The sequence below is a fragment of the Trachypithecus francoisi genome, unplaced genomic scaffold (genome assembly GCF_009764315.1).
Source record: "Trachypithecus francoisi isolate TF-2019V2 unplaced genomic scaffold, Tfra_2.0 Lachesis_group7, whole genome shotgun sequence".
Taxonomy (NCBI): domain Eukaryota; kingdom Metazoa; phylum Chordata; class Mammalia; order Primates; family Cercopithecidae; genus Trachypithecus; species Trachypithecus francoisi.
The window spans coordinates 56971398-57115576 of NW_022681472.1; the positions used below are offsets into that span (position 1 = coordinate 56971398).

A 144179-nucleotide genomic window follows, 5' to 3' on the forward strand; every position below is an offset into this window, starting at 1 on the left:
TGTTTTCCTTTACCTTCTCCCAGTACCAGCCTTGTTTTCCAGCTGAAGACTCTGGACCCCCAACTCGCTGGCTCCTAATACCCAGGCTATAGTCCCGGGAACGTGTGATGGTTAATTTTACGTGTTAATTTGGCTGGGCCAAAGTGCCCAGATCAAACATGGTTCTGGACGTTTGGGGGAAGGTTTTTGGGGGGATGAGTTTCACATTAAAATCTACGGACTTTGAGAAAAGCAGATCACCCTCCGTAATGTGTGTGAGCCTTATTCAATGGGTTGAAGGCCTGAATGGAACAGAAGGCTGACCTTGCCTCCTGCCACCAGAAAGAAGAGAATTCTGACTTGAACCGCAACATCGCAACATCTCCCTCCTGGATCTCCAGCCTGCTGGCCAGTCCCACCATTTTGGGTTTGCCAGCCCGCATAATCTCTTAAGTCAATTCCTTAAAATAAATATCTTTCTCTCTCTCTCTCTCTCTCTGTACGCATCCTATTGGCCCTGTTTCTCTGGGGAACTCTGACTAATACAGATCGTTTCCACCTTCCCAGTCTAGGCAGCAGCCTTCGCAAGAGCGAGAACAGCCTCTCTTCTGGGCTCTGTACTCACCTTACGCACCTTGCCTCTGCCTCTGATCTCTATCCAGACCCCAGCTTCAAGTTCAGAAAATTGACTTCTAACATAGATAAGAAATTCATTTGGGGTCTCTAGTATACTTCTCTTTGTTTCAAACAGCTGATTACAATTTTACCCCAGCCAGGAGCCATCCCACCCACTGGCTCAATAGGATTCATGGAGGGGAAACATTTGCATGATGGGGAATGTCAGGGGAAGAGAATAATGGTACCAGCCCAGCTGGGGGGGCAGAGGGGTCAGCCAGGCTGAGTCAGCCAGGATGGCGGCACCAATGCAAGTGAATACAGAGATGCAGCTGTGGGCGACAGCTCATCAGGTCTTCCAGCAAGCAAGGCACTGAGGCCTGGGCGGAGCAGAGCCCAGGAACATCAGGGTCATGTGGATAAAGACCCGCCTGGCAGGAACCAGAAAGAGGTCATGAACCAGGGAGTGTGAAGAGACAGGACTGACAAATTTTACTGACAAGAGGAATTGTTTCAGCTGCCTTTTAGCCCTGTTTTTGCCACTCACTTAAAGGAAAATCACCATGTGGTGGTAGGAAACCTTGTCGTCAGTGCTGGGAGAAAAGCCCTTTGACAGTCCGGCACAGGGAAATGCAGAAATCGTCTTTCTCACCTGCAGGATGAAGTTATCTTTTCTATAACCCTGGAGGGACACAGCGGCACCCTGCAGGCTAGATAGAGGCGCTCTAGGCAGCACAGCAGAGCCTCATGCTGTACATTTAAAGCATACCCAGACTTTCGAAATCTAGGAAAAAATTGTGGCTGGTTTTGAAATTTACTGGGTGTCCTGGCTAGCTCCACCCTCTGCCTTTATCTTTAACAAGGCTGTTTTACAACTCTTTAGAGATAGATATATGCCTGTAAGAAACTAATGGTCATAATCCCTGTCCATAGGAATGTAAATTGTGTCCAGTGGAATGCAGCTGATGATCACCCTGTGGACAGTGAACAGTTTTGCCAGTTTTTCAGCCATTTGTCAGTGCATTTCAGCATTCCTCATCTGACTATAAATGTGAGGAATTTTGAGTTCTCTTTTGAACTCTCTTTTATAATAACTACAGCATTACCGGCTTTAAATGCTGGATTCCCTTGCTAATTAATGAGTTAAATAAAAAATCTTTGACATGTGATCATTTTATATCTGTATGAAAGTAATGATTTTACCTTTTTGTTACATATGCTTTTTAAAACTAAGATTCTTTCAGCTAATAATTTTTATTTATTTATTTATTTTTGAGATGGGCTCTTGCTGTGTCACCCAGGCTGCAGTGCAGTGATGCAATCGTAGCTCAGTGTAACCATTCGCTCCAGGGATGCTCCTGCTTCAGCCTCCCAAGTACGTGGGATTACAAGTGTGTGCCACCACACCTGGCTTAACTTATTATTTATTTATTTATGTATTTATTTTTGAGACGGAGTCGCACTCTGTCATCCAGGCTGGAGTGCAGTGGCACGATCTCGGCTCACTACAACCTCTGCCTCCGGGATTCAAGTGATTCTCCTGCCCCAGCCTCCCAGCTAGCTGGGATTACAGGCGTGCCACCATGCCCAATTTTTCTTTTTTTTTTTTTTAGAGACGGGGTTTCACCGTGTTGGCCAGGCTGATCTTGAACTCCTGACCTCAAGTGATCCACCCACCTCGGCCTCCCAAAGTGGTGGGATTGCAGGTGTGAGTCACCACACCTAGCCTTTTTCTTTTTTTAAAGTTATCCCTTAACAGATTCTGATCATTCTCAAACACACTCCCAAAAGGAGACTGCTTTGTCTCGTTTAATTTCCTCCACAACACTGTACATTAACATGTATTAAGATCACAGAATTGAGGTTTATAGGTGCAAAGAATGAGACTAAACCTTGAAAACGAATAGAAATACGTTCAAAATGTCCTCCCCTCCCTTATCTTAAAGGGAGAATATTGAAAAGGCCAAACATGTGTATATAAACTTGCCTTTCCCCTTCTTTAGGCCTAGCTGAACTCTGAGATACATCAGAAGTACTATATAGAATTTTATACTTAGGGCTGGGAATATTATTTATGAAAAAGATTTGAAAGATTTACTGTATTTTAAAAAAAAAAAAAAAAAAAAAGAAAGGGCGATGGTAATGTTGACAGTATAAAGATTTTTGGCTGGGCGCAGTGGCTCACACCTGTAATTCCAGCACTTTGGGAGGCTGAGGCGAGTGGATCACGAGGTCAGGAGATCGAGACCATCCTGGCTAACACGGTGAAACCCTGTCTCTACTAAAAACACAAAAAAATTAGCCAGGCGTTGTGGCAGGTGCCTGTAGTCCCAGCTACTAGAGAGGCTGAGGCAGGAGAATGGCGTGAACCCAGGAGGCGGATTTTGCAGTAAGCCACTGTACTCCAGGCTGGGTGATAGAGTGAGACTCCATCTCAAAAAAAAAAAAAAAAAAAAAAGATTTTTGACTCCCATAATTCTGAAACTACCGACTGCCTCCTTGTCTCCCTAAAGATGACTGCACTGTACTTGCATTCAGCATCAAGGTGCCTGGGCTCAAACTGTCAGTTGCTTTGACTTCACATTGCATCTCCCTTGAAAGGCAGGTCTCAGGTGACCGAGGCCTTAAAAATCTGTACCATTCAGTGACAGTGCCTACACAATACTGAGCAGCTACCCCTTCAATCAAGTTCCAAAGCATTTTCATCATCTAAAAAGAAAACCTCGTACCCATTAAGCAGTCGCTCCCCAGTATGCCCTTTCCTGGGAACTACCAATCTGCTTTCTGTCTTTATGCATTTATTCTGGATATTTTATGTAAATAGAATTGTATCCTATGACTCAGCAATTCCACTCCTAGGTTATACTCCAAATAATAGAAAACAGGTATTCAAGCAGATACTTGTACACGGATGTTCACAGTGGCTGTAACTGTTAAGTTTGTCCTGGTTTTCCCTAGGCACTTTGCCTGCTTCTTTGTGCTTCTACAGGTAAATCTTTCTTCCTCTGAGTTGGAAACGCAAAAGCCAAAATGAGGGTGTGGCCAGGAGTGGCACCCAGTTACCCTTGCCAGGGTTCTACTTCCTGAGCACGACAGTCCCAGGGATGGGTGAATGCTGTCCACTTAGGGGTACTGACATGAGGCAAACATACCCAAGAAAGGAGGGGCCTGGGAGACACCGTCAGGTGATTTACTGAATTCAGAAGGCTGGGAGTGCCTGCCATGGCGGCCATGGAAGTGGGACTTGTCCAGGGTCCCTCCAGCTCAGAGATGAATGCTACAGGAAAGCTTGTTATATCAGCCAGCTGGATTTCCAGCCTGAGGCAAAAAATGTGTATGAGAACCTTCCTAGGGGTGGGAGGCATGGTTCTTGGGGTCATCCTGGTCACTGCCTGGAATAAGCCCGAGGCTGGCCGACCCACTGGTAAAGCAGATTTGTTTTTAAATCTGAACCCAGAGCATGAATTGTAAAGCATTTTATTCTAACCCTCTGTGGGCTCAGGGGCTTTTGGCATTATAGTCCTTGGTTTGCAAATGAAGAAACTGGAGCTGAGGCCTTTTCCAGTATTTTCTTCCCTGCTCTCATTTCCGGCAATTATTATAAAGTGCACTCATTATCCTTACAATGGTTTGGAGATTAAAGCTTAATTTGGTTTGTTATTTCTGTGGCTTTGCCTAATAACATTTGTACCTGTACCAGCCCCACTAGGCTGTAAAGCCAACAGCTCCTTAAATCACCAGGGGCTGCAGTTTGCATCCTCAACTTTGTTCCTATTGGTCTGGCCAGAGGCAGTTTTCATGAGAACATTTTAATGGGTCACCAGGGTTTTCTGTGGGGACAGCTGTCTTTGTAACAGGCAAAATGGGACTTTCCTAAGAGAAGAGCTGGCCTGCAGGAAAAATGATCAGGCTCAGAGTCTAAAATGCAGTAGTTGAATCATTTGCACCCTTCCTTGAAAGCAAATGAGAATGAAACCACTCTCCTATTCAGGTGAGGTACCCTAGTGTACTGTTGGGAACTAGGCAGATCTGCGTTCAAATCCTGACTCTGCCAGTTTTCTATGTGTTATTAGTACAGGTCTCTAAATTCCCTGAACATCAGTGTACCCAAAGATGGAGTATGGTGATAAAACTAGTTACTGTACAATTCAATGAGATAATTTTTGTAAGTAGCTAATACAAGAAAGGTGTTCAAGGATGACAGAATTATTATTCATTTCGTACTAATAGCTGCCTCCAGTCTAAAACTGGCCAAAAAAGATTAGGCAATTTGGGGATTTTTGCAATCTTAGAAGATGTGGCTTATGGGACATCAGGCCTCAGAGAGCTTTCCAGATCTCAACTTGGCAGTGATCTGGGGTTCTCTTCTGTAATAGTGAGCCCTCTACTCAGCTAGCCATGTGGTTTATTTAATCATTTGGAGGCTTAGCCAAGTTAAAGCAGTATTTTTAGATCCACAATTTTTGGGGGGACAGTGTCTAGAGAAGCCACAGGGTGAGTAGAATGGGATAGGAGAGTGGGGAAAGAACAATCTTTTTTTTTTTTTTGTATATTGCATTTAAAGCTGTTTTGGGTCTATGTGAGTTATCCAGAGACTTTTCTATGTCAGTCATTCAACAGATGTCAACTGGGCACCTGTTATGTGATTGGCTGCTATTCCAGTACCTCCTTTTTTTTTTTTTTTTTTTTTGAGACGGAGTCTCGCTCTATCGCCCAGGCTGGAGTGCAGTGGCTGGATCTCAGCTCACTGCAAGATCTGCCTCCCGGGTTTACGCCATTCTCCTGCCTCAGCCTCCCGAGTAGCTGGGACTACAGGCGCCCGCCACCTCGCCCGGCTAGTTTTTTGTATTTTTTAGTAGAGACGGGGTTTCACGGTGTTAGCCAGGATGGTCTCGATCTCCTGACCTCGTGATCCACCCGTCTCGGCCTCCCAAAGTGCTGGGATTACAGGCTTGACCCACCGCGCCCGGCCTCTAGTACCTCCTTATACACACATTCCTACCTCCTTTCTGCCTGCTATCTTAGCAAGATCACTATAAAACACTATTTCCTTCCTAAGAAGAGGAAGGGGTATAGGGAACAGCTGGAGGACAGTGTGAACAAAGAGGGTATCTGAGAGGGGGAAGACTTACAGGTTCAGAAAGGAGATGGGAGAATAAAGAGAGATGGCACCTGTTTAGAAAAATTGCCGGCTGCCATGGGCACCCTTCTCTCCCTACGCCTGGGCTGCAGAAATCACCCCCATGGTAGCTCTGCCATGTGCAAAGGTGATGGAAGTCTAGCTGAATAACTCTGGCCAGAATTTCTTAAGGGGTTAGAAAATTGCACATTGCAAGTGTGCATGTGCGTGCGTGTTGCAACCTTTCTCCGTCCTCTGGTATAAGAGATGCTTCCCTTAGGCCTACTACCCTTAGGTTTCCTTTGCACAAATTGTCCCTTGGTCAGGCTCAGGGGACTCTGGAGAGATGTGGCAGTGCCACAAAAAGCACAGCCAGAGGCCCAAGCAGTCCTGGGACGCACCAGGCAAAGGAAAAGACAAATCTGAGGGAGAAGGGAGCCGGTGCCTTCCTGCCTGGCTTGTTTGTTATTACAGCTTAGGAAGGAGGAATGTGCAAGCTGTTCTGTTATGGCAGAAACCATGCCTTCTCAATTCTTCCCCGCCTTTTCCTTTCTCTCCAGCATTCTCCTGCCTCAATTCCCCAACAGCCGAAGACAAATTCCAGCTCCCAACAACGCCCTTATATTTTCAGCATGTGAGAAGAGAATTGTTAATACCCTCTGGGTAATTCGTTTAATTAAAGCTCAGGACATACGTTGGTTCCTGGTATAAGTGAAGACACGGGGAAAAAAAAAAAAAGGAGAGAGGTCGAGTGAGTTAATTACCCATGGCCAGATCTGTAAGCTCTCCTGATTTCTCATATCCTTTATTCACCAAAGAAAGGAGTGAAATGGAGAATGGTAGCAAGATTGTCAGTTTTGCTCAGTAGCAGACATGCAAAAGTTCTGGATTCATTGTGGTGCACAATGTTAAGCAAAACGTTTGACATATCTTTTTACATGCTAGATTCCTACTTGATTAAAATGGCAATTTAATTTATGCCGCCTTTGTTGTTTTGCAACATTTTTTTTTTTTTTTTGAGACGAGTCTCGCTGTGTTGCCCAGGCTGGAGTGCAGTGGTGTGATCTCTGCTCACCGCAAGCTCCGCCTCCCGGGTTCACGCCATTCTCCTGCCTCAGCCTCCCGAGTAGCTGGGACTACAGGCACCTGCCACCACACCCGGCTAATTTTTTTGTATTTTTAGTAGAAATGGGGTTTCATCGTGTTAGCCAGGATGGTCTCCATCTCCTGACCTCGTGATCTGCCCGCCTCAGCCTCCCAAAGTGCTGGGATTACAGGCCTGAGCCACCGCACTCGGCCTTGTTTTTGCAATTTAATCAGACCCGCTGTCTCACTGCATCAGCCCCTAGAAAATAAGCTTCTAAGACTTTGGAAGCGAGTCCTGCTGTTATACTGCGGTTATTTCTATGGCATCAACCATTAAAGGAAAGGAAGTTGGTCATCCAGTTGGGTACAGTGTTTAGTACTGAGATGTGTTTAATATTATTCATGGATGTCTTCAGACATTGAAGGGAAATGGCTGTGCGAAACGGTACAGTTATGCCCAGTGTCATCCTCCCAACACCCCCGCCTCAAGAACACCTGGAATCTGCCAGTTTTGAAATTTCTGTATACCCATAGATTCAATGTGATGTTTTCTAAATCCCAGAGTATGACTTTTTAAGTGATGAGATATATAGTTGTAGTACTATATCATATTTGTAAATACTCCCCCTTTTTTTTTGGTACCGAGTATCGCTCTTGTTGCCCAGGCTGGAGTGCTGGAGTGCAGTGGCGGGATCTTGGCTCACTGCAACCTCCGCCTCCTGGTTCAAGTCATTCTCCTGCCTCAGCCTCCCAAGTAGCTGGGATTACAGGTGCCTACCACCATCCCCAGATAATTTTTGTATTTTTAGTAGAGAGGGGATTTCACCATGTTGGTCAGGCTGGTCTCAAACTTCTGACTTCAGATGATCTGCCCGCCTTGGCATCCCAAAGTGCTGGGATTACAGGTGTGAGCCACTGTGCCTGGCCTAAATACACATTTTAAAGCCTTCATTCACTGATTTGCTAAGCAACTGTTGAATGCCTGTTCTATGCAGGTAGTGCTGTTGGTGCAGAAGACACAAACTTATATCCTTCCAGGTCACTCTCTTCTGCTCTTCCTTAGCCAGTCAGCCGCCCGGTAACACCCTGCAACTTGATAGTCTATCAGAGATACTTGATGAAAAAGTGGCCCCTGAAAACTCGAGGCTTTCATCTATTGGCTTGTCAACCCCATGGAAATAGACTGCCTGCTCTCTAATGGGTCCAGCAAAAGCTTGGGTGTGATTTTTATGGGTTGACCCAGTTTGGGTCACATGATCACACCTGACCCTGTCTCTGTGGCTAGCGGTTGGTGGGCTCTGCTTGGATATGTTTGGGTTAAATGTCTACTCTGAGAGGTTAAGGGGGTTATTTTCTCACAACTACATGGTTTTCTGAAAGGGTAGCTCTTTCAGAAACAAGATAACAAGATAGGTAGGATGGTCAGCTAAAAAAAACCCAACCAAACACAAAAACCCAGCAGCTGGCTGCTGCCCAGCCCGAACCTCCCTTATGAGGACCAGACCTCGATCTTGCAGTTGCTTACTCGGTGTCTCCACCTGGATGCTCCACACGCACCTCCAGGTTACCATACTGAAATCTGACTTATCTTTCCCTGCAAATGTATATCTTTCCTTGTGTAGCTCATCTTGGTGAAGCATACAGCTATCCTCCTAACTGCCCAAGCCAGGACCTGCTCGTTGACTGATAGGCCTCAAACCTCCTCTCTCCCATGGTCAATCTGTCATCAGGCCTGAAACATTTCTTGTCTCTGTTCTTCTCTAGCCTTACTGCCACCTCCTTGGTGCAGATCGTCACCATTTCTTCCCAGATGGCTGCAGTGGCCTCCTAACCAGCTTTCTTCTCTTTAACCTTACCCCTTTCCAGTCCATGTGGATCTTTCTATAACTTAAATAGGACCATGTCCACTCACCTGTTTTAAACCACTCAATGACTACACCCAGTGCCTTCAGGATAAAATGCAAGCTTTTAAAACTTGGCGTACAAAGCCCTTCCTTTCTTTCTTTCCTTCCTTCCTTCCTTCCATCCTCCCTCCCGCTCCCTCCCTTCCTTCTTTCCTTCTCTGTCTTTTCTTTCTCTTTCTTTCTTTCTTTCTTTCTTCTTTCTTTCTTTCTCTCTCTCTCTCTTTCTTTCTTTCTCTTTCTTTCTGTCTCTCTCTCTCCCTTCCTTCCTTCCTTCCTTCCTTTCCTCTCTTTCTCTCCTTTCTTTTTCTTTTTCTTTTTTCTTTTGGGGTCTTGCTCTGTTGCCCAGGCTAGAGTGCAATGGCACCATCTCAGCTCACTACAACCTCCACCTCCTGGGTTGAAGCAATTCTCCTGCCTCAGCCTCCTGAGTAGCTAGGATTACAGGCATGTGCCATCACGCCTGGCTAATTTTTGTATTTTCAGTAGAGATAGGGTTTTGCCATGTTGGCCAGGCTGGTCTTGAACTCCTGATCTCAGGTGATCCGCCCACCTTGGCCCTCGAAGTATTGGGATTACAGTCGTGAGCCACCACGCCCGGTCTCTCTTTTTTGAGACAGGGCCTGGCTCTGTCGCCCAGGCTTGAGTGCAGTGGCGCAATTTCAGCTCACAGCAATCTCTGCCTCCCGGGCTCAAGCCATCCTCCCCTCAGCCTGCCGAGTTGCTGAGATTACAGGCACATGCACTGCATCCAGATTTTTTTTTCCTTTTTTTTTGTAGAGACAGGGTCTAGCCATGTTACCCATGTATTAATATTAGATACAATAGTTTATTCTATATGTTATGATAATCTAATTTCTTATAAAGCACTTTTATTTTATACCATATTTAAAAACTGGAAAAATCATTTCACTTTCAAAATATTCAACCATGGAAATTGCAAAGCAATTATATGAGTTCACTGTGTCTAACATCTTAATAAATAATCTTTATTTTTTAAAAAAGAAAATAGTCATTTTAAATTTAGAACAATAACATTAAAATGTAACAACCCCTTTTTTAAAAAAGCAAAATATTTCTTTCTTTTCTTTTTTTTTTTTTGAGACGGAGTCTTGCTCTGTCACCTAGGCTGGAGTGCAGTGGCATAATCTTGGCTCACTGCCACCTCCACCTTCCGGGTTCAAGCGATTCTTCTGCCTCAGCCTCCGGAGTAGCTGGGGCTACAGGCACATGCCACCATGCCTGGCTAATTTTTGTATTTTTAGTAGAGACATGGTTTCACCATGTTGGCCATGCTGGTCTCAAACTCCCGACATTGTGATCCACCCTCCTTGGCCTCCCAAAGTGCTAGGATTACAGGCATGAGCCACCACGCTTGGCCACAAAATATTTTTTTATCTTTTGTACAAAGCCACCTCATCTGGCTCAGGGGTGCTTCTCTGGCTTTCACAGCCCACCAGTACTATGCTGATAATACAGTGATGATTGTTAACTTGCTTGATTCTCTCCCTAGATTGGTGTTCTCTTTAAGAACAAGGATATTGAAGTTTGGCTCATTCGACACCCTTTCCATAGCCTGATGTCCTATCTGAGTTAACAGATAAAAATTGCATTTATGAAACTCCCTTGCAGCTGGGATGTAGAAACGTGATGTAGGATCCATCGCGCAGATGTACCTGCAGGAGACTTCAATTAGAAGTGAGCAATGAAGATGGAATCTTCTGGTAAGCTTGGTGCCAGAATATCTGGTTCTTCTGGACCAGGTACAGTTGGGTTTCTAGGGTCCAGCCCCTAGCATGGGTGGCTATGGTGACGATGCTTCCACTGGAACATCTCCTTGGTGTATTTGGTCATCTTCCTTAGTCCCACCTGCATTGTTTCTGCCTGCATAGACACCATGCCTGGCCCTGGCCATTCTTAAGATTCTGTCAGCTACCCAATTTTTTAAAATATTGAAATTCTTTCTGCCTAAACTAGTTAGAATGAATGCCATTGTCTGCAACTAAGCACCCATAGATGATGTCTAATGGATCTTTGCATTTGCAGTGCCCAGCACAATACCTGACCCATAATACATGCCACATGCCTGTTTGTTGAATGAATGCTTGAATGGATACATTTTTTCTGTTCTTGGGCTTCTCACTGTATGATAAGGGAAGCCCACATGAGAATAAATAATAAATATTTCTTCTTTTTTTTTTTTTTGAGATGGAGTCTCGCTGTGTCACCCAGGCTGGAGTGCAGTGGCACAATCTCGGCTCACTGCAAGCTCTGCCTCCCAGGTGCACGCCAGTCTCCTGCCTCAGTCTCCCAAGCAACTGGGACTACAGGTGCCCACCACCATGCTCGGCTAATTTTTTGTATTTTTTAGTAGAGACGGGGTTTCACTGTGTTAGCCAGGATGGTCTTGATCTCCTGACCTCGTGATCTGCCCGCCTCAGCCTCCCAAGGTGCTGGGATTACAGGCGTGAGCCACCACGCCCGGCCCCGAGAATAAATATTTCAAGACAAAAGTTACAATAGAGTTACGTGCAAAAGCTATGAAAATGGGAAGATGGGAGCACTAGAGACATTCTAGGGAAGGCAACATTTGAGAGGGCCCTTTAGGAATGAGTAATAATTTACTAGCTAGACAAGGAGATAAAGGCAATTTCAGGTAGGGGAATAGCTATGCAAAGACACAAACATATGTGGTGGTAGGACGTGATTTGGGAATGAGTGTGGTTGCCTAGGATATTCCAGATAGTGAAGAGATGACAATGGAAGGGAGAGAAGCCAGGGTTCGAAAAGCAGCAACAGTTAACAGAGGTGAGCATTTCTGGTACTTTCTGGACACCTGATACTGAAACTATGTTACTTATATATGTTATCTCATTTAATCCCATAATTGTTATTTTATAGGTAAATAATATAAGTTTTTCATTTTGCATGTCAAATGTGAAAATCTGTAAGAGTAAGTAATTTTGATTGTACAACAAATAAAGATTCTTGAAATTAGTTGTAATGAAAAATATTTTGCTCTTTTTTTTTTTTTTTTTTGAGACAGAGTCTTGCTCTGCCACCCAGGCTGGAGTGCAGTGGCCGGATCTCAGCTCACTGCAAGCTCCGCCTCCCGGGTTTACGCCATTCTCCTGTCTCAGCCTCCGGAGTAGCTGGGACTACAGGCGCCCGCCACCTCGCCCGGCTAGTTTTTTGTATTTTTAGTAGAGACGGGGTTTCACCGTGTTAGCCAGGATGGTCTCGATCTCCTGACCTCGTGATCCGCCCGTCTCGGCCTCCCAAAGTGCTGGGATTACAGGCTTGAGCCACCGCGCCCGGCCTATTTTGCTCTTTTAAAAATGGGAATTAAACTTTAATTTTTGTTCTAATTAAAAATGACAATTTTCTTTTTTAAGAATAAAGATATTAGACACTAATGAACTCATATAATTGCTTTGCAGTTTCCATGGTTGAATATTTTGAAAGTGAAATAATTTTTCCAGTTTTAAAATACGGTAAGAAATAGAAGCATTTTATAAGAAATTAGATTATTTAGAATATATAGAATAAATTATATTGTGTCTAATAGTAATCCTTATTCCTGTTAATAATCTCAGTTTATAGGTTAAGTGACTTGGCCAAGGTCATGGAATTGCACGTGATAAAACTTATATTCAAAATATGGGACAATGATTGTTTGCTTGCCTGATTCTCTCCCTCATCCTTGCTTTAAGAGCAAGGATATTGTAGTTTTGCTCATTTGGTACCTGTCTGTGGCTAACATGCTGAAGAGTTTAGACTTGATCCTCAAGTTAATAAAACCAGTGAAAACTGGACCATAATATGAATATGATTAGATCATTGTGACCAAAGGATTGGAGAAGGGGAGCTTGATTGGAAGGGCTTGTTAAGAGTCTAGAGGAGATGATATCAGCTTCAACAAGTCGGGGATAGTGAGGATAGGGAGGACTTGGAGACTGTGCACATACTTCAGGGTTAAGGGTGAGGCCAAGGCAGGGGCTTGGGCAGCTGAATAGATTGTGACACCAGTGGTGAAAATCGAGAAAACAGGTGAAGAAGCCGGCTGGGTATTATTGAATGATTTTAGTTTTAGATACCTTAAGATGTGATTCCTTCAGAACAATAGCTTGGAGATCATCAAGATATCCCCTTGCCCAAATCTGTCGTCCCCAGGCCCCTGGAGCAAGGCCTGCTGTCCTGGGTGCCTTGGCAGTTGTTCAAGCACGACCGGAATCTGGCTCAGCATTAGGCCAAGTGAGCACAGAGCCTTGCACTGCTGCATATTTAAAATTACTTGTCAGGAAAAGGAGCTACAGAGAAGAAGGACTGTGGTGGGGGAAGGCAAACATCCTCGCCGTTCAATAATTCAGCGCAGAGCTGGTCTTGGCTGCTGAGTTACCGTCACAAGGAGCATTTTTAAAGTCAAACCCAATTTCCGTGCGAAGTCATGCCTGAGCAAGCTGGATCGTTGCCAAAAGACAAGAGAAGACTCCAGACCTTTCTATAAACAGGCCCTGAGAGATATGGGGTACTGCATGATAAAGCTGTCAGTCTGGTCGCAGCAGCCTGGCACGTGACTCGTTTGCATATGTCACTTCCTTTAGCGTAATCCAGTCCATGGGCCTCTAACTTCCAATCCTGTGGGCAAATAAAGCTGTCCAGCACAACCTGCGACTATCAGATTCAGGCCGTATTTATGGGGGTGGGGTCTGGCCTCATATCCTTCATCTTTATGCTGCTCTGCTCCAGCTCACAGCCCCTCCAGTTGGATGGAACTCTTTGAAGGGAGGGGCATTTCAGAGTAGGGTCCCAGGGATAGCCCGTTTGTGGGGCTGGGCCACCAGGTTGGGGAGAGTGGAGCTGCTGGAACTCTGGAGGCACTGGCTGCGCCAGCTTTCCTAGTGCACCCCTCTGGGAGGGCAGACTCTGGGTGTAGGCTGCCCATCTCCTTGCTCCCCTCTAGCCCTGCTTCTATGCCCCCTTGGTTAGCCTGGGAGCCCATCCTACCCAGTCTTGGGGTCAATAAGCAGAGGACCTGGACCTGTAAGGAGTCCTTGATGAGACGTACAGCCCTGCCCAACCCTGCACAAGGTAGGGTATTGATGTTTGTTGCGTGGTGAGCTGCCTGCTTATGGCTGGGTTCGGGCCTCCATCTATTTTTATTTTCTTTGAATTGGACTCTGGGCAAAGCTTCTCCCAGCAAGAGGAATCTGGCTTGGGTGCTCCAGCTTCTCTCACCTGCCTGGCCTCCCAAGAGCTAGAGAGCTCCACATTTCAGCTCATCTATAACCCATTTTACAGAGCTAGCAGCTAGCAGAAACTAGGAATAATAAAAATGTGCTGTATTTTTACAAGCTGGGTGCCAGGCTTAGTGGTCATGACACAGACTGCTTTCAGCTCCCACATGCCCCTCCTGCTAGCTGCTTTGCGCAGAGCACTGGCTACATGGCTGCAGGTGAGAGCCCTGCCTGTGAACAGGCTACCAGGTTGCTGGGACATACCAGTTGGTAAGTTTGGCTTTACAGACCCTTCTGCCATCCTCCCTCTGCCCTGCCATTATGTAATTCAAAATAAAAATGATCCTGACTCTTAAAACACAAAACTGATACAGATGCTGAGATTAAAATGATTTCACTTGAGATATTTAGATTGTAAAATTTTAGTTCAGTTCTCACTGAAGCCAAACATTTTTCAGTTTTGTGGGAGATGCCTGCTGAGCTGGGTCTCTAAATTCATATTTCAGCTACCTATTGAGTCATCTAGCTCTACACCCAAGGGCCCCAGACCCCAAGACTGCTTTCCTGCTCCTGCCATCCCCTGTGGCTGGGCCTCCCTGATGCTGCCTGCCTCTTGGGGCCTGCCCATGCCTCCTCGATTCTATCATCCAGCTTAAGGAAACTCCTCAGACCCTAGCTAACAGGGCGTATGTCTGGCTTCTTTCCCTTTCATGCTGGTTCCCTGAGTTTGGAGGAAACGTCTGGACCCCCTCAAGGGCTCCATCCCAGAAGTGACACTGTTTTGCCTGCGCTCTTTTGTGTTTAGATTCCAAATCTTTCCTGATAATGTCTGAATCCTAATTTTAGTCTTGCCAATAACTGGATCCATAGTCATCCATCACACTTGGGGGTGGTCAGGACAATGGAGAAAGTTTAGGAACTCTGGCTTCCTTTGTGCCCTGTGGTGGCTTTAAAATAAGTCCATGCATTGTTTGATACTCTTCCCTTCAAGAGATGGAGCTGAATTCTCCTCTACAGTATGGGCTAGACTTAAGAAGTTGCTTCTTTTAAACAGAATGTGGCTTCTTTCTTGCTCTTTCTCTTGGATCAAGCATTCTGGGGGAAGCCAGCTACCATACTCTGAGGACATTCGAATAGCCCTAGGGAGAGGTCCTTATGGTGAGGAACTAAGGCCTCCTGCCAGCAACCAGCAATGGACAGTCATACGAGAAAGCCCCCTGGGAGTGGGAACTCCTGTCCCAGTCCAGCCTTCAGATGACTACAGCTCAGTCAACTTTTCTTTTTTTTTTTTGAGGCGGAGCCTGGCTCTGTTGCCCAGATTGGAGGAGTGCAGTGGGGTGATCTTGTTTCACTGCAACCTCTGCCTCCCAGGTTCAAGCAATTCTCCTGTTTCAGCCTCCCGAGTAGCTGGGATTACAGGCACATGTCAATATGCCTGGCTAATTTTTGCATTTTTAGTAGAGACGGGGTTTCACCACGTTGGCCAGGTCAAACTCCTGACCTCAAGTGATCCACTCTCCTTGGCCTCCCAAAGTGCTGAGATTACAGGCATGAGCCACTGTACCTGGCCCCCAGTCAACATTTTGAGCACAGCCAAGTGAGGGATCCTTCTCCAGAGCCTGCCAGCTAAGACACTTCCCAAATCCCAACTTTGTGAGATAATAAATGTTAACTGTTTTAAGCTCCCAAATTATGAGGTAATGTTGTTACACAGCAATGGATAACTAATACATGCTCAAAAGGTAGGACTAGAGAGAGGGATGGGAGAAGTCTTACCAAATGCTTCTCTGTACAAGGAGCTTTCATTTGATTTAACCCCCCTTTCCCACGAGAACATCACATCCTAATGGCTTGTTTACTTCTCTGTCTCCCAGATAACCCATGGGCTCCTGAGAGCAGGGATTGTGACTTACTCATCTTTGATGTAGCCAAGTTCCAACAAACCTAATGTGCAGGTAATGTAAAATTATTTATTTTTCTATTACTTTCAAATATCTATTTTGAGTATCTGCTCTGGGTGGCAGAAACAGCCAATTCTGGGGCCCTTTACCTCTCCGATCTGATTTTGCTCATTCCTTCCATACCCTTTTGAGCCATGGGAAGCACCTGGCTGCCTCTGTACCCTGCAGGGTGGGGAAATTCTGCTAGGGGTTCTCAGATCTGCTGGGACTCTATAAGGTCTGCCACTTCCAGGCCTCTTCTCTGGACAATAGGCTAAAATCCCACTCCCACTGCAACCTTAGGACTTACCACAATGGCTAATTCTCTTGCTTTCACCTTTACTCTTAGTTACTTGCCCCTGACTTCCAAATCTATTGTTTAGAACCAGGGACATTCAGGGCCGTGTGTGTGTGTGTATGTATGATTTTTAAACTTTTTAACAAATTATAAAAAAATTTTTGATACACAGGCCAGGCATGGTGGCTCACACCTGTAATCCCAGCACTTTGGGAGGCCAAGATGGGCAGATCACTTGAGCTCAGGAGTTCGAGACCAGCCTGGCCAACATGGTGAAACCCCATCTCCACTAAAAATACAAAAATGAGCCGGGTGTGGTGGTGGGTGCCTGTAGTCGCAGCTACATAGGAGGCTGAGGTGGGAGGATTGCTTGAGCCTGGGAGGCAGAGGTTGCAATGAACCGAGATCATGCCACTGCACTCTAGCCTGGGTAACAGAGCCAGACCCTGTCTCAAAAAAAAATTTTTTTAATGTACAGAAAGATCAGCAAATAATATGACACTTTTGTATCTACTACCAAAAGTAAACAGATGTTAAAATGTTGTCATGTTTGTTTTAGATCACTCTTTTCTTAAAAATAAAATAAATCACTACAGATAGAGCCAAGTACCTCCACTCTCCTCTGCTCCCTGAAAGTATCGACTATGCTGAAACTGGCGTTTTTCTGTCTCTTGTAGATTTTTGTTCTGTTATTATTTGTTTATGCATTTAAAAATAATATGTTCGATTATATACATCTAAAATATTTTCTTATTATATGTATTTGTCGCTTTTTTCCTACTCCATATTATGTTTATTTTCCTCATTTTAAGGTAATAATTTACTTACAGCTACTTTTACTCTTTTCAGTGTAGTATACACTTCTATATGTTTTGATACATATGTCCAAACATGTAATTACCACCACAAGTAAGATATAGAACAGATTTGTTACCCCAAAAAGTCGCTACTAGGACCTTGATATTTAACATACATATACTAGGCTCTAGAAAATGGAAAGCCCAGCCTTGAATCTCAAGAGTGCTTTGTTATCTTTATTCTTAAAAAAGAAAATTGTCATTTTTAATTAGAACAAAAATTAAAGTTTAATTCCCATTTTTAAAAGAGCAAAATAGGCCGGGCGCGGTGGCTCAAGCCTGTAATCCCAGCACTTTGGGAGGCCGAGACGGGCGGATCACGAGGTCAGGAGATCGAGACCATCCTGGCTAACACGGTGAAACCCCGTCTCTACTAAAAATACAAAAAACTACCTGGGCGAGGTGGCCGCGCCTGCAGTCCCAGCTACTTGGGAGGCTGAGGCAGGAGAATGGCGGGAACCCGGGAGGCGGAGCTTGCAGTGAGCTGAGATCTGGCCACTGCACTCCAGCCTGGGCGACAGAGCAAGACTCCACCTCAAAAAAAAAAAAAAAAAAAGACTCTTTTAAACTGCTAACTGTAAGGCTTAACCTCCCCGGTAATGGAGATCAGTGCTCCTTTCTACTTTCTTTACAGCCCAAGGATCTTCAGCAACTATGGCTCCCAGGATGGTACGTATTTTCCAAAGGAAAAATGGGTTATGATTGATTAGTTATGTCTGCACAAGAGATAGACAGAGCAAGAGAGTAAATATAGCTATGCTGTATTTACCAACCCTGACTCATACCTTTGATGCTGCCATATTACTTCTCTAAAATGTTGGTAAAACAGGCCCTTCTATGGCAAAAAGCCTCCTTGCGCTTCTGGGATGCCCAGTTTCTTTTTCTTTCTTTTTTTTTTTTTTGTTTTGTTTTGTTTTGTTTTTGTTTTTGAGACAGGGTCTCACTTTGTCACTTGTGCTGGAAACCAGTGGTGTGACATAGTTCACTGTAGCCTTGACTTCCTGGGCTCAAGCAATCCTCCCAGCTCAGCCTCCCAAGTAGCTAGCACTACTGGTGCACACCACTGTACATGACTTTTTTTTTTTTTTTTTGAGACGGAGTCTTGCTCTGTTGCCCAGGCTAGAGTGCAGTAGCACCATCTCAGCTCACTGCAATCTCCGCCTCCCGGGTTCAAGTGATTCTCATGCCTCAGCCTCCTGAGTGGCTGGGATTACAGGCATGAGCCACCACACCCAGCTAATTTTTGCATTTTTAGTAGAGACAGGATTTCACCATTTGGCCAGGCTGGTCTTGAACTCCTGACCTCAAGTGATACACCTGTCTCAACCTCCCAAAGTGTTGGGATTACAGGCATGAGCCACTGCACCTGGCCAATAACTTCTAAACTTTTTTGTAGAGAGGGTGTCTTGCTCTGTTGCTCAGGCTGGTCTCAAACTCCTGGGCTCAAGTGATCATCCTGCCTTGTCCTCCCAAAGTGTTGGGATTATAGGCGTGAGTCACCATGCCCGCCTGCCCAGTTATCTTATGGTGTCCAAACAGCTAACTGACCCAGACAGACTCTGTCTGGAGGCAGCAATGATGGAGGTGTTCTTCTTGTGGCTAGGCTGAGAAGATAACAGCAATGGAGTTGGCTTAGCACTCCTGCAGACCCTCTGTGCCAGAGACAAACCAATACAGATGCCTGAACTGGGCTTCATTTCTTATTGAAGGTCTTGGCAGGAAGTCCCAGGGTATTTTCATTATTTAGCATCCTGATTGAGGTGTGCGTCTATGTGAGAGAATGAAGCACACAGGTCCTGCATCTCATTACTTCCTCTGACGAAAGGAAACAGGCAGCCTAGCCTTGGGAATTCTAAGTTGCAATGGAAAAAAGAGCAGTCCCAACTCTTATCCACTTTCCTGTTGCATGTGCTGGCCCTATTGGGGTGGGCTGTTCACTGGGGGTTTGTTGACTTTTTGCTTCTGCTAACTGTTCACAGGAAAAAATCAAAGCAGAATCTCTGTGTTTTAAAAAGTACTTAGCTAAAGTATGCAGCAGATCTCTTTCTTCTGCCCCATGGGGGACTGGCAAGTCCAGTGCCCAGTGGAAGCAAAGTCTCTGCACAAAGAGGTGATGCCTTCACCCTGCAGGGCTCCTGGGGACCCCCTGGGGGAGGGACAAATTTGGGGAACAGCAGCTGCTGAAGGCCAAGCTCCAGTGATCTTCAGTTCTTGCTCACTGCAGATCAAAGAAGTCTTGCTGTGTCCAGATCACATAAATATTGAATAAGGCTGCTTGGAATCCTTAAAAGAGTTTGGAGAGGAGGAGGAGTCCAGTGCAGAAGATGGTATCAGAAAATGCTGACCCTCAGCTAAGAGCTAATACAAAAGTCAGCAACAAAGGAATGAGAATGGATCCTATCAGGCATGGCTTCTATTTTCAGCTTGGAATTTGCACACGCATTGCTTTTAAGGTATAAGTCGTGCAAGAATTTGACTGTCTGGGTCAGAACAATGAGGAGAAAAGCATTTATCTCTTGGTTTGGTTTTCTAAACTTTCTTCCTTTATTTGGAAGTCCAGCATATTAACTTGAGGCTCCTGACCTCACGCTGGCTTTCTACCCTTGTTGCCGGAGAGTTCTCTACCCACTCGTGGGGCAGATGCTCTCAGGGGTCTTTCACGAGCAGGCTACTCTCCAAAGGACCCAATGTTTGCTGGGAAGCCTTTCATGGCACCCCAAATCTGAACCAGGCCCCTCTATCTGCAGCCCCACAGGCCCCGATGCTCTTTCACCAGAACACACGTAACACTGGCTTGTGTGCATGTCCACCTCTCCCACTGCACTAGAGCAGCTGGGGCAGGCCCAGTGCTTTACTCACCAGTACATCCCCAGCCCCTAGCACAGTGCCTGATACACAGCAGTGCTCAACAAACATGTACTGAATGAATACACTAGAAGTGTATGAGGGAAGCTCCCAGGGCGGCCCTCCAGCCAGAAGCTTCCTGAGTTCTTCTAGGTACTTCTCTAGGTAATCATTGGTACCACCCAGGAGATCAGAATACCAGTCCCCCAACTTGTCTGCCCTCAAGTGTAGCGCATCCAGTAGGCTACCTTATGAGACATGAAACTCTTTTCCTATGGTGTGGTGAGTCTGGGTGCAAACCTTTTTGGAGCAAATGGTGGGCACATAGGCATGAATTCTACCCTGTGCTTTAGGGTTAAAGCCTCATTTCATGAGTCTCTTCACGGGCTTTTCAAATTCTCTCGCCATCTCTGGTTGCTCTAAGCCCAGATTCTTGAGGTTTAATGTCTTTCTTCACATTTTACCTTTTTGTTTATTTATTTTGAGACATGGTCTCATTCTGTCATCCAGGCTGGAGTGCCGTGGTGTGATCATGTCTCACTGCAACCTCAACCTCCCGGGCTCAGGCAATTCTCTTGCCTCAGACTCCCATGTAGCTGGGACCACAAGCACACACCACCATGCCCAGCTAATTTTTTATTTTTGTAGAGATGGGGTCTCACTATGGTGTCCAAGCTGGTCCCAAACTCTTGGTCTCAAGTGATTCGCCCTCCTTGGCCTTCCAAACTGTTGGGATTACAAGTGTGAGCCTCCACACCCAGCCATATTTTACCTTATTTTCCTTGCCAAAGGCTGGGACATCTCTCATTCTTTCTCTTCTTTGTGGGTTTTTGGAAGATGAGGGCATTTTGGAGTCAAGGTCCCTTGGTTTCCAGTTGAAATTCCTCTTCTTGTAGCCCCTTGGAAGATTCTGTAGGTCTGGTCTTGAGTCCCCTGTATTCATACTTTGTGTCCTTCCCCGTGCTCTGTTCTCCATCCTCTTGTCCTCTCTGGAAGCTCTGTCCACTGAATGCATGTGCCCAGGCCTCGTGTCCCATTGAGGCTCACCCCCCAAACCCATCCTCCACAGCGCCTGCCCTGCAGAAGATTCCTCATTCAGCAGCATCCTCACCGGGACTGTCATCAGCTCCGCCTCCCACTGGGGGTCTCCCGCTGACCTCCTCCCTCAACTTCCCAAATTCCACCGCTTCAAAGTTGTTTGCCAAGCCTGGGTCTCCCCTCCGTGCACTGTGATTTGGGGAAAGGACTTGAGGTTTCCAATAGTCACTCACCTCTGTCCTCACTTGCTCTTTCTAATGAGAAGGTGCCATAGGCCTTGAGAAAGTGAGCAGGGATTTACCAGGAGGACAAAGGGAAAACCTCATTCCAGGAAGAGGAAATAGCCAACGCAAAGGCCCAAGGAAGAAAAAGAAGTGAAAAACAAAACCAAAAACAAAACAAAAAAACGAACAAAAATGGCTAGCAACCTGGTATGACATGGGGTGGTGGAAGCCTGAAGGGGCTGAAATCCTTGCCTTGAAAATAATTTTACAGAGAATCATCAAAATATCTTTGGGTAAGACTGTTATTGATTAGCTCTGTGTTTATATTGTATTCCTCCATTCACAGACAAGGGCTAGTCTTGAAATCGATAAAAACATTGATGAGAAAAAATAATAAGAAACTGATTGTTAAAAGTAGCCAAAGACCCATAGAATGAGTAAAAGATATGATTAGAAGTTCACAGAGGCTGAGTGTGGTCGCTCACCCCTGTAATCCCAGCACTTTAGGAAGATCACTTGAGCCCAGGAGTTCGAGACCAGCCTGGGCAACAGAGCAAGACACTGTCTCTACAAAAATATATTTTTTGAGACAGAGTCTCCCTCTATCACTCAGGCTGGAGTGCAGTGCCGTGATCTTGGCTCACTGCAACCTCTGCTTCCCAGGTTCAAGTGATTCTCCTGCCTCAGCCTCCTGAGTACTGGGATTAAAGTCGTGCGCCACAATGCTTGACTAATTTTTATATTTTTAGTAGAGACAGGGTTTCACCATGTGGGCCAGGCTGTTCTCGAACTCCTGACCTGAAGTGATTCACAGACTTTGGTCTCCCAAAGTGCTGGGATTACAGGTGTGAGCCACTGTGTTTGGCTTCTCCAAAAAAAAAAGGCATGTGCCCAGGCCTCGTGTTCCATTGAGGCTCAGCCCCCAAACCCATCCTCCACAGCACCTGCCCTGCAGAAGATTCCTCATTCAGCGGCATCCTTACCCGGGCTGCCACCAGCTCCGCCTCCCACCGAGGGTCTCCCGTTGACCTCCTCCCTCAGCTTCCCAGCTTCCACCGCTTAGATAGCGTAGACCTGAGTGAACTGTATATATATATATTATATATCTCACCTGGGCATGGTCACACACACCTGTAGTCTCAGGTACTCAGGAGGCCAAGGTGGGAGGATTGCTTGAGCTGGGGAGATCGAGGCTGCAGTGAACTGAGATCATGCCACCGCACTACAGCCTGGATGACAGAGCAAGACCCTGTCTCAAATAAATAAATAAATAAATAAATAAAAGTTTTAAAAAGAACTCAGGATGGGTGCAAAAAAACCTAACAGTGGTTGCCCAAGTGCAGGTGGGAGAAGTGTGGGAACTAGGCACATAGGAGCAGGGATGAGGCACTATTCACTGTGAACCTTTTAATACACATTTCCTCAGATTTGAATCATGCAACTACATATCCTATTCAAAACCTCACATAAAAAATAAATTGCTTGTTCCCACAGTCTTTTTTTCAGAATAACTCTTCTGTAGCTCAACTGCCCGGGGAGCCCAGCATCCAGCTTTATGACTCACAAACCATCTCCAGTGATCTCAAGTGTTAAAAAATATTTCCCCCAAACAAATTCCTGGACACCTTTAGGGAGCAGCTGCCAGGGGTCACCCATCTGTGAGCTACTACAACTCCTCCCAGGTTGAAGATGACCCCCGGTCTCCCTGGTGGCTTTGAGTTAAGTGCCTGCATTTCTCTACCTGCTTCTCTCCCACACAGTCCATCAGTTTCACGTGGTGTCTCCATGCTCTTTATTTTGGTATCTTTCTTCCCTGAGCATCTCTGCTCTAAGATGGCCTGGCTGAGAAGTTCTGTGAGAAGTTCTCACCCTCTTTGGGCTTTGGGCTCCCTTTTCGAGACCTTGTACTTGGTGCATAGCCAATGTGCTTGCCCAATTTGAACACCTTATAAAAACCTTTGAAATCACGATGTGAAAATCTTGCAAACAAGGAGCAACTGAACTGGGGAAAGAGCCAGCCAGTTGCTCACTACTTTCTCAGAAGTCCGGTGGAAAGCACCGTGTCCCAGAGTTCCAGGAGGTGAATGGCAATGTTAACCTTCGCAGCCCTGGGATATGACTGCCTGAGACAACGGCCCTCTCCTCTACCAGTGGTGTTCGTGCAATTGCCATCCTTAGGACGCACAGTCAGAAATTTCCCAGGAGAGCTTTGGGTCTGAACTTTCCTCCTTTTGGCCTAATTACCCTGTGTCTGTCACATCAGTCACTCAGGTCTAAGCTATCTAAGCTAACTTACTACCCACAATTCCTTAAGCAGATGCTGAATTAAAGATTAATAAGCTTAAGTCCAACCAGGCCGACTCATTTCCCTGCTCTTCTTTTTGAACGCTGACCTTTTTTCAGAAGCATTCTGTTCATTTGTGTATCGCTTTTTTCAGTCCCAGAATGAACGGATTCTGTATCTTTGGTTACACATTTGAATTCCCAACCAGTTATAAACTCTTAGCGTGTGCAGGGACCACCTGTTTGCCATCTTTGTTCACCCACAGTCACTAAAACACAGCCGACCCTCTGTAAATACTTGAGTAAATGAATGAATGAGAAGTTGAGTGAATCTCTAACACTATGTATTTAGATCACCTCCGTCCGGTGGAAATGTCTGTGATGACAGAGACATTCTATAGCTGTGCTGCAGGCAGCTACTGAGCTCTTGAAATGTAGCTGATATGGCTGGAGAACCAAATTTTAAATTTTAATTAATTTTATTGAAATGGTCATGCGTGGCTAGTGGTTATCATATAGAATGGTATAGATATAGGTCATTAGCTTTATAATTTGATCATCCATATTGATATACTATGAAACCTTCATAATTAACTCTTCTTATTTCACAAGGCCCAAAAACTTTCAGCAACAGTTTTAGAAGCAGCAAAAAAGCATATAAGCACTTCCCATGATCACCATAGGTGAACAGAGGCCAAAAGGAGAAAGAGTGAATAGAAGTTCATTCCACCTGCTTTTTTTCTGAGAAAGTCTTGGGTCCCCGGGAGTATAAAGAGTCAGCCTCTTGGTTTCTGACTCACCCAAGAGCCACCTCCTAGATTGCTCCAAACCCCCACCAGCAGGCCAGGCACAGAGTCAGGGCTGCGTCTGAGGAAGAGTGCCATTTGCTGAGTCATCGGCACTATTTCTCAGAATAGGTGTTCTTTGGCCATCCTCCTGGGAGGGCGCCCCACCCGTGGTGCCCTCACCTGCAGGGTGACTGCAGCCCATGGACAGGCATGAGGCTCATTCCTGCTCAGGAATGTTGGAGGTGATGTGGAGCTACCAGAAATGTATGCCCAGAGACCCTAGTGGAATGAGATCCAGAAGTTGATTTTGTGCTATGGCGCAAGGGATCTGCCAGAGGCTGAGTTCCCTGCAGCAACTTTAATGCCACACGAGGACATTTTCTTCAGTATTTGGTCCATCTGGCTACACCCAGTGTCTCCACTGGCAGAAGGCAGAGTACTTTGTCATGCAGGGTGTGTGGGGCTCAACAGTCACAGCAGGAGGTGGCTGGAGAGGAGGCACTTATGGGTGTGTGGTGTGTGTGTGTGTGTGTGTGTATGTGTGTGTGGTAGTGGGGGGATCCCCTAGGTGCTACTGTCCTTGAAGTGCTAAAACAGGACAATCTCTCCACACCCAAGGTGAGCAGTGCTTGTTCCTGTCTGCCAAAGGAAGGCAGTTCCCCTTTGCATTCTGGGTTAGAGAATGTTCATAGAGCAAGTTATCAACACTCCCATGATGCCAGGTCACTAAGCCAGAGTTCCCAGGGCTGCCCGCATCCTCTGCTCTCACCCCTGAGGGATACAAGCAAAAGGTACCTACCACCTAGCATGTCCCAGTCCTGAGCTATGCCGTCCCCTGTGGGCAGCCCAACCTGCTTACCAGGTCTCATTTGGAAGACAAAAAGATTGCAGCGACGGGTCCCTGACACAGCAGAACTCCCAGGGTGCCTGAGGCCTAGGGTAGTGTCTGGGTGCAGTCTTGTTTTGACATAACCTACACACCCTACAGGCCCAGCAGGCAGGGCGGGTGCAGCCCAAACTGCACATGACACACAGGAGAAGCTCTGGTTCCCAGTTGCACAAACAATGCCTCATTCAGGGGCTCAGGGAAGCGCAGAGGTAGCTGTGACTCCATACTGATGTGCCTCGCCCTTCTCTCACTCTGACTCTTCTGCCAACCACATTTTCAAAATCTTCAGGGCAGGGGCAAGTGTAGGTTTGGAGAATAACTTGTGTACAGGTATCCAATTGCTGCAGGAGTAAGATGCTGACATAACGTCAGGCTAGTGTCAGCTTGTCATCCGGGCCTTTGCTTCTTGAAATCCCATCCAGCTGTGTCTAATAGTCCTGTGGTTTCAACCGCCCTACTTTTTCAGAGCAACTTATCCCTGCAGACAGTGTGGCTATTTCTGGGTCAGGTGTGACTGAAAAGGCTGGTGTGAGCAGACCAGCCCGGCCATTCCAGAAGGCTCCTTTCGGGTTTCCTGGAGAAGGATTATCTCAGCCTATAGCTGTGGCTTTGTGCATTTCTTGGGATGCTGAAGGTTAATGCCTCCAGAAATTGTTCCCTAAATAAAGAATACTTAATTGAGGGCAAAGCTATCTGTGCAGCATAGTCAGAGAATTTTAGATTTGGATGGCTAAAGAGAATGTAAAGATCACAGCTTCATCTGAAGGGCGAGGAAAACAATACCAAAGAGGTTAGGGAATTTGGCCAACGCCACTCAGCTTATAGGCAGAGCTACCAGAACCTTGAGGAGGCAGTTGGTCAAGACAATGCTTAAGTTCATGAGTAGAGACTGGCTTTGAATGAACACAGGATACTTACTCTGGACTCCTCACTCAGCAGAAGGGGTATGGAGTCAAAATCATTTTGGTGAATGTTTTCCTTTTTCCCCCAGTATCAGACCCTAGATTTTATCATCTCTTAAATAGGGTAATAACTTGTCCTCATCATCAAATGTTTTGCTTTTTCTTTTTCCTAGATTGCACATACTGGATTTATGTAATTTGTGATTCACTCGATTGACTGAATCTGATTGCAGGGGAAGACTCAGATCCACCTTCCCATCTCCAGGGAAGATTGTGCTGGGGTCAAAAGATGCCAAGACCTCTTGGGAGGGTGACCTCCAAGATTGAACAAGGGGCAAAGCTTAATCTGCCCTTTCTCCCTGATAACCTGCATGTCAACTCTCAGGGAATTTGGACTGTTTCCTACTGAGATGAGAATGAGAGGGTGATACCCTCTTATGCTTTATGTAAACTTTGGTCAGATGAACTCCTTTGGCCGGGGGAGAGATGTGCAGGGCCTCCTTGCCATGGACTGGGATACGCCACAAGATGAGTGAAGCCTCTGCATTTTCTGTGAGCCAGATATTTGCTCTCTTCCCTATCTTGCCCTGGAAATGCAGGGGCCTCTCAAAATAGGGTTTGGTAAAAGGATCAGCTAATGTTTTCCATAAAGTTTTTTTTTTTTGAGACCGAGTCTTGCCAAGCTGGAGTACAGTGGCACAATCTTGGCTCACTGCAACCTCCACCTCCCGGGTTTAAGTGATTCTCCTGCCTCAGCCTCCTGAGTAGCTGGGACTAAAGGCACGCGCCACCATGCCCAGCTAATTTTTGTATTTTTAGTAGAGACCAACAGGTTTCACTATGTTGGCCAGCATGGTCTCAATCTCTTGACCTCATGATCCACCTGCCTCAGCCTCTCAAAGTGCTGGGATTATAGACATGGGCCACCATGCCAGGCCCATAAGGTTCTTTTAAAAAAGTTTTTTAAAGAAAGTTCTTTAAAGAAAGTTTTTAATTGTTCTGCTGGAGGTCATTCCAGTTCCGTTTCTGAAATAGTTGCTGGTTAAGAATCTGGCGGCCACCCATCCTCCATGGCAGGCCAGTTCTGTGGTGGAAACCCTGCTATTCTGGACATGTCAGGGTTATAAATTGGTTCTGGGGTTGATGGTTGATGTACCCCACCGAACTAGGAGTGTGTTTGATACTATTTGGTAAAATTCTTTCAACAAGATTTTACATTTCAGGCCAAGTATGGTGTTCATGCCTATAATCCCAGCACTTTGGGAGGCTGAGGTAGGCGGATCACTTGAGGCCAGGAGTTCAAGACCAGCCTGACAACATGGTGAAACCTCATCTCTACTAAAAAATACAAAACTTGGCCAGGCATGCTGGAGCATGCCTGTAGTCCCAGCTACTTGGGAGGCTGAGGCACAGGAATTGCTTGAACCTGGGAGGCAGAGGTTACAGTGAGCTGAGATCATGCCACTGTACTCCAGCCTGAGTGACACAGCAAGAGTCTGTTTCAAAAAAATCAAACAAAAAAGATTTCACATTCCTTTAACCCAAATAATGCAGTTTATATTTTCTTTGATTTCCCTTCTAGTACATAGTCTGAACACATTGTAGACAGCAAAATTTAATTTGAGTTTTTAAAGGCTTAAATTAGGCAGAAACATACATGTGAGTAAAATAGCCCAAGTGTTGAAAATAGAGTACAGATTTATAGTAAAAATATTGTGTTACTTATTCAAGTTGACAATGAGAAACAATGTTTTTTTTTTTTTTTTTTAATGGAAAGTTATCTCGGTAAAGAACTGATTCAAAAGTCCGAAAGTTTTCAATAATATTCCTCAAAAAATGTGACAGTAAATGTTGCAGAGAGCAATTATTTAGCTTGGAAGGTGTAAACTTTGCATTTATATTTGTGAGGAAGACAAATAACACCTCTGGAAACTTAAAACTAATACGAATAAAAGTGTTGATAGGCCAGGCGCAGTGGCTCATGCCTGTAGTCTCAGTACTTTGGGAGGCTGAGGCAGGTGGATCACTTGAATTCAAGACCAGCCTGGGCAACATGGTGAAACCCCATCTCTACAAAAATTACAAAGCTCGGTGTGGTAGTGCATGCCTATAGTCCCAGCTACTCAGGAGGCTGAGGTGGGAGGATCACTTGAGTGAGCCCAGGAGTTGGAGGCTGCAGTGAGCTGTGACCACACTACTGCACCCCAGCCCTGTTGACAAGCAAGACTCAGTCTCAAAAAAAAAAAAAAATTGTTGAGAAATGCCACAGATATTGAAGTCATCCTTAAGATGAGATGATTTATTATTCTAGCATGTGTTGAAAGGGTAAACTGGGCAAACATGTCAGATATTTGAACAGATCAGGGGAAAGTGTGTCTTGAAAATGCCCTCCCAGAGCTGGAGAGCCGGGGCCACGATGTCACCGAGAGCCACCACGTGTCATCCTTTCCAGGGGCTTTCCCGTACCTGGGGCCTGATGCTAGCTTGAGGAAGCTGAGTCCCCGGAGGCATTTGCAGCCTGTGCACACCTAGAAATTAAAGATAGTATCTGGCTCCTGTTCTTTTAGCTGAGTCAAAGGCAGAGTTGGTGCCTGATCATTACTTTAATTTCTAACAACATGGGGGGCTGATGCAGTCCCTGCTACAATGACATGATCTCCAGCTGATAGGGGAGAGGGCAGGAGGCAGGGACTCAGGCTCTGGAAAGTAGCACTTTACTGGGAGACAATGAGCAAGAGTAGCTATCATTTTAAAGTCCAAATTGCTCAGCTCTGGAAGGTTCTGTCAGGGCAGGAGGCCGAGGAAGGTTGAAAGCAGGAATTGTTTTACTTTCTTGGGCACGGTAGCAGATTGAATACCAACAATAGCACGCGCACTTAAATCATTCCATTGGGCTGGAGATGTTTTAGCCCAAGGTCACTTATTTTCAGTTTGAAGTAAAATGATCTAAGTTGTTGCCTTAACATTTTCAGATGCATTTTTGAGTTGAACTTTGGCCATGCTGTCAGGCAGGTGCTTGGAGAAATGTTGTTAGCTTTGGAAACTGCTCCTTCTGCAAGGACCTGCGTGGCCTGGAGAGGTTAACCCATTTCCCAAGCCTCCTCTTTGGGCCGGGAGACCTCGGTGCCCCTCTGACCTGCTTTTGTCCTGGTTCCTAGTTCGAGCCCACAGAAATCTTTCACCTTTGCTTTTCTGAAGGACTTTCAGAAGTCTGGAAAAAAACAACAAACAAAACCCAAACACACACACATGGGGTCAGATTTCTGCATTTGGACGCTGCTTTGACTACAATAATGTCTATTCCTTAGAAATGTGTCACTGCCTTTTATTTTCAATAGTCATGGCCAACTTTAACATGAGGAGCTTTGGTATCTGAAATACTGAATGTTTTCAGGCTGTGATGGTCTCAGCCCAAGAGCGATGGGAGCAGGCCCAGAAGAAGGGGTACTCATGGGCGTGACTCCCTGGCTCACTCTGCACCCCCTGGGAATAAACTTCCATCCTCGTTTCTTTGTTGGGGGCTCCACAAGCAAATGGAAGGTGGTAAAGTTTGAGCCTCCTGTAAAACTATTCTTCCCTCTCCTGGGTAAGACAGGCCTGGAGGGAGGAACTGCTTCATTGCTGAATTATGCAGCACACACTTGCTGGGCGTCCTGAGCTGAGCTGAGCTATGTAAGATCAAGAGCAGAGTGGGCTTTGTTCTTGGCTATTGGGAGCTCCATGCAGAGATATGGAACCCCAGAGGCCTCAGATGCAGATTGAAGAGGGTTTAACCAAGGCCTGCGACTTTCTGGGGACATCTCTTGCCAGGCTCAGCTATCTGGTGGGCGCTAGGTATGTATTCACTCCAAGAGTGGTACCGAGAACGTCCCCTTTAGGCCCAAAGGTGAACTTTGAACTTTGAAATGAACTTCCAAAATATATATGTTTAATGTGTAACAACCAGCTCTCGGGGTGGGGGAGAAACCCTGATTTTGTATTGTTTGCCAATTTCTGGGGGATAAATACTCACCACGGCTGATTCGAAGCTAGCAACATCATGTCAACTGGCTTGCAACATTTCTGAAAATTAACAATGGGCTTTTGCAAGTAAAGTCTAGCTGCAGCTCACTACTGGCTCTAGCCCAGCATGGTACTACCGAAACTGACCTGAAGACGCAGAGCTTTGGAGCTGACAGACCTGGAGAGGACTCTAGGCGCTTTCTAATTCTCCTGTGTTTCATCAGACTTGTGAATAAAACCCACCTGCATGTGGGAGACATTTTAATGGAGGGACAGACTCCCTTCACTGAAGATAAATTATTATTTCTTGGTACAGTAGAAGGGAAAAAGGAAAGTGGGAATTCCACCACACACATCTTTGTGAAGCACTTTCTGTGTATCAGAGTCTGTGCGAGGAGCTGGGAGAGATTCAGGAGGAATATGACCTGCCCTTGTGGAGCTCCCAGTCTGAGTGGAGAGACAGGACAACCAGTAACTGCAGAACAGAGCAACGTGGAAAATGTCCTATAGTATTTGATCTAACAAAGAATTGAGGGAGGGCAAAGGAGAAACGATCAATTCAGATTTATGGAATTGGAAAAAGGCATCGTGTGATTGATGGATGGATGTAAGTCTTCCAGCAGAAGGTCAGATGTGTAGCAGAAGTTCCCTAAACACTGATTCCCATCTAGGGTGCTTTCCACTCTAAGAATTCTGTGTCCTAGTACCAGTGTGCAAAGAAAACTGAGTAGATGCTAGATGAGTTGTGCCTACAATTATCTGCAAAATGAAAGCTAAAAAGCCGAAGGCCTATTTGTAGCTGAATTACCAAATGCTGAGAGGATCTGCCTGGCAGGATCTGGGTTGGCTGTCCTTGCTGCCCAGAAACAGTGCACAGTTTTCTGCTATCCATTTCACTGGAGCTGGGGGCTGGGGCATCCCAATCACAGGTACTAGGGGGCTGGGGGAGGTATTGAGATGGGGAGAACATAGTGGGGGTGGTTATCTCTCCAGGAAAGATCCAGAACACAGTGGCATTTTCAGTACTGGCTTCTGCAGTCTTTGCAGATGTGCTTCTTGCATTCCAGTGCCCTCCTGAAGGGAGGATTGGAGAACGGGCTCCAGCAGGAGGATGCAGACATCACACAGATTGGCAAGGCCCGCTCTCCTATTTATGGGGGAGAGAGTGTGCTGTGGAGCCTGATGGCTGAGAACTTGTTCCTAGGGTGTGCAAGGGGGTGGGGGAAGGAGAGAGGAAAGGGAAACATCTGATTGTTTGAGCCCAAGCCCAGGACCACCAAGTGAAACCTGCCCCCGGAAAGGCAGCGTGAGCCTTCCTTAACTTGAGATTTAGGGGAGCTCTTGCAGCTTGCACCCTGGGAATTCTCCTCAACCCTCCCACATATCAAGGAAGATGCCTGGCAATGTGTGTTTGCCTGCCTGACTGTCTGCTGCCTGGGAGAGGCTCCCGCTCCAGCAACTCTGCCAGAATCTGGAGCCCTGGATGGGTGTGTGGGAGTGGGGCAGGGAGGGGATGCTGGGGAGGGTCTTTGCTGCTCTCACTGGCTGGAAGGGGGAGCATCTGGGGATGAGAAGCAGAGTGAGAAGGTACTTGGGCTATTAGCTGGTTCATCCAGCTCACTCACTCTGAGGGGGCCAGGAAGAGATGATTTGTAAGTTCTCGTGTGTGTGTGTATGTGAGTGAGAGAGAGAGAAGTCATGAGAAAGCAACTTGGAGTAAATAGGCAATACTTGCCCTTAGCAATGATTGCCCTAATCCAAAGTAATTTAAATTATTTTACAAATGTATTTATTTGTCAAATAAATGTATAAGTATAATTACGTATAAATTGGATTGTTGGTTTTGTTGATGGTTTGTTTAAGGGATTATTGAAGAATGAAAACACTTGCTGGAACATTCAGGCCCTCCCTCCCCATTTTACTCAAAAAACAACAGGAAAAAAATCTTTAGAGAAAAATATTCTGTCTCCCCATTTTTTCCTACTCGTCCATTACCTCTCACCACTGCAATTATTCTCTCTCCTTCCCTTTGATCCCCTTGTCAGTTCACTCTGTTTAACCATTCATTCACTCACTCATTCATTCAATCAATCAGTCAACCAATTAGTCAGTCAACAGACATATCTCAGGCACACGTGCCAGGCATTAGTATCTACGGGTGGAGGCTGTTACAGAAGCTGATTTTCATTTTCATTTAGTCTCAGAGTTTCCGAACAGTTCATTTCACTCCCAAAAGGAGTGCACTTACACTCTTCTCTCAGTGAAAATGTCTGATTATCTGAGCCAGCAAAGGCAGTTGGGATGCCCTGGAGGATTCCCGCACCCTGCCAGGCTTGGCCAAGATGACACCAGGAGCTGTCGCCGATGCTGAGATTCCATGGTTTTGTTGTTATAATTTTTAACGTAATTGAATAGACACGAAGGAAGGACTGTGGTCCCTAAATTAGATTTTCCCCCTTAACTCCCAAGTGATCGATTCCAGTGAAGTCAAGGCCAGACGGGTTCCCCAACTCTTGCTGAGCTCTGCCTTCTCTCCAGTGTTTGATTACCTGAGAGCTGTCTAGATTGAGCTGAAGGAATTCAGAAAGGGGCAGTATGAATTCTCCAGCGTGGAGGCCGACTTTGTGGGGAGGAGGCAGGGCCTATGTCGATGCTGCTCGCTCTATTTTCAGGGCTTGGCAGCATTCATCCTCAAAAAGGCTACGGAGGCCGGGCACAGTGGCTCACGCCTGTAATCCCAGCACTTTGGGAGGCTGAGGCAGGCGGATCACCAGATCAGGAGATTGAGACCATCCTGGCTAACACGGTGAAACCCTGTCTCTACTAAAGATACAAAAAATTAGCCGGGCGTGGTGGCGGGCGCCTGTAGTCCCAGCTACTCGGGAGGTTGAGGCAGGAGAATGGCGTGAACCTGGGAGGCGGAGCTTGCAGTGAGCTGAGATAGAGCCACTGCACTCCAGCCTGGGTGACAGAGCGAGACTCCACCTAAAAAAAAAAAAAAAAAAAGGCTATGGGTCTTCACTCGGAATTAAAGGTAATGATTAAAAATTATGGACAGCACAGGCCGGGTGCGGTGGCTCACGCCTCTAAGCACCTTGGGAGGCCAAGGCGGGCAGATCACGAGGTCAGGAGTTCGAGATCAGCCTGGCCAATATGGTGAAACCCCGTCTCTATTAAAAATACAAAAATTAGCCGGGCTTGTGGCGTGCGCCTGTAATCCCAGCTACTTGGGAGGCTAAGGCAGAAGAATCACTTGAACCCGGGAGGCAGAGGATGCAATGAACCGAGATCGCACCACTGCACTCCAGCCTGGAGGACAGAGCGAGACTCCATCTCAAAAAAAAACCAAAAAACAAAAAGAAAAAAAACAAAGAAAGAAAGCAAAGAAAAGAAAATTATGCACAGGACAAAAAGGCAGAAATCAAGCACAAGACTATTTTCTCATTGGATCTGGCAGCCTCTCTAAGTCACACTGGGCAGAAGGAAGTGGAGTTTCACTTCAGACCACATCAGTTCTCCCTAACGAGCCAGTTTTGGCATCCCCACGAGGCGTGTCTGCACTCTGGGAACCTGCCAGAGTGAGCTCCATGCTGGCTACCCTGAGGACATGAACCCTCTGCCTGCTGCTCTGGCTGCACTGGATGCTGGGGAAAGCCTGCATTTTGGGTATGCCTAGGGCCAGGGCTCAGACCGTTATCTCCCTGCAGCCTTGCATGCCTTCCCTTGCCTGGCTACCGTTCTCATCAGAAAAAGCAGGATTCTTGCTTTAAGTCCTGGTGATTTACATGGAGAATAATAAGTTCTGGCTTAATCATACCTCCAAGGAAGAAGAAATTCTCCGCCGAGCCCACCCTTCTCTTGACTTCTGTTCAGAAATCAAGTATTAATATAAATCAAGGCTCTCCCCTTCCTCCCATGCCAGAGGCTGTTCTGCAAACCTGCCATTCATAGGGAGAACTGGCAATGAAGTGTCTGTCAAAAGGACTGTTTTTACAATTGGGACCTGCCTGTAGTGGTGATGAGGTAATTTCTTCTTAAGCTTCTGGTATCCAAGGAGAGAAAAAGAACAGCAAAACAAGCTCTGTTAATAAAGGTGAGAGAGTCTTTGGGTGTTTGCTGTTATTAAAGAGACCTTAAGGAAGGCTGCTTCTGAGCTAAAAGCAAACTTTTGTCAAAGATTCATTTTAGAAGGTTCAAAAGACACCAGAGAGAGAGAGAACAAGAGGCAGGAAGAGGCAGGCACAGAGAGAGGGGATGAGAGGAAGAGAGGGAGCAGGCAGGAGAGCCACGCTGTGCTGGGAGTCACGCATGCGGGCTTGGGCAGTTTGATCACTGAAAAAATGTTTTCTGTTAAGGTTGGTGCAATGGAAGAGAGAAATCTCTCGATTTTTTTTTTAAGATGTGCTTTTGCTGCTGCTGCTCTGTTCGCCTAGAATGCTCTTTTCTGCCCATCTTTAGCCCATCTTTTCTAAATGGCTCAGTTCAAAAGGCCCCTCCTCTGTGACGCCTTCTTTGACATCTCCAGTGAGATACATAATTATTTCACCTTCTGTAGGTCAATAGTAGTTTTTTCTTTAAAATTTTTTAATTTTTATTTTATTTTATTTATTTATTTATTTTTGACACAGAATTTTGCCCTCGTCATCCGGGCTGGAGTGCAATGGTGCGATCTTGGCTCACTGCAACCTCTGCCTCGCAGGTTCAAGAATTGTCCCTGCTTCAGCCTCCCAAGTAGCTGGGATTACAGGCGCCCACCACCACGCCCAGCTAATCTTTGTATTTTTTTTTTTAGTAGGGACGGGGTTTCACCACGTTGGCCAGGCTGGTCTCGAACTCCTGACCTCATGTGATTCACCTGCCTTGGCCTTCCAAAATTCTGGGATTATGGGCGTGAGCCACCGTGCCTGGCCTAGTTTTATTTTTTGAGACAGTCTCTCTCTGTTACCTAGGCTGGAGTGCGTGGCGTGATCTTGGCTCACTGCAACCTCCGCCTCCCAGGCTCAAGTGATTCTCATGCCTCGGCCTCCCGAGTAGCTGGAACTATAGGCACGTGCCACCGTATTTTTGTATTTTTAGTAGAGACAGGATTTCACCATGTTGGCCAGGCTGGTCTTGAACTCCTGACCTCAAGTGATCCATCTGCCTTGGCCTCCCAAAGTGCTGAGATTACAGGCATAAGCCACTATGCCTGGCCAAAAATTTTTATTTTTAATCATGGTAAAATACACATAAGATAAAATTTACCATCTTCAATGTTTCTACGTGCACAGTTCAGCAGTGTTCAGTGTATCCACATTGTTGTGCAACCACTCTCCAGAACTTTTTCATCTTGCAAAACTGAAACTTTATCCATTAAAAACAACTCTCTATTTCCCAATCCCCGAGTCCCCGCAACTACCATGTTATTTTCTGTCTCTTGACTACTCTAGGTACCTGGTAAGTGAAGTCACACAATAGTAGTCTTTTTGTGACTGGTTTATTGCACTTAGTATGATGTCCTCAAGGTTTACCCATGTTGTAGCATGTGTCAAAATTTCTGTCCTTTTCAAGGAATAGTAATTTAATTTTTAAATGGCATTTATAACATGCTGTCTTATTTTTAAGCTATGTGTGCATATTATATCTCCCCTGTGGAATTTGAAATTCTGAGTTTCTCTCCCTTTGGAGTACCTATAGCCCAGTGCTTGGCAGGGAGTTTGTGCTAAAGAACATTAGTTGAGAAGATCAAAAGACCAATCCTACCCTATTGCCTTGAGTGGGCACTCCTAGACCTCTCCCTCCCTCCATACCATACCCCCAAAAGGCTCAACAGCAATTTTGTTTGTTTGTTTGTTTTCTTACAGACAGGGTCTCACTCTGTCACTCAAGCTGTAATGTAGTGGCATGATCATAGCTCACGGCAACCTTGAACTCTTGGGCTCAAGCAATCTTCCTCCTCAGCCTCCCGAAGTGCTAGGACTACAGGTGTGCACCACCACACCCAGCTAATTTTTAAAATTTTTTGAGAGATGGGGTCTTGCTATGTTGGCCAGACTGGTCTCAAACTCCTGGCCTCAAGCAATCTTCCTGCCTCAGCCTCCCTAAGTACTGGGATTATAGGCATGAGCCACCATGCCTGGCCTCTATGGAAGTTCAACCTAGTCCATGTTGTCAAGGAGCGATGAGCAGAAAGGGATTGGTATCAGCAATTTTAGCCTTGTCTTAGCCTTGAATCATGCCCTGATCTTCTCCTGACTTGAGCCTCTGCTTCCTTTTGGGAAATACCCTTGAAACACCTTTCCTGAAACAGGAAAGCTGACCCAATCTTAAAAGAACAGAAAGTCGGGACAGAAAGAGTGAGAAGTGCAGGAGACAAGTCATGCAAGAATGGAAGCTGGTATTTAAATTTGTTATCCTGTTACTTTCTGGGTGTGTGTGTCATCCTTGGTGGGGTTGGTAATGGGGTGGGGGGCAGGGGACTGTGGAAGTCTTGCTATTAATCATACTAAACATCTTTTCTCAGCTTCTCCCCCAAGTCGTCCCTATGGAAGATTTGCCTATTATGCAACTCAGAAACAATAAGGGAAGCCTTGCTAAAATGTGGGTTAGGATCTTGGAGAACTAACTGTAACTTTACGCTTGGTCTGTAATAGCTATTTTTGGAGTTACTTTAGTTAGCTTAGCTCCTAACCCTGCCCTTTCCCTTTGTTCTCCCACAACCATTTGTAAGAGAGGATCATGAAATTAATACAGGCGTTGAGTCAAGCAGTCTGTGTTCCACTGGCGGTGTGACCTGGGGCAGACCATTTCACCTCACTGAGCCTTAGTTTCCTCACCTGTAAAATATGAAAAATATCGCCTTCCTTACCAGGCTTTTCTGAGGATTTAATGACATCATGTTCAGTGCCCAGTATGGTGTCTGAAACACTGTGGGTGGATAATATCCAGGAGCTTCTTCCTCTTCTCCTCCTAAGTTGACTTGATGCCCCCCTGCTGAAGACTGTGGCTGAACTGACTCAGTTTGGATCCAGGATTCCTGGCTTTGTCTCTTCCCTAGTTGCCCGCCACACCCATGGGCACCCTTAGGCAGTTTATCCTTTTGGGACAATTGGACTCATTAGAGAAGGGTATTCTGGGGTGGAATAAAGCCCTCTTCAGTCCTCATGGAGCCTTTTTGAAAGATGAAGTTCTCAAACCCACAAGAGAATTCATAGAAGAGCACACCACCCACAGTTAGATTTCCCTCTCAAGTGCTTTATCGCCACATGGGGCAGATGGCTCTTTGTCTGCATATGTTATTGGAGCTTTTGGAGTCCAACATTCAGAAGAGCTCTAATTTTTGGATTCATATCAGTTTATTAGAGAAGCCTAGTTCTAAGGATTAGCAAATGGGTAGGTGCTCAGACATTCCAGAACAAGCAGAACCATGACAGAAGTTTCTGGAATGATCTCACAGAGTCGGTGCCTTCATGGACCCAGCGGGCCTAAATCCAATAGCCTGGATTTGTCACTTTCCCTTATTCACTTATCAAACTCTTCCCTTTTGGATGTCAGAGAAGGAAAGTGCTTCCTGCAAGGGGGCAATTTGCAAAGCTTCATGGAAGTGGCATTTGAGTGTGACCTTAAAGGATGTGTAGGATTGGAAACCATAGATATTTAGAGGAAGCCTTTCCTGGCAGAAGGAACAGCACCAGCAAAACACAGAAGTGGAAATTAGTAGCAGCATTAATGGAGAATAATTTGGGAAATAAGATACACAAATGGAACAATAAAAATAGCATTGATTAAACATTGTGGGAGTCATTCTGTAAGATGGCCCCTGGTGATCTCTGCCTCCTGTTCTTCATGCCTTATGTAACCCCTCTCCTTGAGTGTGGTCTGGAATTACTGATTCACTTTCAATGCATAGAATGTATCAGAAGTAATGGGATATTCCTTCTGAGAATAGATTATAAAAAAAGAGTGTGACTTCCTTCCTGGCATTTTCACTTGCTCTCTCTTGAACTGTGTGCTCCAAACAAAGCCAGCTGCCATGTTGTGAGGAAGCCCTGTGTGGAGGACAGCATGGTGAGGACGGAGGCCTGCCAACATCCATGTGGTGAGCTTAGATGCACCCCTTTCCAGTTCCAGCCAAGGCTTCAAATGGGACCACTTGACCAGTTGCTTGACTACAATCTCATGAGAGACTTTGAACCAAAAGCTGAGCTGTGTCCAGATTCCTGACCCATACGAATAATGTGAGACAACTGCTTGTTGTTTAAATCACTAAGTTTGGGGGTAACATGTTTGCAGCAATAGATAACTAACAAACTAACAGAAGCACTTAACTATAATGTGCCAGACACTGCAACAGGTCCTTCATAGATCTGATATTTAATTAACAATATTAGGTGGGTATTACTATCCTTTTTTTTTTTCAATTGAGAAAACTAAGGTTTAGGCATCTGCCTAATTCCTATTACTATCTAGAAAGTGAAGGATCTGAGATATGAACCTAGGTATTCTTGTTCCTGGGTATATGCCCTGAACATGGACTCTCTACATTCTATAAGCAGTGCCTGCGGTTACAGTTTGGTCCACTCCTGCTGCCCCCTGCATTGCCCCTCCCCACCTTCCCTGAAGTCGCCAGCCATCCAGCCCTCATGTCTCAGCAGAGCCTGAAAGGAGCCCTGGGGATTCCTCTTAAGTGTTTTGAGCAGTCTCACTCTCTATGCTCAATTGCCTCAGCCCGGCTGTGCCACCCAAATCCAGCTCCGTGCCTCCGTGGACAGCTGTGGCCTGGCCCCTAGGAACCCAGCCTCTTGTCCTTGCCTACTTGCCACCCCTTACCCTTGGCACTTTCTGGGGTCTTAGAAGCCTGGGATAGTGGTGTAACCCTCGGCTGGGGTAACAGTACCCTTTCTCTGACCCTGGGCTGAAGGTTACTTCCTTGGAGGCCATATCATCTCTTTTAGGACCCCCAAAAGACAAATTTTCCATGGATTTAATCATGGGGCTGGGGGAACCCAAAGGGTCCTGCTCCCACTCTAGGGGGCAGAGAACCCTAACCCTGTGGATCTCTCCCTGGTCTGCCCAGCCTTACTCTTCTTCCTCCACAATTTCACTGGATAGTGGTTTGTTTCAGGGTATTCCCAGGAGACTTAAGCTTGCCACTGCCCCTCAGTCATGTGAGAGATCCCCTTCTTGGGCCTTTGCAGGGAGGCAGGGGTGGACATGTGTGGGATGCTACGTGCTCAGTCCTGGGAGACTGTGGAATTCCTTCAGATCACAATATCTATTGGCAATGTCATCAAGACCTTTGGCACATTGGCTGAGTCTCAAGAGGTCTATAAATGAATGATTATCTCTGGCTAATATTAAAAACAAAGAAACATACTAATTAAACAGAACCTGAAGAGTTAAAACTGAGCCTTCCATCTCTGTTCTCTGTTAACCCTTGGCAGGAATGAGCAGTGCCCTATGGCACACAGAATGAGCTTACAATGGGCGGATCAAGGTCCCAAGGCAAGCTTTCCCTGGTGGCAGGAGAACTGGGCACTTGTCCCAGCTCCACCACCTGCTGTCTGGATAATCCTGGAAGGTTCACTTTACTCCCTGAACCTGCTTCCTTTTATATTAAACAGGAGCCTGGAGCAAGTCACCGCCAAGGTCCTTGTAATCTTGACTCTGCGGTTCTATGGGACTTTGTTTAATAATTGTTTCTAGGGCTGGCCGATGAGCAGGGTACTCCCCCTTCCGTTCTGATCCTCTCCTCTGCTCACAGGCTCCCCGGTCCCTCTGCCTCTTCTGGAACCAGTGTTGCTTTATCTGAGCCACGGTTTCATATAGAAGTGCTCTGTGAGTCAGAGGCGGAAGCACTCAAGACCCAGGAACAAAGTCTTGGGTAAAGGAGCAACATCTGGCTTCCCGAATCATTCTCAACAAGCCAGGAGTTTTCTTTCAGAGGCAAACACAATGTACCAGTCTCTAAACACCTGCAACAGCCCTCCTAACGCCCAATGGGAGGTGGGGAAAGGGGTGGCACAGTGACCGACCTTTAGCCAACTCCCTCCTTCAAGGAATCAGGTGCCACACTGGGGACAATCCTATATGTAGACTCCATTTTATAGAGATGGGAAGTCAGAAAATGCTAGAATCAATACTTAAAACTCAGCTTTTTGATTCCCAAGTTCATGAGAGAAGACATTATTTCATTAATTCACTCCCCACATATTTATTAAAGGAGTCTCAATGGATCATCTGAGTTGGCTTCAGGGTGGTTTATGAAGCAGAGAAGAAAAATGCTTTACTAAGTCACATGGCTAGAGAATGCATTTGACTTACATTATACATTTAGACACCTTTCTCTGGTAGGACTGACTCAGATCCCATTTAAAATAAATTCAAGGCCGGGTGTGGTAGCTCATGCCTGTAATCCTAGCATTTTGAGAGGCCAAGGCAGGAAGATAGCTCGAGTCCAGGAGTTTGAGACTAGCCTGGACAAATAGTCAGACCCCCATCTACAAAAAATAAAATAAAATAAAATTAGCTGGGTGTTGTGGCATGTACCTGTGGTCCCAGCTACTCAGGGGGCTGAGGCAGGAAGATCACATGAGTCTGAGAGGTTGAGGCTGCAGTGAGCCTTCATTGCACCACTGCACTCCAGCCTGGGCAACAGAGCAAGACCCATTTTGAAAAATCAAAACTAAAAATAATAACATAAATTCAAGAAAATGACAGTTGGGTTACTCCATCTTCCTCTGGTTTCTAACAGGACTTCTCCTATTCCAATGGATGTTCTTAGGCCTCCAAAACAGCAGCCCCACCTGGTATTGAAGGGCCGGTGTAGAAACAACCTTCCTTCTATCTTATCCTGGCTGGCTTTATCAGATTTCACTCACTCCCTGGAGCCTCTTGCAAGGACTGGGCTGGGATTGCAGGGCTGAGCAGGAACCGGCTTCTCTATCAACTTCAGGGAAGGGCCTTCTAAACTCCACTCTGCTCCATACCCTCCAGCTAGAAACCCAACCTCCTGCCTTTGGGGAATTTGGCCCCAGCAGGGGCTCAGTGTCTTTTCCACAGGCTCTTTTCCTATGGCCTTTAGGGGGGCACATGACTTTGAGGAAACCAGACAGCTGGGGGGACATGAGAATCAGGGCCGGTGCTTGCAGGAAAGAAAGCAAACGCTCTGAATGTGAACCAGATGGCAGGTCCCCCACGCAAGGCAGGGGACTCAAGAACACTTCCTTTCGTGCTAGCAGTACTAGCTGCTCCTACCTTCATGAAATGCATTTTTGAAAGCAGAACAAATGATTGTTCAATTTGAGAAGCCCACAGCCCTTAATACTCATAGTATTTTCACCATCACCCTAGCCCCTGGTCAGCTGGAAGAGCAGCAGGGGAGGGGAAGCGCCACTTTGGTTTCTACCTCCCAGCCGGGGCAGGTGCAAGGCAGCACATTCCATCAGCTCCTTGCCCAGAAGGGCCAAATGATGTCTCCTTTCTCCCTCTCTTCCTTTTTCCCTCTCTCCCTCCCTCCTTCCTCCTTCCCTCTTTTCTTTCCTCCCTTCCAACATTTTTTGAGTGAGGATCTTCTGCCAGACATTGTGTAAAATTCGGGGAATCCAAGGTGCAGAGAGGAGGCCTGGCTCTGCCCTCCTGGCCCTTCCAGTCCAGTGGGGAGGAGAGGCCTCCTGCCAAGACATAGCAGCTGAGAGGAACGCTACAAAGAGTTCCTGGGTCCTGCAGGGCGGAGTGACTGAGGTGACCCACCTGGGTGGGGTGGGAACAGGACAGGCTGTCTTGGAAAAGTGATGTTTGGGCTTATACCTGAAGGGGCAAACGCAGGATGGAAGTGAGGGCATCCCAGGTGGAGAAGAGGGCCCGGGCAATGGCTGTGAGGGAGAGCCCAGGAAATGGGAAGGCCACCAGGGTGGCCCAGGGCAGAGAGGTCAGGTGACCAGGCAGGAGACAGGACTGAAGTCAAGTTCGTGTTTATGCTGGGAGCCTGCGGAAGCCGGCGAGAGACTGGAGCGGGAGTGGCCTTCATGGCACACTGGACGGTCTTGGGGCGCCCAGTGCAGTGCAAGTGATCGGCTGGGGCCCCTCCGCCCTCCTTGTCAAGCAGTGTCCACGAATAAGGGCGTCCCAGGGGGCCACGTGGGCGAGGAGATGGTGGTGCTGGGGGCAGGGACAGGAACAGAAGGCAGGAGAGTCGCCCTCAGCGTCACCTTCTCTCCCCTCCCCACTCCCGAGGCCAAGCGCCCCAGCAGGAGGCTTCCCTGCCCGCCTCGGCCCCGCTTACACCGCAGGTGCTGTGAGTCACCCACCTGCGTGGTGAGTCAGGGAAGGAGGCGGGGAAGGCAGGTGGGCGGCGCGGCAGGGTGCCCGGCTTCGCGGGGAGGGGAGCGCTCCCTCCCCACGTGCCCCTCCCCCAGGAGCGGCTTCCAGAAACCCGTTTGCCCATCCCCGGCAGGAGGCCTCCGCCCGGCTTCTCGCTCCTTTCCCTCTCCCCGACCCCCTCCCGGGCTGTCAGCCGACTGCCACCGTCACCATGGCTACGCGGCTCCAGCTCAGTTCCACAGTCAGCAGGAGTCGAGCAGGGGAGGCGGCTGTCTCCTCGGTCTTCCTGCTGCACCGGGTTCTTTGAAAATCAGCTCCTAGCTGCATGCTGCGGATTCCAGGCCCAGCCCCTTACCTGGAAGGCTCACCCTGAAAGACGGGCAGGATGAGAACCAGGAAACGGGACCACGGGCATAACAAGGAGGCTTATCTTGCCTGGCTTCCCTTTCTAAGCACGGATGCATACCGGTGTGTTGGACAAGACCGATGAACCAAGATTTGGTGGAAGGCCACCACTGAGTGACTGGAGGTAGACGTGGAAGGCTTTGGTTGCCATAGGCAACTTGAGGCCAGAGAGACCTGGATTCAAATGCGGCTCTTATCAAAGGGATAAACTGGGACAGACAATTTTGCCTTGCTGGGCCTCAGTCTCCTCATCTGTAAAATAGGGATAATCCCCCCTTGGTAGATTGGGATGAGGATTAAAGATAATGTATGAAAAATATTTGGCACCTAGCAGGTGCTACCAAATGCTTATTGTTGTTATTACGGAGTTCAGAGCCCTTTGAGATGCTCCACCAGTGTTTGCTGATTTGAGGGTGGCACAAAAGGCAGTTTTCCCCAACACCAATTGAAAGACACCTTGGAGTGTGAATTTCAAGATGGTGGGGTACAGCAATTCCACCCTCTCGTCCAAAGTCTCATCTCTGCTGGGAGACTATGTGACCCATAACCACACTATAGGAAGATGGTGGAAGGTGAAGGCATAGAGAAGAGGGAGGTCCAAGCTGAGTCCCTACGAACAGGGGTGACCTACATTGGAGGGGCCAGTTGCTATGGCCCATAGAACCTTGCTAGGTCTCAAGGACTGGAGCATTAGCTGCTGTGGAAGGGAGTAAGGTGAACACAGAGACATTATTTAGAAGTCTTTACAAGTATTTACAACAGGCAGATAGACTTGCAGATCTCAAACCCTACCCTCTCCTGCAGGAGAGGAAGTTTATTTTCTAGAGAAATTGGACCAAAAAGACTTTATGCTAATAACACCAGGTTCAGAGGGAGGGGGTGAGTTTGCATAATGAGTGAGCGCTTCCCCTGACCTAGCCTCAGAACAACAGGGACAGGAAATTGAAGGATTTCTTTTCTGCAAAAACCGGACCCACTCACACACACACACAAAAAAAGCCCATCCCCGGCAGGAGCTGCCCATACATATATTGACGTTTTAAATATGTTTTATTGTGGGTACATAGTAGGTATATACAGAAAGAGACATTTGGAGGCTCCTAGCAAAAAAGCCCATTATCCATCTGATCACCCTGGAATAAAATCCTATCCATGCACACAGAACTTCCAATCAGCTCTCAGCTCTTCAGGGCCTCCTTAAATTTGAGGGGCAGTCAGGGATCATCACTGAATAAAGTGTCCAACATCACAGAGAATAAAATAATCAAACAGGGAAACAAAAGTATCTAATGAAGGCAGTAGAAATAATGAAAAAGCAGGGGAAGCTGAAGATAAATTATAATAAATATCTTTAGAGGTATAAGGGAAGATGTTACATCCACAGGATGTGATGAAAAAGGAACAAGTAGGGCAAGAAGGAGTTCCAGGAAGTTAAAAATACGAGAGCTAACATTTCAAAAATTCCATACAGTGTTAGAAGATAAAGTTTAGGAAATTTCCCTGAGAGTAAAGCAAAGAAGGGCAATAGGAGAAAAAAAAAAAGATAAGAAATCATAAGAGCAGTTCAGGAAGTTCAATATCCAATAGGTAGTTTTAGAAAGACAGAACAGAGAACATGGTGGTAAGAAAATTATTTAGAAAAAAATACAGGCCGGGCGCGGTGGCTCAAGCCTGTAATCCCAGCACTTTGGGAGGCCGAGACGGGCGGATCATGAGGTCAGGAGATCGAGACCATCCTGGCTAACACGGTGAAACCCCGTCTCTACTAAAAAATACAAAAAACTAGCCGGGCGAGGTGGCGGGCGCCTGTAGTCCCAGCTACTCCGGAGGCTGAGGCAGGAGAATGGCGTAAACCCGGGAGGCGGAGCTTGCAGTGAGCTGAGATCCGGCCACTGCACTCCAGCCTGGGCGAGACAGCGAGACTCTGTCTCAAAAAAAAAAAAAAAAAAGCCATAGAAGAACACAGATCTTCAACTGAAATGCTCCAAATGCCCAAGATAATATCTGATGACAGCCCCATACCAAGATACACAGTTGGGATATTGCAGGACTCCTAGAGATGGAAAGAAGATAGTAATAGTTTTCAAAAAGAGAACTAAAACGCTTACACAGAAAGGATCAAGAATTGGAATGACACTGGACTTCCCGATAGCAGCATGGGAAGCTACAGTACATCAGAAAAATGCCTGCAATATCCCCAGGGATATTTATTTTTGTCCTAAAATTCTATTTCCAGCCACACTATCAATCAAATATGATTGATAGCATTAGTCACTGCCAATCCATAAAGACATTTGCAAAATACAAAAAAAATTACATGCAAAATAAAAAAATATTACATCCAGTGTATCCTTTATTGGGAAGCTACTGGAAGATGCTCTACCAGGAAAAAAGTAGGTTTCTAATTTTTTGTTTTTTGAGACAGAGTCTAGCTCTGTCGCCAGGCTGGAGTATAGTGGCGTGATCTTGGCTCACTACAACCTCTGCCTTCCTGGTTCAAGGGATTCTCCTGCCTCAGCCTCCCGAGTAGGTGGGACTACAGGTGCCCGCCACCATGCTGGGCTGATTATTTGTATTTTTAGTAAAGACGTGGTTTCACCATATTGGCCAGTCTGGTCTCGAACTCCTGACCTCATGTGATCTGCCCATCTTGGCCTCCCAAAATGCTGGGATTACAGGTCTGAGCCATCTCACCCAACCAGAAGGCTTCTAATCCAACAAAGGGGAGAGGCACAGGGAGGTTCCAGGATGAAGCTACGGACAGGCTCTAGAACAAGCTAGTCCAGGTCAGAGTAGAGCATTGCAGGGTTCTGGGAAGAATTTCTCCAGGGAAACAATGGAATGATTGTAGCCAGGTTTGAGATGTCAAAAATTGTATAAAATGTTGATTTGCAGGCTTCTCAGAAATATGGAAAGACTCAGATGTTTAGAGAAAACAAAGCAAAAGCAAAACATGGAGGAATTATCAACTCCAGGAAGAAGAAAATGTTGAAATGTACTATCATTTCACTACTTGGCTCAGCAGTAAACAATGTTTACATTATCATAATAATGAAAATGCTACATGTGGATTTAACAAAAAAATTGATAAACAATTAGAAGGATAGAAAGCAAAGGAAGGGGAGGAGTAAGTGATCCAAAACATTCACTTACTATAGTGGGAAATAAGTGAATCAAGAGAGACAAGTATTTGCCTGCTATCTAAAAATATAAATGTAAATATATATATAAAAATCTATGAATGTTGCTTCTGAGGAACAAAAGGAAGAGGGGGTAGGAAGGTAGTCAAGGGACTTCTACATGTATTTTGTTCTTTTTTTTTTTATTTTTTGAGACAGAGTCTCCTCTGTCACCCAGGCTGGAGTGTAGTGGCTCAATCTTGGCTCACTGCAACCTCTGCCCCCTGGGTTCAAGCAAATCTCCTACCTCACTCAGCCTCCCTCGTAGCTGGGATTACAGGCATGCACTACCATGCCCAGCTAATCTTTGTATTTTTAGTAGAGACAGGGTTTTGCCATGTTGGCAAAGTTGGTCTCAAATTCCTGATCTCAAGTGATCCACCCACTATGGCCTCCCAAAGTGCTGAGATTACAGGTGTGAGGCACCGCGCCCTGCCAGATTTTTTTTTTTTTTTTTTTTTTTGAGATAAAGTCTCACTCTGTCGCCCAGGCTGGAGTGCTGTGGCACGATCTCGGCTCACTACAAGCTCCGCCTCCTGGGTTCACGCCATTCTTCTACCTCAGCCTCCCGAGTAGCTGGGACTACAGGCACCCGTCACCACGCCCAGCTAATTTTTTGTATTTTTTAGTAGAGACAGGGTTTCACCTTGTTAGCCAGGATGGTCTTGATCTCCTGACCTCGTGACCACCCGCCTCAGCCCCCCAAAGTGTTGGGATTACAGGCACCTCACCTAATTTTTTTGTATTTTTTGTAGAGATGGGTTTTCACCGTGTTGCCCAGGCTAATTGCAAATCCCTGGGCTGAAGTGATCCTCCCACCTTGGCCTCCCAGTGTGCTGGGATTACAGGCGTGAACCATGGAGCCTGGCCAACAGAGAGGTTCTGTTAGCAGGGAAGGATAGAAAGGAAAAGCATGTAGGGTACAATTACCAAAGTTCGACTGCAGGGCATCTCCTCTGCCCTCCCTTTGAGATCTAAATTGCTGGTTGAAACTTCTTTGGCTCTCCTCTCTCTAAGCCTGGTGGAAACTGTTGTAACTATGCCCAAGGGGGGAAAGGGTGTTGATATGGGAGGAAGCTGGGAGATCATCTAGTCTAACCCCCTCACTTCACTGAGCCAGAGAGAGGATGTGCCAGGACCCCCAATCCAAGTCCCACATTCTTTCCACCACTTCAACAAGGAAACAACTGTGATTGAGGTTATTTAGGTGGCAAATGGACACATTTACCTTTGGCATACAGAATACAGTTGTCCATGTTGGCCTAGCATGACTGTCGGTTGTGTGAGTTTGCTAGGGCTGCCATAACAATGTGCCACACACTGAGTGGCTTAAACAACAGAGATGTATTGTCTCTCAGTTTTGGAGGCTAGGAGTTCATGATCAAGGTGTCAGCAGGGTTGGTTCTTTCTGAGGACTGTGGGAAAGAACCTGTCCCATGCTCTCCCGTAGCTTCTGGTGCCTCGCTGGCAATCTTTGGCATTTCTTGGCTAGTGGATCTCTGCCTTCATCTTCACACGGTGTCCTCCCTGTGTTTTTCTGTGTCCAAATGTCCTCTTTTTATAGAGATAACACCCCTATTGGATTAGGGCCCACCCTGCCTCAGTATTACTTCATCTTTATCTTAACTAAACTAATTGCATCTGCAAAAACTGTTTTCCCTCCCTCCCTCCCTCCCTCCCTCCTTCCCTCCCCTTCCTTCCTTCCTTCCTTCCTTCCTTCCTTCCTTCCTTCCTTCCTTTTCTCTCTTTCTTTCTTCCTTCCTTCCTTTTCTTCAGGGTCTCACTCAGTCACCTAGGCTGAAGTGCAGTGGCATGATCATGACTCACTACAGCCTCAACCTCCTGGGCTCAAGGAATCCTCCTACATCATCTTCCTGAGTAGCTGGGACTACAGGCACACACCACCACACCCAGCTAATGTTTTCATTTTCTATTTTTGTAGAGTTGAGGTGTCTCTATGTTGCTTAGGCTGGGCTCGAACTTCTGGGCTCAAGCGATCCTCCCACCTCAGTCTCCCAGAGTATTGGAATTACAGACATGAGCCACCGCACCCAGCTGACTATTTTCTTTAAATAAAGTCTTATTCTGAAGCACTGGGGGTTAGAACTTCAACATATAAATTTGGAGATGGGGAGGGATACACAATTCAACTCAAAACACTGATGGGATAAACTCAGGTGCTGTATGTTTCCCATGGGAAGTGTAACCTTGAAGATCTTCCAGTTGCATCTTGCTTTTTGACTCTTGGCTTAAAACTCTGTATAAAGCATTAGATCCACCTAAAAGATTTTATTGGCCCAGGTGAGACCAGGAATCTGTCTCTTTTTTCCTGAGATGGCATGTTGCAGCCTGAGTTCTGCTATGGCAACTATAGAAAATCTTTGACGGGCCTCTAATCTGCTTCAGTGGACACACCTGTGTCAGCTGTGACCTCTCTGTGAGTCATATTTTGCCTTCAGAAGGATCTGAAAGTGTATTAGCTGGCTGAAAACTCCTAAAAAATGCAGCCACCTGGGGGAATAATGCGTCTTACAGCTTTAGAAGCACAAGGTATTTGTGGACAGATAATGGAATTCAAGAGAATATGGGAAAAGCTTGATGTCATTGCAAGTCTAGGGAGATGTATTCAGTCATTTATTTATTCATACATTTTTTGAGGAAGTTCTTATTGAGCACTCAAGATGAGCCAGACACTGTGAAAATCTAGCGAGAAAGAAAACCATACAAACGATTTCTAATTGTGATAAATGATGCAAAGGCAATTCACAGTCTGCAATAATAAGGCACAATATGGATATCGAGTTTTAAAGGTGTTCCAGGAGCCCTCTGTAATGAGGCACCATTGAAGCTAAGACCTGAAGGGCTTAGAGATGCATTCCAGGTGGCAGGGCAACTTGTGTGCCGGCCCTGAGTTGGGGATGAACTTGGTGTATTTAAGGAAAAAGTAAATATTCAATGGAGGAGGAAATAGGTGAGTTGGAGAGTGAGGTGTGGGCATGGACAGGGAAATAGGATGTTATGCAATAGATGAAAAGCCCCTGAGAAATTTCAAGTAAGAGAGTGACATGATTTGACTTCTGTTTTGAAAACAATGTCTCCCCACCCATCAGAATGGCAAAGATTAAAGTTTGAAACACACAAAGATGTGGGAAACAGACAGACTCATCTATTGCTGTGGAAGTATAAACTGATGCAGACCCTAAGGGGAGAAATGTGGCAGTATTTATCAGAACAAAAAATGCACATACCCTTCAACCCAGCAACTTTTCTTTCATGAATTTATCCTGCATGCAGTATGTTTTAAAATCAATATATGGAAAGTTACTCATTGCAACATTGTGTATAACTACAAAAGATTGGAAAAGACCTAAATATCAATGAAGGACTAAATCTAACAATATCAACCAGTGAGGTTTTGGATAAACATACATTGTTTATCCACACAAGGTGCTGCTGGGCAGCTGTAGGGATTGAGTGAGCTCTTTATGTACTGATACTAGTCAGTCTCTGACATATACATATAGTCAGTTCTTAAAACCACATGTATAGTGTATATATCATTTGTATAAGTAGAGGATGTGTGTGTGTGTATGTTTGCTTGTGTGTCCATTGGGTCCTCTAGGAAGCAGATACTAGGTTGGAATTAGAAATGCAAAAGATTTATTGGGGAAATGACCATGCAGGAAACAGGGGAGAGGGGGCAAGCAGTAGGGCAGGAAGAGCTCTTAGATCCCAAGGCTGGTCTGAAGCCTGGAAAAGGATTGGGAGAAAGAAGGAGGATGGGGTAGGAAGAGCCTCAGACTGCAGTGCAACTCTAGAGTATATCTCAGCCATAGAGCCAAGAGTACCATTAAAGGAGTCTTGATCAGGCAGAACTGGCCCTGCTCAAGGCCTTCTGCTGAGCTGTCACTGCCTGGGAGCAACCTGGGGAGAATGTGGCCTCAGTGTGACCACTGTGGTGGGTTTCTAAGTGCAGCAGCCAGAGGCTGTCAGCTGACACTCCTCACTGTAGGTTCTTTCTTGAAGACAGGTATGTGCCGCCACTCCATGGCTGCCACAGATTTATATGTATGGAGCACCTCAGGAAGGATGTAAGGTACAACGTTGCATACCGGCTACTCCGGAAGAGAGGAAATGGGTGGCCGGACCCCAGAAGTGGGAGGCAGACTTTTCACTATGTCCTTCTTCCCACTATTTGAATTTTTTTTCAACATTTAATTGAGTGGCATTTAGTGCGTTCAAAATGTCATGCACCACCACCTCTGTCAGTTCCAAAACATTTTCATCACCCCAAAATGAAACCCTATACCCATTAAGCAGTGACTCCCCATTCCCTCTTCTCCCTCCCTCCCTCAAATGCTGGCAACCACCAATCTGCTTTTCGTCTCTGTGGATTTGCCTATTCTGGGTATTTCATATAAATGGGATCGTACAATACCTGACCTGTTTCATCTGGCCTTTTTCACTTAGCATAATGCTTTCAAGGTTCATTCATGTTGTGGCACATATTGGTACTTCATTTCTTTTTATGGCTGAATAATATTCCACTGTATGAATACACCCTAATTTGTGCATCCATTAATTCATTGATGGACATCTAAGCTATTTCCACCTTATGGCTATGTGGATTAGCACTGCTAGGAATGTGCATGTCTGTGTATTTGTTTTTTGGCTATACACCTAGAAGTGGAGTTGCTGGATCATATGGTAATTTCATGCTTGACTTTTGGTGGAAATGCTGAACTATTTTCCAAAGCAGCTGCATTGTTTTACACTCCTATCAAGGTTCTGATTTCTCCACATCCTCACCAGCACTCGCTATTTGTTTGATTTTTGGATAGTGGATGTCCTAATGGGTAGGAGATGGTATCTCATGGTTCTGAGTTGCTTTTCCCTTATGATTAGTGGCTTCAGCATCTTTTCCTATGCTTATTGTACATTTGCATGTCTTCTTTGGAGAAATGTCTACTCAGGTCTTTTGCCCATTTTTTAGTTGGCTTTCCTATCTTTTTGTTGGTAAGCGGTCAGAGCTCTCTATATAATCTGGATACTAGGCCCTTATCATCATTTGAATTTTATTCCATGTAAATTTGTCACCACCTCCAAAAGGAAATAAAATGTAAGATGCTAAAGAATAAAGAAGTCTTGACTGTGGACAATAAGTGCGTGTGGAAGCCCGGGGACTAGTTGCTAAGCTAGCTCAGTGTCCAGGCTGGAGACGGTGGTGGCTTAGGCACGGTGGGGACAGTAGGGATGGAGAGAATTGGGAAATGTGAGATGGGAATATGGTTTGGATGTAGGGGTGTGAAGAGAGAAAAGGAGGAATCAGGGTTCTTGTTTGAACTTCTGGGTGGGGGTGCCATTTACCTAGAGGAGGGGCAGGCTTGGGACAGGGTGTAGGAGTAAGGAATGAGGGCTTGGCTTTGGGCATGTTAGGTCTGAAGCGCCTGTGAGTCACCTAAGTTGCGAGGCTGCACCGGGAGTGTGATCTGTGAATGTGCAGTTTAGATTTCCTGCTGATCCTTTCCCCTCAAAATACTGCCAGTATCTGGAGAGGACAACTGGCTGTTTCCAGGTGGGGAGAGGAGGCATACATGCTCCTGGGAGGGCAGAGAGGAGGAAAAAGGCCTGACATCAGATTGTGGTTGATTCAGGTGCCCACCCGAGGGGTCTTAAGCTTGAGAATGGCATGACATGGTTTGTATCATGGAAAGATCTCTCTGGTAGCAACAGAACAAATGGAAGGGAGGTCAGAAGGAGGCACAGGGGAGAGTATGAGAGTGGAAGCAGCGCAGGGCCCGTGGCTGTGGAGATGAGGGTATGGCCTGGATATGGCTGGGATATGGGATGGGGAGGGGTGGGCGGGCTAGAGCCACTCCCAGTTTTCTGGCCTGAGTTTCTGTGCGGGCAATGGCACCAAGTCCCAAAAGCAAATGGAGGAGGAAGGGCAGGCTGTGTTGGAGGAGAAAGAAGGAAGTCAATCCTTAAGTAGCATAAACCTGACTCTGTTCTCACGGACAGGCCTGTTGTGGTGAGAATGCATTTCTCATGCTGGCTCTTGCCACACCACATGGCAGTCTTGTGCCGGGAACGTCAGGAGATCCTCATTCCACCAGGGTCAGCGACTCTTCCCTTCCTGGCCCCCACATCAGCCCTGTCACCTTAAATATGCTGCCGTCACACATCTCGCTTCAGCCACCTTCCTGACCCTGCTGCACACACCCCTGCAATGTCTGTCGACCTGTCCCCACCTTCAGTGCCCCCATCAGTCCTTGAGACAGAGGCCAGTCTACATCCTTACATTCTGCCATCAGTTACTGCCTTCTCCCCCACTCTCACGTTACTGCCTTCTCCCCACCTTCTTGTCAAAATCCAGTGACTTTTGCTGCCTGAGAGTTAAGCTTCGTGGTCCTCACATTCTGAGCTCCCCCTTCTTTTCACCTGTTAATACATTTATCTTCTTTCCAGGCCCAGCCAAAGTCCTTTCCTCCTGCAACCCTTCTCCCTCAAAGCAGCCCTCCAAGTAGCCTTCTCAGGGCACACCGAGCTCCTTTCCCTGAGCTCCGCAGGTCCTGCAGTCTGCCGCAGAATCCACACTTCCTGACATGGGGCCCTGGGCTCTTCCTTGCCTTCCCTACTTGGCTCTTGGAGGTGGACACCAAGACTTGTGTCTAGAGAAGTCTTCACAGAGAAGCCAGGTCACTGAGGGAGACAGTGACCATCTGCCTCTGCTGTCCCCGTGCCACCGCTCTGTGCTCTTGGCTCCCAACCTATCCTCCCTGGATGCTTGTCTTGATAGACAAGAAAGACTGCCCACCATAGCCCTTGGCCTGGCTCTGCTGCTCCCCAGTCCCCATGGCCAGCTGTTCATTCTCAGCAGCCTTGGTGGTGTGCGAGCAGACCTGATGGAGGATCCTACACTGGGATCCCCCAGACCTCACCAGGGAAGTTGGTTGCCACGGGTGGTGCAGAGCTGCGTGGACAGGGATATGGCTGAGATCAACCTTCCCTTTCCCTCCTGCCCCTTCCCATCCTTCCTCACAGCTGTAGCCCCTGGCTGTGAATCACAGGAAGGCAAGCACTGGTTTGTGGAAATACCTAAGAAGGCCGTTCCTCTCCTCTCTCTCCTCTCCTCTCCTCTCCTCTCCTCTCCTCTCCTCTGCCCTCCTCTCCCCTCCCCTCCCTCCCTTCCTTCCTTCCTTCTTCTTTCTTTCTTTCTCTTTCTTTTCTTCCTTCCTTCCTTTTTCTCTCTTTCTTTTCCTTCCTTCCTTCTTTCTCTCTCTCTTTTCTTTCTCCTTCCTTCCTTCCTTCCTTCCTTCCTTCCTTCTTCCTTCCTTCTTCTTTCTTTCCTCTTTCTCTCTTTCTTTCTTTTCTCTAAATATTAACTGAAAGAGCTTAGGCTCAAGAGTCGGGAGAAAATCATTACTTTCCTCAGTAAAACTAAAGCTCAGACCTTCCAAGTTTAGCTACAATGGAAGATTTTCAACAAAGAGGGCGGGGGCATTTTCACTCGAATCTCTGACTCTTCTTCCCAGCATCAGTTTCCACTGGGCTCTCTCTTTCCAAACTGACCACACAAGAAGTGTGTTTAAACAAGAAGTGGCTGAAAGCTTGGGGATACCTAAGAGTTAGTCTGTTTACACAGTGAGATGGCTCAGCCTGGCTGTGTGGATGTCACCTGCTCATTGGCCCTTAGGCCAAGGCTTACTGGAGCTACCAAGGAGTCTAGAATCCTCCAGTTCCCCGCTTGGATCTCATATGGCCCCCCACTCCTGGAGCAGGAACCCACAGTGCACCAGCCATTTAGTCCTCACAAGCAGGCAGGGTGGAGTTGGGCAGGATTCAAAATGAGGTGGCCTGAGAGGCACCACCTGAGCTGACTTCCCGCAGAGGATGAGGGGCTGCTGTCCTGCTGGTGTGACATGAGGGTCACTGGACAGACCCCCTTGTCCTCAGATCATCTTCTCTCCTCCTTCTCAAGGTGCCTAAAATGGCTCCATTCAGGATTTGCACTGCTGAACTTAATTGTGTTTTGGCCTTCAAAAATTCCCTAATAAACGCAAATACTCCATAGTCTGGTAACACTTTCCCTTTGACTGATGAGTCTGGATGAGGCAGAAAAAAAGAGAGTTTTATTTTAACCATTTTAAAGTGCACAATTTAATGACTTCCAGGACATTGACAGTGTTGCACAACCATCACTTCTAACTCCAGAACATTTTCATCACTCCAAAAAGAAACCCTATACCCATTAAGCAGTAACTATCTATACCCACCCCTCCAAAGTTCCTGGCATCCACACATCTAGCTGCTTGCTTTCTCTTTCTTTCTTTTTTTTTTTCCTTCCTTCCTTCCTTCCTTCCTTCCTTCCTTCCTTCCTTCCTTCCTTCCCTCCCTCCCTCCCTCCCTCTCTCCTTCCTTCCTTCCTTCCTTCCTTCTTTTCCTTCCCTCCCTCCCTCCCTCCCTTCCTTCCTTCTCTCTTTCTTCTTCTTTCTTTCTTCTCTTTCTTTTTCTTGAGACAGAGTTTCGCTCTTGTTGCTCAGACTGGAGTGCAATGGCACGATCTCAGCTCACTGCAACCTTCACCTCCCAGGTTCAAGTGATTCTCCTGCCTTAGCCTTCCGAGTAGCTTGGATTACAGGCATGTGCCACCATGCCTGGCAGATTTTATATTTTTAGTAGAGACGGGGTTTATCCATGTTGGTCAGGCTGGTCTCGAATTCCCGACCTCAGGTGATCTACCTGCCTCGGTCTCCCAAAGTGCTGGGATTATAGGCGTGAGCCACTGGGCCCAGCCCACAAATCTGATTTCCGACTCTATGGATTTGCTTATTCTGGCCATTTTGCATAAATGGGACCCTATAATACATGTCCTTTTTCATCTCACTTCGACTTAGCATCTTGCTTTCCAAGTTCGTCCATGCTGTAGCGTGTATAGTACTTCCTTTTTATGGCTGAATAATATTCCATTGTTTGGATATATCACATTTTGTTTATCTGTTCATCAGTTGATGGACATTTGGGTAGTTTCCAAGTTTTGGCTATTAGGAATAGAACTGCTGTGAACGTCCATGTACCAGTTTTTGTTGGAACACCTGTTTTCGATTCTCTTGGATCTATACAGTACCTAGGAGTGGAATTGCTGGGTCATGTGGTAACTCTACCTTTGACCTTTTGAGGAACTGCAGACTGTTTTCCAGGAACAGAGATTTTTAAGAGTGATATGTTTTGAGAGGGGAGAGGAAGCCCAGACACTGGTGCTGCCAGGGGGTGAGAAGGTTAAACAAGGAGCTCAAAAGGGGAAGAGGGGAAGGTTCAAGGCAAATTACCCAACTTTCCAGTCTGTCCCAGAAGCTGGATGACTGTGGTAGTCAACAGCCACATTTCTCCCCAGATCCTTCCCATCTCTCTGCCGACCACCCAGTGCCTGGCACAGAGTGCTCGCTGGCAAACACTGGTTGGACACATGGCTACCTACCGAGCACCAGCTCTGACCCTCACTCTAGTGCCACCATCCTCCCTTCCATTTTCTCCCAATGTCTCCATCTTTGCCTCCTCTGGCTTGAAGCAGAGCTTTGTTCCAATGTCCTAGTTGTGTCTCGGGCATACGAGTGCAGTAGTCCTTACCCTTTCCAGAGCATGGTGCATTTGGAGGCTGGGCGCTTACAAGGTGAAGGCAAAGATGCAAGCCAGGGAGCACACATTGAGATGGAGGAAAGAGACTGTGACTGGGAGCATAATTACTCACAGGAGTTAAGGCAAGGGGGCATCCCGGGCAGCATGAAAGTTTGGATTGCTTTGCAGTGCTTACCTGTGAGGCTGGGCCATGAGGGGCTGCTTCCTCTTCTGCCTCTCCTCAACCTGGCTGTCTGAAGAAATTGCCAGCTCCCTCTAGGGAAGAGCAACCAGCAGCCTAGGATGGAAGTCAAGGAGAAGACACAGGCCTCAGAGCTGGGGAGTGGGGAAGGGCAAGGGCAAGAGGAGTAGCAGAGTCTGAGAGATTGAGAACCCAGAGGGAAGTACTAAGGAGAGAGGAAGATCTCAGGTGAGGGTTGGCAAGCTGAGGGTAGGGGCCACACACTGGGACATTTGGAAGGTCTTCCCCCTATTTACTGGGTCATTGTTTCCTACAGCCTACTTTTCTCAGGATATCCAAAGTGACTCTTCTAGAATAGGACCCAGATCATGCCACTCCTGCACCCCAACACTTCTGCGATTTCCCATCTCACTCATATTAAAAGCTAAAGATTATAAAATGGCCCACCTGGCCCTCCGTAATCTGGCCCCCCATCCAGACCCTCCACTCCTTCTCTGACCTCTTCTCTGCCCTCTCCCCCTCTTTCCCTCAGCTTTCCTACCTCCTGCTGCTCCTGAGACCTGCCTCGAGGCCTCTGCATGCCCTTTTCTCTGCCAGCTAAACCTTCCCCTGATGCCCATGTGGCCAAGAGACTCACTTTCTGCACTTCTCTGCTCAAATGCTACCATGTGGGCGAAGCCTTCCTTTACCACTGCTTATAAAATGGAAACTCTACCCCCACCCTTTGCACCTTCTAATCCCCATTCTCTGCAGTATTTTTTCTCTACAGAATGCACGATCTGGCACACTTTAGATTTCCTTTGCTGTCTGTCTTTTTTATTAGGATGTAACTGCAGAAAGGCAAAGAGTCTATTTTGTTCTCTGATATATCCCCAGTCACTAAACCAATATTGGGCCCACAGTAGGCCTTCAATATCGTGAAGTGGATGAATAAACAAATAAATTATTGAAAGCTTTTTTTTTCTGGAAATCAATATATTTATGTAAGAAAAGTCTTAAAAATCACTTGGATTCTTAGCGCCTTGTTTTGTTTCAAAACTCATCATGGAAAAATAATTTTATTTTCATGGTTGGGAACTACAACGACAGGCGGTGGCCAGAATCTCTGGGTACCTGTCTCTGACCACACTGTGCCTTTCTCCAGTGTCTTAGCAGAGGCGTCGTCCCACAGTAGAGGCTACTGTGCATGAGGTGCTGCTGCTGCAAGCTGCCTGTCGACTCTGTAACCATCACCAGGAGTTTTCCTCCTGCTACGTGCTGCCAAGTATTGTCTCTTCTCATAGATCATGCTGGCTAAATCTGAGGTTAGAATTCAGGGGAAATTCTTCTGAAATTTTGGAACCAGGAAAGACCACATGGCTGCCCACCGCAGAGAGGGCCTGACCACAGAACCCAGAACGTCTGACACAGTGAGCCTTCTTTGCTCTGAGAGACCTGCTACCCTCTATGGGCCACAGAGCCAAACTGTAGCTTAGCTCCCTGCTTTGCATTTGGGGAGAGTGTGAGATTTGCACCCAAACTGGCCAAGATACTTAATGTTGAGGTCAGCTAAGAGAAGTGAGAGGAGTGTGTGGAGGGGTGAGGGGGGAGGGGTCAGGGGAGAAGAGAGAGGGAGAGAGAGAAAGATTGCAAGAGCGTCTGTGTTCTTGTGGTCCAGTGGGGGTGGGTGGTGATGGCTCAGGGCTGGGGAGGAAGAGCACATGGGTTTGGGAGTTAGTAGTCAGTGCAATGTGGGTTCAGGTCCTAGCCAGCCCCCTATGATATGTACAACGATGGGGAAGTCATTTCACTTTGGCAAGTGTCCCGTTCATTAGCTGTCAAATGGTAGGGGTTTAGCCAAATAATGCTTCAGATACCTTCTAGTTAAAAAAGAAAAAAAAAAAAAGCACAAAAATTCTATAGTCTCAATATCCAAGGCTGTATTTAGGCCACTACACATTGTCCACTAAAGATTTTTTAGACATGTCTTTGGCCATGTTAAGCTGAATATTTCTACTGTCTCTGGAATGGAGGTTGCACTTTGGAGAACTGGGAGGTTGAGGGGGAGTCTTTTCACTTCCTGATCACCCTGTCTGGGTCCACTGACCCCCTGATTATAAAGTAGAGGGTGTGAGTGCGTGAGTGAGTGAGTGTGTGTGTGTGGCAGTGGAACGTGCCAGAATGACAGGCTCCCAGCCATGGTCTTTGGGTAGGCAGAAAATGTGCAGAAAAGACGATGTCCATCATCATGGCCCTGGCAAGGGGAGCTAGCCCGTGCTTCTCACACTCAGTGTGCTGCTGCTCCTCAGGACTGGCTGCATCCTGAGGCTGGGCTGGCGGCCTCTATTGTTTCTCAGGATCCCAGCAAAGCGGCCGGAAGGTGAGGGAAAGAAGTGAGTGAGTCTGCCTCCTCCTCTGTTTGATTCATGGTAACTTGTCAGCACATTGACAGGTTTTTTGTTTTTCAGTCAAATGGCACTTTTGTTGGATGTCTGAGTGAAAAGCATAGTACACTCACATAATCAAAGCCCTGCTGTGTGTGGGGAGCGGGGTGAGGGGCAGTCAGACTTTATTGTGTGAGCAATTGTATATTCCTGAAAGCCAGAATAATTTGAGGCACAAAATCTAAATAGATTTCTGCTGCTATTAGATTGCTTGAATGCATTTTATGAGAGAGATTGAGAGAGAGAGAGAGAGAGAGAGAGAGAAGCAGCTGCTTTTGCTGGTCCTCCCCCTGACCTTTGAGATGGTTGGCAGCTCACCTTGCAGGGGACAGTGGTTCGGGCGGGGAGGAGCTGTGTGGTGTGGGCGTGGGACGCTCAATGCTCCTCCAGGACAAAAGCTCTGTCTTCATCTCTGACCTGCAGTGTCCTGCGTCATCTGGGGCTCACCCTGGGCACTCTGGAGGTGCTGGTGAAGGAATAACTGAGAAAGGGCAGGACAAGGAATGAGTGTGTGCATATCTGGGGCCCCAGAAGGCTGTGGGGGCAGCTGCGTGGCTCTGGCCTGTTACCAGTAGGCTTTCTGACCCCTGGGCTGTATCCATCAGGGTCACCAATGATACTTACTGACCTCAGGCTCCCCGAGTTGAAGCTCATGTCCTTAGGCCACATCAAGGTGCAGCCATTCACTGACCCCAGCATCACCCCACTTTGTTTCTGCACTGAATCCCTGCTGCTCTGTCACCCTTTCAACTGTGCCAACTGCAACTCTTTAGCATCCATGGTGATTTCAACAGCCATGGGAGACGGTCCATTAACATCCTGTCCTCTCATTCCTTGGTACCCTCTCTCACCTAGACCGTAGACCTTCCTGTTACTAAGAACTGCAAAACCTTCATAACTTCTTCACTCATCTCCCAACTTCTCAGCTCTGCTCACTCCTTCCAGAACTCCAACTCCCACTATTCCTCAACTAGATCATGACCTAAAATCACCAATCACCTAAAATCACTCCTTCCAGAACTCCAACTCCCACTATTCCTCAACTGGATCATGACCTAAAATCACCAATCCTACCACATTTCAAGTGTCTCTCATCACTCTCATGTTCCCTATTTCCCGCTTACCCAACATCAATTCCATGGTCAACCACCCTTACAATGACTCACATTACACATTAGTCACTGGAATGGTGACTGCAATGTAACTGCATATCAGATCTGTAACCTCACAGGCACATTAACTCCTCAACCCTCCCTCGCCTTGTGGTGCTCACAGAATTGCAGCCCTGGTTGAATCCAACTCTCTGTTTATTCCATAGCTCTCTGACTCCCCCCATCTCAGCAATCCATCCCCACAGTGGAACATGGACAGAGAAAGTCATTACAAGTATGCTGATTGGTTTTATTTTAAATTAGAGTGAGTCCTCGGTTCTTACTGAAAATGCAACCATGTTCCCTCATCCATTCATTTTCTCATTTTCCTACATGACTACTTTTTCACTGTCTGTCCTGCACCTCCAGCATCTCCATTTCCATCCTCACTTTCCATTGGTGACATTGCTTCTAATTTCACTTAGGAAATAGGAATATTAAAGGGAATTTCAATTGATCCATGTATCATATCTATTCATCCAATGACAATTAAACCCACACATTCTTCCTTCCCTTCTGTGTCCATGAATGACCACCAAGCTCCCTGCTTGTGGTATAATGCCTATGTCCTAATGCCCAGAACCTGTGACTATGTTAGCTGACATGACGAAAGGTTTTTGCAGATGTGATTTAAGGTAAGGGTCTTGAGATGGCGGGATTATCCTAGACTTTCTGGGAGGGCCCATTGTAATCAGAAAAGTCATCATTAGAGGGAGGTAGGGTCAAATCAGAAAAGGTCAAGTGCAGGTGGAAGCAAAGAGAGAGATTCGAAAATGGCCAGGAGCCAAGGAATGCAGGTGTCTTCTAGAGGATGGAAAAAGCAAGGAAATAGATTCCCCGCTAGAGCTTCCAGAGGAAATGCAGCCATCTGGACACCTTAATTTCTGACCACCAGAAGTTTAAAATAATAAATTTATGTTTGTTTTAACTTACTAAATCTGTGCTAATCTGTTACAGCAGCAATAGGAAATAATATATCATTAAAGTCGCCAGCTTCTCTTGTACTCCAGCCAGCAATTCTGCCCTCTCTCCTACATCATCAAATTTTCCTTCTTTTGGATAATCTGACTAACACATAAATATACTGATTTCTTTAATTTAAAAAAATAAGCACAGAACCTCTCTTGACTCTCCATTCTGCTCTAGTGACGAGTCCATTTCTCTGCTACTTATTGTAGCAAACTTCTGAAGAGTCTGTCCTTCAGTCTCTGTTAAACCCTCACCAATCAGGCTTTATACCTTCCACTCCTGCTCCACTGAAATTGCTCTTGCCGGCCAGGCGCGGTGGCTCACGCCTGTAATCCCAGCACTTTGGGAGGAGGCGGGCAGATCTCGAGGTCAGGAGATCGAGACCATCCTGGCTAACACAGTGAAACTCCATCTCTATTAAAAATACAAAAAATTAGCCGGGTGCAGTGGCAGGCGTCTGTAGTCCCAGCTACTCCGGAGGCTAAGGCAGGAGAATGGCATGAACCTGGGAGGCAGAGCTTGGAGTGAACTGAGATCGCGCCACTGCACTCCAGCCTGGGCAACAGAGCAAGACTTAGTCTCAAAAAAAAAAAAGGAATTGCTCTTGCCAAGGTCATGGATGACCTGCAGTTACTACATCTATGGATCCATTCCAGCTTGTCTTTTTTTATTTTTATTTTTTTGAGACATGGTCTCACTCTGTTGCCCAGGCTGGAGTGCAGTGGTGCAATCACAGCTCACTGTAGCCTCAACCTCCCCAGTTCAAGCAATCCTCCCACCTCAACCTCCCACGTAGCTAGGACCATGGCTGTGTGCCATCATGCCCGGCTAATTTCTGTATTTTTTGTAGAGATGGTGTCTTGGTATGTTCCCCAGGCTGGTCTCAACTTCTGAGCTCAAATATCCTCCTACCTAGGCCTCCCAAAGTGCTAGGAGTACAGGCATAAGTCATGCACCTGGCCTGACTTGTCTTTTTTTTTTTTTTTGAGATGGAGTTTTGCTCTTGTTGCCCAGACTGGAGTGCAATGGCGTGGCCTCGGCTCACTGCAACCTCCGTCTCCCAGGTTCAAGGGATTCTCCTGCCTCAGCCTCCCAAGTAGCTGGGATTACAGGTGCCTGCCACCACGCCTGGCTCATTTTTGTATTTTACTACAGACAGGGTTTCACCACGTTGGCCAGACTGGTCTCAAACTCCTGACCTCAGGCGATTCGCCCTTCTTGGCCTCCCAAAGTGTTGGGATTACTGGCATGGGCCACCTCACCTGGCCTGACTTGTCTTCTTAATGGACCCATCACAGTATTTGACGTAACCTGTTCTTCGCTTCTTGCAGCCCTTGCTCCATTGTGCCTGGGACATCATACTCACTTCATTCTCCTCTTTCCTCCCTGGCTCCTTTTCTGTCTCATCTGTGTTTTCTCCCATTTCTTGGATCTCTAAATGTTGGGGTGCCCCAGGTTCTATCCTTTGATCCCTCTTCTCTACCTGTCCTCAGTGATTCCATCCAGTCTTACATCTGCAAATGCCATCCTTAGGCTCCTGATTCCCAGCTTTATGTCTCCGGCCAGAACATCTCACTCCAGGCTTGGGCATCCAGCCCCGCGCCTTGTATCTCAACCACAAGTCTGATCCGTGTTTTACACTTCCCTCTCTAAAACGGAACTTAGTCTATGGCTGCTCCTCCCTCAGGCTCTCCCATATCAGCCCATGCCCCACCGTACCTTTAATTTCTCAGGGGAAACCCCTTGGAGTCAGTAATCCTTCGCTGTCACCAGATTCACCCCATCAGCGAAATGCTTGACTCCTCATTGAAAATGCTTTCAATGTTTGACATTTGCATGTCTTCTTCCACTTCCACCACATTTCCAGTCACCTTTATCTTTTACCTGGACTAAAATGAAGGTCAGACCACATCACATGTCTGGTTCTTTCCATGGGTTTCCCATCTGAGTAAAGGCCAGAATCCTTTCTAGGCCTGACAGGGCCCCACCTGTCCTGGCCCCCTCCCCCTCTGAGTTCATCCCCTGCCACTCCACCCAGTCGGCTTCACTCCACCAGCCCAGCCCTCGCTGATCCCAGGGCCACCCCTGCTCAGCACACTTCCACTCCCGGCCTGCTCAACTTGCTGTACCTGTCTTAGCCTCCTGGGGCTACTATAACACATGACCACAAACTCGATGCCTTAAAACATCCAGGATGTGTTATCTTATGGTTCTGGAGAGCTGAGGTCCTAAAGCCAAGGTGTCAGAAGGGCTGTGTTTTCTCTGGAGGCTCTGGGGGACAGTCTGTTTCCTTGCCTTTTCCAGCTTATTAGAGGCTGCATTCCGTGGTTCCTGGCCGCTTCCTCCATCAGCAAGGCCAGCAGTGTAGCCTTTTCCAATCTCTCATTCTGTCATCACTTTTTCTGACTTTGACCCTCTTACCTCCCTCTTTTTTTTTGAGATGGAGTCTCTCTGTTGCCCAGGCTGGGAATGCAGTGGCGCTGTCTCAGCTCACTGCAACCTCCACCTCATGGGTTCAAGCAATTCTCATATCTCAGCCTCCCAAGTAGCTGGGCCTATAGGCGTGAGCCACCAGCCCCCGCCCCTCATACCTCCCTCTTATAGGGACCCTTGAGTTTACATTGAGAACAGCCAGATAATCCAGGATAATCTCAGCATCTCGAGAACCTTAATTTAATCACGTCTGCAAAGTAAACTGACATATTGACAGGTTCTGGGGATTAGGACATGAACATCTCTGGTAGCCGTTACTCAGTCTGCCACACTCCTCTATCTTGAATATTGTTTCTTTAATTATGATTATGATTATTATTTTTGAGACAAGGTCTCCCTCTGCTTGCCCAAGTTGGAGTGCAGTGGTGTGATCACAGCTCACTATAGCCTGGACCTCCTAGGCTCAAGTGATCCTCCTGCCTCAGCCTCCTGAGTAGCCTAGCCACCAGCATGCCTGGCTAATTTTTTTATTGTTTGTAGAGACAGGGTCTCACTGTCTTGCCCAGGCTGGTCTCAAACTCCTGGCCTTAAATGATCCTCCCACCTCAGCCTCCCAAAGTGCTAGTATTATAGGTGTGAGCCATCACAATTGGCTCTTCCTCTAATTATTAATACATCTCCCTTGCTTCCTTCAGGTCAACTTAATGTCACCTTCACGTCAAGACCACCCTTGACTATCCCATGTAAAACAGCCATTGGCCAAGTGTAGTCGCTCATGCCTGTAATCCCAGCACTTTGGGAGGCAGAGGCAGGTGGGTCACTTGAGGCCAGGAGTTTGAGACCAGCCTGGCCAACATAGTGAAACCCCATCTCTACTAAAAATACAAAAATTAACCAAGCCTGGTGGTGCGTGCCTGTAATCCCAGCTACTCAGGAGGCTGTGACACTAGAATCACTTGAACCGGGAGGCAGAGGTTACAGTAAGCAGAGATCGCTGTACTCTAGCCTGGGTGACACAGTGAGACCTTGTCTCAAAAAATAAAAAATAAAAAAACCCCCAGCCACCTCCCACCCCAAACCTATGCTCCCTTTCCTCCCTACCCTGTTATTTTTTCTGTAGCATGCATCACTCCCTGACGGACCATGTATTTCTTGTTTGTTTTCTGTAATGAACGTAAGCTCCACAAGGACAGGGATGTTTTAGTGCTAGATGCCCAGCAACCAGACTCTGTCTTACACATGTAAGTATTCAATAAATAATTGCTGAAAGAATGAGTGGCTGACAGCAGTGCCAGTCTCCCAGCATTTACGTATTGGGTACTCAGCGGGGCCCTTAGGAGACCAACGAACACCAGCAATGAACCTGTTTAAGGCAAACTCCAAAGCAAAGGGGCTGAACTGTGCAGCCCAGTTTAACCAGGTTCTTCATAACAGTTGCCACGTAATGAACACTTACTCTGTGTGCATCCCTGAGCCCGACACCGTGCTGCGTTGTCTCACTGATTGTCCTACCAGCAAACATGGGTGGCAGTGGATGCCTGTTTTTCAGAGCAGGTCCCTGGGAGTTCAAGCTCCAAAGGACCTGCCCCATCTCTGCTGAGTACAGAACTCATGTTCTAAAGCAGATGGGAGTATCCTTCCACTGAAATCAGAAACAGCCTCCCCTCCGCCCTGGACACAAGAGTGGTTGTGCCAACACTCTTAGTTCTTGCTGTAACTCCAAGAAGGCGGACCAGTCAGATGCTCCAGCTCAAATGACATAATAATTTTATTCCGCTCTTTCTGACCTTGTGTAAGAACCTGCCTTCTGTCCACCCTCCAGAGTGCCTGCCCCTCCCCCAGCACACAGGGTTAGTGGCCTTAGCTCCTCCCAGGTTGCCTAAGCTCGTCAGTAAAGGTTTGAGTGACAGATCAAACACCCCACAGGAGTGCTTTATTTCATTTTTAAATAGCTTTGATTTTTCAATCAATTCCCTAAATGCCACCAGAACACAAAGAAATCATGGGATTCCAGGAAGTTCCAATGGTTTATTAAACAACATGCTCCTGTGGCTGGTGGCTTCTTAGATTCTCTGTGAGACATGCCTGGGAGGTGGTGGGTGTATCCTCCTCCTCTCTCTCCCAGAGGTCTCAGACTTGCTGGCCTTCCGCTCTCCTGTCCAGAAAGGCCGCCCCACAGCCTTTAGGCCCAAAGAGGAGCAGAGCATCAAGGCACTCACATGGCTTTCTGTGTGTACGTTAGACTGAGCCCAGCAACAAAGAGCTCTTAAATTGCGAAGGTCATAAGTTTGAAGAACAAAATCATTTCCTGGTACTTTTTTTTTTTTTTTTTTTTTTGAGACGGAGTCTCGCTCTGCGGCCCAGGCTGGAGTGCAGTGGCCCGATCTCAGCTCACTGCAAGCTCCGCCTCCCGGGTTTACACCATTCTCCTGCCTCAGCCTCCGGAGTAGCTGGGACTACAGGCGCCTGCCACCTCGCCCGGCTAGTTTTTTGTATTTTTTAGTAGAGACGGGGTTTCACCGTGTTAGCCAGGATGGTCTCGATTTCCTGACCTCGTGATCCGCCTGTCTCGGCCTCCCAAAGTGCTGGGATTACAGGCTTGAGCCACTGCGCCCGGCCTCCTTGTACCCTTTTATATTTTTCTAAATTCATCTTGATTTTTCACTTCATTATGGTATTGGGGGGTTTTCTTTCTTTCTTCATAATGTTTTTATTTCCCATAATCTTAAGAATGAAAGGTATCTCAAGTGCTTGTGTATTTATTTCTCATTCCTATAAACTTTTTTTTTTTTTTTTTTTGAGACGGAGTCTTGCTCTGTCACCCAGGCTGGAGTGCAGTGGCGGGATCTCAGCTCACTGCAAGCTCCGCCTCCTGGGTTTTATGCCATTCTCCCGCCTCAGCCTCCCAAGTAGCTGGGACTACAGGCGCCCGCCACCTCGCCCGGCTAGTTGTTTTTTTTTTTTTGTATTTTTTAGTAGAGACAGGGTTTCACCCTGTTAGCCAGGATGGTCTCGATCTCCCGACCTTGTGATCCACCCATCTCGGCCTCCCAAAGTGCTGGGATTACAGGCTTGAGCCACCGCGCCCGGCCTCATTCCTATAAACTTGTCTTGCTCCTGACTTAACTCACCTTGAGCCGCAAGCCCAGAACACCAACGATCAACTACAACAGGGGAAGCAGCAGCAGTGGCTGGCGAGCACTGAAACCGGGAAACAGGCTATAAAGGAGCGTCTTCTTTCAGGCTTCAGGCTGTTTCTGTTCCTTCAGGAAGCCTCAAACAATCAGTCACTCCCTCTTTTCCTAAGAGAAAGGGACTCTAGCCTTTTCTTATTAACTCATTCCTCATTACAACGATGGCGTTTCTCTTCACCAGCAAAATTGCTCAAGCTGCAGCTCCAGCCTGTTTCCTTGACATTGTTTTCTGTCTCCCAGGTGAGCCTTTCTTCGGTAGATTTGGATTGTTTTCCCTTTGTTTTTTCTATTTTTTATCATTATAATCCTTTCTTCACACTATTTTTTGGGTACCCCCTCCATTTTCCCTCTCTTTTCTAATTCTCTTCACTTCATAGAGCACCAAATGTCAATAAATATGTTAATGTCATTAAATGATTTTGACGTACTAAATGCTTATTTAATACACTAAAAATATGTGTGTATTAAGTAAGTATTTTACATTAATAATCTTTATGTCACACATGCTGTAATTAACAGCTCATGTCTATTGGGGATTTATTATAGGCCAGTTTGGTGCCGAACACCTACAATGTATTTTTCTGCTGAATACTCCAAGCTGCCGTGTAAGCTTGTTGGGGAGGATGTGGGGGGGAAGTAAGGCACTCAGGGCACAAAATTTAAGGAGATACTCATTTTCAGGGTCACACAAGTGCAGCATCAGCACCTGACAGTATCAGACTCTGGTCCCAGCCATGGTCCTAACTATTATCACCATCTCCATTTTAACATATAAGGAAATGAGGCTTACAGAAGTTGGCTCTCTAGCGCAAGGTAACGGAGCTAGAGGATAAACACGATGAAGACAGGACTAGTTGACTCCAGAGCCCAAGCTATAAGAATTATAATAGCTACACACCCAGAACATCCAAATAGCTTTTTTTTAAGCGTGCCATTCTTAAAGATGAAGAGAATAAAGGACAGCTAAGCCTCTTCAGACGTATGTTAGGCTCAAGGAAAGCCTCTAACACAAATGCCAGTGATCCAACTAACCAAATAGAAAAAGAAACTTGGGAAACCCCAACACTGAAATAATGCAGAAAGCAGAATGAAACTCCAAATAAACTAAAATCAATATCCTTAAGGAATTGGAAGATATTTCATACATGAAACAAGAACAGGATAAAAACAGGAGCATTTATAGAATTAGAAAATGCTTGTAGGCCGGGCGTGGTGGCTCAAGCCTGTAATCTCAGCACTTTGGGAGGCCGAGACGGGTGGATCACGAGGTCAGGAGATCGAGCCCATCCTGGCCTACACGGTGAAACCCCGTCTCTACCAAAAAATACAAAAAACTAGCCGGGCGAGGTGGCGGGAGCCTGTAGTCCCAGCTACTTGAGAGGCTGAGGCAGGAGAATGGCGTAAACCCAGGGGGCGGAGCTTGCAGTGAGCTGAGATCCGGCCACTGCACTCCAGCCTGGACAACAGAGTGAGACTCCGTCTCAAAAAAAAAAAAAAATGCTTGTATAAATTAAGGCGTTCATAAGAGGAATGAATGCTTCAGTAGAAGAGTTGAATAGTAGGGCTGGAAAAATAGAATAAAGGGATAAATGAGCAATAGGAGAAAAGATTTAAAAAAAAAGAAAACCATAACAGAGAATCCATTCAAGAAGTCCAGCCTCAAACTAATAGGAGTTTCAGAAAGAAAGGAGAGCAAAAATGGAGAGTAGAAAATTATTAAAGAAATAATATCATAAAATTTGCACCAAGTGCCTGGAACATTGTAAAACATAGATATCAATGTAAATTTTTAGAACACCAGGGACAAAGAGGTGATCGTAAAACTTCCAGAAAAACATGTAGGATCAGGAATCAAAATGGCATTCAGATGTCTCACCAACACTGTTGGAAACTAGAAGACGACAGAGCAATGCTTTCAGGATTCAGAAGGAAAATGACTTTTGCATCATCAATTAAATGTGAGGATGAATTCAAGAGTTTTTCAGATAAGAAAAGTCTAAATAAATTCACTTTCTGTGGGCCCTTTCTCAAGAAGTTGCTAAGGGTTGTGCTTCAATAAAACAAGGGAGTAAACCAACAAAAAGTGACACATGAAACAGCTAGTTCAACACAGGAGAGAGGTGAAGGGAATTTCAGGGCAACATAGGGTAGTAGGTCTAGAGCAGCAGTCCCCAACCATTTTGGCACCAGGGACCAGTTTCATGGAAGGCAACTTTTCCATGTGCTGGGATGGGGTTGGACAGGGTTGGGGGATGGTTTTGGGATGAAACTGTTCTACTTCAGATCATCAGGCATTAGATTCTCATAAAGAGCATGAAACCTAGATCCCTTGCATGCACAGTTCATGGTAGGGTTTGAGGTCCATGAGAATCTAATGCCGCTGCTGACCTGACAGGAGGCAGAGCTCAGGCAGTAATGCCCGATTGCTGCTGCTCACTTCCTGCTGTGGGCCGGGTTCCTAACAGGCCATGAACCGATACCAGTTCATGACTTGGGGGTTGGGGACCCCTGGCCTAGACACCTATCAATTCAGAGTGAAGCAGCAGGATGAAGGACACTAGCTATCTGGATTCAATCATAACAAGGACAGAAGACCTGATCACATACTTCATGTGTTTGCCTATATTAAGAAGAGTTTTTAGAAGAGGTTGGAAGAATTCGCGAAAGGTGCCTACAAATTTGAGCACACATAAACACTGTGATTATTAACTCCAGGAGAAACAAAACATTGTACCAGAAAGGAAATGCCATTATAGTAAACTCTGAGGCTTATCTATAAACAATACTTCTATTTGCAGAGGCATATCAACATAAATTCTGAGTTTTAATTTATCCAGAAAAGGTGAAATACTATATTGAAGAATGATTGTGAATGTGCATGTATGTATATTATATAAAAGCAAAACTCTTCTCTTCCATAGTAGGAAGTTAATATGTGTGTAAAACGAAAAGAATCAAGAAATATATTACTTAAAACTATGGAGAAAGGCTGGGCACAGTGGCTTATGCTTATCATTCCAGCACTTTGGGAGGCGACGGAGGAGGATCACTTGAGGCCTGGAGTTCCAGACCAGCCTGGGCAACATAGTGAGACCCTGTCCCTACAAAAAATTTTAAAATTAGCCAGGTGTGATGGCATGCACCTGTGGTCCCAGCTACTCAGGAGGCTGAAGCAGGATGATCATTTGAGCCCAGGAGTTCAAGGCTGCAGTGAACTGTGATCGTGCCACTGCATTCTAGCCTAGGTGTCAGACAGAGCAAGCTACTGTCTTTACACACACAGACACACACACACACCCCTATGGAACAAAATATCAGAAAAGTGCCTAAAAAGAGTTGAAAGTGCTTGTAAGGAATCTCTGCTTTTCATGATAAACCTCGTAGCATCTATTGATGTTTAAATAATGTATACATAGTACTCTGATCAAAATTAATACTAGGCCAGGTGCGATGGCTCAAGTCTGTAATCCCAGCACTTTGAGAGGCCAAGGTGAGAGGATCGCTTGAGTCCAGGAGTTTGAGACCAGCCTAGGCAACCAAGTGAGACACTGTCTCTACAATAAAATAAAATAATTAGCTGGACACGGTGTTGCCTACCTGTAGTCCCAGCTGCTTGAGAGGCTGAGGCGGGAGGACTGCTTGAGCCCAGGAGGTCGAGGTTGCAGTGAGCTGAGATCACATTGCTGCCCTCCAGTCTGGGCAACAGAAAAAAGAAAAGAAAAGAAAAAAAGAAAAAGGAAACAAAATTAATAATAAAAGATAATTTTAATATAAGCTTATTTACTTTAATATAAGCTTATTTATTTTCCCCCGATAAAACTAGAACCTAGAAAGGAAGTGTATTACCTCTTTGAGCCTTTTTGCTCTCTGAACAGAATAGACTCTCTGACTCTTTCCTCTCCTCCTTTACTGTAGAACAGAGCAGTAGTTTTAATAACTCCAAATAGCACATAATCCTCAACCCGATATATGACTTTGAAATTAATTTTGCAGTTATATTTGACTACATGTGAGTCATAAATTATATTGTGAAAAGCCAGATGGTGACAAACAGAAACACTGTCCACCTTTTCCACTGAGCCTCCTCCAGGTTAAAGGTTTGCATTACCCGTTCTCAGATAAAAAGCATCACTTGCAGCAACACAGTTCCCTCTCTCCACTTTTGTCCTCACTGAGTTTCCACACCCTGCTTGCTACCAGCTGTCAAATTGATAGGTCCCAACCCTTCAATCACCTTTCAGCCGCCAACTCAAGAAGTGTTTACTATACATTCCATGATGCTCAACACTGACTCAGCTCCTAGAGACAGCAAAATACCAGAAATAATCCCTGCCTTCAAGGAACTTAAAATCCAGTTAAGAGAGGAGGCCATGGACGAAACAAAGCAACAGCAACAACCAAACAAACATTGCTGCGCAAAGCAAGGCAGAACTGTCTGCAGAATTAAGAGTGCAGCTGTGACATGGAGGACGATGTGCTGTTTGCATCCGAACAGGGGAGTCCTGGGATGGTGGGAATGGCCTAATCAAGCTCCAGGGAGGAGGCTAAGCTTGGCCAGTGTGCTAGGAGGCCACGTCCTATTTAAAATGATCTTTCTGGAGTCCCCTTACTCAGCACCCCACAGTACTGCAAAATTAGCCACGCCTTCTCTGGGCTACCGCGGGAGTTCGAATATGTTTCCGATATTGCCATGGCCATATTGCATGACAACTTGTAACTGTTCATTTACTCCACTAACCGCAAGACGCACCAGCTTGCTGGCTGTGTGTTTTGGCAGCCCCAGCCCCCAACTCAGCCCAAGGGCTCATGAATGTGAGCCGAATGAAAGAGTGAATATTGTTTAATGTAGGGAGGAAAATGACGTCTACGGCATAGCATGTGACACCGGAAGTGGGTCCTTCCTGCCCTGCTCTGGCCTGCCTTTCCCATCCCGCTGGGTTTGCATCTGTGGGTGGGAGTGATGTGGGAAGGCTTGTGGAGGAGCAGCTCAGAAAACAGACAGGACAGGGAGTCCTTCCTAAAGGTCATCGGGAGGAGAAGCCGAGGTCCCGCTGGGTCTGGTACATGGGAGACCCCCAGGGTATTTACAGACCTCCCCCCAGCCCAGGTCCTGGAGGGTCTGTCACATCGGCCACGTGAAGGCACAACAGGTTGAATGTTCTCTCTTGATTTCTCCAAACCGCAGAGCAGCCCGGTGGCGGAGGGAGAACTTCGGCGGCGCGGAGCTCTGTGTGCCGCCAGCATTGGTTGGCTCCCAGCTCTGGGTGTCTCGGGTCACCTGAGTGCAACCAGTGAGAAGAGACAAGACCACCCAGAAGATATGGCCAAGCACACCCCCGCTGAGGCTGTGCGCGGCTGTGCCCCAGGCAAAGCTGGCTCGCTTCCTAGTGGTCCGCCCTGCCAGTTATTTCATGGCAGCCTCTTCATTTGTAAAAGGGCCTTAATAATAGCTAATCACGGGTCGTCCACGAGGCCAGGCTGAGATGATGCAGGAGTGCAGCCAACACGGTGCCTGGCACGCGATGCCGCTCTCGGTGGCTAAGTGGCCATTGCTGATGCTGCTGTCACTGTTGTCCCATCCCCCTCACAGTACTACTGGCTCTCACATGTAGAGGACGCAGAGCAGAGCAGCGTCCTGAGCACCACAGGAGTTCTAACCATGACTTGCATTTTTTATAATTCTGTTTTTCTCTTGACCCAATTAAAAAAAAAAAAAAAAAAGGAGACTTTTAGTCTGTTTTCTCTTGGGCCTGGAGGCTGTGCTAGTTTGCCCGGCTGCAGGTGGAATGTGTTAACCAGAGAGCATGCAGGGGGCCCTCTGGGCAGCTACGGAAGGCCATGCTCTGCCAAGGTCAGGGTGCAAGCCAGCGTCCTGAGGGGGTAGGGTGGAGGGAGGGAGGGGCTTAGCACGGGCAGTCCCTCTCCCCCATGCAGCCTCTGGGGCCCTTCCTGACCACCCCTGGCTGTTCTGAAGCCACCTGAGACATTTTTAGAACATATCCAGACAGGTGGCTCGCAGACCCACCTCCCCCTAGGATTCTGAGTCCCTTGGCCTGGGATGCGGCACAGCCATTGGTATTTTTGATCCTGATGTGCCATCAGGGTTGAGGTGCTCTGGACTAAGGGGACTCAGCTGTCGAGTTAACCCCTTCTTGTAAAGTGCTCCTTGGCCAAGTCACTCTGCACATGGGAGGTGTCTGCACTCAGGTGGCTCGAGTGTGCTCCTGGCTTTGCCACTCCAGGCCGTGTGTGACCATGGCAGGTCATCTGGCATGTTTGAACCTTAGTTTCTTTATCTATGAAATGGAGAAGATAACAGTCCCTCTCTGACAGCACTATAATGAGAACTAAATGAGACCGGGCGCAGTGGCTCGTGCCTGTAATCCCAGCACTCTGGGAGGCCAAGGCGGACGAATCACCTGTGGTCAGGAGTTTAAGACCAGCCTGGCCAGCATGGTGAAACCCTGTCTCTACTAAAAATACAAAAATTAGCTGGGAGTGGTGGCGGGCACCTGTAATCCCAGCTACTTGGAAGGCTGAGGCAGGAGAATTGCTTGAACCTGGGAGGTGGAGGTTGCAGTGAGCCGAGGTCATGCCACTGCACTCCAGCCTGGGTGACAGAGTGAAACTGTGTCTCAAAAAAAAGAACTAAATGAGATGAGGCATTGTATTAAGGTTCTCCAGAGAAACAGAACCAAGAGCATGTATCTATGATATAGAGAAGGGGTGGGGGAGAAATGTATTATAAAGAATTGGTTCATGCTATTATGAAAACTGACGAGTCCCAAGATCTCCAGTTGGCAAACTGGAGACCCAGGAAAACCGATGTTTTAATTCCGGCTCCAGTCTGAAGGCCTAAGACCCAGGAGGGTCTTGAAGGTGTGAGCTCCCAGCTAAAGGCCGGAAAAGATGATGCCACAGCTCAAAGCAGTCAAGGAGGAAAAGTTCCTTCCTACTCAAGGGAGGGCAAACCCTTTTGTTTTATTCAGGCCTTCGCCTGATTGGATGAGGCCCACCTGTATTAGGGAACATGATCTGCTGTGCCCCGTCTACCAATTCAAATGGGAATCTCATCCAGAAACAGCCTCACAGACACACCCAGAATAGTGTTTGGTCAAACGCCTGCGTATCCTGTGGCTCAGTGAAGTTGACACATAAAATTAACCATCACAGACATGGGAAGTGCTTAGCACAATGCTTGACAGATAATTACTGTTAATTGCTATTATTAATAATTATTATCACTTGAAGACAGCACTCTAATTTCCTCCCTGATCTTGCAAGTGGAGAAAGCCCTAGGATCATTCAAGGCACTTCTCTAATGGATTCTGCAAATTATCCTACGAATAGTACCACCCTGGATATTTCTTTTCGCTCCTCTTTATCCAGTCCTCCCAGGCAGGCCTCTTTGTCCCCAGTGGACAAAAGTGGTGACAGCAATTTTGCCCCATCACTTACTGTTTCCAAAGCATGTTCTAGGAGTTATCTCATTTAACACTGGCCTCTGCCTTCACGAACTTTCCTCAGCTACTTTTCAGACTGAGTGACAAACTGAGCCACGTCAGTGGGCACAACCAGGTTGGACAAGCCAGAAAGGCAGGCGAGTTGGGCACCAGCTCTTGCCTTATGAGATATAAATCTCAGCCACATGCGAACACGCTGTACAATTACTCTTGCACCTGTGCTGTAATTGGGCTTTAAAAAGCAACTCTCATTTCTTCTCGGAGAAGAGTGCAGTGCCTTGGCTACCACCTGCCTCCTGCCCCAGCCTGGAGGCTGAAACTGTCATGTGGCTGCAGACCTGTGCTCACCAGTGCTCTTCCAGACACCTGCCCCTGCAAAGGAAGGGATGGGGCTGAGGTGCCTGGGTTCCAAGAGATACCTGGAAACAGGGCACATGGAGGCTCCAGGTGTAGGCATGCAGGGGTGATGACAGCAGCCGGGGAAACTCAGAGCTAATCCCTACCTAAGGCTGCATCTCTTCACTAGGGCCACTTTTCCCTTGGTGTCTCTACTTGGTGAGCAGCCAGATCCTAACAGCAGGGTGCTGACTGGACAGCTCTCCCTGGGTTCTGGAGAGATGGACACAAAGGGACACACATGATGGGGAGGGAACCAGGAATGGTCAGAGGTCATTTCCTAAGGAAGCAAACCATGACCTGTCAGAAGAAGGCTGGTTAGGCCTTGAGTAGGTGGAGGGAAGTGCAGCAGAGACAAGTTCCTGAGTGCAAGTGTCTTGAGACAGGAAGAGGCTCCCTGAAGAACTGAAGGAAGTCCTTTCCTTGTGGCTGGCACAGGTGAGCAGCAGCAGGAGCGGAGGCCAGGAGGTAGATGGAGTGACTGTGTGGGTTTTCAAGCTCTGGTAGGGGGCCCTTTGCTCCTGAGACCATGGTAAGCCACCAAGGGCCCTGACAGTGGGAGAGGCTGTGACCAGATGTTTTATGTGTACGATTCTTTATTCTTTCCAATAAAAGCTGCCTCTCCTAACACCCAGCACCACAGGCCAGCACGCACTGAGCACTCACTCTGTGCCAGGCAGTGTGCTAAGTACTCTACTTGCATCAGCCCCCAATTCCATGGGGCTCTGCCACACATCCAGAAAGATGCCAGGGCCCCATTTTGTCCTGGTCCTTTCCGGTCTCCTCCTGCTCCTTTGCAAGGAAGCAAGGGGTGATTTTTAGTTCCCCAGATGTTAGGGTGGGTGAGACAGATGCACCCCCTTATGATCTCGTATCTAACAGACTTAGAATCAAAGATTTTCAGAGCCAGAGGACCCCTGACATTCACCCTAAACAAGCTCTCACCTGCTGCCTGGGCCCACCCTTCTAAAAGCTACTATGGGGTCTGGAGACCAATAGAAAACATCCCCCTGGATTCAGTGCTTAGATGCAGTGGCCACAAGAGATGCCCTAATCCTCCTGCCCTCAATGGCAGACCAGATTCCTCCCCTCATGGGGACCGAGGCTGCCTGGACAGCTGACCCCAAGGGCGCAGGTGTCTAAATAAGGGGGTGGGGGAACTCAGCCAGGGCTGTGCAAACTCATCAGTCAGTCACGTCGCCCCCCGACTTGGGGAGCAGTGAGTGAGGTGTGAGGAGAAAGTCATGAGCTACTCCTCCCTCACTTCACAAAGTGCAGAAGCACCTACTTCCAAGCCGGGTGGGAAGGCTGGAAGAGCTGGTGAAGGGTGTCCCCTAACAACTACCGATTGTTAAGAAATTACACAGCACTTGGCACTTGATAAACACAGGCCTTATCCTAACGATGATCCACCCTACAGGTGAGGACACTGAGGCTTAGAATGGGCATCTAGTCCCAGTCACATGCCTCTCAAATGGCAGAGCTGGGGTTTGAACCTAGAGTCGTCTGTGTTCCAGAGCCTCTGCTGTATGTGACCATATCATCCCTTCCAGAGATGCAGAGTGGCCTGGAATTCTCTGGGAAAAAGAAACCCAAGCAGAGGTATTGTTTCTATGGTTCAGAGTCGTCTGGTTTCACAGATGACTAGCAGCCTGCCCCAACTGGCTAAATACATGCCAACAACGGACTGCTGAGACAGCACTGTGTGGTAATGTAATGGGTGCTCAGAGCATCCTCTATTCTGTTCACACCCAACTGCAAATTGGTCCTAGCCACCCCCAAGTCCTACCGAGGCTGGCGAGGCGAGCCTTGCTAGTACCAACTTACAGGTTATGCTGGGCCCTAAATGGGAGGTGGTTACAAAAATGGCTTGAATACTTTTTTGACTTTCAAAATACTAGTTAAGCATCCCTAATCTGAACAATGAAAATCCAAAATGCAAAACTTTTTGAGTGCCGACATGCTCACAGTAAATTCTCATGGGAGCATTTCGAATTTCAGATTTTCCAATTAGGGCTGCTCAACCAGTAAGTATAATGCAAATACTCCCAAATCTGAAATCTGAAACATGTCTGATTCCAAGCATTTTGCGTGAGGGATATTCAGCCTGTATGACCCTGAAGTGGGTCTTGTAAAGTAGTGAACTGCATGTCATTTGGAAGTATCCAACAGATGCTGGATGTTACCAGGGATATGGCAGAGGGCCTTCCTGTGTATTCAGGTGGGGCAGACTAGATAGCATCTATGGTCTGCACAGAACAAATGTAGGAACTGGTTTGTGTGTGTGTATCTATGTGTGTGCCTATCTGTGTGCTGGACTAGGGGAAGGCTGAGGATCTGGGAGGGTCTTCAGTGCCTTCCCTAACTTCAACTGTTAACAATTCTGCTTTAATTTATTTTACACTGGAGGTCTGATGCCAAAAACCGCCTGAAAATCACTGGTAGAGGGGAATGATGGGTTATTGAAGAATTCTAAGCAGAAAAAGTACATGGTATGGTTTGCATTTAGAAATGTCCCTCTGCATGGTGGGGTGGAGAGTGGATAGGAGAGAAGCAAGAATGGAGGTGGCGAGGGCAACCGGGAGGCGACTCCTGCACCCACAGCAGCCAGAACTAAGGCAGCGGTGCGGAGAAAGGGCAGAGTTGAGAGTTATTTTGTAGGTAAAATGTGGGGGATGTGGTAGTTCCTGGTACATGCCAGATGAGGAAAAGGAGGCATCCTGTTAAGCTGTAGGTGCTTGTTGGGAGGACGGTGGTGTGAGTCGCTGAGCTGGAGGACACAGGCAGGAACAGTTTCTAAGAGAAGGGGGTGAGCTGTGCTTTGGGCATGTGTGTATGAGGCTCTGTGGGACGCTCCTAGTCAAGACAGCAAACTGGCAGCTGCATTTTCAAGTCCAGACCTCAACAGAGAACTCTGGGATCTAGATACAAATTTGAATTTTCGGTATATAAATGGCACTTAAACATGCATGAATGGAAGAGGTCACCAGGGAGGGAAAGTATAGCTAGAAAAGGGCTCAGGAATGAGCCCTGAGAAACTCCAGCATTAGGAGGGGGCTGGCAAAAGAAGCCACAAAGTGAGCATGTGTGAGCAGACCACTGGAGCAAAGGGGCTAAAGCCCAGGCAAAAGGAAGGCTTGGTGAGACTCAGATTGTGGGACATCAGTGTCTAGGATGAGATGAAAACAAAGGGAGTGGACAGGAGTGAGAAGAACAGTGGAACCCAGAAACATCAATGCGTCAGGAGAGCAGGAAGAAGAGACCTAGAAACAGATGGTGAAGGATCAGCCAGAGAAGTTTGAGGGGAATAAAGACAGAGTATAGTCTCAGAAGCTGGATCCGTTAGGATACTTTGACTGCATGTAATGGGATAGCTGACTAAAATTGGTTTATCTAATAGGAACATTTATTCTTCTGTAAGACATCTAGAAGGAAGCAGTTCCAGGGCTGGGTCAGTTACTTATAAGCCAGGCTTCACTTGGGCTTTTTCTCGTGTTTGCAAGATGGCTGCAGCAGCACCCAACATCACACTTTCACCAATAATGTGGCTTTCTCCTTGCATCCCTTCTTCCCCTTTATCAGGAAAGAAAATATTTCCCAGAAGCTCTCTAAGGTAGACTCTCCCTTAGATCTCATTACCCTGTCCTACTGCAAGGAGGCTGGGAAAGTGAATAATATTTCAGCCTCTGTAGTGGAAACTGAGCTCCCACTGACAGAAGGTAGGAAAAAGGCTGGCATTTGGAGGGCAACTAACAGGACCTGTATCCAGAGCCCTTAGAGCAGAGAGGCTCCAGAAGGAAGAGGCGGTAAACAGCTCCACTAGGGCAGCAGGGGTCAGTGACATGAACACAAGTGATCTAATAATATGGGGTGGAGGGAATGCTGGCTAAGGCAGTTCCAAGAGATTGGAGAAGACATGGAAACTGAATTAAAAGTGAATTGACGAGTGGCCAGGGATAATGAAGTGGAATGGACAGTGTAGACCAGTGGTTCTCAATGGTGGGAGATTTTGTCCTACAGGGGGCATTTGGCAAGGTCTGGAGACATTTTTCGTTGGTTGTCATAACTTGAAGTTGTCAACAACTGTATCATCTGGGTTGGGGGCACTAAAACATCTTAACATCTGTCATTATTGGGGAATGATCACAACTGTCACTACTGGCATCTAGAGTCCTTTGATCTTCTTCTAAATGGAAAGGAATGCATCTCCCCTGGGTAGAGGCCAGAAATGCCGCTAAATGTCCTACAGTGCCCAGGACAGCCCCCACAGCAAAGAACTGTCTGGTGCGAAGTGTCAGGAGTGCTGAGGTTGACAGACCCTGGTGCAGACTTTTTTTTTTCAGTAGGTTAGGCTGAATAGGAAGGCAGAGTAGGCAGGGAAGTCCGGAGGGGTAACAGGGCATGTTCATGGGCGGGAAGGGGCTAGTGATGCTGACGGATCGTGGGTGAATGGGACCCTGGACAGCCAGAAGCAGGTGAGCTGAGGGCTGCATTGAGGGGAGGCCTCGAACAGGAAGAAGAATTCCTGTGGCACTGGGACGGAAGGAGAGAAGACAAGAGTGGGGAGTGTTTGTATGCGTGGAGCTGAAATGTGCTCAATCATCTGGAAGAAGAGGGGGCAAGGCCGACTCGCTGAGTGTCAGAGGAGATATCAGAGGACAGAGGAAACAGTGGGGAAGTGTGTCAAGGGGAATGACGAGAGTGCAGGCCATGCATGGGAAAGAAGTGTGGAGCAAGTAGAGGGCTGAGGCTGGAGGCTGGAGTCTGTGCTGGTCACAGTCCTCATGGCCACATGATTTTCTCAAAACTGCTCAGCACCTGGGGCCCAGTGAGGGGATGGTGCATCATGGGACTGCTGGGTAGGTCAGTGGCTGAGTGTGCAACCCTGAAAGGAGCTGAGAGAAGTGATGGGAAAATGGTTCAGGTGCTCAGCCCTGTGGCCTGGGCCCTGGGTAAGTCATTTAAACTCTCAAGACTTCACTTTCCTCATCTGAAAAGGGCTTCATGATACCATTTCTCTCTCTACCTCGTGGGGTGGTCATGAGGTTCAAGTGAGAGTTTTTGAAAGGAGTAAATTATGACGCCTTCCCTAAAGGCTAGTTATTATTATTAGTCCTTGGCAGAGTGAATGACCAGGACCTTCATTAAGCACCTGTTGCCTCCAACCACCTTCTCAGCTTCCATGTGCTCAGAACGAAGAATTTCTGTTCTTGTGTGGCAGATAGACAAATGGCATTATGCCAGGACACATGGTAAGTCTGCAAATCTTCACTCTGCATCGTCGGAGTACTTGCTGCATGAGGGGTTCTCCTACTGCGCCATCCCTGTCCCCAGGGGCCAGGCTTCTTTTTACCTCTTGTCCAAGTTTATTGTGCACAACCATTTGATGAGCACTTGCAGGAGAGAAGCTGTCTTCATTGCCACCTGCTAAGGAATGTAATTAGAACTCAACCAAAACCAAAAAGACCCATGGAATGATCAGAGAGAGAAGAGTGAGAAAAGGGGGCGGGGAGTGAAGAGAAGCTGGAGCACCAAGTGGCAGAGTTGAAGCCAGAAGATAAGGACACAGGAAGAGGTGACTGTTTGGCAGAAGTGGTTGGTTAGCAGAGGTGACTGCTTAGCCGAGGTGGCTGCTTAGCAGAGGTGGTTGGTTAGCAGAGGTGGCTGCTTAGCCGAGGTGGCTGCTTAGCAGAGGTGGTTGGTTAGCAGAGGTGGCTGCTTAGCCGAGGTGGCTGCTTAGCAGAGGTGGTTGGTTAGCAGGACTCCTTCCAGCTGGCTTTACCACAGATGCTCTCAATCTCTCAGACTCGACTGAGTACTGGTGACAGGTAGTGGGAACCCAGGCCAAGGCAGTGGCAGGAGAAGGGATGGAGATAACCAGGAAAGACACTGGGAGAAGAAGCTATTGCCCTTGGAGTATCATGACTGGAGTGTCCAGGAGACCAGAAATAGGATCACCAGTGCAAGCATCACTTTAAGAAGGGGGCTCAGACTGGTGATCATTACTGTCTTGAGTTTTTTGCCTATAATTTGTGTAATAACAATAGCAGCTACCATTTATTGACCATCTATCCTGTGCCAGATGCATTAACTACAATAGCTTATGTAACCATAAGCTGTCAGGTAGGGACCAGCATTTCCCTGGCAGACAGGGCCACTGGAGGTCAGGGAGGCCACATGACTCGCCCCAGGCCCCAAAGCCAGTGAGAGACACACCCAGCTCAGAGGCTTCACAGCCTGTGTTCCTGTCCCTGTGCCACATCATTAATATTATTAGCAGGGTTCTCTGGAGAAACACCCAACTCCTTGTTTCTTTCTCCTCATGTATTAGCTTAAGTTCTTCCCAGAGCTTGGGCCTCCCCTAGACATTCCGGGGGCCGCAGAGCATGGCCAATAACTGCCGTCACCCCAATTTCTTAGGAGCATTTTTGAAGAGAAAAGCACATTAGTTAAAACTGAATGTACATTTCAATAGCACATTCACAGGCCCTGAAACTGTTAATAGAGGAAATACTTTTGAACAGAGAACTTTCACGTCATTCTCTCTACAAGCCGTTCATTCCTTTCTCCATATATTCATGTATTATTTACTTATTCAGTACAGAATAATGGCTAATAATTTGGGTTCTGGAGCCAGGCTGCCTGGATTCAAGTCCCCATTTTTGAGCTTTATGAACCTAATCTCTCTGTGTGTCAGTTTCCCTGTCTGAAAAATGGGAATAACACCTCCGAGGGTTGAGGTGAGGATTAAATGGATTAGCATACTTAAAACGCTCCAAACAGCTCAGTAAATGCTAACGTGCCAGGAGATAGCAAGTCCTATGGGGGACAGTTCCTGCCCTTGAGATGCTCACAGTTCAAGGAGGGAGTCAGGGATGCTCTATCCACCCCACTTACCAGCCAGGACAAGGACAGGATAAGGCCAGATCTCCTCAGCCTCTCCAAGGACTTTTCTTTCCCAGGCAGGTGCCACAGCCTTGGAGCTGGAGCCCAGAGTGGCAGAGTGCTGCTTTTACAGATGGGCAGCCTATACCCGTTCCGCCTTGGGCAGCCAGCTCCAGTCCCCAAGCCTGAAGGCCTGTTCGAGGCCATGCAGCCGTATGCATTCCTCTGACTAGATTCTTCTCCCCTGAACCCAGAAACACCTGCCTGGTTGAGGTAGGAGAGGTTTTTAGGATGCTGAGGTTTGGCCCTAACGAGGGCTCATCTCCCCAGGGAGGCTGGCTGATGATCAAGTCCTAGCACTTGCAATGCTGACCCCAGGCACCTCACAGCACAAGGCAGAGCCCAAGAAGAAAAGTCACAGCCGTAAGTAGGGCACTGGCCTGGGCTTTGTCGTTCGCTAAAGACATCCGCTGCCCCCAGTGCTTTGTGCCTTTGGATCTGGCTGTTGCTCCATTGAGGCGACAGCCTGTGATCTCTTCCTTTTGCTGGAGCTCGAACAGAACAAGGCTGGAGTCTCATTTGTCTGTCTGAGACTTTTAGAGTCAGGCAGCCTGAAAAAATGAAGGGACAAAAGCAGCCGGACAGCAATTAGGTAATGCCAGCCTGCCTGCCAGGCCCCTGCATGGAGCTACCCTGGAGTTCACTGGGGAGAGCAGACATGTGGATTCTGGGGCTGGAGGGGTCCCAGCATGCACTAGGGGAGCAATCAGGGTGTGCTGGGATGGAGGAACTCTAGGAAGTGGCCAGTGACCTAACTCTCTGAGCCTCACCTGTACAATGGGGTAGAATATGACAATCACACCAGCGGGTATAAGGCCTTCACCCGATCCTACTGTGATCACAGGTGACATGACAGGTGGTCAGTGATGCCCGGCCCCTTCCCTGTCTAGTTTGCCTCCAGGGCAGCTTGCTCGCAGAGCAGCTCTGACTCCCCTCCTCCTGTACTGCGAGCTGAGGAGGCCTCTCTCCACGGCTCTCCGGGCTGCAGAGAGCCCCTCTCCTGGCAGCAGTGTCCTCTGGAAATGGCAAATGTTCCTCCCCCACAGCTGCTTCCTCCCTCTTAGTTTCCCTCTCAGGTTCTCTGTTGCGGACAAATGAAATACTTTGCTTATTCATCTCTGAATTTTCTCCTAGGCCACTCCTCCTGTCAAAAAAAATTTTTCACTGGCGGGCACAGTGGCTCATGTTTGTGATCCCAGCACTTTGGGAGGCCAAGGCAGGAGGATTGCTTGAGCTCAGGAATTTGAGACCAGCCTAGGCAACATAGTGAGACCTCTACTAAAAAAAAAAAAATTGGCCGGGCGCGGTGGCTCAAGCCTGTAATCCCAGCACTTTGGGAGGCCGAGACGGGCGGATCACGAGGTCAGGAGATCGAGACCATCCTGGCTTAACACGGTGAAACCCCGTCTCTACAAAAAAATACAAAAATCTAGCCGGGCGAGGTGGCGGGCGCCTGTAGTCCCAGCTACTCGGGAGGCTGAGGCAGGAGAATGGCGTGAACCCGGGAGGCGGAGCTTGCAGTGAGCTGAGATCCGGCCACTGCACTCCAGCCTGGGTGACAGAGCGAGACTCCGTCTCAAAAAAAAAAAAAAAAAAAAAATTAGTTGGGTATGTGGTGGCATGTGCCTGTGATCCCAGTTACTCAGGAGCCTGAGGTGGGAGGACTGGCTGAGCCCAGGAGGTCGAGGCTGCAGTGAGCTGTGATGGTGCCACTGCACTCCAGCCTGGGTGACAGAGTGAGACCCTGTCGCAAAAAAAAAAAACAAAAAAAAAAATCTTTACCAAAGTCCTAGCCCTTTCCTCCTGCAAAGTTCAACTCAACAAACTCTCTCTCAGGACAGACCTCAGCCCCAGGTCTGTTCTTCAAATATCTGCATCCCTTCTCTGCAACCACGCATTATTTGAGTGTTTTGGGGTTTTGTTGTTGTTGTTGTTTGTTTGTTCGTTTGTTTGTTTGATGCCCAGGAGCTCTCTGGTCCTGAGTTTAAGTTCTGGCTGCACAATTTATTGATAGACTGTGGGCAAGTCACTTAACCCCTGTAAACTCAATTCCCTCATCAAAAAATCATTTATAGAAGTGTTTCCCCCCTGTTGTCTCAGCAGCTCTTCAGGATAGTTCTATAACCTGGCAATCTTGAGAAAGTCCTGCTTTACAAATGAAGAGATGGAGGCTTTGAGAAGTTATGCTGCTGTTCTGGAACACATGGCTAGTGACAGCACCTTGACATGAGTCCAAACTTCCCTTTCTATGGGGTCAAGGGAGAATCCTTTTTCATTTTGCTTCTCAAAGCTGTTGTGAAGATCAAAGGACATCTTCATTTGTTTATTCGACAAACATTGAGGCCACAGTGTGCCAACCTCATCTCTCAGAACAAAGGGTTCCATCAGCTATAAGGATCTGGGCAGACATGAGCTGAGGGTCGGGGCACCATGCCCCAAGCAGGGAGCCCTATAGGTCCTGGCAGAGTGACCCAGGCTGTAGCACAGCACCTAGCACAGGGTGGCTGCAGCCTCAGCCCGGCGATGAGCAGTCCTCTTCCCTCTTTCCAGGCCTCTCTTCCTAGGCCCCTCACACTTCATTCTTACAACCACCCTGTTTGGGAGACATCATCAGCCACATCTTACAGATGAAGGGAATATGGATTCCGGAGGGCAACGGTTACCTGGGAAGCTTTAAAAGCCCAATGCTTAGGCTGAATCTCAGACCATTAAATGAGGAACTGGGAGTGGAGAGAAGGGGTGGGCCCAGGCACTAGTATTCCTTTTACAACTGTCCACCCAGTTCCAAGTGCAGCCCAAGAGGAGAGCACTGGCTTAGTGGCTGGGCATCTGCAGGGACTTCTGACAGATGCAGGGGATGAGTCCAGAAGCTGAGCAGTCAGCTTGCAAATTGTCCAGGTCCCTCGATTTCTCTTTCTTGAAGGCAGTGTCGGGGAGGCAGTGCTGTGGGGGAGGCAGTGTGTTTGGGGTGGTTCTGGAGCTCCCCTCTCACTCGCCTCTGGCCTTTTCTAGCTGGGTGACCTTGGGCAAGTTGCCTTAACAATCCCAGCCTGTGCATCTCAGGGGTTTACTGGTGGCATTTGAGTAAAGCAATTGGTACCTATCAGAGGCTTCATAAGTATTGGTGGTTGCCTCTCTTCCTTTTTTTTTTTTTTTTTTTAAGACAGAGTCTCTCTCTGTCACCCAGGCTGGAGTGCAGTGGCATGATCTCAGCTCACTGCAAACTCCACCTCTCAGGTTCAAGAGATTCTCTTGCCTCAGCCTCCCAAGTAGCTATCGCGCTTGGCTAATTTTTGTACATTTTTAGTAGAGACGGGTTTCACCATGTTGGCCAGGTTGCTCTTGAACTTCTGACCTCAGGTGATCTGCCTGCCTGGGCCTCCCAAAGTGCTGGGATTACAGGTGTGAGCCACTGCGCCTGGCCAGTTGCCTTTCTTCTTTTCCTCCACTTCTGCTGCCCAAGTTTGGGCCAATTCTGTTTATTCACATCTGCACCAAAGGAAGTGAAATCCAGCTCATTTTTCCTTCTTATTGGTAGCATTGCCCAAGGGCTGGAGGGACCATGGGAATGGGCAGGGAGGAGCTTTGAGATGTGAGTGGAGTCCTGCTATCCACAATATGCAGCCTCCAGCACTGGCTGGTTCTTTTCCAAGTGTGGTCCAAGTCTGGGTATGGAGAGTAAAATGAAGTAGAGACAGTCTCCTCTGGGCCATAGGTGCTTGCTAAGTTCTTTAGTGGGGTGAGGGCAGTGGTCATCTTTCTCTGTCCTTGGAAGTAAGTTTGAGAAGCAAGAATTAAGGGCTGCCTGGAGGGTCGGCTGGCCAATACGCACCCAGATATAATAGCTTCACCCCCAGAAGCAGGGTTACTCCAAGGTGAAGCTTAGCACAGAACCTGGTGCACAGTGGAAGGTCTGCCAATGCCTGCCTTGAAGGAGTATTCTGTGTGCTTTTCTTCTCGTTTTCCCCCAGCTCTTTGTGCAGGACTTCTTCCCAAGTCTGTTAGAGGCATCCTTATTGTCTCAAGAAGTTCAGAGTTTTAAAGGTCTCTGATCATTGTCTTAGTGAGCTTGATCTGCCATAACAGAATATTATAAACATCAGGAAAGGCATTTATTTTTTCATGGATCTGGAGGCTAGACAATCCAAAATCAAGATCAAGATGCCAGGAGATCAGTGTTTGGTGAGAGCTCTCCCCTTGGGTAGCAGATGGCTTCCTTCTCTGAGAGAGAGAAGAGAAGGAAGAGAGACAGGAGACAGGAGAGTAAGAGGAGAGGAGAGGAAGGGAGGGAAGGAAAGGGGAGGGGAGGAAAGGGGAGGGGAGAGAGAGAGAAAGAGTGCCCAAGCTCTGAGATCTATTCTGATAAAGGCACTAATCTCATCATGAGGGCCCCACCCTTATGACCTCACCTACTTTATGAGGGCCCTACCCTCACGACCTTATCTACTCCTAACTACCTCCCAAAGACCCCATCTCCAAACACCATTACACAGAGGTTAGAGCTCAAACATATGAATATGGAGGGAGTAGGGGCCACAATTCACTCCATAGCAAGAATCAAAAGGGAAGGCTTGAGGGATGCGTGGTATGGAGTATTTTTTTTTATCGTAACAATAGACTAGAACGACAAGAGACAAGAATGAGACTTCACTGCCCTCCCCCACACTACTGCTGCTGCCTCCACAAATACTCCGGCCCCAAAGACAAGGAGGGTTACCTGGAGGGATGGGGTGGGGAGGAGACAGTTTGGAGAAGGTTAGAGACAAGAGACTAGAGTAGAAAGGGGCGGGAGAGGAGAGGGGAGAGAGAAGGGGCAAGGAGGAACAAGTCTGTGTGAGAAGAGTTGCCACACACATGGGCCAGTGTCAGGCTCCCAGCCAGCTACCAGGTCAGTGTGGAGGCTAAACCCAAGTCCTCCGGGAGGAGCCAATGCTTGCAAACCATTCCCCTGCCTCCAGGGGGCGTTGCTTAGCCCCAGGCTGGGGAACCACATTGAATTAATTCAGGTAAAGTGTTTACACTAGTTCATGGCACTTCCCTGGCTCTGAACATGCCTCTGTGCAAGACTGCCTGCGTGTACCCTGTGGATCAGATACTTCCTTGCACCCAAGGCTTTTCCTAAGCCCCTCTGAACTGCCCCATATAAACACTGATTTTCAAGGGCTAGGAAAACCATAAACTCCCTCAAAAATAAATAGGGCTGGAGGCAGTGTATCATGCCTATAATCCCAGTACTTTGGGAAGTCAAGGCGAGTGAATTGCTTGGGCCCAGGAGTTCAAGGCCTGTCTGGGCAACACGGCAAAACCTCTTCTCTACATTTTTTTTTTTAATTAGCTGGGCGTGGTGGTGCATGCCTGTAATCTGAGCTACTTGGGAGGCTGAGGTAGGAGGATGGCTTGAGCCTAGGAGGAAGAGGTTGCAGTGTGCCAAGATCACGCCACTGTACTCCAGCGTGAGTGACAGAGTGAGACCCTGTCACAAAAAAGTTAAGCTAAATTAAATTAATAAATAGAAGAAAGCCTTTGCACCAAAAGTCAGGGTGCTAGCAGGAAGGAAAAATCTCAGCCTCACTGCTCTGTGGGGTCAGGAGAGTAGGGAGCCCACCTCCCTTGTTATATAATATTAATACATGTGATTATATAACATCAGCAGCACAGTATAGCAGTTAGGTACCCAGGCCCGGGAGCCAGACTGCCACCGTGTAGGTTCTGGCTTTGTCCCTTCCTGGCAGTGTGATCTTGGGTAAGTTTCTCAATATCTCTATGCCTCTGACTGGGCGCGGTGGCTCATGCCTCTAATCCCAGGACTTTGGGAGGCCGAGGTGGGCAGATCACGAGGTCAGGAATTCGAGACCTGCCTGGCCAACATAGTGAAACCCCATCTCTATTAAAAATACAAAAATTAGCTGGGCGAGGTGGCTGGAGCCTGTAATCCCAGCTACTCGGGAGGCTGAGGCAGGAGAATCACTTGAACCCAGGAGGTGGAGGTTGCAGTGAGCAGAGATCATGCCACTACCCTCCAGCCTGGGCGAAAGAGTGAGACTGTCTTGGAAGACAAACAAACAAACAGAAAACAAAAACATGTATTATATATATATGCTTCTGTTTCCTCCTCTGAGAGCTGGAGATGAAAGTAATCATTCCCATCTCATGAGGTGATAGCAAAAATTAAATGAACGAATTTAAGTAAAGTGTTTAGCTCATGGCACACATAGTTATTGTTCAAAAAAATGTTAGCCATTCTGAGCGTCCATGGGGGCACTCACGACTCATGCCTGACAGCCAATCAGGAGAGAGGAGGCGTATTCAAGGGCGGGGTGGGGAGGCCTCAGCCGGAGAAGGCCTGAACCGAGATGGGGCAACCTTGGTACCTCGCCCCCTGTGCTGCAGTTTCCTCCTTTGTAAAGTGCGAATTACATAAAATAACACCTGCAAATCTCTTCATATAATATCCAACACGTAGTAAGTATAAGACAAATATTTATGTCTACATTTTTTCAGACAGGAAAACCGAGGCACAGAGGTTACAAACTTGCCCAAGTTCACACAGCTCAGGAAGTAGAAATGCTGAGATTTGAGCCAAGGCAGTCTGCCCCCAGAGACATCTGTGCCTGCACTTCAAGCGAATTGTTGAAAATGTAATTTATTTTTTGTTAACTTTTTTCATTGAGGGCTGTTAGCAGGATAAGATGACATTTGCCAAGCAAAGGGATAAATCTGTCTTAAATCTAATTTTCAGAGTTTTTTTTTTTTCTCTGTCCTCTTTTGATAGACTAGCAGCCTTTAAACTAGAGATTATATAAAAATCCATTCGAGTTGGCTTCCATCTAGACATAATAGACCCTTCTGGGTGTTCATGTTTATTAGTGACTGATAGGCTTAAGTTACAACATATCCAGATCCACATACCATAACATCCCTGTATAATCAAAAGGTAGAAGAGTGTCAGCTGATGCTGCTTATTTCGGGTGGTATTGGATAACACAAAAGTACAAAGGAAGCGTTTAGAAGCTCCTAGGGAACTGCTGTAGAGGTTTGGCCTGTGCTTAGAAACACAGACTTGAGGGCCTGGTGACCCTGGGTTGACTCCCACCTCTGCCAACTGCTAGCTGTGTCTCCTTGAGCAAATTCCTCAACTCACTGTCATTCAGTGGTACCCATATGTGGTTAACACATCTGTGTTCATGCGATCTTCTACAAAAGCAAAACGAAGTGTACCAACCCCCTGCTGAAAAAAACCCCAGGGGCACTTATTAAATGTAGGTTTCATGGCTTTACCCAGTTCTGCTGAATCTCATCCTCTGGGAACAGCACTGCAGAATCTGCATTTCTGACAACGCTTCCAGGATGACTGCAGGTCAGCCGACTCAGCCTGAATCCCCATACCTCAGGCAGGTATGGGACTTGGGCAGCAGAGGAACCTTTTGGGCCATGCTGCTACAGGTCTGTCTTGGAGCTTTGCCTCAAGCCCCTGGATGGGTGACTTAAAGCAATGAGTCCCTTGGGGGTGGCATCCGCCGGCTTTCTGCATGAGTGCCTGGGTGACCATCGTGACGGACTCGCACTGGGTGAGGGAGGCCTGACTTCCCTCTTCCCTAAAGGGCTTTGTAGAATAGAAGCCACCTTCCCCTGGCTTTTGTCCCTGCCACCGCATCTGACTCGCCAGCTTCAGGAAAGGGCCGCATCCTTCCGGGCGGGGCAGTGTGGCCGCCCGCGGGCTCTGCAGCCGTGACTCAGCTCGGGAAGGCTAGCGCTCAGGCCTGGGGCCCGGGGCTGTGCGCGCACCAAACAAAGGAGCGCTCGCACGCGCCCTCCCAGGGCCGCGCCACACCTGGGAGCCGCCTCGCTCCTTTCCCTCCCGGAGCCGCACAGGCTGTTGCGGCGCAGGCTGGGCCAGCTGCTGCTGCAGTTGGCTCCGCGGTCGCCCCCAGCGGCCCCCGCCCTGTGAGTCACCCGCTCCCGGCCACGCCGCCGCCCAGCCTGCTCTCACGCCTCTGAGCCTGCGCGCACCGCTCGCCGAACCGGCTTCCCTCGGCAAGGGGCGCTCGAAGAGGGCAGGGACCCCCAGAGGTCGCGGCCTTCCCTGGCTGCAGGACAGCCCGAGTTCCAAAGGAGGAAACCCCTGTCCCTCCGTCCCCTCGCGCGCACCTGCGGAAAGGACACCCAAACTGTCACCGTCCTGTCACTGTGTCTCCCCGCCTCCCTGATGCTCGTCACACCCTCCTCCGCTGGCTCTGTTTCGGGAGGGGTGGCAAGTCGCTGGTGGCCACCTCCCCCCACCCCGCCCCGCCCACTGCCTTCAGGATTTCCCCTTCTCCTGCCTGGCGCTTCTCAGAGGTGGCTGTCCATTAGAATCACTGGGAGATGTAAAAATTCCTGATGTCCAGACCAATGAACTCGGAGCCACGGGGGTGGAGTCTGGGCACCACTTGCATTTTGTAAAGTTCCCCAGCTGACTCCACTGTTCAGCCAGAGTGGCGAACTACGGACCCAGACCTAGGCTTCCCAAGCTTTGATGGGCTTTGAAATCCCCTGGGATCTTGTTTAAACACAGGCTCCCACTCAGTAGGTCTAGGGAGGGACCTGAGAGTCCGTATTTCTAACAAGCTCCCTGGTGATGCCACCGCTGCTGGGCTAAGGGTGACATTTGGAGCCACTCAACACTCGCTGGCCCTTTACCTCTCCTCTTGTGTGGAAATAGAGAGGGCGTGGGCGCTGCAGCAGATGGACAGGGGTTTGAATTCCCCCTCTGCCACTCGCTAGTTAGGCGGAATTGGGCACTGTTCTTTGTGTATAAAATGGGGTGGGGGTGGGGAGCAACACTCACTGCAAATTTCTGGTGAGGAGGAGGGGAGATTTTTGCCTGGAAGGTTTCTGGTGCCCTGAGTCCTCGGTGAAGGTCAGCTGTACTGGATGCTTTTGCTCTCTAGTGGCCCTCTTGGCTGAGTTGGCCAGGACAGAAGCAGAGGAAGGAACCTTCCAGGCCCCCTCCTCTCCTCTCTCCTAGGAAAACCGGGCTGAAAACCATCACACTCCACTGCCTCCCGGGGGGCTGGAAGGGAAGGGCGGTATTGCTGGGGTGTGGGAGCTGAGGGATGGGGGACCAAGAGCCTTGAGCTGCCCTGAGGAGGTTAGTGGGACTCTGGGGGCTCTGAAGCCCTGAGAAAACAGGTCTCCTGGGGCAGACGCTGAGGGTTACAGGGGGACCTGGCAGATGCTAAGAGCCACAGAAGGCCAGAGAGTAGGAGGCCACCTGGTCAGGAACCCAGGAGACACAAGGAAAGAGGGCGGAAGCAAGAGAGGGGACTGACTGTGTGTGGAGAGTCTCAGTTCCTCCTCGGAAATGTTGTAGCAGAGTGTTAATTGTGCCGATTTCCTGGAGGCCATATGAGGCTGAATCTCACCCCTCCTGCTCACTAGTTGGGTGGCCTTGGGCAAGGAGACTTAAGCTCTCCAGTCCTCAATTTCTCCATCTGTAAAATGGAGTCATTATCACTGGTAACTCACAGGATGCTGTGAGGACTAAACAAGCCCTCAAGTCAGCAGCTGACACACAGTTGGCCTCCTCTAGGTGAAGATGATGATTCCCATTGCACAGATGGGCAACCTAAGGCTCAGAGGACTTAAGTAACACCCAGGTCTGTGCTCGCTTCTCTATCATGCAGGTGGAAAGGTGCCTCTTAGGCTCTCATTAGATCTGGACACACCTTTTAACCAGCATTCTGAGTTGGCATAGGGCCAATTGTGAATGCTGGTGGCGAAGTCCATTCTTGGTCTGGTTCTCCAGAGGCTCCAGCCAGAATGTCTCATTTACTGGCTCAGTGAAGCGGTTGGAAGTCAGAGGCTCTGGATGAAAGGTGGCTGCCTTCCTCAGGACTGGTGGTGGGGCCATGTGTCATGAGATTGTGTGTGATGTGAGATGTGTGAAGGCTCTGTTGGGATCTGCCCAAATGCCAGGTGCAGTTAGGATTTTTTCTTATTAATGCACATAAGATTGTAAGACTACACTTTCTTTTAAATCACAATGTAGCTCTGATGAACAGCTCAGTAGGCAGGGTTTTGTTGTTGTTGTTGTTAAAACAAAACTTTCTTCCACTCAGAGCTCATGGACATGAAGCAAGGGACCTGGAGCTGAGTGAGAAGTGGAGCTCTGGTCCTAGGGCCACCACTCTGGGTTCCCACAGTCCCCTCAGAATGCTGTAACTCCACATTGTTCTGGAATCATTGCTTTTCATGTCCTTCTCCCCGCCCTCAGACAGTCAGCTCTTTGAAGGCAAGGATTATGTCCTATTCCACCTTGAATTCTCATCACCAAGCAGAACACCTAATCTAGTCAGTGCTTACTAAGTGCTCATTACCAATGCAATACTAACAGAGCTGTGGCACCTGGCAGGCCCCTCATTTCTCTGCATCTCAGTCTTCTCATGCAGAACTTGGGATTGGACTAAATTGGATCTCCTAGGCTGCCTCTGACTCTAACAGTTCTCTGATTTAAATTATTCTTCATCTGGATGTATCTACCTTGCTTTTCCATCCCAGGTACACATTTTTACATTTGACCTTGAATTTGTAGTCTGCTCTTTGCTCAGGTGGGTGGACAAGCTTGATAAAATGATTATAAATGCTCTGCTAGTTGAGGCCTGAGATTCCTTTATCACTAAATTCTTCTTGATGAGGCCATTGGTCCGTTTTTCACTAGCGGTAGATTGGGCTGATCATTTTAGGTGGATGGAGCCAGTTTTCTCTTCCCCACTCACTTTGGCAGCCTCTGTAACATCCTTGGCCACATTGCCTCTGTGTCCTCAATGGAGTGACCACCCTCTGCCCGCTTTTCTTTGCCTGGGCTTCTCTCTTGGCAAAGAGAATATGCAGGCTGTTTAGATTAAGGGAAGGTGTCCCCTGCCCCCAACTGGCCTTGACAGGTCACATAGGCCTATGAGACTCTCGTCTCCCACAGGAAAAGATGAGTGATGCCAGCCCCTGTCCCTGCTAAAATACCTCCCACGTTTAATTGTTAGGCTGAGAGAGTCAAAACACAACATAATGTCTAAAGGGAATCTTTTCCCTTCCAGGAAAGCAGCCAGAGTGGGATTTTCTGTAATATTAGCTTAACACTTGGCTATCTGCCACTACAAGTCACTGTGCGTGACAGTCTGCAGAGATGGCAATGAACAGGCCATCCCTGTGTTCACATGCTATTCCTCTCATCACTGGGTAGAGTCAGTGTCCCTCCCCTTGAGACTACACTGCTCATAACTGGCTTCGACCCAAAGAATGAGACAGAAAGGGCGCTATTCCAGTTCTAGGCCTAGACTTACTGGCTTGGCAGCTTCTATTTTCCCTCTCTTGCCACCCTGTGCCACCATATAAAGTCCAGGTTGTCCTGCTGGGCAGAAGGCCTGCAGCCAACCCCAGGGCCCCAAGTACAAGGGAGGCCCTAGTCATAGAGAGATGCCCTAGTCATAATCAGGCAAGCCTGGCCCATGCCACATGGAATCATCCCCAAATGGTATTTCTGGGCTCTGCGCAAAGTCTTGCCCCACAGAATTGGGAGCAGTACAAATGGTTTTGTGGTTTAAGCCACCAAATTTTAGGGTGGTTTGCTACACAGCAATAGTTAACAGAAACACCATACTCTAATTTCTTCATTTGCAAAATGGTGGGTCTACCTTGCATGTTTAAGGTCAGGCCAGTGCCTCCATAACTTATGCCCAACTCTCTTTCCATAAATGAGCACTTTAACATCTGGCCCCAAACAAGAGTTTGAAATTAGGAAAAAACTCCCCTGAAGCCCAGAGACCACCACTAATACAACTAGAATTCATCAGGGAAAATAGAAGAATCTGCCATCTCATCGCGCTGGCTTTGGAGTGGAGCTCTCTGGCTTGGAGTTGCAGTTCTGCCACATCCTGGCCATCTGATCTTGGACACCAAGTTTCTTTCTACAAGTCTCGGTCTCCTTATCTGTAAAACAGGGTAATAATAGTACTTACTTACAGCATTAATGTGAGGATTGAATAAGATAATGTCAGTACATTGTTTAGCATGGCACTTGCATGTTGAGGGCATTTAATGAATGGTAGCCTCTCTTTTTGTTGGAGCCTATAATATTTGTTGCTTTTACGTCTGCCAAGAGAGGGAGTAAAAAATAACCAAAACACAATAGCCCAACCCTGCCACCCAGCCAATAACAAAATGAAATCACACATCACCAGGGCACTCATAGCAATGGTAAATATCATCTCTGTAGGTTCAGAGAAATTTAAAGCATTTTTTCAGTGTTAAAAAAAAATTGCGTGGGAGGGGCAGAGGGAAGAGGCTGGATAATGACTTACTTTTGTTTCTAAAAGATAATAATGCTCCTTGAATTGATGACTAAAAGAAGGTCAGATAAAAATAATTAAAAATTAATTTGTGGCTTTGTCCAAATAAAGCACAAGAAAGCGGAACGTTGATGAGCACATTTCTCAAGAAAAATAATAGTAGAATAAGAAAAATCAGAACCTAACCTTCTACCATCTGCCACAGATGATTTTGTAGCTTTCTACAAGAATCCTATTACCATCTTCTAAGAGGCTGATTGTAGTCACCAGCACAACGATAAAGACAGGGGCACCGCCACCCACACATGCCCACAGCGTCTGCCTCCTCTGGCAGCGAGGTGGCTGCATGGAAACTTGGTCCTCTCTCCCAATTTCCTCATTCCTATACAGGAATGCAATAGTCAGACGAAAGCTCTGTTTCAGCAAGGAGAGAGTTACTTTTTAGAAAATAGCTGTTTCAGGCAGTGAGAACAATGAGGAGAGACTGGCCTAGAGGAGACGAGAATAACACTTCAAACCCACATTTGCTTCTAGTTCTGGGCCTCCTGGGTCTCCTCTCTCCCAGCCTAATCAAGTGCTACATTTTCTGTAGCTTCTAAAACCTGGGACTGCCAGATCTGAGGTACAGGAAAAATGTACCCTCCCTTCCTCCAGCTCCTCAAATCACCTGCCCACCTTGCTTTCCAAACGAAAGCAAGACAATACAAGACTGTTCTCAAGTGGCCGTCACCTACTCAGGGGCTATGAAAAGAATTTAGAGCTTTGAGATGAAAATGATGAAAATGTCACAAGAGATAATAAGGTGAAGGCCAGGAGATGATTTTCGAAGAAGTTTTAAGAAATTCTGATTTTTTTTTTTTACCATCTCTTTAATTCAATTTTTCTGAATAAGTGTGTGAGGCTGGAACATGTGTATGTGTGTGTGTATGTGTGTGTGCATATACATACACTGCATACACATATACACACATGCATATATGTACCACATGTATGCACACACACATATATACATATGTACATGCATGTGAATGAAACAAATGCCACCCAGTGATTTACTCTGTCCAGGAAGGCTTGAATTCATGAGAGTCTAGAAATGCACTAAACCCTTCAAGCACTCGTGATTCAAGTGGACCTTTTCACTGGGTCTAGAATTGTAAAGACTCAAGCCCAAAGGGTAGCTTGATCTAGTCCAGTGTGATTTTAATTCGGAGTCTTTGGTCTCCTTGTCTACAGATGTTCTAGCTCCCCAAGCAAAATGCTGCCCATCTGGTGTCTCCTTGACTCTAAACACCCTGGCCACATGAGCTGGGGCTTTTTCTTTAAAGGAATCTTTAAAAGACACGGGAGCCAATAGGTACCCTACAGGGAGGGTGATAAAGTAAAAATAGACCACATAAGCTCAGGTGGTCAGTTTATTTAAATGCCACGAGATCTTGCATTGGAACTTTTTTTTTTTTGAGACTCAGTCTTGTTCTGGTGCCCAGGCTGAAGCCGGGTTCAAGCAATTCTCCTGCCTCAGCCTCCCAAGTAGCTGGGACTACAGGCATGCGCCGCCATGCCTGGCTAATTTTTTGTATGTTTAGTAGAGACAGGGTTTCACCATGTTAGCCAGGATGGTCTCGATCTCCTGACCTCATGACCTGCCCACCTTGGCCTCCCAAAGTGCTGGGATTACAGGTGTGAGCCACTGAGCCTGGCCGCATTGGAGCTTTTAACCTGCTAGGTTCATCATTTATAAAGCTAACTGACAATACTGAATTACTTTTAGGGGAGTCTTAGCTAAGGCTGTGACAATTACCAGTAGCGGAAATTAATATGAATCTTAAAAAGTTTAATAATGGGTGGGCCCAGACAACAGTGAACAGCGACTGAGGGGCTCAAATGAAGCCACCGGAGCTCTCCATCTCTTGGTTTTTACCTCTCTCTGCAGGCTCTGTTCTCACTCGTGGCTGATGGGCAAAGGCGGCTACGGAGGCACAGCTACGTGCAGATGTCCTTACAGCTTTGCAACCCCCAAGGAAAAAGAGGTTGTTTTCCTGGTATCTACTGTAAAACCCAAGGGGAAAATTTTGGGTTGCTGCAGCTTGAATCATGCATTTATCATTTGGACAACCTCTGAGGACAGGGAGTTGTAGTCTGTGAGCCACATAGGGAGTGGGTCGGTCAGTAACTTTAAGGAAGTGGGTGCAAAAGAAACTGTGCTCACGAAAAACAGGTGTTTGCCTCATGTGCATAAACTACATTCAATATTGACTAGATCTTTCTCTTCTCTTCTTTCAGATGTGGATTTTATGGAATAGGTGCTACGTGGAGGAATCCTGAGTCATGGCCAAACAGCAAATGCCAGCAAGAGTAGAGTAGGAGGCATTTCTGTGTACACCTTGGGAAAAAGTCCATTCCTCACTTGGTTTCATTCCTGGCCTGAGCCACTGTGTCCTCCACCTGAAGCCTTAACCTCTCCATTACTGACTGGATCCCAAAGTGCCACAGTTCACCTGCATGAGGACGGGGTCAAAGGTATGTCCACACCCTGCGACCAATTGTTGCTGTGGCCGCAGGTGTAAGAGTTCCTATCTGAGACAGACCTACTCTCTTCAGCCACTGGTTGATGCCACAGATCCCTTACTGTGACATCTGGAGCCAGCTCACCTGGTTGTGTAGATTCAGAAATTTTTATTCTTTTTCCCTCTGAGGCCTGCATACTCTGACCCTGTGGCTTATGTAATAATACTAGCTAATATCACTGTGAGCCATGTATTGTCCTGAGCACTTAAATTATATTAATTTATTTTATGCTCACATTGCCCTATGTGGAATGTATAATTATTGTTATCCCCACTTTATAGACAAGAAAACTGAAAGTGAGAGGCTAAGTCATTTGCTGAGGTCATATGACATCTAAATGGCAGAGCTCGGAAACCTCAGGGATTAGAGTGAAGTGGGTAAGTATACAGACCCTGGAGTCAGACCAGCTTCATCAGACTGTTTGACCTTGGGTGATGGTGTAATTTCTCTGAGCCTTGTCTCTTCATCTGCAAAATGGAACTTCACATTCTCAGCATATTCCAGGCATTCTCTGTCCTCTTCTTGGCCTACTTTCTCCTCCTGGGTGATCTCCTTCCACCTTGTAGCTTTAAAGGCTGCCTATATACTGATGATTTGCAATGTTGGATCTTCAGGCTCTCTCTGTCTCATGAACCTCTAATTCTTTTAGCCACTTGATAATTTCTGCGGGAACATCCATTTGCATTATACAGCTGGTGAAAAGGAACTACTGCTTTTCCTTACCCAAGTCCTTCCTCCTCATCATCCCAATCTCAGTGCGTGGTACCAGCATCTACCCAGTTGCTCAGGTGAAGAGCCTAGAATTATAATTGAATTTCTCTTTTTGCTCACCCCGTAATCAATCTTTTATTAAATCCTCTTGGCTAACCTCTAAAATATTCCTGAGTGCAGATCATCTTCACTGTTTCCAGTCACAGTAGTCATCCCAGCCTATGATCTCCAGTCTTAATCACTACATGACCTTCTAATGGGTTTCCCTGCCTCCATCCTTGCTGTCAGTTACATCATCTTAACATCTCTGCTTAAAACCCCTCCATGGCTTCCTGATGCTCCAGGCGAAAATCCAAACTCCTTTCCGTGGTCAACATGGTCCTACTTCACCTGGCCTCTTCTTCCTCCTCCCTGCCCTCCTACCTGCTCTCTCCTTGTTCCCTGACGGCAGGATGTTTGTGTATTTTGTTCACTGCTGGATCCTCAGAGCCTAGAATGGTGCCTGACAGAGCAAAACTCCTTACATATTATTTGTTGAAGGAGTGAATGAAGGACTTGTGTGCCTGGCTCGGGTGGTACCTTCTTTCTCTCCTCCAAACCATAGTTTGTTGTTGTTGTTGTTTAAGACAGTGTTTTGCTCTTGTTGCCCAGGCTGGAGTGCAGTGGCGTGATCTTGGCTCACCACAGCCTCCACCTCCTGGATTCAAGTGATTCTCACACCTCAGTCTCCCAAGTAGCTGGGATTACAGGCACGCACCACCACACCTGGCTAATTTTTTTGTATTTTTAGCAGAAACAGGGTTTCACCATGTTGGCCAGGCTGGTCTCAAACTCCTGACCTCAGGTGATCCACCTGCCTCGACTTTTCAAAGTACTGGGATTACAGGCGTGAGCCACCGCACCTGGCCACCACCACACTTTTTCGTGTCCCAGGGCAGTTGCAGCTACTGTTCCTTCTGCCTCTAGTCTCTTCCCGAAGCTCTGCAGGGCCACATCTTCCCTGTCTCTCAGGTCTTAACTCAGTTGTGAGCTCCTCAAAGAGACCATCCCTGAACATTGAAGTAGAATAGCACCCTTCCACAGTGCTCCAGCATGTCACTCCGTTTCCCATAGCACCACATACAAGCACCTGAAATAATCTTCAGGGTTTTTTGTTTTTATTTATTTATTTTGGAGACAAGGGAGTCGTCCTGTCACCCAGGCTGGAGTGCAGTGGTGCAATCTCAGCTCACTGCAACCTCCGCCCCTCACGCTTCCACCTCAGCTTCCTGTGTAGCTGGGACTACAGGTGGGCACCACCACGCCTAACCCTTTGTATTTTTGGTAGAGATGAGGTGCAATGTTGCCCAGGCTGGTCTCAAACTCCTGAGCTCTAGTGATCCACCTGCCTCGGCCTCCCAAAGTGCTGGGATTACAGGCGTGAGCAAAAGTGCCTGGTTTAATCGTCAGTGTTTATTTAGGTTGAATTGCCCATCTTCCCCCATGAGAATGTGTCTTACTGACAGGGACCTTGCCTGTCTTATTCATTGCTCTATCCTAGCACCCAGAATAGTGCATGGCACTTAATAGGTAGTTAATAAGCAATTGTGAGCTGACTGTTGTTGTTAAGATTAAATGTATATTAAAACACCGTTTTGGAAAACTAGCTGTTTCTTTTTCTTTTCTTTTTCTTTTTTCTTTTTCTTTCTTTTTTTTTTTTTTGAGATGAAGTCTTGCTGTATTGCCCAGGCTGGAGTGCAGTGGTGTAATCTTGGCTCACTGCAACCTCCACCTCCTGAGTTCAAGTGATTCTCCTGGCTCAGCCTCCAAGGAGCTGGGACTGCAGGCTTGTACCACCACTGCTGGCTAATTTTTGTATTTTTAGTTGAGACAGGGTTTCACCATGCTGGCCAGTCTGGTCTCGAACTCCTGACCTCAAGTGACCTACCCACCTCAGTCTTACAAAGTACTGGGATTACAGACGTGAACCACCATGCCCAGCCAAAACTGGCAGTTTCTAATAAAGTGAAGCATACACTTACAGGGAAAGCATTCTACTCCTAGGAATATACACAAGATAAATGAGCACACACATCCAGAAGAGGCCTTGCACAAGAATGGTCATAGTAACCTGATTCAAAATAGTAAAAAACTGGAAATAATCCAAGCATTCATCGATAAGGAAATAAACAAACTGGTCTGTTTGTAAGTGAAATATTGCTGACCATATTTAAGAATGACCACATTTAATAATGACTTAAATGATACATACAATCACATGGGTGAATTTCACAGACAATATGTTGGCCAAACACAGTCACACAGAAAAAGGACATACTGTGTGATTCTATTTCTATGAAATTCCAGAATAGAGGAAGTTAATTCCGGCTATGCCCAGTGACCCCTTTCCAGTGCTACTCGCGGGCCGAGAGTGACGCACACAGCTTTTTTGATACCCGGAAGTGAGACAAACTCTTAAGATGGGGTAAGGATTTGCATTCACAAATGGTGGAGGGGTCAGTGCGGATACTGCGGGTGGAAAGAATGTCTATAGCCTCAGTAATTTTGGAAAGCTATGTGCAAGGCAGCCTGGGCCAACAAAGGTTTGTGGAACAGCTGGAAAAACACAGAGCTTTCAAAGAACACCAAGGAGGATGCTGCGGCTTCACGCAGAAATCAGATCTGGAAATGTAATGCACAAGAAGAGTGTGACCCCAGCAGTGACCGTTGCTGTGGCAGGTGGCTTCCTGCCCAGCTGGAGGGAGGAGGGTTGCTGGGGGGAAGTGTGGTAAATCTTTTCCTGTGCTGCGGGCCCTTGTCCTCTAGGCAGCATGGGCCTGGGGTGTTCCTCCCTCTAGTGGTAAGCAAAGCTCCTTCGGGGGCCCTTTCTCGCTTCATCTGAAACTATGCAAAGAGTGAACAAAACAGGAAGAGGCCTGTCAGGTGTCTGCGTAAGAACCAACCAAAAGATCAAGACTCCTCCCCACTCCAAGCTGCGGGCGGTAGTGCACAGAATGGCAAAGGCCCTCTGTGACCCTCTTGCCGCAGCGTCTCCCCAGCTTGCCCTTCGGCCCTCCGTCGTGCTGCAGCAGTGGCTTTCACCAGTTGGGAAACCCAGAGATCCAAATTCACTACTCAGTGTGCAACTAGAGTCTTGTGAAACCTACAGTATGCTGAATTCAGAAAATGCGTGATGACAAAGCCACAGAGACAGAGCGAAGGGAACAGGCTCCTTGGGGACAGGGATATGCTCCGCAGGGGCCATTTGATTCCACTGGGAATTATGTTAATCCTGTGCAGATATTTACTGTGGCTTCTCTCCTCAAATGCACTTCCCTCCAACTGATCAAAAAGTCCCCACTTTCTGGAGGGTTGGGAATGTGTTTTATTGTTCTCAACAATATCCAGTTTTGGATGTAAGGGCGATCTGGCTGCGACATCTGTCACCCCACTGATTGCCACGGTTGATTCAGCTGCTCTGGCTGGCTAGGCGGGTGTCTCCTTCCTCCCTTGCTGCTCCTTGTGTGCCCCTCCTGAAGCTGCATGCTCAGTGGAAGAGGACAACCATCCCCAATAGAAGAGGACTGGTCTTCTGTCGAGGATATAGAGTAGCTGCGCTCCCCTGCAGGAACCTCCAAACAAGCTCTCGATAATATCCAGTCTTAAAAAAAGGATCTGTTATGTGTGCTTCAGAACAAGTGGATACGTACAATTGAAGATTCCATGTATAATTTCAATCATCTTTTAGTTAAAAAAAAAAATTTAACCCAAAGCATTTTCACAAGGGCTACTCCAACCTGGAGATCACCAAGTAAAATGGAGGAGAAGGACTGAAAGTTTGAGAAAATGGGCTTCAGTTTGAGCCAAAATACTAAGTAGAGTCCTACCTAAAGTTGACTTTATCCCCAAGTGAAATGGATTATCCCCAAGTGAAATGGAGAGAAATCAAGAGGGTAACATATGAGATCAGTCATCCATGGCCGTGACAGGGAGTCAGTGAATAAACAGTTTCAGAGAATCAACAGTCTGCAATTCCATCAAGATAGTTGAGAGACAGACCCAGGCATCATCCTAGCAAAGTGATAGCCTCTGTCACTTGCAGTGGTTAAACGATGTGAAGACAAGACACCATCAAGCCCACATCTTATTGGTTACAAAAATGGCTGAAGCTAATTATGCTGACAATACATTATATTGACCAAGATGAAGCCTAACTGGTTTTACTTTATTTAGATGATGTATCTGGATTTTTCCTGTTCAATTTTCTTAGATCTTTGAGGAAATTGCTCTGTGTCCATTCCAAGTATTTCTGGTGAGTTATCAAGTTTCCTGGCTGCAGGGGTGTGTTCAGTCCCCATGCCCCAGCAACAGTGATCAGAATAAAGAGGGTGAATGCAAGATGTAATAGACCAAATCCATTGATATATGGATGGTGGCATGAAAACGTGCTTTTTTTGTTTGTTTTTTTCTATTGAGATAGACATCTGAGGCTGTAGTGGGAAGAGCTTTCTGTAGAATGAAAGGAAGCAAAGAGAGGCAGAGAGGAGAGGCAGACAAAGAGATTCAACAGCAGTGGCTTCCAGCCTTGGCTAAACATTGGAATCAACTGGAGAGCTTGAAAAAATACTGGTGCCTGGATCCCAGCCCCAGAAATTTTCATTTGGTTGGTTTTCAGTGCTGCCTAGGCCTTGGGACTTTTAAAAGCTGTCTTGGTGATTCTTACAAGCAGCTGAGGATAGAAATCACTTGTCTTGCAGCACCAGGTTACATTTGATCCCAGGGCACAAATTCCAGCCATTCTTCCTTGTTCTGTAACCCATCTTGGTATCCTCGGTTACCAATAACTTCTCTCTCTTTTTTTTTTTTCCGCTTAATTTAGTTTGAGTTAAATTTCTGTTATTTGCGGCCAAAAGAAGTCTAACTAAGAAACTAAAAATACTCTGTAATCACAGCTAACATTGATTTAGCCTCAGTGATGTGCAAGGCACTGTTTGAAGTGCTTACTTGCATTAACTTGTTTAATTTAATCCTTACAGCATCCCTATAATTTGAAAGCCATTATTGTCCCTATTTTACAGGTGAGGAAATGAGACATCAAAAGATTAAGTGACTTGCTAAAATTTACACTGCCTACGAAAGCTGACCTGGAATGTGAACCAGAAATTGTCCTTAACCAAATCACCTCACCGTCTCTCAAGGTAAAACTAAGTAAGGAGGCAGATTCTCTGCATTAAACCCCAAAATGGGGTCTTCAAACAGCCATAATATAAGTGCTTTATAAAAATAATTTAAATTTTTTTCTCTTTTATAGAGACAGGGTCTCCCTTTGTTGCCCAGGCTGGGTCTCAAATTCCTGGCCTCAAAAGACCCTCTTGCCTTGGCCTCCCAAAGTGCTGGGATTACAGTCATGAGCCAACACGCCCAGCCGTGAGTAATTTTTATCAGGAAGAAGCTTTTGGCTGTAAGAACAGAAGGTTCCAACTCTACCAACTTGCGCACATATTTAATATCTGGAGGTAGGGCAGTTCTGGGACTGGCTGCTGCAGCGGCTCATTTGAAGCCATCGGGTCTCCAGCTTCCTTCCCCCTTTCTGCTCTGCCCTGCCCAGTGTGCTGGCCTCTTTCTCAGGCTGGTTGCCCCCAGCTGGCAAGGGGGCTGCAGACCCCAGACATCGCATTCTCATTCAACAACCACAGGCAGAGAAAGCTGCTGTTTATTCACCTGTGTCTCTTCTTGCCAGGTATTAAGGAAACATCTTGTGCAAAAAGCCTCCGGTGGAATTCCCCTCGTGTTTCATTATAGGAAAGGGGGAATGGGAGCACCAGGATTCACTTGGGTCCATGGGGCATTGTGAAAATGTGAAGGGGGTCATTTTTGGCTGACACAATAATTCAAGGAGGGCTATGACCATGTGGTGGGCCGAGGCTAGTGATGGTAGACAACCTGCAATGTGTGAGATGGTCACACTCTGTGACCTGCATGATTTTTGAATGTCCCATTGAACATTTGCACAAGTGAAAAATCTTCAAAATGATCTGAGCTAAAATCAACTCTCTCTCATATATAAACCCAAAGCATTTAAAAAACACACTGTATTTTCCAGGAAAGCAATTACTGTGCACATCGAGAGAAGACCTTGCTTTGTTTTGTTTAGAACTTTTCCAGGAGTTGTTCACTGTTTTGGAAAATCACATTAGCAATATCAATATTACTCATGGAATTTGAGCCTCCAGTACAATATACCCAATGGGCCTGCCCCAGTGACTGCCACATTCGCTGTGATTCTAGGTATGGATCCAGACACCTGCAATGTTATTTCTTTTAGCGCAATCCTGCCAAGCATTTGCATTTTGAGATACATGTTGTTTTATTGTACATTATTTCTCTTTTTTAATTCTACTTCATAATAGTTATTTAATTTTTAAAATTATGTGTACAGATAGTTTATGTTGTATACAAATTTTATTTCAGTGTAGTAAAAGGGACATTATAAAATATTTGTAGGGCTGGGTGCAGTGGCTCATGCCTATAATCCCAACACTTTGGGAGGCTGAGGTGGTAGGATTGCTTGAGCCCAGGAGCTCAAGACTAGCCTGGGCAACATACCAAGACCCTGTCCTTACAAAAAAATTTTTAAAAAAACAAACAAAAAAATTAGCTGAGCCTGGTGGTATGTGGCTATAGTCCCAGCTACTCAGGAGGCTGAGCTGGGAGGATCATTTGAGCCCAGGAGTTTGAGGCAAAAAAATCTAAAAATATTTGTTATAAAACGAGGGTACTGAGTCCAACAGGGAGGAGAATCACTGTTTGGACCAGTGAAGATTGTCTTCTGGGACCTCGGATGGGACTAATCTCCCTGCAGCGTATACCTAGGCCGAGGAGGGTGAGTACCAGGACAGGCAGGGTTCTTTGGGGAAGCAAGAAGTGGGAATTGGCCAGGAGGTAGCAAGAACATTGTCTGCTCCAGGCAGGTTCTATTCAGTGCCATCTGGGAGCTACCTGGATTCGGTAGCTGCAGCTTTCCAGGCAGGAGAGAGGAGTTTGTTGTTGAGAAAGACACAAATCCTCAGGTCCACCATGGCCTGGATAAAATGCCACTGACTGAATCCACCTTCCTTGCATTTTATTCTAGCTCCACTGAACAGTCTTCTGATTACTAATGTGGCATCCTGGCTGCAATTTTTTTTTGTTTTGTTTTTTAGACAGAGTGTTGCCCAGGTTGGAGTGCAGTAGCACAATCTCGGCTCACTGCAACCTCTGCCTCCTGGGTTCAAGATATTTTCCTGCCTCAGCCTCCCAAGTAGCTGAGAGTACAGGTGTGTGCCACCACACCCAGCTAATTTTTGTATTTGAGGTAGAGATGGGGTTTCACCGTGCTGGCCAGGCTGGTCTCGAACTCCTGACTTCAAGTGATTTGCCAACCTCGGCCTCACGAAGTGCTGGGATTACAGGCATGAGCCACCACACCTGGCCCTGGCTACTTTGATACTAGGAAGAATTAGCCAGGTGGCTCCCAATGCTGGTCACTGATGTTCTGATCCCTGAGAAGGGGCATTCTCTGTTGTGAACAGATGTACTGGTGCTCTGATCAATGCATTATTCTCTATGGATCTGGTTAAGTCAGCAGCTCAGAACTGACCTATTCTGGGTGTCCTGACAAAGTGGAGTTCTGGGACTTGCAAAGCTGAAGGGGAAAAAGACCACCTCCAGGTGCTGCCACCTGAAAAGGCCCTTCCTGGGTAACAGCTGGCTTCTCTGGATGGCAGGGGCTTTCAAACTTCTGGCTGTGCAACCTCTCAAAAGAAAATGAAATGTCATACAAATGCCCACTCTGCAGAGCCAGTTAAAGGGGAACGCTGCTACCTGGGGGCTGGGGATGGGAGGCCTGGAGACAGCTCCCATATACAGGATACGGCTTTTCAGGAAAAGCCTCTCCCTGTGATGGGTGAGGGCTTCTTGAAGATGGACAGGCTCTGACCGCTTTTGTCCTCTCTCTGAGTTACAGGATGCAATCTTGGCCTCGGCCATCTCCCAGTTCCTCCCTGGGGGTGGTAGAGGGAGCCACCCACACAGAAACTCCTACTCAGGGACTTGATTCTCCTCAGCGCCACCCCTGGGGGTGCACCCAGGTGGGGTCCCTGTATTCACTGCAGAGGTAGAAGGGCTGTGAGCAGGCTTTCCTGGTTAGGCTCTGTGTTAGTCCGTGTGCGTTGCTGTAAAAGAGTGCCTGAGACTGGGTAATTTACAAAGAAAGGAGGCTTATTTGGCTCGTGGTTCTGCAGGCTGTGCACAAAGAATAGGCCCAGCACCTGCTTCTGGTGAGGCCTCAGGAAGTTTCCAATCACAGCAGAAGGCAAAAGGAAACCAGAGTATTACATGGAGAGACTGAAAGCAAGAGAGGCAGGAGGTACCAGGCTCTTCTTAAACAACCAGATCTCGTGTGAACTCAGAGTGAGCGCTCACTCATCATCATGAGGACAGCACTAAGATATTCATAAGGGTTATGCCCCTGCAACCCTAACACCTCCTACTAGGCCCACCTCCAACGCTGGAGGGCACATTCCAGCAAGAGATTTGGAGGGGACAAACTTCCAAACCATGTCAGGCTCTTTCCTAATCATTTTTCTTTTGCATTTTAAAAGTGAAGAGGAACGAAGTCTTCAGGCTAAGCCACAGTTAAATGGTCTGTGGAGGAACAGTTAAAGCAAGCATCAAGGCCGGGCGCGGTGCTCAAGCCTGTAATCCCAGCACTTTGGGAGGCCGAGGCGGGTGGATCACGAGGTCAGGAGATCAAGACCATCCTGGCTAACATGGTGAAACCCCGTCTCTACTAAAAATACAAAAAATTAGCCGGACGTGGCAGCGGGCGCCTGTAGTCCCAGCTACTCAGAGGCTGAGGCGGGAGAATGGCGTGAACCCGGGAGGCGGAGCTTGCAGTGAGCTGAGATCCAGCCACCGCACTCCAGCCTGGGTGACACAGCGAGACTCCGTCTCAAAAAAAAAAAAAAAAAAAAAAGCAAGCATCAAAATATTAAAGACATAAAGAGCTTTCACTAATACCAGGTCATCAGTAGGTCAGGCCACCGGCTTTCCAACCTTCATAAAAAAGGGAGGGGGCAATTTCCTGTCCAGTTCTGAAGCGAGCATGGTGCAGCCTCACTGCATGGAGAATGCCGGAAAACCAGGCCTCTTAAGCTCAGAAACAGTCTGTGGCCCCAGCAAGGCCCAGGGCCTGGGACCCCAAATGCAGAAGAAATGCCTGATAGCCACAGGGCCCAGAGGGGCCCGCAGCACTGGGAGACAGAGATGGCACTAATTCCCAGGGCAGTGGCGACCACCAGGGCATGCCCAGGAGCTCAGGGATCTTGGCGGTACCAGGGAAGCTCCTTCCTTCACCCAGCAAGCAGCTGAGGCTGCAGAGACCTGGTACCTGCTCAGGAACATGCATCTGACAAATACTTATCATTGGACACCTATAGTATGCTGAGCTGTTCCAAGTGATCTAGATGGGGCTGGCTGTGGTTAGAACAGAAAGCCTTGCCCTGAAGGACTGGGTGGACCTCAGAAATACCTCTTACAAGTGTGAGAGTTCGCTTTATGCTTTTCTATGTACAAATGGGCTTGCATTGCTTTGAAAATTAGGAAAAAAGTTATTAGAAATTGTTTTTGAATAAATATCCATAAGGAAATAGAAACATGAAAAGGAAATACCAGCTAATTACACATCCGCAAGCGCAGTGGACTCTGTACTCTGATGAGGCCTCAGGAGGTGTGGTCAGAGAATCAACACCAGATGGTCCTAGAAGAATTGATTGTGAACTGTTATTGTCAAAAGAAATCATGGGAGAACTGTAACTGTTGGTCAATCTGGTGATGTTTTATTCATGCACTTCATTATTCATTCAAGAAACTTTTTGTGTATTGGATTCTGAGATGTGGGCAAGTTACCATCCTGTCCTCTAGGACCACACATTTCTGTTGCAGGGCAGATACGTTAATGATTACAAACAGCAGAATGTTGTAGGTGGCATGGTAGAGTTGGGGACTGGGTGTGGAAGGGACCACAGGAGAAAGATGACCATTTTATCTTGGCCCACAACACAGAGTCTGTTACACAGTAGGCTCTCACTCCATTACTGAACAAATAGTGTTCGGGCAAAGCTTCATGGATTTGAGAACCTGGTAATTATTCATCTTTCATCATAGATGAAAGATGATAGCTTTGCTTCTTGCATCTATTCCAGTTGCTTTTGCTCTTTTCTTGGCAACATCAATAACTTTTAGATGTTCTGTGACCAATGCTGGTCTTGTTTTCATCACATCACCATGTGTCCTTGCATTCCTCACAATAGTTATTTATTTCATTTTGCTCTCATTCGATTGCTACCTGCTCTTTCTTCATAATTTTTCACTCCTACTTCATAAAAGCCATGTCTTCTTATGTCCTAAGGAAGACGCAAAACAGTATTTTAGAATTTTCTTCTGGTTCATGGAGTACATCACTTTCAGAAATAGGACTTTCCTCTAGACTTCTGAATGACATTCCATTTTCTTTAATCTGCAGTACTGCAGAGCTCATCCTGCAAGAAGGGAAATCTGTTCAGATCTGCTGGTTGCTAAAAGACACAGTGTGACTTTCTCTTGACTCCACTTACTGTCCATGTGGACGTTTGTGGAATCTCATTCTTAGATACACAACTGGAAGATAGTGTAGTGTGCAGAGCTTGGTGCAATTTCCAGTGACTACAGAGTATGTATTCCTTTCGTGTAGTTTTGTAGGATTGAGGCAGAATCTTCTCCTACAACTAATATCTGTCTAGTTGACATTCTGAATAAATAAAACGTGCATGCACACACACACACATACACACACACACACAACTGGTCCCCAGAATATACTGTTCCCAGGGCTTTTCCTGGTTCTGTCATCACCCAAAACCTCACTTTTGTTGGAAATATGCTTCCCCCAGCAATTGACCTATTGCCAGCCTATGTCTGACCACCTCTACCACCATGCACATATGTACCCAACTTTCTGCACTTTTGTTTTCTTAGAATTTATTTATTAAATGGGGACTTGCAATTTCTAAATAAATGCAGAAAGAGGGGAATTGTTGGTAAGGTCAAGAGGAGGAGAATGGAGTGCTGCTTTGAAACACACAATCCAAGCAATTGAGGGATGGATTCCCAATTTTTTTGGTTGATCCAGACCCTGGGCTTCTAAGCCAGAGATAAAAAAAAAATCTAGAAAGAAATAAGATGTCTTCCTTCTTGGCATTATCGGCCTCTTCTTTTGAGATGATGGAACATGTACTGTTTCTGAGTTTGATTTTGAAGTTTGCCTTATAGAACTTAGAATCTGTCTACATTTCTTCCATATTTGGGCAGTGGATTTTCCAGTTGTTTTAACTTCTGGTGGGGTTACGTGCTTTTACTCTTTGTGCATTCTAAATAGGTATTTTAGTAGAAAGTTGACAAAGGTTATATTAGGTACTGATAAGCACATTCAGTTTAAAACCAGAATCCCTGATCTATTACATATTTCTTCATCCATTGATTCAACCAACTAATATATATACATACATATACATGTATGTATATATACACATACATATATACGTACACATGTATATACATATATGTATACACATATATATGTATATATGTATATACATGTGTACGTATATATGTATGTGTGTATATATATATATGCATATATATATGTATATATATTTTGAAGGTCTTGCTCTGTCAGCCAGGCTAGGGTACAGTGGCACGATCATAACTCACTGTAGCCTTGAAAACTCCTGGACTCAACCTATCCTCCTGCCTCAGCCTCCTGAGTAGCTGGGACTACAGGCATATGCCTCCACACCCAGCTAATTATTTTATTTTATTTTGTAGAGTTAGGGCCTCACTACTTTGACCAGGTGGCTTTTGAACTCCTGGCCTCAAGTGATCCTCCTGCGTTGGCCTCCTAAAGTGCCGTGAGTATAGGTGTGAGCCACCATTCCCAGCCTTCCAACTAATGTTTATTGAGTTCCAATTATTTGCCTGGTCCTATGGTAGACACCAGTAGTAAAAACCCCACCCTGTCTTCATGATGCTTATTGTCTAGTGGGTGTTTCAGGCTCCAGGTAATTCCATACAATATGATAAATGCTTCCAGATTAAGTACAAGGAGTACCTTCTCTGCCCTACACTCTGGGCTATGAACCAGACGTCATGGGATAAAACACTTGGGACGATAGGTTGAAGGGCCAAGAGTATTGAAGGTTCTTGATAACATGTTCATAGGTTTAGCCTTTGAAGCTGTGAACCTTTAGATGGGGGAGCCCCTGAGGAATTTAGTGCAAGGAAGTGAGTGACTTGTTCAAAGCTGTGATTTAGGAAATTACTCCAGTAGCCCAGTAAGGGGTGAACTGAGATGGGAAGAGAGGGGGAAGCAGTAAGGCCAGCCAAGGAGGCTATCTCAGGAGGCCAGTGGGGATGCAGTGAGAACTTGAATTAAGAAGAGTAGAAACAGAGAGGGCAAGGCATTTAAAGGATCTGGCAATCAACTGCATGTGGATGGCAAGGAGCAGGAATACTGGCGGTGACACCAAGATTCCAGGTGCCTGGGGAAATGCTGGTGCCGTGCACCCAGAAGGGACAGCTCAGAGCAGACGCAGCACTGGGAAGAGATGGCGATGGTGGTTTTAAACATGTTGAGAAGGTAATCCCTACCTGTCTGCTCTTTCCTTCACTTTTTTATTCAGCTTATTAACTCCAATCTTAGGTTATAATACTTGAGGCATTGAAAGTTTCTACAAAGAAAAATCTAAATAAACCCCCTTGAAGAAGATACCAAGACTGAATCAACACTAATTATGCTAACTCATCACTTGATTCCATATGCTCTGGGTTCACATGTGGCTAGCTGGTGCTTTTCATCATCAATATGCCCACCCACCCCAAGCAATTAACTTACTTTGCCTTCCCAAAGGGTAGGTCTCAGTTGTAATTTTCCATATGGAGGCAGTGGGCCAGATATGTAGGGGCCTCTGCCCAAACCACAAGGAGTATCAACTGTCAGGACAGAAACAGTATTCCAGAAATCTGATCATTCAGTCTTAAATATTCAAAAACTCACTTATGTGAAGAGAGAGGGCAAGCATAAACTTGGCGCCGCTTTAAAGTTACTAAAATCTGGTTCGATTCTTCAGTGTGTGGATTCCCAGGAAAATTCCACTGATTGGCCAACCCCTTAGGTCTGTGGGTTATAGTAAAAGAGAAGCTGCAGATTAGTTCCGATTAATTTCCATCATGGGAGTCAATTCTTGCTTTTCAGGGAGAGATTAGGGAAGGAATGACATGGATAATTAAAATCCACAGATAGCAAAAACACCCAATGTAACTAGCAATTTTAAATCCTCCTCCACTGAATTTTTCTTATTAGAGGTGTCAAGTAGCTAGGCTCAGCCCACCTTTGGGGGCTGGATCTAACAAAATGTGAACACATCTGCAGGCAAGCAGGTGGGAGCAAGAAGATGAACAATGAGAAGCTGGGGGTTGTTGGCCTTCTGAGATTGAAAATCGGCCAATCTTGCCCACTCTCTGATGGTGTCATTTAGAAAATCACATCAGCACTGTTAGTTTACGTTGTGGGCTGCCAGGCAAGATTTTTAGAAAGGCCGGCTTACTCTTTGTTCATCATAGAAGAGCAGCTCACTGATCAAGAGCCCCACCCTTGTGGAGAATGGGTTTGCAGAAATTGCAGGCAGAAGGAGGTGACATGGCAGAAGCTGACCTCCAAGAGCACAGGCCTTTCTTATTTGCCTCTGACTTAAAGCTCTGCCAATTTCAGCTATTGATGTGACATGGGCCCAGCCCAGCTTGCAGCTGCTACCACTTTAGATTTTCTTAGATGCAGCCTTACGCAGCCTTCATAGGGCCTCCCATTTGCCTGGCATTCGAGGCTGCACGTTATCTAACCCAAATCACACCTTTATTCTCACTACTGTCCAAACCATACACCACCTTTGGCCAGGTTCACCCCCTGGTGGGTAACATATCTGTATTTCTCACTGTCTTGTCTTTGCTCCTGTCATTCCCTAACCAAATCCCCCCACCCCTGAATTCTCCACCCACTCGTCTTGCTGGAAATGGAACTACTCTTCAAGGTCCAGCCCTTCCTTCAAACCTTCCCTGTTTCCCCCAACTTGAAGTGATCATTCCCTCCTATGACAGCACTTTGTGGTATGTCTTTGATGACACCACATTATGCTTTCTATTATATCACGGTAGCTTATATACCTTATGACTTTAATGTTCTCTGAAATGTGGGTCATGACCCATTAGTGAGCTTTGAAATCACTTTAGTGGGTTGTGACCTGAATTTTAAAAAATGAAATAGAATAGAGTAGAATAGAACATTTTAGAGTACACTACACATAAACATATTTCCCTCTTTGGTTTATGATCAAAAAGCTTGAAAGTCACTGCCTCAAGTAGTAGCGATTTTTTCAGCTTTTATATAAGAGAAAGCCTTGATCCAACCAGCTTAAATAACAAAGAATGTATTATCTTACATAATGCAAAGTCTGGAGATAAGGCAGCTCTAAGTTTGGTTTATTAGCAATTTTTTTTTCTTAGATCTACCTCATTTGTCCTATTAGCAATTTATCAGCAGCATCAAGGACCCAGACTTTTGCCATCTCTGTCGTCTTTCTAGCTACCTCCTCTCCTATTTGCCAAATGGCTGTAGGGCTTCCTTGCATCATAACAACATCCACAGAAAAAAGAAGCTCTGTATTCTTTGGGTCTCTATTTATCAGCAAAGAAATCTTTCCTAGAACTCTCCCTACCCCCAGATCTTCTATATTGCTCTTTGATACAAAGTGAAATCAAATGAATTACATGCCTAGTCAGGAGTGGCAAATCAAAATTAGCCTAAAGCAAAATTAGTTTAGACCACTCTAAGAGCACTGTCCATGAGCATCTCTCTGGTTCTACTTGGTCAGGGAGAAGGGGTGATTGATGGATCTGGATTTGGGGTAGGCAAGCAAAAGTATCTTCCAGCCACACACAAGGTGCATCTCAGGAGGGCCAGGGTCCCTTTCTCTGCAATGCTTCTCACGTAGCAAGTCTAGACAGTCACCTCCACTTCCAGTGATAAATGAAATCAATCACTTTGCCTCAAAGTATGAATATTCATGGGATGCAGGGACCAAATATCCAATTTGAGATACTAGAGGCATTCTGCAGACATAGTTCACGATTTTTGTTCCTATATAATTCACCAGAGGTTAGCATTTTTTTCCAGGTCTTAATTTTTCTACTGAATTATCAGGCATAAAGGGCTAGATTAACAACATTTGTACATTGTAATACAATTTGAATAATAAGATACATATTTGTCACAATGCAGATGGCAACTGAAGGTTCACAGATGGAATTGTGGCTCTCGAGATGAGATGGTGAGCGTGTGGCGGTGGGTGTGGGGAGAGGCGGTATCAGAGGTGGAGAGACATTACGTCATCCCAGATATGGGGTTTCTTTGGGAACTCTGGCAGGGTTATTGCTGAATCATTCGGTGAGGCAAATTACTGGTGTGTTAGCTGGACAAAGCTCACTGTAATTATGCCCTTGTGTGTTCCACCACTCCCCTTGACATTTCTCTGCTTATGCTGCCATTTAAGGCCAGACTTAACATGAACACGTAAAATCATATCTGCAAGAGTCAGTGGCAGAGAGGATAAAGGCAGTGCTGTTTTTCCTTTCTTGAATACACGCACGTGTGCATGTGTACATGCACATATACAGACACACACATATCCCTTATCAGAGAAACCACAGGTTCAGAGGACTTTGAACTGTGGAAAAGCTTTTGCTTCTGAGATAGTTAGAATCTTTTTGTTTTCTCCATTAAAATGCAAGACCCTCCCATCTGCCCAGTAGATAAAACACGACTGTGAGTGCTTTGCAATTCCTTGAAGGCTGTCTTGCGCTCAGGAGTACCAGACAGACCTCATCTCACTGCCAGACACTGGGTGCTGTCGATGCACCTGGTCGGCCAGTCAGGCCCAGGATCGGAAGGCAGCAGGCTCGGATTTCACTCTTGCTTAGATTGCTAACTTATGACCCAGTTGTTAGGCTGTGTTGGGTCAGTGGGCCCTAGGCACAGTCCCAACTCTGCTGGAGCTTGCTTAAATTTCCATGTTCAGTTTCAGGGGCTTCACTTTAAGAAGGTCCTTGGCGGCCGGGCGCGGTGGCTCAAGCCTGTAATCCCAGCACTTTGGGAGGCCGAGGCGGGCGGATCACGAGGTCAGGAGATCGAGACCATCCTGGCTAACACGGTGAAACCCCGTCTCTACTAAAAAATACAAAAAACTAGCTGGGCGAGGTGGTGGGTGCCTGTAGTCCCAGCTACTTGGGAGGCTGAGGCAGGAGAATGGCGTAAACCCAGGAGGCGGAGTTTGCAGTGAGCTGAGATCTGGCCACTGCACTCCAGCCTGGGTGACAGAGCGAGACTCCGTCTCAAAAAAAAAAAAAAAAAAAAAAGAAGGTCCTTGGCAAACTGGGCAGCATGCTGGCTAGAACGGGCAGCATGTGAGATGTCCGGAAACCATGAAGAAACAACAGGAGTAATAATTATAATTGTATAAGGCTTTCCATTGCATCATCCCATTGGATTTACTCAATCTTTTTTTAAATGTTTATTTTTAAACAGGGTCTCACTCTGTCACCCAGGCTGGAGTACAGTGGTGCAATCATAGCTTACTGCAGCCTTGACCTCCTAGGCTCAAGCGATCCTCCTGCCTCAGCTCCTGAGCAGCTAGAACTACAGGTGTGTGCCACCATGCCTGGCTTGATGTGCTAAATCTTGCAAGGTATTTACACTTATTCTAAAGAGATTCTAGAGACATTAGATGGGAGAGACTGAAGTTGGTGCCCAGGAACCTTCTTCAGTAGATTATTTAACAGATGGCTTGGGAAGAGAAGGAAGAGAAGGAAGTAGTGACTACAGAGGACTGCCATGGCTTCATTCTCATTTCCTTTCTCCAGCATGACCCTGTAACTGATTATAAGAGCTAGTATATGAAGTGCTTTCTACGTGCCCAGCACTATGCTAAGTGTTTCAAAGCATTTAAGCTTCATAACAAACTGTGAAGTGGATGCTGTTATTATTTCTATTTATAGGTGAAGAAACTAAGCCTTGGAAGCAGAAGCACCTGCATTTCTGTTTGTCCCTGTTCCTTCTGTTCCTTAAAAGCCTGGCTCGTTCTCATTTTTCAGGACTCACTTCCAGGTCATTGGCAAGGCTTTCCCTGCCCACCTATCTAGTAGCCCACTGCTGACTCCACGGCCCTGGCAACACTCACCCATGTCCATCTCCTTCATAGGACATATTAGAATCTGCAGATATCTTTAAAAAAAATTTTTTTTAAGGATGGGGTCTTGCTCTGTTGCCCAGGCTGGAATTCAGTGGCACAATCACAGCTTACTGCAGCCTCGAACTCTGGGGTTGAAGCAGTCCTCCCACTTCAGCATCCCAAGTAGCTAGGACCACAGGTGTGAGCCATCATGCCCTGCTAATTAAAAAAAACTGTAGAGACAAGGTTTTACTACATTGCCCAGACTGGTCTCAAAGTCCTGAGCTCCAATTTTCCCATCTTGGCCTCCAAGGTGCTGGAATTACAGGCTTGACCCAAGGTATTTTATTTACTTATTCCCTGGCCTATTTTCAGTCTCTACTATTCAGACATAAGTTCGGTGAGGCAGGGACCTTGTCCCTCCTGTGTATCCTATGTTGGTGTCTAGTAGGGTGTCCAGAATATAATAGGAACTAGATAAAATATTTGAATGGATGAATGAGTGCATGCAGGAATGAATGTAATTCAATAATGGGATTTGGGCCCAAGCTTGTCTCATGACAGAGACCAAGGGCTCAATGCCCCTCTGTTCTGCTCCTGTGTTTTACTCACTCATCCATTCAACAAGCTTCGTTAAATTATCAACAAACGCCAGGCACTGAAGTAAGTGCTGGAGAATCCAATGAGTAAGATACAGTCTCTGGCCTTGAAAAACTCACTTCTGAAGGATAGAGGTAGTGGTTGGAAGTAGAAAGTTGACACACCTTATAATAGAGTTAAGTACAAAGTGACATAGCAACAAAAAGAAGGGACTACCTAACTGCCCCTGCCAGACTGGGAGGACTTCTGCAGAGCTGGTTACTTTGAACCTGACCTTGAAAGAGGATTCTGGGCTGTTGGGAAAGGAGCCCGTGTAACTAGAGACAGGAAGGAGAACACATGAGTGTCTAAGGACCGTCGTGGGACTCTTCCCATCCTATACTGTTGAGTCACATTTTGATCTCTGTACCTAGTTGTTAGGAGGGTCACTGACTAACTGACCATTTAGTGGGAACATCATGAACGGGAATTTTACCTGGGGTGGGGGTAGAGTGCACTGGGAGTGGTATCTGGATGACCCCTAATTATCCTCCAACTCTAAGAGTGGTGTGACTGGAAGGACTGTCTCATGGAGAAAGGCACCAAAAGACAGAACCAGACTACAGGTACATATTCTTCAAGACAGAATTCGCACGTGTGTGTGTGTGTGTGTGTGTGTATGAATATGAATATATATATATTCTTGGCCTAAATTTAAAGAATTTCCTAATGAGAAGGATAACTACAACCAAAGTGTACATATTGTAGTTTCCAAAACATCTTCCCAAACATGATCTCATTTGATCCACCACTAGCCTTCTGGGTATTCTGAAACTCAGAAAGACCATTTATTGCTCATTTATTCAGTCAATGTGTAACGAGAACGAAGCCCCAGCCCAGACCTGGGCAGTGCACAGGGGTATAGTCCCAAAAGTGCTTAGGTGCAAAGAGGAAATGAAGGGTCATGACTCCATCCAGCATGTAGGAAAGAAATTCCACCCAGGGACGCCTGAATTGTGCTGAATGTGGGGGCCAGCATCCTGGGCTCCTGAGTCAGTCTTGCCCTGCGCTCACTCTCCAGGCATTGGGTAATTAAATGAGATCATTCCTTCATGTGTCCTGGTTAGGTTATAGGTTGGCTGCTAAGACAAAGACCCTTAAATAGGTAGGACTGCACCAAGATGAAAATTGATTTCTCTCTTATGCAGCCCTCTAGCCAGGTATTGTGGCTGTGCTCCAGGAAGTCATGCAATGCCAGGCTCTGTCCACTTCATTGCTCTGCCAGTTCTAGGGGGCTGACCCCATCCAGACGGTCCAAGATGACCTCTCATCATGACTCATGCTGTGTTCAGATGCCAATTGATACAGACGCTTAAATGATATCTCCAGGACCTGGTCCTCTCTCAGCACGGCTCCCTCATCCTCTGAATGAAAATCTCCTCTGCACCCTCAGACAGGCTCTTCCACTGTGACTGCAAGAGGTTCATGTGCTTTCAGCTTTATGTCCACCATCTCCCCTTTAAGAGTCAAATGCAAGTCCTGTGCTGTCTTTCAGTGACCTGCACCAATCCCAGTGGTGGGACAGGATAATTTGTTCACTAAGACTATTAGAAGCTCCCCCTCAGCCCACCCCCACAACTGTGTGACTGAGAGTGAGGGGAAGGATGAGTTCCTACAGAAAAATCTCTATACTGTTTGACCAGGAGAAGGATGAATGACTGTAAGTTTGTTTAAAAAACAACAACAACTCATATTTCTTCTCTCAATCAATTATATGTACTCCTAGAGTCTATGATCCATAGCAGCTGCCTTCAAATTCCCCAATTTTGACTATGCCCCCAATGAACACATTTATTTCTTTGTAAGTATGCACATGTGCTATTCTACTAATGTATTTCCATGCCACAGACAACTAGTTGTGCCCAGAGGTCCATCCTTTCCTGCTTCCTTAGTCTAGCCTTCCCTAATGGGCACATGGCATCTTAGAATATACTACATTTCCCAGGACCCCTTGCAGCTAGGTGTGGCCATGTGACTAAATTTTATCCAATGAAATGTCAGAAGTAGGGGGCAGGGTGCATTTCCAGGAAGTGTGCTTAATGAGAGAGCATGCAGTTCTTCCCTCCTTTTTTCCTTCCTGCTGCCTAGAATGTGAACATGATGGCTGGATCATGAACAACAAGCCTGTAATCCCAGCACTTTGGGAGGCCGAGACGGGCGGATCACGAGGTCAGGAGATCGAGACCATCCTGGCTAACACGGTGAAACCCCCTCTCTACTAAAAATACAAAAAACTAGCCGGGCGAGGTGGCGGGCGCCTGTAGTCCCAGCTACTCAGGAGGCTGAGGCAGGAGAATGGCGGGAACCCGGGAGGCGGAGCTTGCGGTGAGCCGAGATTGCGCCACTGCACTCCAGTCTGGGCGACAGAGCGAGACTCCGCCTCAAAAAAAAAAAAAAAAAAAAAAAGAAGTGGAAGCCACATGTTGAACATCTTGGAGCAACCAGAAAAGACATCTTGCTAGCTCTGGGCAGTATACCACTGGACTCCTTTTATTTTATTTTATTTTACTTTTTGAGATGAAGTTTCACTCTTGTTGCTCAGGCTGGAGTGCAATGGGACAATCTTGGCTTACTGCAACCTCTGCCTCCCAGGTTCAAGTGAATATCCTGCCTCAGCCTCCCGAGTAGCTGGGATTACAGGCATGTGCCACCATGCCTGGCTAATTTTGTATTTTTAGTAGAGATGGGGTTTCTCCATATTGGCCAGGCTGGTCTCAAACTCCCGACCTCAGGTGATCCGCCCGCCTTGGCCTCCCAAAGTGGTGGGCTGGGTGTCAGCCCTTGCTCTGTGGTGCCCAATAGGGTTAGCAACATTGGTAGTGTGGCTGTGCATCTCCTCTCCTCCGAATACACCGTGCTCTTTGAGGCAGGGGCCCTGAAGGAAGTTCTCTGAATCACCTAGCACATCTAGGGCAGAATCCCCCTCATTCCTTGCCTTTTGCTTACTCTTCTGGGTCTTTTTCTGTCATCCAGATCTCGCTTTTGCTGTGGAGGAAGAAGACAAGAAACTCTAAAGGAATTGAAAAGATGAGATAGGATCTGAACTTGAAGAAGTGGGCAATCTGTAATTGTCAGAAAAACAGATGTGCACTTCCAGCCCGTGCTGCTGCCACTAAGGTGCACCCACTCACAAACCCACTTCTCTGAGCACATGACTCTGCTAGCTCCGCGGGGCTCTGCAGGGAAGGAGTGAGGGAGGGGGAAGAGGCAGAGAGCTGGATTGTCTGAAAGCTTTCTCCAGGTCTTGCCTTTCTCTTCCCTGGAAGGCAATGCCTATGAGGTCATATCCATCACACTTCCTCAGAGATTGTCAGGATGGACCCAGTTCCATCACTCTGAGGCTGAGGGTCTGCTGACCCCCACTGAGGCTGTACCTGGGAACCCAGACCTGCCTGGTCTCTTTAGGATCTGGGCGAGTCCATCCTCCCTCCCTTCTCCCCGTGAGGCACCAGTGTCCTGATTGTATCACAGCTTCAAAATTCCCTGACTCATGCCATCCTGGATTTTAGAAAAGAGCTTATTCAAGTGGTGTAGGCTGCACACTCCACCCCCTCCCACTCAATCCAGTGATTGAATTACAGCACCTGTGTGTGGCAGAGGGGCCAGGGAAGGAAGGGGCTGGGAAGGGGGAGAGGGGCTCCTGGAACCAGAGGGAGAGGCCTTTGAGGAAGACTTGTAATAATCTTGTTATGAAAGGAATCTCTTGGTGCCCAAAGAATGGCTGGCCCTTAACCCCAGGTGTGGGGTGGTTGGAAATGAGGAAGACCTCTGAGGTCATCCAAGTCTGCTAGGGAAAAGCAGCTGAGCTGGGAAGGAAGGTATCCCCTACCCCCATCACAGTCTGATCTGGGCTGTTCTCCCACACTTTTAGGTAGCCAGGCTATCATGTGATTTGCTAGTCACCATGGCAACAAACCTTGTTTCACGAAGTATATGGAGAGCAATCCCACAGAAAGAGATCCGTGTTGTGTTTTACCCAAGGGCAGCTTGCCTCCAACCCAGTCTGTTCTCCATTACTGCTGCGGCAATTGTTGTTGAGGAAATGGCAGTGATTTGCTCTTTCTGAGCTGGAGACATTGTGGATATTGTTTTGTTCTGTTCTCCTCCTGCTACTCGTCTCCCCTATTTTGGAGCACAGTCTCTGAAGATGAAAGACAAAAATAGCTCTCTCCAAGGGAGAGGATGCTAATACACTTTCTGTGCTTTCAAAGACTGGTTTTTTGATTGTAAAAACCTCCACCTCCAGTAACTTAAACCTGGTAGCAAGTTCTGCTCTCTGACCACAAGAGAAAGCACTTGTGACAGCCACTGGGGTTCACACACTGCTGTCTGCCATGAGAAGCCACAGAGAAGTGGTCTGCGCTGGGAAGACTGAACAGCAGTGAGCGGGGGTGCACACCCACCCAACTGCAGGCACCGCCACTCTCCGGCTCTCAGGCAGAGCTAAAGGAAGTGGCTCAGATATTCTTTGTTGCAAGCGAAGGGCATAATTATAATTTGGTAAAACATCCATTGTTAAGTGATCCAGCAGCCAGCAGACAAATGACTGCTGCGGAATAACGTCTGAGCATGCACAGCGGGCCTTCTGAGCTGCCCGTCAATCTGCCTTTACAGAGACAATCCAGTCAGGTGCTGCCTTTTTAGGAGAATGCCATTCCTGACTCAGCCACGTGCCGTCTGTGTGACCTTGAACAAGTCACTTAGTCTCATTGGGTATCAGTTTCCCCATCTTTAAAAAAGGGAAAGTGATTTTTGGGTAGCCATTCTCTCTGGGTTTTGATAATATGGAGAAAGTACTTCAAAATAGAAATTAAAAGGAAAGTACTTCAAAACTATAATCACTACAAAATATCATTATCCTTCTTTTAGCTGTGGAAGTATCCATCTCTAAAGGATTCAAAAATTCGGAACAAATAAGCAATTAGGTCAAAAAGTTATGGTAGTGCCAAGCTACAGAAGTTACCACTGTGGTTTTTAGCTAATATTTAATGAGTGCAAAGCCAATTGTGTATTTCATTTCATCTTCACAACACTTCCATGGGTGTCATTGATTTGCATTTTGCAGTTGACACTCAAGTTCACATAGCCAGTGATAGAATCAGAATCCAGCTCCTGGCTAGTCTGATTTCCAAGTCTAGGTTGTTAACCTGCTGCTGGAACATTGTGCTGGGGCTATTTCATTTGAAGTATTCTCTGTGCTGTTGGAGAGCAGTTGCCTGGTGGTTTCCTGGGAGCTCATAGAGGAACATGGTGTGTGTGTGTGTGTGTGCGTGTGTGTGTATTTATGTTTATAAACAGGAGGCTGCTTTGCTTCCTTATTTTGGGGCCACTGATTTGTCTCATGCTTACATGACCATCTCTTAGGGTCTTCATGGAAAACTTCTAGCTCAGCCAAGAATGTTGTGTCTGACCTCGTTTCGATGGTGAGAACAGAAGTGCTTTTAGTGAGTGTGCAAAGCCAGAGAAACGGAGTCTTGTGACACCATTGTAGAGGCATAGAAGCAGAGTCAGCAGGCAAAAAGCTGGGCCACCCTGGTTCCATGCCCTCGGATTGTCTAATCTCACTCTACTGGTCACATGTGCCCTTCCAGAGTCACTCTAGACTGTTTTTGTCCTTTATGGCCTGGTGGGCTCATCTCCTGGACCACATCAATGGGCCTCCTTGCCCTTTGTTTTCTGGTTGCATTTGGGTGATGGGGAGCCTTGGCAGGAGAAAAGAAAAATGCCAGGGCATTATTCTCCCAGTTCCCTCCCTCCTGGGTGGCTGGGGTTGGCTGCCCTTCAGTGATAAGGACTTCCAGCTGTTGCTAGCCCTGGGGTATCATGTATCCCTTGCAAAGTTTCTTACCTTGCTTATGCTTCTATAAATGTCCCCTTACTAAACTCTCCTCCATTACCTAGCTGAAGTGTGCTCGTCGGCTACCTGATGGGACCCTGCCTGATACAGTAGGACATAGGACCTGCTTCCTAGGACTATTGTGACAATGAAATGAGTGAATATGTGTAAGGCAGGTGCTCCACGTAGCTAGCACATGGAAGTGGGATTAGCCCCCTATCTCAGTGCATTTGCAAACGCCCTCTGCAGGGCTACAGTGTGACCAGCACACACTCTGTTTGGCAGGGTAGTTTGTCCAGTAGCCCCACCTCCATTCTCTCCCCAGTTTTGGCTGCCTTCCAAAGGGAAATGATGCATATTCAATAAATTTAAGTCTGTGATTTGTATAATGGGAAAAAAAGAAAAAAATCCATTAAGTTCACTGAAGGTGCAAATGAAGGGTCAAGAAGCATACACAGAAGTTATATATTTATTTATCCTAAGAAAATATATTAAGCACTTGCCATGTGCAAATGATTTGGCAATGAATAATATAGATGTGGCCCCATTCTCTCGCAGAGCTCCAAGAGGAAAGACTCACAGTGAAACAGAGGATACTGAGCAATCTTTTCCCTTAGGGAGGTGAGGTGTCCACTGAGTTTGAAAGGTGAGTTGGTAACAGCCAGATTGGGGATAGGATGGTAGGGAGGCAGGGGGGCCTCTTGGGCTGAGGGGATCCCATAGCAAAGAAGAACATAGTTTCAGAACAACCAGCAGGGCAGCGAGTGTGACTGTGAGTTGCAGTCAGGGACTGGACCCTGGCAGAATTTGTCTCTTGTAGCAAGAAACCTGGACTGCAGTGACCAGTTTACACAGGGGAGAAACATGGTCAGATCTGGGTTTTAGATGGATCCCTCCAGCTATTACATGAAGGACAAATTTAAAGTAGGCAAGACTTCCAACTTCTGGGGAGGCTTAGTAGTCATCAAACAGTTGACAAGAAAGTCCCCACCAAGGTCACGGGTCCAAGTGATAGGGAAGAGACAACTGTTTGAAGAAATACTCTAAGGGGTAAAATCTCAGGACTTAATAATTGATTGGCTTTGGGATATGAAAGAAAGAGAATAATACTCCCCACCTGCCCCTAGTGTAGGTAGATGATGGATGGATGGCAGAGCCACCAACTGAGATGGAGAATGTAGAAGAAAAAGCAGATTTGGAAGGTGTGGTGGCTCTTGTCTTGTCTATCTGGGACCTTGTGCACTTCTGGCCCCACTTTACTCTGATAACGGACCCCAAAAAGTGGAGCCATGATCCAAGTCAGGCCTGTCAAATTCACTTCTGGAGCTTGAATCTATACAGTGACCTGGTTCTCACCCAGCAGTCACCAGGTTATTCAGTGATCCGCTTGATTCTAGGAACCACCCTGCAGTCCTTCCAATTAATAAGCTGGTTGGGATCAGTCCCGTTGCTTGCAACCAAAGACTCCTAGAGGACAGATGAATAGTTCAGTTCTGGACCTGATGAGTTTCAGGCCCATGTGACATGCCTGTGATGACCAGCAGCTCCAGGAAGTATGAATCAGAGAGGAAAGGTCTGGGCTGGAGTTATCAGCATATGAATCATGGTTGAAACTAGGAAAGCATCAGACCACCAAGAGAGAGAATAGCAGTGGTCAGAGGGTGGAGTCCAGGAGAACAAGTAAAAGCTGAGGGGAAGAAAACAGGAGAAACAGGAAATTAAATGACCTGAGAGGCCAAGGAGAACCAGGGGAGCAGGATTTCCTAAAAACCAAGAAAGTAAGAGTTTGAAGAATGAATAGTTGAAGATTTTACATACAGCCCGAGAGGCTAAAGTAAACTAGGGGCTGAACTTTGGACTTGAAAAGTAGACTGTTGATGACTCATGGGGCAATCTCACCAAAGGGAGGAAGACGGAAGCCAGGCTGTGTGAGGTGGCAACGTGCACAGGAGGCGGGAGGTGAGGAATTGGAGGGAGTGGGTCTGGGCAGTTTTAAATGAGAGATGAAAGAGACAAGACAGTCCTGGGGAGAGGTGGGGTCAAGGGAGGGCTTATGTTAGTAACTGCAGTCAGAATTAGCCAGATGCAGAAGCCTTCCACCCAAAACCTACTACCATGTGGTCTGAGTGAATCAAGACTTGAATGGTAACAATAACCCCAACCACACAGAGCACTCTTTCCCAGGTGGGAATTTTGCCTGCTGTCAGAGGCATCATGACTAAATGTTGCGGGGTGGGAGGGGGCTGATGAGAATTTTGGAAGTATATAAGCTGGTAGATTTCTTGTGCTACTCGTGCCTGACCTAGTTTCTAGACAGGACAAAAGCAGAACAATAACAATAACTAAGTGAAGAAAAAGAGGACAAATTATGTTTGTTCTTTCGTATTCAAGTTAAAAATCCCCTCCCCACCCCAAAATTCAGGAAAAAAAAAAAGTCTCAGAAATTGTATTAAAAAGGACAATAATTGCTCTTAGGTTAGAATATGAGAATAAATTCCTGGCTGGGCATGGTAGCTCATGCCTGTAATCTCAACACTTTGGGATTATGGGCGGGGCAGATTGCTTGAGTCCGTGAGTATGAGACCAGCCTGGGCAACATGGCCAGACCCTGTCTTGACAAAAACGTAAAAAATTAGCCAGGCATGGTGGCTCGTGGTTGTAGTCTCAGCTAGTCGGGAGGCTGAGGTGGGAGGATCACCTGAGTCCAGGATGTCGAGGTTGTAGTGAGCTGTGAATGCACCACTGCACTCCAGTCTGGGCGATGGAGCAAGACCTTGTCTCAAAAAAAGGAAGGCTTGGCTTGGCTGCTTCCTTGTGCTGATTAATGTTTCAGAGATATATTTATTGGCAAAGGATGGATGAAAATACAGTTGAACTAAGACAGGTTTTTAAAAAATTATTAAAAATTTATTGATATTATAAAATGTATATTTGCTCATTGCAGAAAGTTTGGAAAATACAGGAAGACATAAAAATAGCTTGAAGTCCCACTACTAGTAGTAACATTTTGGAATATTTCCTTCTAGGCTTTTCATCAAGTAGCATATCCAATTTTGACAGCTGTTTTCATGGCAGCACCACTAAGGTCAGTTGCAAGGCTGGCCTCAGGAGCTACTGTACAACAGGAGCCTCGCGTACTGTGCGAAGGGAAGGGCAGAGGGTGACAGAAGAAGAAGAAAAATCAATCTGAATGGTCTAGTTTTGTTGTATTTATTTATTTATTTATTTATTTATTTATTTATTTAAGACAGAGTCTTGCTCTGTCACCCAGGCTGGAGTACAGTGGCTCAATCTCAGCTCACTGCAACCTCTGCCTCTTGGGTTCAAGCAATTCTCCCTGCGTCAGCCTCCCGAGTAACTGGGATTACAGGAGCCTGCCATCATGCCCTGCTAATTTTTTGTATTTTTTAGGAGAGATGGGGTTTTGCCATGTTGGCCAGGCTGGTCTTGAACTCCTGACCTCAGGTGATCTGCCCGCTTCAGCCTCCCAAAGTGCTGATGGTCTAGTTTTAAACATCTGTGGCAGAAAATAGCAACAAGAGAAAGCCTGAATATGCCCCAGAGTTAGATCTGGAACCCAGATCTCCTGATCCTAGGATCAGAACTCTTTGCATCATCAGACAGGTGTCTGTCATATTACAAGTGTAGATATTTAAGAAACCTGATATCCTAGTCCATTCCACCCTACATTTCCATGTCTAGGCTATCACTCTTATATGAGTAGCTGTGGTAGGTTGGATTATTGTTTGCTATTCTTTGCTCCTTCCTTTATGTGATTTTGCAATGTCTTCCAGTAGAGTTGGCCAATACTTTTTTGCCCCTTTGTCTTTGGACTTAACCATGTGTGATATTGTGAAATATACATATTTGGTATATTTGGTCTTGGTCCCATTTCCTGGCACACAACTCCTAAAATACTTGGAATTTCCAAAGTGATGCGTCTTCGTGTATGCTAATAAGCTGATTACAGCTAGCAGCCCCTAGGTAGCTTTGGGATGGGGGCTGGTCACTGGAGAGATCAAGGCAGGATTACAGGGGTGGAACTTTCAGCTCCACCCCACAACCTCCTGGGAGAGGAGAGGAGCTGAAGGTTAAGTTGATCACCAATAGCCAATTAATTGTGCCTATGTAATAAAGCCTCCGTAACAACCCCATAGGACAGGGTTTTTCTCTCTCTCTCTGCTTTCTCGCTTTCTCTCTTTCTTTCTGGAGTTTTGCTGTATCACCTAGGCTGGAGTGCAGTGGTGCGATCTCGGCTCACAGCAACCTCCACCTCCTGGGTTCAAGTGATTCTCCTGCCTCAGCCTCCTGAGTAGCTGGGATTACAGGTGCCCGCCACCATGCCTGGCTAATTTTTGTATTTTTAGTAAAGACAGGGTTTCACCATGTTGGCCAGGCTGGTCTGTTTCACGCGTCCATGTGAAGAGACCACCAAACAGGATTTTGGAATAAACCTAAACACAACTAGCAGCCTGGAGTCAAGTCTATCTGGTTCCAACCACCCAAGACAGTCACAGCCAACCTGCACACCCATAAGCAATAAATATTTATTGTAGTAATGGACTGAGATTATGTGATTGTTTGTTACACAGCATTATAGTAGTGGACATCTGACTGTGATAATTGCTCACATGTGAAACTGTAATCATTTTTTACGTTTGCATTTCCTTTATCCCCATCGCTAATCCTTGTCAGGTCCTCTGAAGCTCCTTTGAATTATCTTCCGTATCTGTTCCCTGATTTCCATTCCACCATCAGGACCCTTCATCACTTCTTAGTTGGGTTCTTGCAATGGCTTCCTTAATGGACTCTTATTTCTTCCCCATCCAATCTTTTCTACACAGAAGTGCTAGCATGAACTGCCTTACAGAGTCCTTGCACAACAGGAAACCTCTGCTTGAAAGCCTGAAAATGCTTCCATCTTTTTAGAGCCAAAACAGCCAAGCAATTCAGAGCTCTCTCTCTCTCTCTCTCTCTCTCTCTCTCTCTCTCTCTCTATATATATATATATATATTTTTTTTTTTTTGAGATGGAGTTTCAAAAAAAGAGTTTCAGCTCTTGTTGCCCAGGCTGGAGTGCAATGGTGTTAGCTCACAGCAACCTCTGCCTCCTGGGTTCAAGTGATTCTCCTGCCTCAGCCTCCTGAGTAGCTGGGATTACAGGTACGCACCACCATGCCTGATTAATTTTGTAGTTTTATAGTAGAGATGAGGTTTCTCCATGTTGGTCAGGCTGGTCTTGAACTCCCAACCTCAGGTGATCTGCCCACCTCGGCCTCCCAAAATGCGGGGATTACAGGCGTGAGCCACTGTGCTCGGCCCAGAGCTATATTTTATGCACAATTTTAATAACTATTCTTAGCCTAGGGTCTGGTAAAATTATTTCCCCTGCTTTCCATAGCTCTTGTCTTTTATCTTTTTGGGATGGTCCTAGTGATTATGGCTCACTTTAATTCTTTTTAAATCATATTTTAGAAGTAACAGATATAAGCTTCGCCTTGCATCAAGGGCAAACTTTTCTCCTTGATTTGCAAGCCCTCCTATAATTTGGCTTCACTTTATCTGTTATTTGACACAAAATAACAACACTTATCCAACACTTACGGAATTGCTTATTGTATGCCAGCCATCACTTTAAGTGTTCTGCACATTGTAGAGGTTAAGATTAGGTTCAACCATGAGTAATAAGGAGCCCAAATAACAGTGGCTTAAGTAAGATAGCTATTTTCTTTCTCTCATGTAAAACTACAGAAATAAGCAGCCAAGGACTGGTATAGTGGCTTTGCTCACAGTCTTCAGGGACACAGGCTCCTTCTAGCTCACAGTTCCTCATTCTTAAGGTGTTGTCCTCATCCCCACAGGCCAAAAAAGCAACTAGAATATCAGACATCACATCCACATTCCAGGCAGCAGACTAGATGGTGCAAAGGAAAAAAAGGGCATAGAGTATATGCCAAACTGGTGTGGCGGCTCACGCCTGTAATCGCAGCACTTTGGGAGGCCAAGGTGGGCAGATCACTTGAGGTCAGGAGTTTGAAACCAGCCTGGCCAAGATGGCGAAACCCTGTCTCTACTGAAAATACAAAAATTAGCAGGGCGTGGTGGCACATGCATGTAAGCTCAGCTATTCAGGAGACTGAGGCACGAGAATCACTTGAACCCAGGAGGCAGAGGTTGCAGTGAGCCGAGATTGTGCCACTGCACTCTAGCCTGAGTGACAAGCAAGACTGTCTCAAAAAAAAAAAAAAAAAATAGTACATGTCAACTGCCCTTCCCAGGTAGCTGCCAGATAGCATCTGCTTATAATTCATTGGCCAGGCACAGTTATACAGCCACACATAGTTTCAAGGGAGGCTGGGAAGTAGAGTCTTTATCCTGGGCAGCCATGAACACAGCTGAAAACTGGGAGTCTATTATTACTGTAGAAAAAGAAGGAAGAGGGTAGTGTAGGATTACTGACAGTCTGTCTCAGATATATCCAGTCACTTAATCCTCCAGACAATGCCTGCAGATAGATACTATTCTGACGCTCATTTTGAATATAGGGAAACTGAGACACAGAAAGGCTAACAACCTTGACCAAGGTCATACAGCTAGAGTGAACTCAGGGGATCTGCCTCCGGAGCCTGTGTTCTTTGCTCCCCGCCACATGGCTTCCATGGGCACGAGTCTGGCCCACTTGAGGCCCAGGAACTGCATGCCTATTCCCTAGCTGTGCCTTCAGCCTCTTCTCTCTCTCCAGAAAGCTGTATTCTGTTCCCTCCGCCTTCCTTCAGGGCTGGGGTTCAGGCTCTGCCTGCTCCTGGTTCTCACTGATGTCCTCAGCATCTTCCACACTGTCACATCATTTTGTGGCTTACAAGGCCTGAGAGGAAGGGCCAAAGCTTTTATGCAGCATCCAGGCATTCAAGGAGTGTATCGGAGGGATGCGGGCGAGGGCGCCACCACTGGAGGCCCACCAGTCATGCCTCCTCCTGTTTACCCCCAACCAAGGGATCTGCCTGACAAAGATGGCTGCCTATGACTCTGTTCTTTAGATAGGACCCTGAATGGATGTTAGGAGTTAGAAGCTTCAACTCCCTTGGTCTGGAACACAAACTGGTCCCCTGTAGAATTTGCTTAGCGGGGGCAATGCTACTACGGAACAGATGTGAAATATCATTCTTAGAACACAAAGCAACAACAGTATTCATCAAAGGAAATGATTTTTATTGTTACACAAAACATTTCTTATCAGAGCACACAAAAATCTAGAGAGCAGCTGCAATTTCAGAACAAACAGATGAAATATCTGTGGTGAATTGTGGAGTTGGGGAAAAGAAGTCACCTTATTTTAAAATTTGGTAATGTGTTTACTGAATTTAAACAGCAATCAAAATCAGGTCAGAGTGAGAAAAAACATTTCTGCAGAAACAAAATGTCTTCTCATGAGCACAGCCTATTGTGATGCTCATTATTTTACACAGAAAGAAAAAGAACTGGGTTCCATTTCCTGGGCTTGGGAAAATGCAGCAAACTCCATGCCTGACCAAGGCAAAAAAAGGGCTTCCTGGGTCTGCTTCCCAGTCTCTGAGCTAATGTGCTCCCCAGCTGCCTTCTGAGAGACACATATACCAGCTGACACGCCCGGGAGCAAACAGCTCACCTGTGCATGCACAGGGCAGAGCCAAGCCGGGTTTATTCTCATCACACTGTCGCTCCCACAGCCGCTCCTTCCAGTACATTCTCACTGCTTCCATCGGGGCTGCTGTGGTAGTCTGCCTGTCTTCGGGCCCTCCTCCCCCACCCCACCTAAAATCACACTGCCCTTGAGGCTTAAAGGCTGAACTTTACCATCCACCCTTGAGGTGTACATTCTTACCATTTTTCTTGATCATTTTCAGAAGCAGAGGACACTCTCAAGTCCGCCCATTCCATTGTTCAAAGTTTTTCTATTAAATCCAAATCTATGTTTCTCATAACGTCCTCTCGGCTGAGATATAATTAATTAATCAGTTTCCTCTTCTAGAGCTTTTTCCTCACATAGAATTCTTTCTCCTTGTGGCAGACTAGTAATTCTCTTCCACATTGTCTGTTTCACCCTTCTTCAAAAGCAAGCTTTAGCTGAGCTTGGGGATACCTAGCATAAGACCGCATTTCTGCTGGGTGCGGCCATGTGACTAAGCTCAGGCAGATGTTATAGGAATAGAAGACATGTAAGCAACTTTCTGGCTATATTTTTTTGTTGTTTTTAAAGAGATGGGGTCTCACTATGTTGCCCAGGCTGGAGTGCAGTGGTGCAATCATGGCTCACTGTATCCTCCAACTTCTGTGCTCAAGTGATCCTCCCACCTCAGCCTCCCAAGTAGCTGGGACTATAGGTGCACACCACCACACATGGTTAATTTTTAATTTTTTTGTAGAGACAGGGTCTCGCTTTCTTGTCCACGCTGGTCTCAAACTCCTGGCTTCAGGCTATCCTCCAGCCTCAACCTCCCAAAGTGTTGGGATTACAGATGTGAGTCACTGCACCTGGCCTGGCTATGTCCTTAAAATGACTAGGTGGTACGTCTAGTTCTCTTTCTCCTGTTTTTCCGCCTGGGAGATGATGAGAACTGAAGTGGTCATCCTGAGCTCACAAGTGGAAGCCTTGTGTTGAGGAGGGCTGATAACTGGACTTGGACCACCTGCCTACCTCGACCGTTGTGAGAAAAATTAACTGCATTGTGGTAAATCCTTTGCATTTTGGACTCTTTCTTACAGCAGCTTAGCCTGTACCTCACCTCCACTTACGAGCCTACTCATTCTGCAAAGATTTCACCAGCCTAGAAAGAGCCTCTCCATCCTCTGAATCCAAAGCCCTTTGACCTGCCTCTTGTGTTTGGCCTCACAATTTACCTGGTACTACATTTGTCTGTGCACAAGTACATGAGTGTTACCTGCTCTTTGCAGGCCAAAGAGGACAGGGGTAAAATCTTAATGGCTTTGTATTATGCAATGCCTAGCATATTGCCTTGGATAATGATTGGTTCCCAATAAATGTGTTGAATGAAGAGGATTCTTCATTGTCTGTATACATGAATGAATTATAACAAAATTAGGGGCTAGTGATATTTGATTAAATAACCATATCTAAAAACTACTAGATAAGATATTACTGTCAAGCTAGAGAATGAGGTGCCAAGTTGGCAAGCTACTGGTTTTTCTCCTGTTCAACATTCGTATCAATGAACGACAGTCAATATACCCATTGTGCCTGTGGATAACACAATGGGAAGCCAAAAAAACAACAAACAAAAAACAAAAACAAACCAAAAAACCCCATAAAAAACTAGATAAGAGAGTCAAAAATCAAAAAGATCTGTACAGACAAGAATAATGGATAAAAATTAAACATTAACAGAAAAGTTCCGAATATCAGTTCAAAAGTAAGCAAAGGGAAATAATGGAAGAGAAGTAGTTTAATTAAAGACTACGAAAAAGGCTTAAGGATTTTATTTGATTGGAAGTCCAGTATCAGTCAAGAATACGATGTGTTGGCCAAAAAATCCTAGTGCAATTCCAGGCTGAATACATTCATTCAGCAACTATTTATTGGGTGTCTACTAAGTGCTTGGTGTTGTTTGGAAAACAAGGATGAAGGTGTGGCCCCTGCTTTCAAGCAGCTTACAAAGGTGACGTGTTCCTTCTAGACTACAAAGTAGAAAGCACTTGGTGCTGCAGAGTAAAAGAGACAGGAAAGGTTAGCACATGTATGATGAATGGGAACAGCTGAGTTTGGCACGAGAGTGGGCTTGTGGAGAAGCACAAGGAATGATAAGGTAGGAAAGATATTTCAGTGTCAATCTGTAGTAGGTCCTTCGTGTCAGGCCAAGAAGATTGGAAGTTATGTGAAGGGATGAAGAAATGAAAGATTTTGCAGCCAACAACAACAAAAAAAGATGGTCAGTGTTTTAGGAAGATCTTTGGAAGCAGTCTGTTGGACAAACTGGAGTGGGGAGACACACACACACAGACTTGGACTTTATCATTTTAGAGATTGATGTTCTTGTTCATTATCTTCAATTTATAAGTGGAGAAAGTGAAGCAGAAGGTTTAAGTGATGTCCCTAAAGACACAGAGCTGACAGGGGTATGCAGAAGCAGAATCCAGGATGATGCTTCTGGGTCCAGTGGGTGATAAACCAATGGCAATTAGACCTTGCACAGTTGTTGGAGTTTAGAAAAGCTTTTCTGGAGGGACTTAAGGAAACCAGTTAAGAGACCATTTCCGGCCAGGCGCGCTGGCTCAAGCCTGTAATCCCAGCACTTTGGGAGGCCGAGACAGGTGGATCACGAGGTCAGGAGATCGAGACCATCCTGGCTAACACTGTGAAACCCCGTCTCTACTAAAAAACACACACAAAAAAACTAGCCGGGCGAGGTGGCGGGCGACTGTAATCCCAGCTACTCGGGAGGCTGAGGCAGGAGAATGACGGGACGCGGAGCTTGCAGTGAGCTGAGATCCGGCCACTTCACTCCAGCCTGAAGACAGAGAGAGACTCCGTCTCAAAAAAAAAAAAAAAAGAAAAAAAAAAAAAAGAGACCATTTCCACAGGCAAGGTAAAAAATATTGAGCACTGGAAGTGGAAAGAGGATCAGCTGGGGGAGAAACTGCTCCGATGCTGTGGGTTGAAAGGGAAGGAAGCAAGGCAAAGAGGACTCGGAGACAGGAGGTACAGCAGTGGGATGAATGGCTGTGGGGAATACGAGGATGAAAAGCAACTTGGAAGAGTACCATTTTGAGTGGGGCCAATTGCTTTTTTTTTTGAGATGGAGTTTTGCTCTTGTCCAGGCTAGAGTGCAATGAAGCGATCTTGGCTCACCGCAACCTCAGCCTCCCGGGTTCAAGCGATTCTCCTGCCTTAGCCTCCCAAGTAGTTGGGATTACAGGCATGCGCCACCACGTCTGCCTAATTTTGTATTTTTTTTTTTTTTTGAGACAGTCTCGCTGTCTCCCAGGCTGGAGTGCAGTGGTGCGATTTTGGCTCACTGTAAGCTCCGCCCCCGGGTTCACGCCATTCTCCTGCCTCAGCCTCCCAAGTAGCTGGGACTATAGGTGCCCACCACCATGTCCAGCTAATTTTTTGTATTTTTAGTAAAGACGGGGTTTCACCGTGTTAGCCACGATGGTCTTGATCTCCTGACCTTGTGATCTGCCCGCCTCGGCCTCCCAAAGTGCTGGGATTACAGGCTTGAGCCACCGCTCCCGGCCCTAATTTTGTATTTTTAGTAGAGACGTGGTTTCTCCATGGTGGTCAGGCTGGTCTTGAACTCCCCACCTCAGGTGATCCACCCACCTCAGCCTCCCAAAGTGCTGGGATTATAAGTGTGAGCCACCACGCCCAGTAACAGAGATTCTAGTGGGGCCCATTTTAATAGAAGGGGCACTGGAAATGAATGTGTCCAGAAGAAGGTAACTGGAGAGCAAACTGCAAGAAGGAGAGAAGGAACTGCTTAGTCTGGGAAAGCCTAAGTTATTTGCAGAATAGAGTTGAAAAGATTTCTGGAGAGAACAGATAGCTAGCGTCCTACATCTGTAGACCTTTTACAGAACAATCTTAAGCTGCCTCCTAAGGAGCTTTAGCATGGCACCAGTGGAAGGCACTGTTAGATGGCAGCAAGGGCAGAGTTGTGGAAAGGCCAAGGGGCAGAGGATTTGAGGCAGATCAGCTCCTATCTGTGAAGCAGTGTAGTGGGAGGAGCACAGACTTTGGAGTCACACAGACCTGGGTTCTAGCCCCAGCCTACCTCTATCAGCTGTGTGACCTTGGGGAAGTTGCTGAACCTCTTTGTGCCTCAGTTTCCATATGTACAAAATAAAGAGGCTAGATTGGAAGACTTCCAAGATCTTGTCTAGATATAAATTCCTTCGTTCTAAAAGGGTGGCTTATGTGCATAAAATAAATAGATGGAAATACAGTATTATTTTCTTTGGATTTTGCTCTTGAATCTGTACTAATATTGGTTATCAAGTATGCACAGTCAGCCTGCTTCTATTGCACTGCATGATGGCATGTAATGATGGAACAGAGCTGACATGTTCACAAAAGCACTTTTCTCTGTGGGTAGGAGTGGAAAATAGTTCCATTTAGCTGATATCACTAATTTTTAAAGAAAACCATATGAGCTAAAGAGAACTGAAGATGAATGTGGGAGCTATGAGTCAACCATTGAATCTCAGCTGCATTAATTTTACATTATAAATGACACAGTTTTAAAGTTTCTTGGATTTTATAATACTTGAAATTTTTCTTTAAAAGAGTACACCCTATACATGCCAATACATGTTAAAAAGATTGAACATTTCTTCCCATTCTAAAGCATCTTTAAAACAATGATTGTGGCCGGGCGTGGTGGCTCAAGCCTGTAATCCCAGCACTTTGGGAGGCCGAGACGGGTGGATCACGAGGTCAGGAGATCGAGACCATCCTGGCTAACACTGTGAAACCCCATCTCTACTAAAAAATACAAAAAAACTAGCCGGGCGAGGTGGCGGGCGCCTGTAGTCCCAGCTACTCGGGAGGCTGAGGCAGGAGAATGGCGTGAACCCGGGAGGTGGAGCTTGCAGTGAGCTGAGATCCGGCCACTGCACTCCAGCCTGGGCGACAGAGTGAGACTCCGTCTCAAAAAAAAAAAAAAAAAAAAAAAAAAACAATGATTCTGCTTTTAGCGAATCATTTGGCTGGAGTGCAGTGGCCGGGTCTCAGCTCACTGCAAGCTCCGCCTCCTGGGTTTTACGCCATTCTCCTGCCTCAGCCTCCCAAGCAGCTGGGACTACAGGCGCCTGCCATGTCGCCCGGCTAATTTTTTGTATTTTTAGTAGAGACGGGGTTTCACCATGTTAGCCAGGATGGTCTCGATCTCCTGACCTCGTGATCCGCCCGTCTCGGCCTCCCAAAGTGCTGGGATTACAGGCTTGAGCCACCGCGCCCGACCCTTTTAGCGATTTTTAATATAAAATACATTTCTAACAGTGTTATAAACTGCTAATAGCACTTTTTGTGAAAATTGGCTACTTCATATAAAAAAAAAATCCCACAGTTTTTGTTATCTTGGTGGGATATTTTTCCCCCTTTTTGAATTGTTTTATAATGGATAATGTTGCTTAAAAACATCCAGCGTTTCCATGAGAAATGAAATATTCAGAAGACTCTGGATAAGTGATATTTATATACAGTTTCTTTAATCTTAAATATCTAACTCTTAAATAGCATATATGAGAAACTGTTTTCCTTTACTGTCATAGATTTAAAGTGGCATCAAAAATTTTCAGGTAGGAAACTAAAATATAAGACCTAGAGATTATATAAGAAAGATCCATGCTGGCGATCCTTACCTCAAAGCAAACCAAGACCCAGAGGCAGAGAAGAATTTCAAAGCCTGACTTAGAGGATTGTGGAAAATAATTATATCAAATCAAAGTTTAGGACAATCTTGGACCATGGAAAGAAGAAAAGAACATTTAGCACATTGTTAAAAATAGATACTCATTCTCTTTTAACCGTAAAGTTCTTTAACATCTTACATTAGCAACACAGACAGACTGGTCTCAGTTTCAGTTCACTCTCTGCCACTTAACCATTCCAGGCCTCAATTTTTTCATCACCAAAATGGGGGCGATGTTATTTCCTGGCAGGCTAAGTGTGCAGCTGACATGAGACAATGCGTGTGCAATCCTTTGTAAATCATACACCACTTCAAACACAGAGGTCTGCTGTTACGGGTCAAGACTGTCAGGAAAGCTCATGGTTAATGCGAATGACCCGGAAACGACTCGTAGCTGTTTTAACACACATGTTTTCGGTATCAAAACTGCAAGCGGGATTCAGTTTGAAAGAGCATTACTGAGAGAAAAAAAAAATCGGCTCTGCAGATTCCAACTGTGATGTGGTGCCTGTTTCTTGGCGCAGACCTCTCACTTAAGCTAATTAAAGTTCTACACAGGTAGAAAATGAATGCTTGACTTGAGATCTGCCATGTGGACCTAAAAGATGGAATTATCTATGGCTCTTTTATTTTGGTTAAAAGAAAGCAGCATTTGCTGTGTTTAAAAAAGAAAAGTGGGGGGAGGGGAATGTATGTGGGTTTGTTTAAATGCTGAAGAAAATTGTTCTAAGCAGCTGGAGGAATAAAAGGGAGGAGCACTAAAGAAAGAATGTGCTAAATCTAAAGATACAAGAACAACACCCAGGAATTGATTGAAAATGCTTTGGTGACAAGTGAGGCATGTAATGACAAGAAAGCAGCATGTGTGCATACTGAGGAGGTGCATGTGGAAAACAGGTTTCTCCTTTTAATTAGCTTTGCCGCTGGGATGACCTCCCTCCACTTTCTGTCCAGCTCTTCCATCCCAGAATTCCACTCTGGGTTCTTGTGATGTGCTAACGAGGCTGCAGGGTAGCTCTGATTGAGTGGGTCAATAACACTGACTCAAGGCCACCTAGAGAAGTGTTCTCCCCAGCCTGACAGATGCCCTCTAAAGAAAAACCTGGAAGAGCACCAGCCTTTTGGATGGTGGCTTAGATACTTGAAGCTCGAAGTCATTCTTTGGGTGAAACAGTTGATTCTTCCCTGCCTGGCCAACCTACAGCCCCTTCTGAAATTTAAATTTTTTCAGGAATATGTTGGAAAGTCTACTTGTTTTTCTCCAATGTCTGTCCTCCTCCTCTCTTGATAGAATCTCAGTTTTTACTGATTGTACAAAATAAAGACATTTTCCAGCCTTCCCTGCAGCTGGTGTGTGTGTGTGTGTGTGTAAGGGGAAGTGCTGGGTGCAGCCTGTGGGGTGGCGTTATTGCCATCCTACTCTTTCCTGCCTGGACCATGCAGATGAGGGCCATCCCCCAGAGATAATAAGCAATAAGATGGGAGATACCTGGGGGTCCTTGACACCATGGACCCGCCATACTCGTCTTTAGCTGCAAACTCTCACACTGTCATGGAAGATAAATAAACCTCAATGTTGCTTAAGCCATTGAAACTTTAGATCTCTGTTGCATACAGCTGAACCCATAGTCCAACAAATATATCTTATTGACTAAATCTTACCTTCTTACTCTGAGGATTTATACTCAGAGAATAAATTTAACTTTGTCTATATCTGGGGTAAAAAAAAAAAACCAAAAAACCAGCTCTTCAATAAATCTGGTTCTCTCCAAAAATATTTCAGAAAATTCATGTGATTGGAAAACTGGGCTACTTAGTAGCAGTAAAAAAAAATTTTTTTTTTTTTTCAGGGCATTGTTCGGAAAGCAAAGATCTCCAAAATTTAGTCTTCCGTTATGTCTGCAGAATGCACTTAGTACATGTTTGGTCAATTTAACGTTCATTGGTGAACCTGGCCAGCAAAGCTTGCGAAACAGAGAATGTGAATGCACAGTGCACGACAGTGGGCTGAGCTTTGGACATCAACAGGGGAATAAAAATCAGTTCAGCTCTTGCTAAAATAGTTTTCCATTGTCTGAATCAGAACTGAGCACAAATGAGTCACCAAAGTTAAAGCTGCAAAACAACTAACTTGGACTAAGAGTCCAATAAGCCAAAGCCAAGTCTGTTATATATTATTTTATGGAATTATGGGGATGAAGAGGTTTTAGAAAAGAGTAATGTGGAAGAATCTATGTTGGGCTTGTGTGTATATCTCAAGAAGTTTTCAAAAGTTCATGGAAAATGTATATTATGCATGTATTTCAATTTTTTTTTTTTTTTTTTTTTTGCCAATAAACTCATACTACCTTGTTATAACATGTCTGAATAGAATCTAGGTTGAGGCTCTCGGAAGGGTAAGACATCAGCTTGAAAACAGCCCCTATGAGAGGAACACGAATTTTGCTAAAACTGAAGCAAGAACAAAGATGTCAAATTTATGGTGACACTTGAGTGAAAGAACAGTGAAATCACTGATGCTTTATGAAAACTTTAGGAGTATAATATCCCAAAGAAATCAGCAGTTTACAAATGGGTAACTCGTTTTAAGAAGGGATGAGATGATGTTGAAGATGAAACCCATAGTGTCAAGCCATCCATATCAATTTGTGAGGAAAAAAATTCATCTTGTTCATGCCCTAATTAAAAAGGACTGATAATTAACAACAGAAACAATAGTCAACACCACAGACAACTTAACTGATTCAGCTTACACAACTCTGACTGAAAAAATCAAAGTTGAGCAAACTTTCCACTCAATGTATGCCAAAACCATTGCTCCCAGAAGCATCTGCAGGCAAAAACAGAGCTTTCAATGAAAATTGGAAACAAGTAACATTAAGATCCTGAAGCATTTCTTTGAAGTAACAAGAGATGAAATATGGCTTTACCAGCACACTCCTGAAGACAAAGCACAATCAAAGAAATGGCTACCAAGAGGCGTAAGTGCTCCAGTCAAAGTAAAAGTATACTAGTCAAGAGCAAAGGTCATGGCAACAGTTTTTTGGAGTGATCAAGGCATTTTGCTTGTTTATTTTCCGTAGGGCCAACGAATGATAACATCTGCTTATTATGAGAGTGTTTTGAAAACATTAGCCAAAGACTTAGCAGAAAAACACCCAGGAAACCTTCACCTGAGAATCCTCCTCCACGACAATGCTTCTGTTCATTCCTCTCAACAAACAAGAGCAATTTTATGAGAGTTTTCATGTTAGGCCCACCTTACAGTCCTGATTCGGCTCCTTCTGACTTCTTTTTATTTCTTAACAAATCTTTAAAGGGCGCCCATTTTTCTTCAGTAATAATGCAAAAAAAAAAGGTTGCACTGACATGGTTAAATTCCCAGGTCCCTCAGTTCTTTAGAGATGGAATAAATGATGGTTAGTATCATTGCTCACCAGAGTGTCTTGAACTTGATGGAGCTTATGTTGAGAAATCAAGTTTTATTTTGTATTTTTATCTTTTATTTCCATTTTTCTACAAACTTTTTGAAGTCCCCTGTGTGTTTGTATATGTACATATCTGAGCTGGAGTATAACATCACTTTGGACAAAATTCTTTACATTAGAATTCACTCCAGAATAAAGAGGTTCACAACTATAGGTTTCAAAGAATATCAGAACAAGAAACTAGAGATCTCTCTCCAGGTTAAACATCATTCCATTATCAATAAGGTTTGGATGTGGTTGCTCAAGCAGCTGTAAATTCTACATTTCTCCACTGATTGTGGAGTGATTTTGTCAGATGTAGGGTTAAACTCCATTGCCAGCACCCCTCAATGAACCCAAACAGGAATAGTCTACTTTTCCTGATTTCTTTTTAGTCTCACAAATTATCTTTTTAATTAAACATTCTATAATTTTTCCCAGGAAACAGCTTCAATTTTATTAGCTGGTATTGCCCATGAGTCACCTTTTGGACAACTGGGTTGACATTTCCTTGATTCCTGTCTTTTGGCCACTCTCATTTACCATAAGCTTTAAGAACTTAGGGTTATGCAATTTTATCTGCATATCTTTTCAGTGCCCCAAAAGCAAATTTTTAGGGCTGAGAGACATATTTTGTATAGCTACTATATTGTGTTCTCTTTTAGCCATGTCTGTTTTATCCCTTCTAATTTTGAGAAATGAGAACACTATCTTTCATGAAGAAGAAATGGAAAGTAGAGGTTATTTGTTGATGTGAAAGGATAAGAGGTATCACATGGAATAGAACCTTTTAAAAGTGTTACGCTTCTCTGAAGTTTCAACAGCAGTAGTTCTCAACCCTGGCCACACATCAGAACCACCTGGAAAGCTTAAAACAAGACAAAAACAAACAAGCAAACGATCATGCCCGATCCCCATTCCAGAGTTCCTGATTTAATTGGTCTGGGGTGGGGCATGGGCATGTGTGTTTTTAAAAGTTCTCCAGGAGATTCTAATATGCAGAGTTGAGAATTACTGCAAATCTAACCATTAGAAAAGTATAACCTTTTTTTTTAAAGGCCTGATTTCCATAGGCAATCTTGTCTGTTGTCCCATGAGTTAGGATGCAGCAAAGCTTTGATAAAAAGGGATTTTCAGGCTGTAAGTCCATATACTGATGGAAGTTCTGAGCAACAAGAGGTGTTGGCTAACTTAGCTCAGTGGTTCTGAAAGTCTGATTTTGGATAGCATCACTTGAGGAATGTATTGAAAACACTGATTTCTGAAGCTCCCTTGCTGTCCTCCTTAAGGTTCTAAATTGCTTGGAAACTGAGGTAATGGGAGGGGTACCAGCACCTGCATTTGTAACAGGCAGGCAGGCCAAGCAGTTCTAATGCTGCTGTCCCACTCTGAAGACCACAGCCTCACCCAATGGGACACACAGCCTTGAGAAGCATGGGAGACTACACCTTGAGCAAGATTTAGTATATTCAAAGTAAAGCTTTCCAGTCTTAGGCATGAATGGCAAGAACCTCACAGACCAGGACTGGCTTACAGTTCAGCTCTGTCCCTTGACCAGCAGATCTAAAAGGAAGATCTTATCCTGGGTCAGAAAAACAGATGCTGACAAAGCTGTGTTTTCTGAGGTTCCCAGCATTTCTGAGGTCTTTCTTTACCAATCCCTCCCAAACGCATTATTTTGTTCATTTCTTGTCAGCTGTCTTTACATTACTCCTTTTAAAATTTTTGATCTCCAAACATAATTTCTCTTTATATTGACCAGTACTCATTTGAAAGCCTCAGTTTTTCAGGAGTTGGCCTTCCAGCCAATTCCCAGCAGTTTGTGCTGTTCAGGTACCCTGCGAGGGCCTCTTGTCTGTTGGAGAACTCAATGAGGTACCTGAGCTACTTCTTTCTCATAACAATTACATGTGATTGTGTGACAGAACTGTTCTTTAGGGTTCCATTCCTCTTGCACCATATTCCCTTCTAGTTTCTGGCCATAGAATCGTAACTATAATTTTCTGAACTTTTCACTATCAATCTCATTAAAGTTAAGTCTCCTGGACCCCAGTGCCTGACTCCATTCTACCTTGGAGTGAGTTGCCTGATTACCCTGCTAGAACCTGGGTATAGCTTTTGCTCTGTTTTGAGTTTTCACACCACTTTTTTACTAGTCACAATACCTCTTTTACATGTAATTGTAAACTCTACAATGATATAATTTTCCTTCTTGGTGAGAATTAGATAGTAGACCCTCATTTTTTTTCATTCATTTTCTTAGATATGAAGTTGTCAAGTCAATCATTTACCAAATGCACTCAGCAGACTGAACATTCTAGTAAAGGCCTAGAGAGCTGAAAAACATTTTTACTACATCTTGCCTCTCTCAGTTTGAAACTGGGGTTAGGAAACATGGCCCATGGATGGTAGTGGCTTGTGGTCCCTGGTTTTAAACTGTTCCCATGGTAGAATCACTTGAGTCTCTCTCTTTTCATCTCCATACAAATATTCTCCATCCCACTTCTTCATGCAGGCTTCTGGCTTTCTGTGCACTTTCAGATATTTTGCACATATACTGCTTCTCTGCTATCCTTTCTCTCAGGGCTTCCATATTCCATATTCCAATTTAGAACCTTAAGGAGGTTTAGAACCTCCTTAAGGTTCTAAATTGCTTGGGAACAGAGGTAATGGGAGGGGTGCCAGCACTGCTGTACACAGTCCTGAGCCCTGTGTTTCACGGTATCCAGGAAATCTTGATTTCTTCCAGGTGTTAACATCTCAAGTTCCTTTGCTTCATATTCACACTTGAAATCAGATATAACATTCCTTACTTTTTCCTCCTGTTATTTTTGCATGCAAATTAAGAGATTCGCCAATTACTCTGTGTCACACGTTTTCTTACCAATAACAGGGCTTATAGTTTCACTGGAGTAATTTTTCCACCCTCTTAAACTGCAGTTTAAGGTCTTCTTGGTGAGGTTACCGAATCTCTGACAAGCATATATTGTTTCCACAGTCTTCACAGGGCATGCTTCAGCCCTTGCTAGGAGTCCATCATTTTGCCATAACATTTGCTCCCAGGTCATCTGCTTGCAAGAGGCAATCAAGAGTTTGGGAAACCCTTACAAAAGAAATGACAATAGTTTATTTTTGGCTCCTGACATTTTGTGCTCCTAATACCCAGTAAGCCTTTCTGCCCCACAGTCAGGATGCCTTAATTGGCAGTAAATGGTGAGGCTGTAACCCAGAAACAGACATTGTTACTTGTTCCAGTGTTGGTCTTAATGTCCCTGAGGCCTAACTGCTGACCTTGTCTTCCCTGTAGCTGTGGCCATCATTGACTGAGGAGGGAGAAGTCCTCTTCCTCCTACTGTAATGGTTCTCTTATTGAACTCCTCAAAGGCTGGCCTTGTTTAGGTCAGGTTATCATTCAGCATTCTTATAGGAACTTTGGATTCATTACCTCCAATCTAGGTCAGAAGACATCTAAGTGACACCACCCAGGTCCAACTTCCAAGGGTTTCCATGTGCTGATGGAAAATCTGTCTCCCAGTCACTCAATGTCCTGACTGAGAAGGCCCTGCTGATCCGGGCTTCTCCACTCCCGTGGCTGGGAATAGCTTTTGTTCTTCCTTTTTGTTTGAGAGTCTAATCCTAGCAAAGTGGGATGAAAGTTATTAGTCCTAATGTTCTTTTTATAACAACTTCTTTCTTAAACAAATGAACGAACAAATAAATGAAAACTTAGGATTCCCTTCCAGTGATCACTTCTGCCTCCAGCAATTAATCATCTCTCAGTTGCCTTTCACAACAAAACTTTTGAAAAGAGAGGTCTATACATGCTGTTTCTACCTTCCCATCTCCCATTCCTTCTCTAATGCGCTAATCTGGCATGCATCCTCCCCAGTCATTTGCAAATGCTCTCAGGTCCCCACTATGCCCTCAGGTTACTGAGACTTTTCTCTCATCTGGCTTGCCCTCCTCTTGGGGTCATTTAACTGAGTGCTCCTCTAGAAACAACCTTCCCCTGCTGCTTCTCTCCTTTCTTGCCTCCTATTCCTCTACTTAACTTCTGAATGTAGGGGCTCCTCAGGGCTTGGTCTTGGGCCCTCAGTTTTCTATCTATAATCCTTTCCCAAGTGATCACACTCAATCCTAAAGCTTTAAATACTTTCTACGCGTTGACAACTCTAGAATTTATTATCTCCAGCCCAACCTCCCTCTCAGAATCGTATATGCCTCTGGACATATGTGTTTCAAGTACAATGTAACTGACACTGCCACTTGTCTAATGGGCATCCCAAACTTATATTCAAAACTGAGTTCTTAATTTCCTAGCACATTCCTCTCAAATCTGTTCCTTCTCCCAGGTTCTCTATCATCTCAGTATATGGCCTTACCAGCTGATTAAGCCACAGACCTGAGAGGCATCTTTGATTCCTCTTTTTCTTTCATCCCATACACAGACGCCATCAGCAGGTCCAAGTCTCCATCTTCCACTTGGATTACTGTTATTACAGATTACTCCTCATCTGTCTCCCACCACCGCACACACTCGCCACCTTCCAAATGATCCTTGCACAGCAGGGAGAGTGATCTTCACGAATGTAAATCTGACCACGCTGCTCCCTTGCTCAGGACATTTTCCGCCCTTCCCATCGCATTTAAAATAGAGTCTAAAAGCCTCGCCATAACTGACAAAGCCTTGCTGCATTTGGCTCCTGCTCTGCTCTAAATCTCATCTCATGCCATCTGGTCCCCTGGAGTGTTCCCTTCATTCTGGCACTTGGGCCCTCTTTCCTGCCTCAAGGCCTCTGTCCTTGCTTTCCTAACGTCTGCAGAGCTCAGGTTACCTGGCCTCCTAAGAGGAATGTGATGACCACCTTGTGTAGAATAGGATACACCTGCTGGCCTCTTCCACGGTGCCCTGCGCCTGCCCTTGCAGACTATATACTGCACGAGGCAGGACCCTTCTATCATGCTCAGGGTTGCATCCCCAGTACCTGGCATGTAGGTGATCAGTACTGAATGAATATCTAGATGTGGGTATTTCTGCACATTGGATTCCTAAGAATCTACCTTCATATGCCACAGTTCCCAAAAATGGTATTCAAACTGGGGTCTGCAGCACTCAGTATGTTGTTTAGCTCTCCTTCAGTGTGATGGCCAGTTGTAGAGCCTGGCCCCTTTGACCCACTACTGTCTTCAGGTTAAGGTCACACTCTCTGTCCAGGTCCCCGCCCTTTCCACAGCTGCTGACCTAGCACTGGTATAGTATTGGTCCATCCCTGCCCTGCAAGGGATTCTTCTCTTGGGCAACTTTTGCCTGGGGACACCATGGGCCTGTCAGTGGCTTTCTCAGAACTGTGCTGCAATCTGAGGCTTTTCCCACCCAGCCCCTCCTTCCTTCTCCCTTTCTCCCCTCACAGGTATGAGAACTACATCAGGGTGTGAAGGCTGTCCTGGTCTACTCTTGCTATCTCCCCCTTTATCTTTCAAAAGTATCCCCTCATCTATTACATTTCTAATCCAGGTGAGGCAACAGCTTCCCAGGGGCACTTTTGAACCTTGAAATATCAACACCATAAAACATGGTCCAGAAAAGCTAACTTTTATTTGATAGTATGTATAAAACCATCTGTTCATTTCCCATACCTCTTGCAGACATGACCTTCAACTGGGATTAAAAAGAAAAAACAAACAAACAAAAAACCCAAAAAACACCTGTGCCCCAGAGCCTTTGGTTTACCACCCAGGGCTCTGATCACTCGAGATACATTCCAGAATTCTTTTAACACGTGCTCCCACCAGAGTCAGCAGAATGGGTAACCACAGGCAGACAGCACATTCTGGCAATTATCAGGCCCATGCTCCAGAAAGGCAGTGTTAAGTTCATACTCCGGGTTTATAAATAGCGAGTCATCAACCACTACCAGTTATCTCAGTACTAGTGACATAATCTTGTAACTCCTAGTGACTAGAAAGCTTCATTAATTTTGTGGAGAGTAAAACCTGCTCTCTTCATCAGAGCGAGAACTGCATTCTAATTTTGTAACTTGCATGATGTGGCACTTTTCCCCCTTCTCTGATTGAAAATCAGTATTTATTCCTGCTCTGCCTAAGTGCCATGAATACCAAGGCCATTGTCTATTTTGTTCACTGTTATAACCCATGGAATGCACTCCATAATTATTTGTTGAGCAAATTATCATACAGATGCTTTCATATTATCTCATTTTAGCCTCAAAACAACCCTGGAAGGTATATGTATTATCTTCGTTTTACTGGAACTCAGATCAAGTGACTTTTCCAAGGTCACTTGGTACTCTCCAATAATTCAGACACCAAATATTCAAGCAGCATGTCTGCCAGGGTCAGAAAATTCAGTTGCTAACTGTTTGGCTAACATTTATTGAATACTCTAAGCCAGTGGTCTACAATGTTTTTGGCAATAGGTACGGGTTTTGTGGAAGACAATTTTTCTGTGGACAGGGCTGGTGGGGTGGGTAGGGTTTCAGGGTGATTCAAGCACATTACATTTATTGGGCACTTCATATTATTATTACATTGTAATATATAATGAAATAATAAAACTCACCATAATGTATTAATAGAATCAGTGGGAGCCCTGAGCTTTTTTTCCTGCAACTAGACAGTCCCATCTACGGGTGATGGGAGACAGTGACAGATCATCAGGCATTAGATTCTCATAAGGAGTGTACAACCTAGATCCCTTGCATAAACAGTGCACAGTAGGGTTTGCACTCCTATGACAATCTAATTCTGCCACTGGATTAATGGAACTCAAGCAGTAACGCAAGCAATGGTGAGTGTCTGTAAATATAGATGAAGCTTCGCTTGCTCACTTGCCTGCCTACCCCTCACCTCCTGCTGTGCAGCCTGATTCTTAACAGGCCAAGGACCAGTAGAGGGAACCCTGCTCTAAGCATGTAATGTTTTTATCACATTTGAGACAGAGTTAACTATTACTACCACCCCTACTTTACAGATGATGAAACCGATTTGGACAGGCAGAGTGACTTGCCTAAGGCCATACAGGGAAGGGGTAAGGTTGAAACTACAATATAGGTCTCATTCGAAATTCATGCTCTAAATTCTTACTCCATTTGGCTTTTTTTCTAATAGGAAACAATCATTCCTCCTACAAATTTCTTTTTTTTTTTTTTTTTGACAACATGATGGAGTCTCATTTTGTCACCCAGGCTGGAGTGCAGTGACG

The 144179-nt window shown here is 46.3% G+C and overlaps 3 long non-coding RNA genes across 6 annotated transcripts in view; 2 read left to right on the forward strand and 1 right to left on the reverse strand.

Moving 5' to 3' along the window:
• Positions 1-13317: 13317 nt before the first annotated feature.
• Positions 13318-71526, forward strand: LOC117079335. Of its 2 annotated transcripts, none has more exons than XR_004435370.1 (3): positions 13318-13791; positions 15812-15892; positions 71059-71526. It is a non-coding gene; the product is annotated as an uncharacterized LOC117079335 (long non-coding RNA). The 2 variants fall into 2 exon arrangements; XR_004435371.1 differs by lacking the exon at positions 71059-71526 and adding an exon at positions 17667-17725.
• Positions 71527-74072: 2546 nt separating this feature from the next.
• Positions 74073-113120, forward strand: LOC117079336. 3 transcript variants are annotated; one of them, XR_004435372.1, is made up of 7 exons: positions 74073-74170; positions 75286-75440; positions 94931-95027; positions 95281-95517; positions 95847-95942; positions 98623-98740; positions 101334-101453. It is a non-coding gene; the product is annotated as an uncharacterized LOC117079336 (long non-coding RNA). The 3 variants fall into 3 exon arrangements; XR_004435373.1 differs by lacking the exons at positions 98623-98740; positions 101334-101453 and adding an exon at positions 112967-113120; XR_004435374.1 differs by lacking the exon at positions 98623-98740 and having other exon boundaries at positions 101334-101438.
• A 22677-nt stretch (positions 113121-135797) lies between these two features.
• LOC117079625 overlaps positions 135798-144179 on the reverse strand; it is a 9082-nt gene continuing 700 nt past the window's right edge. The window contains exons 1-2 of the long non-coding RNA XR_004435517.1: positions 140403-144179; positions 135798-140060 (exon numbers count right to left, since the gene is read on the reverse strand). The exon at positions 140403-144179 is cut by the window's right edge and continues 700 nt beyond it. This is a non-coding gene — a long non-coding RNA (uncharacterized LOC117079625). The remainder of the gene's footprint in view (positions 140061-140402) is intronic.